A 144,179-nucleotide genomic window follows, 5' to 3' on the forward strand; every position below is an offset into this window, starting at 1 on the left:
ATGCTCAGTGAAATAAGCCATGCGGGGAAAGACAAGTATCAAATGATTTCACTCATATGTGGAGTATATGTACAAATAAAAAAGTGAAGGAGCAAAACAGCAGCAGACTCACAGAACCCAAGAATGTACTAAGACTACCAAAGGAAAAGCGAATTAGGAGGGTGGGTGGGATGGGAAGAATAAGGGGGGGAAAGGGCATCATGATTAGCACACATAATATAGCAATGGGTGACACAGGAGAGGCAGTATATACAGAGAAGACAAGTAATGATTCCATAGCATCTTACTACACTGAAGGACAGTGACTGTAATGGGGTATAGGCTGGGTACTTGATAATAGGGGGTGTCTAGTAACCATAATGTTGTTTATGTAATTGTACATGGACAGTATCAAAATATAAAAAATTTAGTTAAAAATATATCTCTAACATTTCCTTTAAGGTGGATTTAGTGGTGGTGATTTCTCTTAACCTTCATTTATCTGGGATACTTTTAATCTCTCCTTCGATTCTGAATGGTAAGCCTGGCTGGGTAGGTAATTCTTGATTGTAGGGTCTTCCCTTTTAGTACTTTGAATATTTCATGCAACTCTGTCTGGCCTGTAAAGTTTCTGCTAAGAAATCTGCTGATAGCCTTTCAGAGTTTTCCTTATAGGTAACTGTCTTCCTCTTGCTGCATTTAAGATTCTCCCTTTCTCTTTAATCTTTGCCATTTACAAATTACTATATGTCTTGATGTTGTCCTCCTAGGGTTCATCTTTTTGATGCTCTCTGTACTTCCAGGACCTGGATGTCTATTTTTTCCTCCAGATTGGGGTAGTTTTCAGCTATTATTTCTTCAAAGATACTTCCTACTCATTTTCTCTCTCTTCTCCTTTTGGGACCCATATTATGCAAATATTGTTCTGTTTGGAGTTGACACACAGCTCTGTAAACATTTTCTCATTTTTAGAACTTCTTTTTTCTCTCTGTTGCTCGGTTTGGTTACTCTGCAGTTCTCTATCTACCATCATAGTGATTCTTTCTTCTGCTTCCAGCATTCTGCTATTCATTCTCTCTATTGTATTTTTCATTTCAGTTATTGTATTCTTCAATTCTCAGTGGCTGTTTTTCACACTTTCTTTCTCTATGTGTTCTCACTGAGATCTTCAGTTCTTTCCCTAGACAGTGAGCATCTATATGACTGTTACTTTGTATTCTTTATCAGGAAGATTGCTTATCTCCATTTCATTTAGCCCTTTCTCTGGTGTTTTATTCTTTTGTATGGAATATATGCCTCTGCCTCTTCATTTGTCTCGGTTTCTGGGTTTCTTCCTTTGTATTAGACAGATTGGCTATGCCTCCTGATGTTAAAAGTACTGGCTTTATCAAGTGGGCTTCCTGTGTTATCCTGAAGCTCAAGATTCTCTGCTCACCAGTGCTTTGTTCTGTTTTGTGGTGGTGCCACAATTGCCATTGTTGTGGTATTGGTGATGATGCCGGGGTTCTTGTTTGCGGAACCAAAGAATGAGCTTCACAAACAGTCAAGGTAGGAGAGCAAGGTACAGGCTTTTATTTAGAGATACAGTGAAAGGACAGAGCTCCTGGCTCGGGGACAAGAGAGTCCATAGTGGTGCCTTGTCTAGGGGGTTTTATAGGCAGTTGAGGATTTTTCGAGAACATGAGAAAACTTAGGGGTAGGGACTTGTTAAGTGGTTCTTGAATATTAAAAATTAACTTAACTGTAAGGAATTTCCTGCCTTGATTTCTCTCTGGGACACTGGCGCCTGGGTCTGGGAGCATATCAAAAGGCTGCCTGCCCAGCTCCCAAGGTGGGCCGAGGTATTGTCTACTTGCTAAAGAATCTTGCCTCTTGAACTTCCTGGGTGTTAAAATGCAATCTTATCTTCAAGATGGAATTCTTCCTGCCTTTTACTATGCCGTTTACAGGTGGGTCTGCATGCTAAATTAGTTGCTCAGTTTGCAGAATCACCTCATCAGATCTGAAGGAGGAAAGACAGCACATAGGCCTGGGCCTTTTAGTATGCTGAAGTAAATCTTACACATGGTTACAAATGATTAGCATAATAAAACATGTGCTACTCTTCTTTATCTGGGGAACATTAACTGATTTCACTGAAGAATGATTCTAGAGCTCAATGTTTAACATAGAGTTTTAGTAGGGGGGTTTCCTTGCATGTAGTTACATTGCTCTGACTGCAAATATCTCACCCTGCCTCCTCCAGAGGCCCTCACCCTACTCTGACTACATCCATGGTCCCTGTCTCAGTGAGACCCACCTTTCTGCGTCTCTGTCTGAAGTGGCTGATCCCCACAGCTTGTCTCTTTGTACCCTTTGTGAGATACGAGATAATTCTGCTGGGAGTTGTTGTGTTCAGGTCTGTTCTCTGCCTGTTGGTCAGCAATGCCAGACCACTTCTGGGCTGAGTGTGCCAGGCAGAACCAGGATACCACTGGGCACTCTGGTTGAGCTAACTGGGCAGGTGAGAGTTTAGAAGTGGCTCCTGCAAGCCTCTGATCAGTTGAGTTGAGGGAGGGCTGGGAGAGTAGGGAAAGTGTGGTCTGCCCTTTGTCTGCCAGCTAGCAAAATTGGATTGTTGCTGGGCTGAGTCTGCTGGGTCAGGCAGGTTAACAGGGCAACACCTCTGCAGAGGTGTGCTGCCAGGGACAGAGGGAGAGTTTCCAAACTGGCTCCTGTAGACCCCTGACCAGTTGTGCTGAAAGATGGCCAGGAATCCTGGGAAAGTGTCATTCACCCTCTGCCTCCCATTCAGCAAAGTTGGACCACTGCTGGGCCAAGCAGCCTGGGGAGGGTAGGTATGCAGGGGAGCACCTCTGTTTGGTTCAGCCACCAGAGAGGAAGATGGAGAGTTTTGGAGCTGGCTCTTGCAAACACCTGACCAGCTAGGATGAGGGAGGGCCGGTAAGGTGTTGTCTACCTGCCTTTTCTCCTCTGAAGAGAGCTCATTCCAACCTCTTCCCTCTAGCACATTTCCTGCTGCTGGTAAATCTTTCAAACTGCTGCTATTGGGTCTCAGCAACAGAGCATTTTCTTCATTCACAAAAGTGACAGGAAGCTCAGCTCACCAGAGTGCTCCAACTCTCCCTGGTGTCCAGCCCTGTTAAACACAAAAATCCATTGCAATGTGTACTTGTATTCCCAGAGCAGATCTCCAAGGCCAGGTGTCCCAGATTCCTGAGCATTTTTCTATTCACCACTCTATTCCTCTCCCTCTTGCTTGTGGGCTGGGATAGGGGAAGGGCTTAGGTCACAATTTATCATGGCTCTTCCCCTTTACGCTTCTCAGTGCGGTCCTCTCTTCCCCAGATATAGATGGTCTGTTCTGCCATCTTCAGGTGATTTTCAGGGTAGTTGTATTTGCTGTAGCTGCATCCTCAGTTTGTATGTGGGAGGTGGCTTTTGCCTAGCTGTCCTACTCTGCCATCTTTTTGCCTCTTTTTGTTACTGATTTCTAGTTTAATTTATTCCATATGACTTAAATCTTTTGAAATTGATTGAGACCTACTAAATGGTGCAACACATGTCAATTTTTGTAATATTTCCTGTGCATTTGAAAAGAACATATATTCTGCAGTCATTGGGTACAGTGGTTTATTTATGTATATTATCTGAGTTTCTTCATTGTATTTTTCAAATAATTTATGTCTTTATACTGATTTGGCCTATTTTTTCTATCAGTTACTGCAAAAAGTCTGTTAAAATATCCCACTATAATTCTGGATCTGTCTGTTTCTCCTTATGATTCTGTCCTTTTTGTTTTATATATTTTAATACGTGTTACTAGGTACATACAAATTTTGAATAATTATATATTCACTGGTAAATTAAGTCTTTTGTAATTACGAAATGTCTTTTTAACTACTAGCAATATTTTGCCTTAAATTCTACGTTGTCTGATATTAATATAGTTATACCAAATTTCTTTTGGGTAGTTTTTGCATTGTATATTTTTTTCCATCCTTCTTTTCGACCTTTCTGTATCTTTTGATTTCACATGTATCTCTTACAGGTAGAACAAAGTTGGGCTTTATGCTTTTTCAGTCTGGCAATCTTCATCTTTTAATTAGACTAGCTACTCTATTTGCATGTGTGCTTCATATTATATTCATATATATAACTTATTACTCCTAGCTGTCTCACCTGTCTCTGTTCCTTTTTTTTAGATTGATTTTTAATTATTCAATTCTGTTCCTCTATTAACTTGTTAAACTTATTGGTTATATGTTCTTTCACTTTTCTTTTAGTGGCTATCCTAGAGATCACAATAGTATCCTTGACTCTATGTATATATATATATACTTTTATCACTTCCTGATAATGCAATGATCTTTGAACCTTTGAACTGTATTTATCCAATTTATATTAACATTGTCTCATGTCTTTTAATTCTGCATACAGTTGAAACTTCACAAGACACTGTTATCATTGTTTTACATGGTAATTTTTCATTTCAGATTTACTCAAACATTTACCATTTCATGGCTCTTCACTCCATGCTGTATCTCTCAGTTTCCATTCATAAACTAAAATTTTTCCTGAAATTTGCATTTCAGTTAGTATGGGACTACAAGTGAAAAATTCTGTTCTGCTTATCTGAAAATGTCTTAATTTCACATGAACTTATAAGAAATATTTACATTGGCTTTAGACTTTAGACTTCTATGTTGACAGTTGTATTCTCTTGGCACACTGGAGATATCTTTCCATTGTCTTCTGTCTCCATTTAGTGTTCTGATGATCCATAAGCATTGGGTCCTACTGCTGCTCCTTTGATGGTAATATGCCTTTTTATTCTTTGGCTGCTTTTATGATTTTTCTCTCTCTAGTTTTCAGCCACATCTTTTCTCCTTTTAAGCAGGATTATTTTTAAGTGATAGTCATTGTGGATGAAAAACTGTAGTAATAATGAGGCTCTGGATGATATTCCAAAGAGGAATTACTTTTGCTTTTGTAGCAATCCCAGATTACCTTAATATAACCAAGGTCCCTCTGGGGTATGATCAAGTTTTGTTTCCCTTATTCTGGGCTTAAAGCTCTTTGAAGAAATAATGCTGTGCGACTTCCAAGGTAAGGTCATAAAAGACAATACAGTTCTGCCTTGTTTACTAGATCTCTAAGTTGCATTGTAATATTAACTACCTAAAGCTGCCATGTTATGAAAAAGTCTAAGTCACATGCTCAAAGTCACATACAAGCACTCTAGTCAACATTTACAGCTGAGCTCAGTGTTTGAATTGTCTCAACACAAGCACCAGATACATGAATACAGGAATGTCCAGATGACTTCTGCCTCTAGCCATTAAATGATTTCCACCTTTCAAGACTTCCCAACTGAGGCCCCAGATGCTGTAGAGAAGAGGCAAGTACTCACTGTTGTGCCCTGGCTAAATTTTTGGTCAGTAGAATCTTTGGGCACAATAAAATGGTTATTTCATGCCAGTAAGTTTTGGAGTTGTTTATTACACAGCAATAATAGGAAGAATAAGTGTTTTGGAGGTATCAGTACAATAAGAAAATGAAAATATCTTCTTTATCCATACATCTATTGATGGATACTTTGATTGCTTCTATACCTTGGCTATTGTAAATAATGTGGCAATAAACAGAGGAATGCATATATCTTTTTGAATCTGTGATTTCATTTTCTTCAGGTAATACCATATAATTTCACTTATATGTGGAATCTAAAAATCAGAACAAATGAACAAAACAGAAATAGACTCACAGGCTCACAGAAGACAGCAGTTATTGCCATGAAGGAAGGAAGTGGGAGGATTGATGAAATAGGTGAAGGGGATAAAGATGCACAAATTCCAATGATAATATAAATTAGTCATGGGAATGAAAATACAGAATAGGGAATATAGATGATAATATTGTAATATCATTGTATGTTGACAGATCGTAACTACACTTATTGAGGTGAGCATTTAATAATGTAGATAACTGTCCAATTGCTATGTTGTACACCTGAAACCAATATAATATTGTATATCAACTACACTTCAATAAAAAAAGAAAATGAAAATAAATGAAAAAGTGTAAGACTAAAAAGAAAAAACAGAACTGTCACTTTTCTTGGATAATTGTGTAAATAGAAAATCCAAAAATATATAGATAAATTACTAATACTAACATTTCAGTTTAGCAAAGTTTCTGAATTTAAGGTCACTATGCAAAATTTTTGTAACTGTGTTACAAAAATTGTGTTTTTGTAGCACAGTTACAAAAATTCCAAATTTTTATTTAAGTTATATTAGTTTTAGGTGTGCAGCATAATGATTTGACATTTGTATATACTCTGAAAGGACCCCTGCAATAAGTCTAGTCACCATCTATCATCATGAAAGGTTACAAATAAATGACCTATTTATTTCATAACTGAAAGTCTATACCTCCCAAAGCTCTTCATCCATTTCACCCACCATCCAACCACACTATCCTCTGGCCACCACTATTTTGTTCTCTGTATCCACGAGTTTTGTTTTGTTTGTTCATCCTTTTTTGCTTTTTAGAATCCATATATAAATGAGATCATATGATATTTGTCTTCTTTGTCAGACTTATTTCACTTAGCATAATACCCTCAGGGTCTTGTGTGTCACAAATGACAATAGCATAATACCCACAGGCATATGTGTCACAAATGACAAGATTTCATTTATTTTTATGGTGGGGAAGTGTTCCATTTTATACATGCATATATATATATATACACACCACACTATACACACACACGCACACACACACACACACACACACACCACATTTGATTTAACCATTCAACCAATCATCCAATATGGGCACTTAGTTTGTTTCCATCTTCTGGCTATTGTAAATAACAGTGCAGTGAACATAAGGAGGCATATATTTTTTCCAAACAGTGTTTTGTTTTCTTTGGGTAAAGACTAAGAAGTGGAATTGCTGGATCATATGGTGACAACATGTAAAAGAATGAAACTGGACCACTATCTTACACCATACTCAAAAATTAACTCAAATTATTGATATATTTGAACAACTTAAAAATAAGAACTATTTGTTCATAAAATGACACTATTAAACGAGTAAAAAGCTCAGCCTCAGGTTGGAAGGAGTTATTTACAATATTTGTAAGGAACAAGGATGTTCTTTAGGATAGAGACAAAGAAAAAAAGCAAATTAAAAAATGGGCAAGTTTTTAACAGATATTCCACAAAATAAAACATCCCAAATGTAATAAATACATGAAAGACAGCTTCTTAGTAATCAAGGAAATGCAAGTTAAAACCACAATGAGATAATCATTCTTCACTAAATAAGAGGGCCATAAGAGACACACAGGGTCCCAAATGAGACTACTCTACATTATGCAAGTCATACAATATTTGGAGCATGACATTCAGTCCTGGGGACCACCCTTTGCAGAAGAGAGAAATTGACAAACCGGAACACACTTAGAGAAGAGACCTTTAGACATCACAACATATGAAGAATAGTTAGAGAAACAGGAAATACTAACTTGGAGGTGACAAAGACTCCTATGATGAGGACTTTCACAAGAATAGTGATAAATTAGTAACTGGGAATACTAGTATCAAAGAAACAAAAGGAAATACCTCAGAAAATTTTTTATAAATTTTGAGTTGAACTAAAACAGAATGGGAATACCTCAGGAATTATAAGTTCACTGTAAAGCATAAATGACCACTTGCTGGTGTTATTATTTTTAGAGTGTAGAGGGAGTAAGGGGGCTAGACTGACCTCTGATGTCCTTTTCAGATTTATAATTCTTTAAACTGTGTTTTGTGTGTGTGTATTAGAGATCTCAAAACAGGCTTCTTTATGGAAGAACTAATACCTGGGAAATCGTCCTCCACTCTATTCCCATTACATCACTTTCCAATGATAATGAAATTATCTTTATAGGTTGACTCACTACTCTTCTGGAATCAGTGATACCCAACAAAAGAATAATGGGCCAGTAGTCCTTACTGCAAGTATCAGAAGGTTTTAGAAATAGCTATTGCCCTTGCTTAGAGTCCTATGGTTCCCTGAGACCTTTTCTTCTTGTTATTCAGAGACAATGGATGAAATGACATTCTACCTCTCTGCTGGAATTCTGTAGACCTGATAAAAATTTTATCTTTAAGCCTTGTTTTTCCAAGCATAAAATATAGATTTTCCATGGGTATGTGGCAACCTCTATCTTCTACAACTATGGACATAACGTGCTGGGTAAGATCAGAACTCTGGTTCCAATAGTTCCAAGACACAATGTGACACCAAGTTCAAAAGCTGCTTCTGGCTGATGCATATCACCATGTAGCACGTGACTGAAATAGTCCTAGAACCTCTAAGTACAGCACTCTGTTATTGAACCTACCTATACTATCTCCACTGCAGATATTGCCCTTGCTGCTGATATGTGGAGAGAATAACAGTAAGCCCTCCAAAGTACAGTATTTTAGGGGGGAGGGAAGTATTTAGATATTTAATGTGTTAATGTGTAGTCAATAGAGGGAAAAGATTATATTTCTAGTCTTCCACCTGCCAAAGCAGGCAGAAAGGTGGGGACCAGGGCATCAGTGAATAACATTGTTGATGGTTCCATCCAACAATCAAAGCTCTTTGAAGAACATCAAGAATCCAGGCACTTCTATTTTGGAAACACCATTACACAGCGTATCAAAATATAAAAATTTAAATATACCTACCCTCTTACTTGAATATAAATATTAAATGAAATATTAAGATTTTTTAAGTTTGTTTTTAAATTTAAAATTATTCCACACCAAGCAATTCATTAAGTTTTACTTGACAGTGATTTACCTGCTACAAATATATATACTTGGGAATTCTGCTGATGTAGAAAAAAATCTAAACCCCAAATTGTTTTCAAATAAAATGAAGTTTTTATGAATACTAAATTTAATATTTAAAAAAGCTAACATGATAATGTTTTGTAGATATTTCATCAAACATTTCAAATTGTGACTTTATAGTCTTCTTTTTGTATTGTGGGGTAAATAATATTTTTACTTTCTCCAAAGTTTAAAAATAGCGAAAATTTCTGTTTTTAGCAATAATGGACTAGGTGATCTGGAACAACCCTTTTGTTAAAGGCAACTTAAAATGTTAGAAAGACACCTTACAAAATCTTCTTAAAAACATCTAACACCTACACACAAAAGTGAGGAATTACCAGGGTAAGAGAAGGGGATGGATTATAACTCCAAAGAATGTAACTCAGTGGGTAAGATTGAACTTCTTTTTCCCAGAGGGCATTTGCTGAGCTAGAACCGGAAGCTTCTAGGCAGACCTTCTCTTTTGGCATGGGGAATGAAGATAACCCTCCTGGAAACTCCTAATCGTGAGTGAGATGTTAAAGCATAATCAGTCTCCATTTAAGAAGGGGATGCTGTCCTGAAGAAACAAGTATCAGTTAAGGCAAGGAGGTACAGTGTTCAGAAGAAAGGTTGAAGATGTAGGAGAGTTTTCTCATCAAAATGCAGAACCTCCAGTGAATAAGAGTGAAAAAGTTTGAGAGGAGGGCAGCATGGAGACTGAAACCTGAGGTAGAATATCTGAAAAGGAGGTAGGTATATTCTAGTTTTTATTCTATGCCATATGCATGACCCATATCTATCATGAATTATTAGACTCCTATATGGAACATTTCTGTGAGAAATAACCTCATTTCTGTAGCCTGTTCACCTGTGCCCATGCCATACACCCCAATTCTGCCACAGTACGTAGGGGTCACTGAAACTGTCCTATACCCTCTAGCTCAGCAGTTGGCCCAAAAATTCAAGACGAGGAACAAAAATATGTATTTTGAGTAGTGCTGTGCTCATTCTGACACCACCCTAACTTACTTCTGTCTATTCATTTGTGTACAGATTTTTAGTTGTGTTCTACAAAAAGTAGGAGCTTGACAGATGGAGAGGGAATAAAAGGGTATGAAGGTGTGGGGGAAAAGTGATGAAAGGGAAAGGAAGAGCAAAGGCATGAAAATGAGAATAAGCATGGTGATTGTAGTGGGGAGTCAACAATGATATGCAGGGAAGTTAGTTTGGGGGAGCAATAGGTGACTGTATGATTGTGGTAGGGGCTCTTTAGAAACATAATTTTGCTTTGGTTTGATAGTGGTGAGCTATCTTAACTATTTCAGCCTACATTGTCTTTAGTGACATATGAAAGTGATGTTTCAGGAAGAAAAGTAGCTAATAATTATTGAGTACTTTCCCTTTTCCAGAAAGTGTGTAATAATGATGGTTAACAGGGTGGTCCTTTTAGCTGCTGGGACTTGAGGTGTAGTCCTGACACAGAATTTACTAGCTATATGACTTTGGGAAAATTACTGATTTTCCTGAGTCTCAATTTCTTCATTTGTAAAACTGATCCCAGAATATTCACCTCTCAAGGTAGTTGTATGGATCACAAAGGTTGGAGAAGGAAGAACCTGTGAACAGGGAACCGTTAGGAAGCAATTACAATTTTTGAACCCAGATAAAGGTGATAAACCACTAGAACTGAGAGGGAGGACTAACTGGAAAGGAAAAGTAAAGAAGTAGGACAAGCGGCTGACTCTCTCCACTCTCATTCATCTTGTAAATTCCTTATTTCTGTTCATTTGACATAATCTGGAAATTGAAGTTACACTCTGCAGTATATGGTCCCTCTCCCGCCATTATCAATTGTTTATTTCCCCAGAGCTACAAATAACCAGTTACTCTTTCTGTTTACCATTTCAACAACTCCTGCAATGTATGATCCAAACTCCTTCCTCAGTCAGTTAAAAAGCAAACAAAACAGAACAAAACTCATTCACTTTCTTGCACTGTTTTTCCGTCTTTTTTTTGGTTTGCAATTTCTTCCTCCATTTTTTCAATTTGCGTTTTATCAGGCCGCCTATGAATTCTCATAGAGCCAGGATTACCCTATTTTAACAAAAAGCAAAAAGCTCAGAAAGAAAACCGACCCTGCCACTTCTGGATTAGGGAAACTTGAAACTTTTCTTGAGCCTTCTGTAGCTTTGGTCAGTTCAGCGCCCAATTCCTGCCAGTAGCTAACTTCAGATTACTACATAATAGGAGTCAAATGCACAAGGCTTTGACACCGTGGGATTTCTTACTAGTGTCTGGATTCAACATAGAGCTTCCTTTTCTAAGGAAGAGCTGTCTTATTTGCATACATTTCTGAGCCGGAAGTTAATGCGCAGAACTTTTAGTCTCCGTGGGAAAAGATCCTTCATTCTAATCTAATTCAATGCTTCCTTTTTCTTTTTGTTTCTCCTCTACCTCTTCTCACGGAGCAAACAGTCAAAAAAAAAAGTTTCAAGAGATCTCGCGGTGCTATTCGAGATTCCCTATTTTAAAAAAAAATTAGAAAAAATGCAAACGAGCTTGAGCCTTCCGGGGTTTGGAGCTGGGACTGCAGAGCTCTGAGCCCACTGAAAGCAGCCAAGGGAGGAGGCGGGGCTCTGGCGAGTTCCCCCTTTCACCTTCCCCCACCCTTTTCTTCCAACCTCCGCTGGGCCCCTAGCTCCATTCCAGCCTCAGCTGCAGCTGCTCTCTAGCCCTTTGCAGGATCCAAACGACCTCAACCGCTGTTCCCGGGATGGTGATCCGTGTGTATATTGCATCTTCTTCTGGCTCTACAGCGGTAAGGAGGATGGGGAGACCACCCTTGTTGTTTTCCTACACACCAGTCTCCTGCTGCCCCAGAACCATTAAATTGCATAAGTTAGCCTGACACATTCTCTTTAAGAAGACACACACAGCTCCCACCCCACCCCCTTCTTCCCTTTGTTACGTGATTTCATTTTTTCACGGAGTTTAGCTTGGTTTGTCCTGTGATGGTAGGGCCACATTTTTTTGAAGGAAAAAGAAAGCTACTGAGTTTTGGTACATGGAAGAAGGTGATACAGGGTTTTTAGACTTAGGAGAAGAAGTCACATAAAATAACACACTGGTGAGTTTCAGGAATGGGACATATATGCCCCGGGTAAGGAGGCGGGGAGGGTGGGTTAGGAATGCACATACATAAAGGATGTAAAACGTGCTCTCAGTGATTGAGTGAAGGCCTACAGAGGCATTGTGATTATTTTCAGAGAGTGAGACCCCTATAATCAAATAATTATTTTGCCAGTATGTAGAAGAGTGTGTTTAACTTTAGCCTATAAGTCTGTTAGAACTAGACAGAATGGAAGGAGTTAGAAGAGAGGTTAGGGGAGGCCTGTTTTTTTTTTCTTCCATATTGTCCCCTATTTTTACTTTTTCTTTAAAAATATTTTACTTCTAACAGTACCTAACCACTTCAAATCTATTAAGAACTGGAAAGGGAACTAGCAAATGGCTTCTTGAGTGCTGAAACACTCGAGTTGCTTCTACACATTTCCCTCCCATGGATTCAAGTGCCTTTAATTTAGAAAAACAAATTTTCAGCATCAGTGGGGAGCAAAAGGATAAACTGGAGTGAAAGCTCAGTGTATATTCATGATAAATAAAAGCGTATGTTTTCACGACTCTGGAGAAATGCCAACAGCGGCAAGAGCAGATGCGTGGGTTCAGGATGTAGGATGTAGGGACCACCTCCCTTGTCTGAACTTCAGAGCAGCGGCTATTCCATGTTTTTGTTGTGTGTTTTTTGTTTTTGTCTATGTATGCCCTAAGAGGGTTTGGAATAGAACAGAAGGTTATGTGAGATCACAAGAACCTCGAATATTGCTTGAACTTTCGTCTTTTCTGGCCACTATGTGTTGGTGTGTTTTGACAGTTTTGAAATGGAATACTTAACTTTACATTTTTTTGAGCATGTTTAGGCTGAAAAAATAAAACTTTTTATATTGCTTTTGAACTTCACTTTATGAGCTGCTTTCCTGCCTTATTATTTTACATATATATTAATTCTGAAATTTCAAAGTAATATTTGAGGTGATCATACTCAAGTCCAATACAATAATTATAAAAGTTTAAAGACCAGCTTAATACCTTTAGTTGAACCCCTAATTAGACTGAACAGATAAGGAAGTTATTTTCTTTTTGGATTGCATGCAGATTCAATACTGCTATTTCTTCTTTGTTTTCTTGCTATTCTACCCCTTCCCCCGAGAGCAGATTTAAAAAGAAACTCTTTTCCAAATTTCTATTTAAGTAAAAACAACTGTACCTGTCTTTGGAAAATTTAGGTTTCTAAAAGCCTTCAAAATGACTGCTGTCTCTTACTATGCCCATTATTAAACTTCATTGTTGAAGACTATGCAAGTAGGAAATATTTATGCTATTTGAGTTTTGTTTCAATTATTTTCTTATGAGTAACCAGATAGTTGTCTGTTGTTGCAGTAATTATATTTCTGTGAACCTGTTTTCAAAATTCAGCTGCATATTGCCAATATACATCCTTGTTTTATTATAATCTTACAGTACTTTTAAATAATACTTAAATAGTATAAAGCAAGGGCTCCTTTAGAACATAATGGGAGCTCTTCAGTTTGCAGTATGAAGGTTTGTCCTTTAAGATTGCTTTTTAACACAGTTTAGAAATTTTGGGGTACACATCCTAATGGGAACCTAACAGTTACAGTAAGATACTCCTATAAGTCACTGAGTGTAATTCTCTGAATATTTAAAAGAAAGCTTTAGGTTTTGGATTGGTAATGTGTATTTTCTGACTCTTCTTAATAGTTGTCATAAAAATAACCAATATTAGATCTGTTTTATCAGGCCAAGAGGATATATTATAATTTCAAGAAAATATTAACTTATTCTGTCCTAATCTCAAGACTCCCTTTTTCATAAGAGCACAATTAAAAGAAATTTCAGATTTATATTCAACTCTGCCCCAGTACAGAGGAGTAACACTTGCCTCTCAAAACTTTAGAAATGAAAACAAGTATGTTGGTTTTTATAGTGGATTTCTTGCTAGTTAGTAATCATAATGATGATAGCTGTTAGGAACACTTAAGTGCGTCAGGTGCCATCATTTTTTATCTAAAATTTCTAGTCCTGTGAATTATGTACTATGATTATCTCTATTTTGATGATAAGGAAATGAAGTTTCAGAGAGGTTAAACAGTTTTCTCAAGGTCACACAATTAATAAGCCACAGAACTTGAATCCAGCAAATGTTTGAATCAAAAAGTCCTGTGTTTAACCACCAAGAAATGTATCTTCCCAGTGGCAGCATGACAGCTAGGAAGTGTGGGGGGATAAATGTGAACCTGTGGTAAGAGGTACAGAAAGGAATAAGTCCTGTTGATGGAGGAATTTGCTGGGCACAAGCTTACAGGGGGACACAGAAAAATGAGAAGTTACTGTGGAGGAAGGCTAGTATGTCTAAAGGTGAATGTCTGTAATGGGGTAAATGACTTTTTTACTCCAGGCCAGGGAAATAGAGAAGACATGCACATTTGGAACTGGTCTTTTTAAGGTCAGGGTCTAGAAATTAGTCTTTTTTAACTACTGTGTCTTTTTATGGAAACTATTTTAGCAGGAATGCAACTCCCAAGTTGTCTGTCTATGGGAAATGATTTCTGCTTGTTTAAAACTCTTCATGTATGTCTTGACCCGCTGTAACACAGTAAGGTACATAATGTTTTTTTTCAAAATTTTAATGCCCTTTAAATTTATATTTAACGATAAAGGAATAGTAAGCATCAAACCTGTATAACTTAATGACTTTCAAGGACTTTTAACAAAAGTCAATCCTTGGCTTTTGATCAGAATTGCTAGAGTGATGATAGTTTGGAGAATTTTAACTGGCTTGGGAGTTTTCTTTACATACTTCATTCTCGCAGATACACCATAATTTCTATTTCACAGCCTCTGTGAATTCTAGGTTGCCTAGTGTAGAAGGTTTCAAATTGTGGTAGAAAGATGGTTTCTGCAGGTTTTGCTTATGAAATAACTTTTATAGAAATATCTATTTATGACTGCTAAAACATGAACTAGTTATAGCTTGTATTGTCCATATAGTAAATTGAATTTATGTAATTTTCCTCTATGGCTATATTCAGTGCAAAAGTTATGAAAACAAGTAAGTAAAACAAACACTTGTAATTGCCAAAGTGTGAGTCACTAGTCACAGTATTTATTTTATTTGGATAGTATTGATATAGAACAAGTCACTCTTCTTCAGTGATATGGTTCTTAAGTAATTGCTTCTTAGGTGACAGTATTTTGCTGCTATGGCTCTGTATTTATAAAATGAACATGGGTTTGATGTATGCTATAGTCTTAGCTGCCAAAATTTGTTTGAATGCTGTTTCAAGGTATTCATAAACTACTTAGACAAGCAAAATCAGAAATTGGTCATCAAATGACTGGACATGCTATTTAAATGCCCTGAAAAGTGGAGAATGGCAGCTTTCACATGGCAAATGTGGAAACTCAAGCTCAGTGCCTTCAACTTGGAACTGTACATTTGATGACTGATTTCCTAAATTTCACAGCAACAATGGTAAAACCTTTGGAATGATTTGATTTAATTTAAAGAGGCTTGGGAAGCACAGTTATTAATGATGATAATTCTTGGGTATTTTAAAAGTCAAATGGTTGTAGTAAGACAGGGACCATGGGCTTAGACAGAATAGGTTGAGGGCCTCTGGAAAAAACAAATCAAGATAATCCATTGTGGGATTTGCTTTGGCCTGCTGGGGTCACAGCTTATTTTTCTGACTTTACCAAGGTGCTGCTTTTCTTCCTCCATACCTAATCAAGTGATTTGCCACCTGGGCAATTTAACAAGCAAGCCCAAAACAAACAGGAAGGATTGCATCTTGAAAATAAGGTTGCATTTTAAAACCCAATTAGTTAAAAAGTAAGTTTAACGCACTCTTTAACAAACAGACAATAACACAGCCCACCTTGGGAGCAAAGCAGGCAGTCCTGAGTGATATGCTCCCAGACCAGGAAGCTTCTATCCTGGGAGGAAATCAGAGCAGTAAATTTCTTCTAAATAACCGGGAAGGCTAATAAGAAACTTAATGTCTCTTCAAAGATCAATATTTTGAGACCACTTAGCAGGTGTACATCCCTAGCCCTTTGTCTCTCAACCTCCTATAAATCTCCTAGACAGTGCACCACCAGGGGCTCTTGTCCCCTCCTGGCCTAAGCCAGGAGCTCTGTCCTTTTGTTTTATCTCTAAATAAAAGCCTCTCACTTGCTCTCCTACCTTGAGTGACTGTAATGTTCATTCTTCGATTCTGCAAACAAGAACCCTGGCATCAGTAGGAAGAAGGTACTACAGAAATTTAGTAAAAGATTCATAATCTGGTAGGAGAGAGGGATAAAATGGACTAACCTCCAGCTCAAAGACTAGTTACTCTATTGAGAAAGGAATTCGATCAGTAAACTTTAGGACCAATCCTCCTCCTGGGTTGTCCTGGAAAAAAAAAAGTAATTTTTAGAAGCCCTAGGCACAATCAGGTCAAATGTTCTAATCTTTTGTAGTTAGTCTCTAAATTATTTTCTAAAGTATATATTGTGCAATCAAACATATATCTATCAAACAAATATGTATCTCCAATCTTTTATGGAGTACTCTGTGCTTTAATTGAATTATCAAGGGTGACTTGTATTTAATTTCTTACTGATAAAGTTAAATAGATTGAGAATCTGTTGGTTACTCTCTGACCATCTGTTGGCTTTAAGTTCTACTTTGCAGCCCATCAGGAGGCCTTTTAAACCCAGTACTTAATTACTTCCTCCAATCTGGACCAGGATTTAACAAACATACTTTTATAGAGAAGAGGCAGTTCATTTAAGATGACTGTTCTTATTAATATGAGAGACAAAGATAACTTTTTACACATGGACAGTAGACAAGAACTCTAAGCAAAAGAATTATTTTCTAGTCTGGCCCCCCATATTTTGGTTTCATTAGTTTGTTTGAAGTGTTGCAGACTGAGGCAAACATTAAATACAAGTTTAAAAGTGTCATGACTTGGTGGTTACCATGGGGGAGGAGTTGAGGGTAGGTAGGTGGGAAGTATCTTTGTGTGGCTATAGACCAACATGATTAAAAATTGGCTTTTTATGATTCTATAAATCTTCTAAATTCAAGAGGGCAATAGTGCTGTGACTTGTAAACTCTGGTTCTGGATTTCTAGTCTTTGAGTTCTGTCCCTCTGGCTTAGTGATTTCTGTAAATGAGACCCTATCACAGAGTTGGAGTAGAGCCAAACATTTTTACTTAGGGGATTTCTGTTTGTGAGTCAAGACAAATAGAACCTCATCTTTTAAACACCACAGAATATTCATCTCAGTTAACAGTTACAACATGAGAAAATTTTGTCTGTTTCACCACCACCACCACTCAGCCAATTGCATCATCAGAAGTGCTGCATATTTCTCAATGTTTAAATTGTAACAGTAAATATATATTTAATAGTGGCTGTATGATATCAGAAGCCATTCTATCCAGTGTGATATTTCAAAGTTGACTTAGAATGAAAATGAACACAGACAATTACTTAATATATTAGAAATACAATAAATCATCTTACACTAATTTCTCATGCAAGTAATTTGTCAGCTTTAGTTGGTGATAATAAGAGTTATCATATATTGAAAACTTAAAATGCCCCAGGCATAGCAGTAAGAACCTTACATGTGTTTTATTGTTTAATTCTTGTTACAACTCAATGAAGTCAATATTTCACTATGCCCATTTTTGAGAAGAGGAAACAGGCTCACAGAACTAGCAGTTCTAGAGACTTTGCAGGTCATTCTTCCTAGATTTGTCTGATTCTGGAATCTATGATCTTAACCCCTGTGCTGTTCTGCCTACTGATTGATATTTATGAATTACTTTCTGTGAATGTGGCTCTGAAACTAACTTAAAAGCCATTGCAAAATTGGTTTTTGATGAACTGGGAAAATAAAGAAAAGTACTTCTTAATTAATTGGTCCATAGCAGTACCAAGAATAATTCTAGTGGGCTGCTACATCATGTAGAGAATTTAGAATTCATCAGAGCAGAAAACTGAGGTCATAATAGCTCAATATATACTATTAGAATGCAGAACATGTACTTTTATACCAATATTAGATAATTACCTGTGTAAGGCCATCTAACTAAAAGTAGATGACGCAAATTTTTTTCAGAAGGGATTTTGAGCTTTTAGCTAGAGCACGTAGCTTTAGTGTGAGGTATGCATTCTGAACGCTGCCTGTGTGGTTTCAGTAACAAAACCTTTCTTTGCTTCTCATCACCTTCACAGGTGGAATATAGATGACATAAAATGAAGAGTATCTTGGAAAAAAGCTTCTACAAGTATTGTTTTACAAGTCCATTAATAAAAATTATAGAATTTGAAATCACACTTAAAGAAATTTAAACATAATTGGTCTTGTGCATAACTAAATATTTTGAATTCAAAAGAGACAGTGGTTGGGATGAAACTTTTTCAGTGAATTTCTACTTAACAAATTTAGGAATAAAGGTCTTTAACTTAAATCTTGTGAGCAATGTTGAAAGGACAACCAGAGATGGTGGTGGTTATATAGACAGTTGGTCAGGTGACGAGACAAACACCTGGTGAGTTTCAAAGGAAATATGTAGGAAGTGTGACAAGATCCAGAATAAGGCCTCTTCTATACCAGACTCCGAATTTATGTGACTTTTAAAAAGAGGTTGTTGAAAGGCAAGTACAAAAATAATATGAGGAAAATGTGACTAAATATTTGCTTTGTCCATTTGCATTAGGACTTATGATTACATTTTGAAGTTGAAATTGAAGAGTGATTTTTGTTTGGGATATATTTGTATCCCCTTACAAATGTATGGTTACAATCAGGCTCTGCATGGGGGCTTAAGACAGGAATGTGTATGCATACACACACACACACACACACATACACACACACACACACACACACACACGCACGCACGCACTATATACCTCAGTTAGCATTTAGTCTGACTCTACCAAAAGGTTGACATTAAGAACTACAACCACACATCCCAGGGGCACAAATGTACAGGACTCCTGGGGAGAAGTCCTGCCAGCCACATGGCATATGATTACTTTAAAAAGTCAGTGACTCTAGATTTCATGAAAAGTGATGTAGCATATGACACTTTAAAGCAGAAAGCATCTAACACAATCTTATCTAAATAATTTATCTAGATGCCCATATGGATTTACTATAAATCAGTATCTAACAACCTTTGAATAGCAGTTATTTACAGATATGAATTTTATTTTTTACTGCATAATGTGATTAGATAGAGAAGAATTAGAATTGTACTTTCAGGTTAATGTATAAAACTAGGGAAACAGTGCATAAATATTTTACTGCTTGGAATATATAGTAAATGAAAAGGGGCTATTGGTATAACAATTAAATGCCATATTCTGCAACAGCTCATGTTAAGAGATTTTGGGGAAAGATAAAAGAAAAATCTGGATCCCTGGGTTGTCAAAACATGGATTGCTCCAACAAATAATTACGAGGCAAAGTAGTTAGAGTATTTCCTGATCAATGAGATAATTATGATCTTATTCCGTACCCACACTTGCAAAAAGGACCACCACTTGATGTCCTTAAAAGATTTCTTGAAAATATTTGAAGTTGGAATGATGGGCATTAATTTGCATGTCTGTTTTGTTTTGGTAAAACTGTATAAAAATTTCCATTTCATATGATTAGTGGTGAACCCTTATTTTATGTAAAAGCATAAGATGTAAAAGACAGATGGTGTATTGTATATAATAATATTAAATTATTTAAGCATTTTCTCAAGCTATAGAGATTGTCTCTACCACAGTAATTGTTTTAAGTCATGTAAGGCTGGTTTCTGTACATGAAAGAACAGATTTTGAGGCCAAGTCATTGTTTTTGTTACACTCTGTGTCCTAACTTTCTTCCCCTCATATGGATGGGCCTATTAACATTCAAGATACTTTGTAGAGCTCTACTTTAAAATAGTAGTATTTCAAAATTCAACAATGATATCAGCAACATATCTACATTCTCCACCAGTCCATAAACTTCTTACTACCCTGAATATGCTTTCTTTCTAAATAAAGAGAATATAGCATATTTCTAAATAAATATTTGTTAATGCATGAATGGTTGGCATGTTTAAATTCAAGTGCAAACAGATCATTCAAATGGAGGTATGCAACTGCCTGGTGGGAAATGCATAGTGGAAAAAATTGTGGCTGGAAATTAGATTAAGGGAGTCATTCACAAATAGGTGCTTGAAATCATAGGAAAGAATAAGCTCATAGGAAAGAAGGATTTAGAGTGAGATGAGAAGAGGTCTGAGAACAAAGACAAGATCTTGGTGAGTGTTCACATTGAGAATGATGTGAAAGGAGGCAGGTGCAGAAGAAAACAGAAGGATTCATTAAGAGAGATCAGAGTAGTGTCCTTTAATGGAAATTAGGGTAGGGAGAATTGATGAAGGCTGAGCACTGCTACTAGTGCCATACAGAAATCATAAAAGCTGATTTAAAAAGGCCATTGAATTCAAAATAAGAAAATTATTAGTGATCTTGGAAGTAGCAGTTTCAGTGGAATGGTGAGGACAGCAGGCTCACTGGCAGTATTAAGAAATGTAGTGCATTATGAGAAGAGCTGAGTCTGTAGATTCATATTTGAGTAGTTTGGTGAAAGAAGTAAGATCTTTGAAAAGAAGTAAAATGACATTATTCTAGAGCTATTAAAAAAGAACAAAACTAAGTGAACAGGAATTTTTCCCTAACAACTCCTTTTGTCAGTTTTGCCAGCCTAGATATATCAGTACATTGTTGATTTTTAATTTCACTGTAGAATCAACTTTCAACTAACTCAATATCTGGTGGCTGAAATTCTCAAGAATTAATATTTTGGAAATTATGATAAGAGATGACTATTTGTAATTAGAAAATGAAACCAAATAGATATCTTCATATTATTTTTACTTGAAAATGTACAGAGAATATTTTTCATCAAGACAAATCCAAATTACTAAAGAAAGCATTGCCTTTAAAGTATCAAAGCCTTTGCTAATTTCAGTTACCATATATTGTCTGTGTTGACCATGTAGCAAAATGTCTTCATTTTTTGTGGTAAATTTAAATTACCCTTTGTGACCTAATGAGTTATAAGAAATACATATGACCAAATATATATTTCCCAGGTATACTTGGTCTTCACCCACAGTTCCTGAACACACTGCAGTCTTAAAAGTGAAATGGGTGTTTTGTCACGTTAATGAGACTTGTGGACCCACCCAAGGGCAGGGACTGGAGGCTGGTTTACTCAATCATGACTATGTTATGAAGCCCATGAGAAGAGCTATTTGTCTCTCTGTCTCTCTCTGTCTCTGTCCCCGTGTCTGTCTCTCTCTCTCAGATCTTGCTTCTTAGATGTAGAGAGCCTCTAAGCTTGGGGAAGCACAACGCCTCCATGAGCCACCCAGCCACACCCCAAGCTCTACCAGGATAGAATCTCCTTTATTTAGTACCTTGCCCTATTTCTCTGTTCATCTGGCTGTTAACTTGTATCCTTTATAGTATCCTTTATAAAACCTAAGTGTTTTCCTGAGTTCTGTGAGTCACTCTAGCAAATTAATCGAACCTAAGGGGGAGGTCTTGGGAACCTCCAATCTGCAACCAATAGATCAGAAGCACAGGGAACTGCCTGGGGCTTGCGACTGGGTCTGGAGTGGGGACGAAGGGCAGTCTTGTACGACGAAGACCTTACCCTGGGAATCTGGTGCTGTCTCCAGGAAGATAGCATCAGAATTGAGTTGAGTTCTCCAACACCCTGCTGGTGTTCGAGAATTGCTTGGTTGGTGTTATATGTGTGGGAAGACCCCCTCCCATATATTTACACACATTGGAATCAGGTCCAGGTACCCCAATTAACTTATACTACTATTACAGCTGTGTGTAATATTGTTACTGTTATATGTATACTTAGGGAAAAAAATACACCATTGCATTTGGTGTCAGGATAGTGGGAATCACACCCTTGTATGAGAATAAGCAGGGACGTCAAAGTTGTTACTGAAATTATGAAGAAAACAGTTATACAATGTACATTACCCCTACTTGCAAGGGTTTAGTAAAGACCAGTTTGACTCTAGGAAATACTGCTCTCTATACTCTAACTTCCTGCTATAAGGTGGATTATTGTTGTCATAAGAAAGTACAAATTATTTGTTTTTTTTTTCAACTAAGTCTTGCATTTAGTCCTCCTCCCCTCAATCCTGGTCTATAGCTTCTAGGAAGCTAGGCGTATAGGGTGAGGAGGTTGGAAGGCAGATAACCTCCTTAAGATTTCTGGGCCAGCTTGGGATCTGGTGAATGCAATTCAAGAAAAAGGACAAAGAAAGATAAATGGAAATAAATTAGAAATTTGGGACTGCATCTAAGTTAAATTATTAAATTCTGGGTTAGAGAGTTTATGGTTCTGGTCCAATATTTCTACATTGAACAAACCTAGTAGGTGTGCACACATATAAGCACTTGGCAGAGATGCTCAAGTCAGAGCCTCACGTGAGATGGACAAATTGGATAAATTATGTGGATAGGCCCTGCCAATTCTGAATCTATAGGCTGTGCTGGGGATTCTCTTTCTTTCACCCCAAAATTCATCCATTCATTCAGAAAAAATTTATTGACATCCACTGGGTAAGTCTCTGGATCCAGGTCCTCAAGGGAAAAAAGGGCAAGAAGTAAAGATTCTTTAACCTCTTGTCTTAGCCAGAATGAAGGAGGCAGTATTGAGATGTCAATTTTGGGAACTAAGTTATATTGTTTGCAAATAAGGAAGTTACATGAAGGGCTCAAAGTCAGAAGTACCTTAAGGTTATTTGCATATAAGGTGGTATGCTGTGTCACAGGAATCAACACTCTCTTGCCCCCAACAAATGTCCCAAAATACTTTGTGTACCCCTTCCAGTCACCCTGACACTAATCTCCTTGAATAAACGTTCTGAAATAGCAATAGTTTATTAGTTCAATTGAACTTTTGCTCAGTTTTCCTGCCATTTCACTAGAGAAGTTTGGGATATAGATCCTAAGCACAATTTGCACTTTCTTCTTATATTTAAGCATTATTCACAGGCATGATTAATACATAGCTCTGATTAAAGCCAAATGTAGCAGTGATAACCCATTAAAGATTTCTCATTGCCTAACTATTTCCACCAATTATCTTGGGATTCTGGGACAAAGCCCTCTAAGCCTCTCTTTCATTATCTGAAAAATGTCTTTTAGACAGCTCTATAACTCCTTCATCTTGGGATCACCTTGGCACTGATCTTTTGTTTAAACAATTATGCCTTACAAAAATCTGAGGTATATTCATTAACTCCTTTATTTATAGCCCCTTTATTTATAACCCCAACCTCTTATGTTTGTCTCATCATTCCTATTCTCCTTGGCTCTTTTCTTCTTTTTCAAAGGTTATAGGCTTCCCACCAGTATGGTTTAATGTTTGGTTCAGGGTTCTGTCCATTAGTATGCTTTATTTACTTTGAGTTTAGTTCATGCCACTTCTACAATTAAATTTGATAAGGATCATCTCTTGAGTCAGACTTTACAGTGTGGGGGCTACTCAAAATGTTTGCATTTGGCCAAACATAGGCAAAGAGGCTAAATGCTAAAATAACAGTAGTCCTCCTTATGTTTCTACCTGATAATTAGATAAGTAAAGATGACTTTAGCTCCTCCTTACAAAATATTTCTAACTCTCCCCACTGCAAACATTTGAACTCTGTCAAAAAATGGTTACCTCATCACTGGTAGTTAATAAGCATCAAATCCAGTTGGGCCCTGTTGTTCTGGTCATTAAATTTTCTCCTAGTCCCACATTGTTCTTCTTAAAACAGCATTATGACTTTCAAATTTTCATAATGGTGCTTTAGTGGACTAAAATAACTATATCTAGAGAGAAAGGGCGTGGAAAGACTTAATCTTTTTGTGATTAATATCTCCTGTTATTCAGAAACCTAGAGTATAACACTGGAAGTCTCTTCTCCATTATAAAAAAAATGGCTTTGGTCTCTTCCATTTTTATCAGCATCAAACATACCAAAAATAAAATATTAGAAGTATCTGGGTAGAAGGGATCATAGGAGGTCATCCAGTTCATCCACGTAAGGCCTGCCTGTGAACTGTCCCAGAAAAATTGTAATCAATTTTCTCTTAGTAAACTCTCCAAAGAAGGAAATATACAACCTCCCTTGGTGACATACTGTAGTACTACTTTCTATTCATTGTTGTTCTGGACTCTGGGACAAAGACTATGGAAATCTGGAAGGCCAATGAAGGATTTTTCTTTTACCTCTTTTTGTATAGTGATGAGGGAGATCAGATTCTTGAAACCATGGAAGCAAAGGCAGTAAATCATTATACAAAATGTGGAAACGCACCAGTTATCAATTCAACATATATTCCCTAAATACCTGCTGATAAAATATTCAGCTCTGTGAGGGACAAAATCTTTGTCCTGTAAGAACTTACAACCGACCTTGTCTTGGAAAGCTTAAAGTAGGTCTGATGATTTTTTTCTCTTCTGCCCCTCTTTTTTAGGAAGAATTCTGGGTATTGTTCATGCCTTTAGATTAGTATACTCTAAGACCATGAGATAAGGGAATATTCCCATATATGGGTTATTTTGTTGGACTTGTGGTTTATTGAACTTAACCTAATCTCAAAATCAGCCTTTTAAATATTTTTAAATCAGTAATTCCCTAAAGCCCATGTATTGGGCATTGTTTGTTTATAATAATTGATGGTGTTAGTTAATGAAGAAAATCATATTACATTGCTAAAGGCCTAATGCAATGCTTTTAAAGTTTCAATTTCCAGAAAAATAATTTGTTGTTAAATTATGAATTATACTGCTTACTGTTGTAAAGAAAACACAGCTGTTGAAGAACTCTGAACTGAACATTATGACATTTTAATGTTGTTTAATAGTAATTTGTTTAGAATTCTTCCCATCTTTAGTGTGCTAATCAACAGAGGCCCTGGATCAGGGTGGAAACGCCTTAGGTTAATGTATATGCTGTTTTCCCCTCAATGAAATAGAAGAAATCAGCTTATCCCTGTTTCCCATGAATGTTAGTTAGATTTTTAAAAATGTGATTAATAACAAGTACTTTTGAGTTCTTTTGAAAGGAAATAATTGTTGATGAGTAGCCCAAAATAATTTCTTAAAACTGTAAAGGCAGAATGACCTATTTTTTCTTTTATAATTTGGAATTTTACATTTGATTTTAATAGTCCAAGATTAGGATTCAAAAGAACTTCAGTTCTTTGTTTTATTTTGAAATTCTAATATTGGCACAGAAGAGAGTCCTGCCTATTATTCCTTTTCCATTGAAAATGAACTCTTCTCTTTAGTTGAGATATTGCAGGCTCTTACATCTGTTCTCTCTTTCCCCCTCATCCCTTTCTCTCATTCTTCCCTCCCTTTCTCATTCTTCCCCATGCCTTTGTAAGAATGCACAGTGATTTGCAGTTACTAGAAGGTAGCATTTAATAACAAAGTTGTGCCCCAAAGAAGTTATATTTTAAGCAAGGTGAAAGGAGAAAGGTACTAAGAAAAGGTTATACAGGACCTTCAACTCTAGAAAATAGACTAATAATGCTGTTTGTGATGCTCACATTTCCAAAGAGTTTCATATATATAAAGACTTCTGTCTACTTATTATTGTGTTCTGGAAAAAGAATCCTATGGTATTGAAAATAGTCTCATTTTCATTGATAAACTTTCTCTTTTTGGATGATTTCTTCCTTATCCTCCATTTCTTCTGATTCTACTAGTTAGTAACTCTTATACTTCTTTGTAATATAATAAAAATCTCTCTTTGGGTATTTTTCAACTATTTCAGGCAAATTTTGCAATAGGTTCTAGTCTTGAGGCTATCCTAAATTAGAAATAAATTTTATGAAACCATACTGTACATACTCTGAATATGACTTATCTAAAGTACAATTATGAATCAGGAAGACAAGCTGAGGCTCAGGTTGTGTGCTTAACCCAAAACCACATAATTAGAGGCAAGGCTGAGAGTGAATCAAGAGTAGATATTAGAAGGCATTATTTCAGGTCACAGTCTGTGGAATTAAGATGGTTTGTATTTATTAACTTCATTTTATACAAAAGGTTATTTTAAATGTCCCTTATGATTCCACTGCATTTTCTTCAACTATATTTTTTGACATAGTACATGGAATAAGACCAGTAATCATCCTTTATTCAGTGTCTTTTGTTTTTTGTTTATTTGTTTTTTTGTCAACAGTTTTTTTTCCTCAGCTGTGGGACTGGGAACACAGATTTTAAAATAAGAAAGTCATTAGGGAAACCATGATGGGAATGTTGTTATAGCTTGTTCCTGGAGTTTGCTGATTTAAAGCTGGCTCAACCTCAGTCCTTTCTAATGAAGATATTGGATCAGATAGTGACCTGATAAATGATATGCAAAGCTGTGTAAAGCTGGCTTCTTCATAAAAGCTGTGCACAAGTAGAGACTATATTTCACTCAACACCAGGCCTTTTTTTCAAACCTTTCAAGCCTGTGGGTAAGTTTTGCCACCCCCAATACGAATTCTATTAATTTTATATAATTAAGACTAAGGAACACAATGATCCTAGTTGGACTGTTAACCAAAATAATGGGACAAAACCAGTTACATTTCAGATAAAGTCAAGGCCTCAGAAAGAGGAATGCTGTGCCTTAACCTGTGTGGGCAGTTAACTTTTCTTCTGAAAAAATGAAGTTTATTTAAAATTGGTCCTTTATCAGATTTTTAGACACCTACACTTAGTCCAAGGTTCCTTGAAATATTCTCTTGTGAAACCTATGAATTTGTAAACATTAGCAGAACTTTTCCTCCTATGAAAGTTTTTTTTTTCCATAATGAATGGGGTTATGTTGATAATGTAAAACTTGAGAAATAGGAGGCTGTGACTTAGGAACCTCATCATCCATTTCATAATATATATATTTCTGAGAACTACATGCTAAATCCGAGCTGCATTGAACTGGTACTTAATCTTCGATTGGGAGAAAAATCCACCATTCTCTCAATTGTCTTGCCTCTGCAATTCAGTCTATGAAGAATCGTCATATTAATCTTCCTAAATATACTTTAATATTATCCAGAAAACACTGTCAACCTAGGTTAAGTGTCTTTTTATAATCTAGTAACACCTCATGCATATTTTTATATCATTGTATATGGTATTGTAATCTTCTGTTTGTATCTGTATTTCCCACTAGACTATGAACAACTTGGGCTCAGGGACTTTGTTCTGTTCATATCTGTTGTGTTCTCAGACTGCAGCACAGTGCCTAGTCACTGGAAAGTATGTAATGAAACATACTCATGGAATGAGTGGATGCATGAATGAATGAGTGCATGAAAAAAGCACTTGCTTTGTCCTAGTCAATAGTATCTGTGAAATCAAGGATTTGGTGTCCTAATTACCTATTCGTTCTATTACACATAAGTATAAACACATACAATTAAATACACATCTTCATTCATGTACTACAAATCATCTTGTATGTCATCAGTGGAAAGCACTGCCCTAATGGCACTCTATGGTCCAGACATCTGGACTCCCTACTTCCTGCATGTGCCAGGGATAGCCTCACCTCCATGCCTTTGCTCCCAGTGTTTCCTCCTGAGTTAGTTCACTCAACACCAGGCCTGAGTTATGCTTCTTGGTGTACATCTTCATTGTAGTCTTGGATATATCTAATTAAGTTTCTGAGAAATTTAATACAGTTTAATAAAGCATATTAAGATGAATTGTGTGTTTGGATTCTCCTGTGGCTGAGAGAGATGCTAATGGCAGTGACACCTGGAATAAATGTTGTGATAGAGATAAGAGCTGTGCTTTTGTTTTATAATTAAATGGAAAAGTGATTTTCATATTCCCTGTTTTCTATTAGGACAAATTGAAGAGGGGCATTTTTCTAATCATTGGGCTATTCTGGTTACATTCACTGAGTGAATTAATTGTTTGAATTTATGCAGGTGAATACCTGTGTATAATCACATTGGATTAATTATTAGTGTTATGGCCAACTGGGATAGGCAGAGTAATGGCCTCCCAAAGATGTCTACATTCTAATCTCTGGAACCTGTGACTAGGTTACCTTACATGTCAAATGGGATTTTTCAGATGAAAGTAAATTCAAGATTTTGACAGGGGAGGTTATTTTGGATTATCTGGAAGGGATTTATACCATCACAAGGTATGTTATAAGTGAAAGATGGAGGCAAGAGAGTCAGTGTCAGATTGATGCCATATAAGAACAATTGGACAGGAACTTCTGGCTTGGGCATGGAGGAAAGGTCCATAAGCCAAGGAATGAAGACAGCCTCTAGAAGCTGGAAAAGCAACCAAATGGATTTTCTCCTATAGCCTCCAGGGAAGAACGCAGCCCTGACAGCACCTTGATCAAATTTTTTTTTGTCAGTGAGACATGTTGGATATCTGACCTCCAGAAATTTAAGGTAATACATTCTTCTAAGTCACTAAATTTGTGACAATTTGTTACAGAAGCTAACATGCCGATGTTAAATAAAATGGTCTCATTTTCCCTTGACGTAGTATAGAGAATTGAAAATAGGAAGTTCTAGAATGCTTCCATTAATGAAGAGACAGGATGAGATTTTTATAGGGAACAATTCATAATTTTTCCAATGATATGCTAATTTTGTAGATCTGCTCTATATGAGACTATGATTAGAGTCTGGAATATCTAATCTGGCATCACAGGAATTGGGCCTGTCTGCCTGTTTTGTTGAGAAAGACACATCACTCTGGCAAAGTCAGTATGCTACATTTTGTTAATGCAATTTGATCTCCGTGTGAACACTTTCTGCCTATATAATATAGACAGTTACAGACAACTTAGAAGAAGGAACCAAACACAGGCCCCTCTTAAAGTCTAATACCAAAGTTTACCTGCCTCAAAAGAGGTTCTAAGCAAGTCTCCTGCCTTTCTATGCCAAGGTCTTTGTGAATAAACAAATGTGTTATATCTCTCATATTAAAGGCAACCTGCTATCTAATAATTGTCTTATTAGTTCTTCTCAAAACTTCATGAAGATGATAAGCAATGAGATATTAAATTATATAACAGTTGTTAAGCATCAGTGACTGGCAGAAAACTAAGATATTAAATTACTAGTCCTGGCATTCTTAAAATAGGTGCAGAGTGAGGATTAGAATTTTGCCACTTGCAGTGAGTATTTTAGATTGTACTGCATTTCACTACAATAACGATACTATTCCCTATTGTAAGAATATAAGAACTTAATGTGATTCATGGTAATAACTTTTGATCTGAAAGGAACTTTTAATTTCATCTTGTCTAAACTTCATACATAAAATTGAGTTTCAGGATGACAAGACTTGATCAAGGTCACACAGCTCACTAGTGACATCCCTTGGAGAACATATACACACAGTTTTATATAAATTGCTGATGAAACTAATCTTTGCAATTCAGATGGAATCTCTAGAATTAATTTATAGAGGTAAATATATCTGGGGTTGGAAGGGGTGAGGTAGAGATAAAGAACTATTTGATTTACCTAGATTTTTTTTCATTTGCAATACTTGTAGTCACTAGATGGTTACCAGGCATCCTTTTCACTTTTTGGTATATAGGTCTAGCTTTTACTCTATATCTTGGTTTATGTGATAGTCATCTTAAAGCTAGAATTTAACAAAAAATTTTTTTTTTTGCTATGAAAATGTTGTGTTGCAAATTGGTTCAAATATTTATATTTTCATTATTTTTGGATGTTTTTCAAAAAGAAAACGTTTAAGTCACAACATTGATGGTATGTTTTAACAAGGCATGAGTGAGAGAGGGAGACACAGACAGAAATGTGAGTAATTTATTTTGCACGAATCCCAGAGTCACACAGAAAACCAGTAAGAACCAATGGTAGCCATAGATAGCTGTGGGCAAGCAATCCTTGGTTTAGTGGGTGAAGCATGAATGTGCCTGGATTTGGTTTTATCCCTGAGGTAGGCTGAATAATAGTCCCCAAAGATATCCAGGTCCTAATCTCTGGAATTTGCCAATGTTACCTTATATGGCAAAAGAGACTGTGCTTGTATGATTAATTAATCTTGAGATGGGAAGATAATCCTGGATTATCTAGGTGCACCCTAAATGTAATGATAGGGTCTTCATAACAAGGAGGTAGAGGAAGATTTGATGACAGAAGGGAAAGTAGGAGATATGATGAGGGAAATAAGAGGTTGGAATGATGAAAGGAAGGGGTCAGGAGCCAAGAAATGCAGGTGACCTGTAGAAACTAGAAGAGGCAAGGAAAACAATTCCCCCTAGATCCCTCAGAAGGAGGCAGCCCTGCCTCCACCTTGATTTTAGCCCTGTGAGACTAATTTCAAGTTGTTCTCCACAGCTGGAAGTAAAAAAATTATGCATGTTGTTTTAAGCCACTAAATTTGTGGTAGTTTGTTATTATGGCAATAGAAAACTAATAGGACTCTAATTTCTGCGATTAATAAATCATGTATTTGGTTAATTCACTTAACTCTGTCTCTGCTTTTGTTCCTTAGATGAAGTTGGGTTTAACATTGCCTATATTACAGACCTCTAAGAGATGTCACAAAGAAATTATGTAAAGTTATACCAGAAATAAATGCTTTGGGCTTTTCACAACAGTAATATCACTGTGAAAAATAGAGGGCTAAGGGCCAAATGTTGAGTAATGGGTTGTTAGACCCCCACACCAGTGAGAAACATAGTGCAAATTTTTCAGTTGCTTCATTAATTTAAATCTGCCTTGTTTTGTTTTAATCTGAAGGAGATCACCAGAACCATTGCTAAAGCAATCAATCAATCTCTTATTGAAGAATTCTGTTTTATTTTCTATGTAAAAACAATCAAAATGTTCTCTTCTGTACATTTCCCATCACCGAATTGCCTTACTCTGCTGGGTCTGTTTCAGAACAGAGAGCCTATCATTGCTTGCAAAGCCCTTGGAGCTCAAGTCTATGTGAACAATGCACAAAAATTTCTTGAACAAACTGTCGGGTGGGACTGTTGACAGCTTCCTAGCCTAAAGGAAACCAGTGCCCTTATATTTTCACTTTTCTTTTAGAAATAAGTTATTTTTTACTTGCTATCTTGTTAAGTTTCTAAAAGCCACAATGATTTCATTTGCTTTTTAATTTTTAAGTAGAAACTTTACTTGCAAATACTTTTTAAGTCATGCAATTTTTGAAATTTTTTTTTTTTTTAGTCCTTATAAGCTGGGCATGCTGTATAAGAGCCTATTCCAGGAGTGGGCTGTGTACAGTGAATGCTGTACTAATGCCTGGAATGTTAACCCACACGATAACATAAATTTCGCTCACTTCTTGGATTTCTATACTCCCTAGCAATTTAAAGAAGTTGTTACAAAATGAGCTGTGACCATGTAGCTTCATATTCACCAAGCAGGTGATTTTAGATACTGGGGCTCTATAAAATATAGTTATAGTGATTGCACATAAATACATATAGACGTTTACTAGTGGTAGTTAATATTAATATGTTTGCTAGGAAAGCAGTCCATTTTAACCCATAGTATATAGTTAACCCACTTTACTTTGTTCATATGTTTTGGATATATAATTCTAATTTGTTTCAACAAAATGACATGATGTGTGATACATTCATATAGAACTTCGAAGTTTTAAGATTAGCTATTATTAAAGTTTGGGAATCCTGAGTGGCCTGGGTGGAATGGTGGTCCTATTTGGAAAAGAACATAGATAATTGGGTAACTTTTTAAGGAAGTCTGTTGCATATTCTGGACAAAATTGCAGTTTATCCAGAATCTCTTGCCTGTCCTTAGTGCCCCTCCACATAAATAGGTATTTCCAAGGGGTGGAGAGAAGTAGTCCATCTCCATAGCAATAGGGGGAGCGAGGGCATATCTGGACGGAGAAATTGGGTGGGCCCTTTTTGCAGTCGGATTGCGAGAGACACAGGTGAGTAGAAGTGGAGGCACTGATTTCTCCCACTTTATTTCTCCCTTTGACCAATTTCAGTTCAAAGGTATTTTGCCCCAGGCTAGGAAAATATTTTCCCCACAGAATTACACGTTGCAGTAGTTGGCAAGACCTCTGAACCCGAAATCTGTCTACATGGGTGTGACCCTTGGAATGGCTGCCCCTCGAGAGGATGGGGAGATAACTGGAAACCCACTGTGGATGATGGGGAGGCCCCAGTGGCTGCAGCAGTAGAGGGCGCTGCTTCACCTGGGAGCCTCCTGTCTGTGGGGCTTTCAATTGGGGATACCCTAGTGGGGAATTGGTCTAGGGTAAAGCAGCTCCTAGAGGGGTGGGACTTTCCCCAGAATTGGGGAAGGGTGAAGAGACACCAGAACCTGTGGAATTAGGCCTCCGTGAGATAGAAGACTGCTTAGAGGCTCTGAGTGGCCGTGTAGCAGCTGGGTTTGTGGGATGTCTGTTTCTCAAGATAGAGGAAAGGGTTATCAAGGAGAGAGAGACTTCGGCAGAAGAGAGACACACTTCAGCATCACTTGGAGGAGCTGGGTGATGACCTGTGGGATGCCTTTAAGAAAATGAGACAATAATTGAGAAGACAAATTGTGCCCCTGGAAGATATGTTAGTAGCAGGGGAGGAGGCAGCAGGAGAAGCTGCATTGCAGGAGGCCATGGGGGAGGGGGAGGAAAGAGCAGTGCCTTCAGCCCCAGAGATGGTAGAGGACATGTTGGGAGAGGATGAGGGGGTGGTGCTGAGGGCCAATCTCTTGCCAAGGCCACCGCCTGAGGCACCAGCATCTCCCACATTAAAGGCCCACCTGGTTTTAATTAAGAAAATAACACAGCAACTGCAGGCTCCTCAGGGGATGGAGCCACCCTCTCCAGAGGTTGTGGAGCACCCCATGTTCCACCCCTATACCCAGGATGGGCTGGTGGACATGAGCATCCTGTTTTGGCAGAAGCTGTTGGAACCTCTGTGTACATGGCTTTTGCGTCTCTGGGATATGGAGATGGAAAACGTAGTTATGTCGGGTACTGAATTGGGTTGACTGGCTTCCCTGATGACTCACCCTTACCTCTAGCAGTAGTTGCAAAGTGCCTATCACACCTCAGACAGCTGGGCACTTCTGGATTGACTGACAGCAGCCATCAGGGCAGTTTGGCCTAATGAGGGTGATTTACCATACTTACCCACTAGCTGGTAAATATATGTAGAGCTCCAGCAGGTGTTATGGGAGCTGGGCATGAAAAATATCATGCATAATAGGAAACCCAGGGCTCCAATGAGGAGTTGTACACCATAGGAATGAGAAACCTGGTGCTCCATACAGCTCCCCCATCTCTCTTTGGGCCCCTAGTGACTGTTGTTGCCCCCCCACATAGGGCAACTGATTAGTGAGGCTACTGGTACTTTAGCAGATCTGGGGGAGGTTGAAACAATAAGAGCATGGAAAGAAGTATGGGCTACGAATGAAAGGAGAGGTGCAAAGGGCCCTGTGATGGTCTCGAGGACCCAGAAGTGGGTTGATTTGATAAAGGCTGGGGTAGTGAAAGGAAAGTTTGATGGGCAGCCTAATAGAATCTTGTTAGAACTGTGGCACCAATTAAAGCCAGAACAGCAGTTCCAGCTGCTGAGGTCCAGGACATGGAAGCCAGAGGCAAAGCCCCATGTCCAACCTGTGTCCCTGCAAGACTTCCTGGGGAACAGTACTCAGGCTCCTCTTGGGCCCTCACCCCCACAGGAGAACATCTGAGCATCATCATTTGACTGGGTGGGGTGGTCAAGGCGCCCTCTTGGGGGACATGGTGGGGACCAGAGGCTGCATGTAGAATTAGCAGTTCATTGGTCCCCCATGAATGTACAATGTGTCCTGGCACACGTGGACACAGGAGCTGAATGTTCTCTGATTCATGGAACCCTGAGCATTTTCCTGGGACCCATGCTGTGATAAATGGCTATGGTGGTAAGGCAATTAGATTAAAGAAAGCCCAAATCCCATTGGGGATAGGGCATTTACCCCCAAAGGAGTATACTGTGTACCTTTATACCAACCCTGAACACATTTTGGGGGTGGATATCCTGCAAGGTCTGTGGTTATAGACCACTGCAGGTGAGTTCAGACAGGGTACATTTGATAAAGGCAGTTCTGAGGGCGCATGCTCAGCACCTGCTTGTAGCTCTGCCTGTACCTCGGTGGGTGACAAATACTAAGGAGTATAAATTGCCTGGGGGACACAAGGAAATTGGAGAAATTCTACAGGAGTTGGAGAAGGCGGGCATTCTAAAGCGCACTCACCATCCTTTTAATTCCCTGGTGTGGCCAGTGAAAATGCCAGATGGCTCCTAGCATATGACTGTGGATTACAGGGAGTTGAAGAAAGGCACACCCCCTTTGCATGCTGCTGTTCTCTCTATAGCAGCCTTTATGGACACCCTCAGTCATGAAGTAGGGACATATCATTATGTCGTGGACCTTGCTAATGTTTCTTTCTCTATTTACATAGCACAGAAAAGTTAGGAGCAGTTTTCCTTCACATGGGAAGACTGGCAGTGGGCATTCACTGTCCTTCCACAGGGATACCTCCACAGTCCCACCATTTGTCATGGACTTGTAGCCCAGGACTTGGCCACATTAAAGAAACCACTAAAATAACAGCTGAATCACTGCATTGATGATATTATGCTCATGTCTGATTCTCTTGCAGATTTAGAAGGGACAGTTCCTAGATTGCTGGAATATCTATAGGAGAAACGATGGGCTGTGAAGAGCACCAAGGTTCAGGGACCTGGTTTGTCTGTAAAATTCTTGGAGGTTGTCTGGTCAGGTAAAATTAAAGTTATTCCTGAAGCAGTCATAGACAAGGTATAGGCTTTCCCTATACCTATCACTGTTGCAGTCTTACAAGAGTTTTTGGGCCTTTTGGGCTAGTAGAGAGTGTTTATCCTGCACTTGGCATAAATTCTGAAGCCCTTATACTGGTTAGTATGAAACAGCATCAGGTGGGACTGGGATGAGACACATGCAGCTAATGAATGAGCACTCAAGGCCATAAAGGCCTTGATTGTAATGGACCCATCAGTGCCCTGTGAGTTAGATGTTCATGTAACCCTGGATGGTTATGGATGGGGTCTGGGCAGCAGCTTGAATGGATGCACCAAACTATTGGATTGAGGTCACAACTGTGGAAAGGAGAAGAGGTATGGTACACCTTGATAGAGAAGCAACTGGCTGCTGTGTACCATGCCTTGCTGGCTATGGGACCCATCACTGGAACACATTGGATGAAGGTAATAACCACCTATCTTGTAGGGAGGGTGTTGGACTGGACCCAAAGGCCATGGAGTGGAATGACACAGTTGCTTACACTGGCCAAATGGGGTGCATATTTGCAGGAGCATAGCACCCTCTCTACTAGCACCTTAAGTGGAAAACTCGAATACTTACTGGTGCCTGTGACGTATACCAGTGGAAAGCAGGAAGAACTTCCTTTGGATCCATGGGTAGCTGAGAGTCCTTATCAGAAGAGAAAAGCCTCTATACCTGAAGATGCTTGGTATACAAACATTTCCAGTCATGGGAAGCCCCTAAAGTGGAGGGTTGTGTCTTTCCATTCTGAGAGTGAGATAATATGGTTGGAGGATGGAGAGGGTAAGGTCAGCCAATGGGCTGAGTTGCTGGCAGTATGGCTCGTGATTACCAAGGAGCCCTCCCCTATAGTTTTCTGCACTGACAGATGGGCCATCTATTGGGGCTTGACCCAGTGGCTACCAACATGGTATCATGCCAACTGGATGGTTGGTCACAGGCCCCTTTTAGGGCAAGAGTTGTTTCAAGACCTATCCCCTCTGGTCAGACTATGACAGTTACCATATATCATGTGACTGGCCATTTGCCTTTGGCATCCCCAGGGAATGATGAAGCAGACACATTGTCCCAGGTGCATTGGCTAGAAGACAAGCCTGCCTCTGATGTAGCCCTAAGGTTACGTCAGCGTTTGTTGTCCACAGGGCAAAAGACAGTGTGGGCTGTAGCCCATTGGTGGGTCTTGCTGTTGACCTTAGAAGAAGTCAGTAAAGCCTGGAACGAGTGCCTTGTGTGCTCTAAGAGGTACTTACCTGCAGCAACATGAAAAAATTTTAAAGGGGCAGATACCCCTTGTCAGGTGGCAGATAGACTATATTGGTCCTCTGCCCATATCAGAAGGGCATCAGTATGCCATGACTTGTGTGGACACAGCTACTGGACTGTTGGTTGCTTTTCTTGCACATCATGCAAATCAGCAAACCACCAAAAGAGGCCTTGAGTGACTCTTTGCAGCCTATAGCTGGCCTCAGGTGATTGAGAGCGATCAAGGCACCCACTTTACTGGACATGTGTTACAAGAATTGGTGTAGCAATTAGGAATAAAGTGGAAGTTTCATATACCATATAACCCTACCAGGGCAGGCATGATAGAGAGTTACAATGGTTTGTTGAAATGTGGCCTGAAGTCAGACACAAGTAGTCTATGGGGCTGGTCAGTTCACTATGGACAGTGCTATGGAGTTTGAACGAGAAGCCCCAAAAAGGAGCCTTAAGCCCTGTGGACATGCTAACACACATTGCTGCCTCTCCTATACAACTGGTATGTGCAAACCAAAGAGGAGTTATTGAAGCCAGGATATGGCCAGCAGAGCAACATCCTGCTGCCAGCCCCAACTGTTAAACCCTGGAGATTCTGTTGAGTGGACCTGGCCCTGGACATTTCAACACATGGACCAGTGATGGCTGGCCCTTCTGTCATCTTGAGGAAAGGCGTGGAAGCTGACCTCCTCCGTGTTCCTGGAAAAACAGTAGAGTGGCCCCCAAAGATCATTGTAGTGTACCCAAAATGTCCTGGAGATAAAAGCATCTCATGGGGAAGTTTTGGTTTATCTTTATGGCCAGTGCATATACCTCCCATACCCCTGTGTATTGACCCATCTTTAACTCCCACAGGGAGGTGAGTGAAAGTCTGGAATACTAGACCAGGATGAGATCCCATTCCTGCCACTGTCTGATCGGAGGACCACTGTCCTTCATGCATCCTACCTGATGGGCAAGATTTGCCTTTGCTGGTGTCATTAAAACATGTATGTTATCACTGTTAAGGGTATTTTCTTCTACAGTCCCTGCGGCCTGGACCGTTCCCATGGCTGCAGCTGCTGTGTGATGATTGCTCTGAGCTCCCTACCCATTCATTTACTGACTGCCTATGGAATGGGCAAGTTATGGACTAAATCTGCATAGGACTTTGAATTTAGCTGAATCCTCTGTCTTGAGGATTTTCATGATATTATTGATGTTGTTACTGTATGTTATTAGTCTGATTACAGTGCTCCAGTTTTCTTGCACAGGGGCCTTTGCTGAAGATAAGGAGCAAATAGATTGTGAGGTGAGATTTCTGGATGGGTGGGCTGTGGGGAAATGTCTGAATTCAGCAAAGTTGCAGGATACAAAATTAAAACACAGAATCTGTGGCATTCCTATACACTAACAATGAATTAGCAGAGAGAGAAATCAGGAAAACAACTCCATTTACAATTGCATCAAAAAGAGTAAAATACCTACGAATATACTTAACAAAGAAAGTGAAAGATCTATACCCTGAAAACTACAATACACTCTTAAGAGAAATTAAAGAAGATACCAATAAATGGAATCACATCCCATGCTCATGGATAGGAAGAATTAATATTGTCAAAATGGCCATCCTGCCTAAAGCAATCTATAGATTCAATTCAATTCCTATCAAAATACCAACAGCATTCTTCAATGAACTAGAGAAAATCATTCTAAAATCCATATGGAACCACAAAAACCTCGAATAGCCAAAGCAATTCTGAGAAGGAAGAATAAAGTTGGGGCATTACGCTCCCCAACTTCAAGCTCTACTACAAAGCCACAGTAATCAAGACAATTTGGTACTGGCACGAGAACAGACCCATATACCAATGGAAAAGACTAGAGAGCCCTGATATAATCCCAACCATATATGGTCAATTAATCTATGACAAAGGAGCAATGGATATACAATGGGGAAATGACAGCCTCTTCAACAGCTGGTGTTGGCAAAACTGGACAGCTACATGCAAGAGAATGAAACTGGATTATTGTTTAACCCCATACACAAAAGTAAACTCAGAATGGATCAAAGACTTGAATGTAAGTCATGAAACCATAAAACTCTTAGAATACAACATAGGCAAACATCTCCTGAATATAAGCATGAGCAACTTCTTCCTGAATGCATCTCTTCAAGCAAGGGAAACAAAAGCATAAATGAACTCATGGGACCACATCAAACTAAAAAGTTTCTGTATAGCAAAGTACACCATCAACAGAACAAAAAGGCATGCTACAGTATGGGAGAATATATTTGTAAAAGACATATCCAACAAGGGGTTAACATCCAAAATATATAAAGAACTTACATGTCTCAACACCCAAAAAGCAAATAACCTGATTAAAAAATGGGCAGAGGATATGAAGCAGCAGTTCTCCAAAGAAGAAGTTTAGATGGCCAACAGACACATGAAAAGATGCTCCACATCACTAATCATCAGGGAAATGCAAATTAAAACCACAATGAGATATCAGCTCACACCAGTAAGGATGGCCAGCATCAAAAAGACTAACAACAACAAATGATGGTGAGAATGCGGAGAAAGCAGGAAACCTCCTACACTGCTGGTGGGAATGTAAGCTAGTTCAACCGTTGTGGAAAGCATTATGGAGGTTCCTCAAAAAACTAAATATAGAAATACCATTTGACCCGGGCATCCCAGTCCTTGGAATTTACCCAAAGAATACAACTTCTCAAATTCAAAAAGACATATGCACCCCTATGTTTATCCCAGCACTTTTTACAATAGCCAAGATATGGAAGCAACCTAAGTGTCCGTCAGTAGATGAATGGATAAAGATGTGGTATATATACACAGTGGTATACTACTCTGCCATAAGAAAGAAACAAATCCTACCATTTGCAACAACATGGATGGAGCTGGAGGACATTATGTTCAGTGAAATAAGCCAGGTGGAGAAGACAAATGCCAAATGAGTTCCCTCATTGTGGAGTATAACAATGAAGCAAAACTGAAGGAACAAATAGCAGCAGACTCAGCGACTCCAAGAATGAACTAGTGGTTACCAAAGGGGAGGGGTGTGGGAGGGCGGGTGGCGAGGGAGGGAGAAGGGTTTGAGGGGTATTATGTTTAGTACACGTGGTGTGGGGGATCACATGTAGAACAGTGTAGCACAGAGAAGGCACATAGTGGATCTGTGGCATCTTACTACACTGATGGACAGTGACTGCATTCGGGTATGGGTGGGGACTTGACAATATGGGTAAATGTAGTAACCACATTGTTTCTTCATGTGAAACCTTCATATGAGTGTATATCAATCATACCTTAATAAAAGAAAAAAGAAGATAAGCCTGTGGATACCTGTATTTGTACTTTGAGCCAAATGATATGAAATCTGGGTTTCCCTCAACTAGCCTTAAGACTATAGGTATGCTGGGTGTCTTCTCTAGTTACTTTTCCCCAAGTGAAGTTGTTGGTTCCTTGGAGTTCCTAATTAGGTCACAGTAACTTGAAGGGTCTTAGCCATTTGTATTCATTCTTGTAAGCTGAATAGAAAACTCTTCTATCTAGAAGGTGTATTTCTTCACATAACTAACACTCTTCAGGTAAAACAAGGGCTTACTTTTCCAACTAATTTCTATAGGAGAAAGAAAGTCAGGGAGAATTGCCTATCACTTATTCTATCTGGCTTATCTGGCTGTTAAAGTGGAAGATGTCATGGAACAATAGTATGACAGAGTAAGAAGTATTCTTAAAAACCCCCAAATGACCTTCCAAGTTGGTGACTATGTCCATGTTGCAAGAGAGTGGTGCACCCTGACTCAACAGGGACAGAGGCTCTTGGGACTCTTCCAGATTTCATCCTGTGTACCTATTCATCTGGATGCTCATTTGCTCTACTGAATTATTGATCCTGAACCCTTGAATTTGCAGTTGGTCAGGCAGGAGTGTGGGTCACCTGGGAAGCCCACTTGTGTCTGGTATCTGAATTCAGGGCAGTGTTATGGAACTGAGCCCTCTTAATTTGTGGGATCTGATTTAGCTACCAGTAGTGTCAGAACTGTATTGTTGGACACACAGGTGTATTTGGAGACTTGGTCATTGATGTGGAGAAATGACACATAGTTATCAAAATAAACATACAACCATGCTGGCCAGTTTGCTTTGAGATTACAATGTGGATATTTTCCATTTAAATTCCAAGAGCCTTCAGTTCTGGTTTGTAACCCTTATTAGCTTCCGTAGGTTATAGCAGTAATGTCTCTAGGAGAACCTTTCAGCACCTTATAGTTTATGGAACTCAGTCAGATGAAAAATAATGCTTCACTTTTAAAAGACCCTGCTTGTAAATGTGGCAGCTTTGCATACAAGCCTGCATTAGCAATATTCTCTGGGCACTAGCAAATGAATTAATTGAGATAATGTGTGTGGTACTTAGCATAATACCTGGTACATAGTAGATACTAAATATTTATGTATATTTATTTATTATGTGTGTATATAGTTAAAAATTATTAAAGAAAGTAATTTAGGTGACATAAACTTTATTTAACACTTCATGAAGCAGACTATCTCCACTCAAGAGAACTGCCAAATGGGGTGGGAGACTGCATTTCTGGTCAAATGAAGCATTTGTAGGGGCATAAAAGTTATCTAAGTTTTGATTTGCTGACATTGCACCCTATGCAGGAGCGGCTCCTTCTTGAGCCTAGAAATTTATTTCAACTGTGTGTATATATAAAATATATGTCTACACACATACACACCTCAACCGCTCTAAGTCTCAGTAAAAAATGGATAATACTACCTACCTTACTTGGCTGTAAAATTTAAATAAGATAATATGCTTAGCATAGTTCTTAAAACAGGAACTATTCAAAGTTATTTGATGTTATTGTTGTTTTTATTATTATTACAGGTATACCTGGATAAATCCATAGTCCCTAAAATCCTTTACTAAGTATAGCACTGTATGCAAGTCATTAAATTTTCTCTGAAACTCAGTTAATTAAGTGAGGGTACATATACTTCAAAGAACCATTGTGATGACTAAACAAGATGAAGCTCTTATTGTAGTGCTTGGCATACAGTAAATATTCAATAAATAGTAATGATAAAGAATATGATATTGCCTGCCTTCTAGAAAATAAAAGCATGCTAGTTATAAGCCTTTCTGAACAGCAAGATTTTTACTGGTTAATTGATACTCTCCCAGATCTGTTTTTCCTATTACTAAATTCAGACTTTCAACATGCATACCCATTTCTCTCTCTTCTCATGCCCTCTCTCTCATTCTTGCTCTGATTTTTGCATGCCAAGGCAGTTTTTTGTGAAAGCACTCGTGGCATATGTCATGGATAAGCTTATTCAGAGATCAAGCTGACCATTTTAATGAACATTTTTTTATAATGTGAAACAGTGACCCAATCTTTTATTTCTGTTTTTTAGATATGCAGTCAAATCCTCACCATATTTATGAAATAGGATCTGGCTGTACACTTTGCTGACTTACATCACTCAATTCACCATAATACTAGCCTGATAGATCATGTCTGTATTTAAAATTTTGATGTTTTGTTCATCATGTATTTTTTGCATTTTTATTTTTAAAATTTCTTTAAAATATTATTTACCTTTATTACTCAGGTTTTTGGTATCCCTTGAATTTTCCCTCGAAGTGAATGCCTCTTGTTTCACCATAGTACAGGCCTGCGCAAAACAACAGGAGAACACCATACAGCTATAGAGACACTTGTGATAGGGGGATCCAGCTTTTCAGAGTGTAACTATGGAAATCTATCCTAATACTAGTGGAATTTTTAGTCTTCGTTCAATAAAAAAATAAATAGTAATAAAAAGCTACCATAAATTCAGTAACACTTTGAGTAAAACTTGTGTTTTAATTTACACAGCAGTATCTACACATATTGGAAAACATGGTTGCACATTTCAGTGCTAGACTTATTCTTGCAGTCTCTAAAAAATGCTTTGTGTTCTTAGTGCTTTGTAGGCCCTTTACAATAACTCTGTTCTTCCCTGCTCACTCTCGCACACCACAGTAATCTCTGGACCACAGATCAGAAGCCATTGCTCTAAGAATTCAGATACTATAAGGAAAATCGTGTGCCTAAAATATATTATATGGAAGGTGGGGCTTTGGCTTGAGTTTGAAGAATGAGTAGGAGAAAAGGAGGAAATGGATATGGAAAGACTTTCTGTTTATTGAATATTTCTGGGGTACCAGGCTCAACGTCAGGCACTTCAGATTCCTCCTCATTTAGCCTTCACATCTCTGTGTAGTAGGTATTGTAAGGTTGAAGGCACTAGGGGGAGGGGTGAGCACGTCACACTGATGACGTGCGGAAGTCCCCGGCTGTTGCCCCTCCCAACCTGAAAAATGTGCCTTAGGCTAGCCAATCCTCGTGCCACTGTAAATCTAAGCTCTGCCTCCCGCTACCTTCTTTAAAAACTTGCTGCCTGCCCTCCTGAGTGCGACTTCCCTAGCCTGTGTCTGTACAGGCTGGTGAACTTCGCCCGGGGTCGCATTCAAATAAACTGCCTGGCCCTTTGTTGCCTCTCATTGCCTGCTTATTTCAGCTAGAATTTATCTTACAGGTATGTTATGCTCATTTTACATATAAGAAAACTGAGTCTTAAAGTATTTGAATTATTTGGTCCAAGAACTTGTAGCCAGTAAATCTGCAGAGCCAGGATCCATACCTAGGATTTTACATTACCATTATTCTAATGAGAAAGGCAGAAGTCAGCTACTGTTAATGCTGGTAAAAAAAATATGATTTTGAACTGGTAAGCCTGAAGTCCATTGAAATTTCAGCAGTTGGTCACTTTTGTACTTCCTCATTTTGCAGGCACAACTTAATTACCTCAATGTTTTGGACTGTCCTGTTGAGAAAGCTTGTTTTTTCTTTCTAGACCATCATTCCACGTAATTTTCACCTCTGATTGATACTATTATTAATGTTTAACTCTACTGCCTAGGTTTAGAATAACTTTATGTGGTCCAGAATAATCTGTTTTTCACATAGCATCTGAAGCAGCTCACAAAAACATAGCCTTGATTGGCCCTTTCTAAATTTCTCAAATTGCTTGTGAAGAAGTAAGTTCCCATTACAAACAGGTTGCAGCAAAGTAAAAATACCTTAACCTTGCTCACTTGGAAAAAACAATGAAGGAAACAAAATGAGAACTTCCTGCTTTATGCATGAGGAAATGGCTTTCCTCACTTTCTCTTCAGCTGTCTTTAATGAATTTTACAGAATACATTATGAACAAAGGCAACTTTTCCTTTCTAGGATATGAATGATTCTTTTCTTCCAGTATTGTTCTGGTTATTTTGCATTCAACTACAGCCTGTAGATGTGTTTTTTTTATTAGATTGTTTTATGATCAATGTTACCAGAAAATGTTTTTTCCCTGTGACATGGAAAAACTGTCTTTTGTGACAAGATATATCATATTTAGCATAGCAATAGACCTTATGGACACTTTAAAATTAGGCTTAACTGGCATTATTAATCTGTTTTTCCTCAGTTCTGTCTCGCTTTAAAGTCATTAAACCTCTGGATCTTGAGACACACAAATATATAATATGATCATGACTGGTTCAGGCTTGGTAATAGAGGTTCACCAAGCATGTTCTGATATCATCAAGGATTAAAATTCTTGGCTTTGGACTATGTCCTCTTGCCCTGCCAAGTTTTTGTGGCAGTGTCTTTGACTCATGCCAGCACTTATTGCAGATGATCTGTCCGTGTTTCCACAGGCTGTTAGAGCTGAGTGATTAAGCGCACACACTTTGGATTCAGGTTGGATGGTTTCAAATCCCATGTGGTGGTTTAAACCACCATTTATTGTTGAGTATCCTGAGTAGGTTATTTAACTTTTCCCTCTCAGAGACTCTATTTCTTTATCAATCAAATCAACCTTACAGACTTCTTTTAAAGATTAGGAGAGAATTTGACCTGCTTCATGCCATGCCTAGCACAAAGGGGATAGTTGATCAAATGTAAAGCTATGATGATGATGATGATGATGATGTTTAACTTTAGCGAAGAAAACTTATGTTTACAAGCTTAAGCATTTGGGATCTAGTAAGCCTGGTAGACACCACTACCAAGCTAGCTCAGAAAGGTAGTTGCTCTGTCTTTTGGGAAGTTTAAAGAAGTTTCTGATTTTAGGAACCCAGTACTTGGAAGGATGGGGAAAAGATGAAAGAGGTCAGATAATTTATCTTTTCAGTGTTTGGGTGTGCTAGGTAGTTGGGTATCTCTGAAAGGCTGACATGAAAACAGGGAGAGGGAGAGAAATAGTGCCTCAAGCAAACAGTAAAAAGCAATAATTTACTGTTCATCATGTATTGCCCACCAACACCTAAAGGGGTATTTTAATGCAGATTCCTGGGCCCAGGTCTAGATCCCTTGAATGATATTCCAAGTTACACTAAGGTTTGAAAACGCCCTGGGATGAGAAGATCATGTTGATCTTGGTTCAAATCCCCATGAGGCTGACTGAGGACCTGGGAAGATGGAGCCAAGTCTTTTATTAAAGGGCTGGAAATGACACAGTTTGGCGAATGAATACTGACTTTCTGAAAGTGGTGGTGTTTGGGATTAGTCTCAGTCCAGGGAACCACTTGAGATACAACACATAGGATTCTAGGAGAAAAAGGAAAGAAACTGATCTGAAGTCTCCTAGTGACTCATGTGTCAAGCATTTGTGTGTGTGTGTGTGAGAGAGAGAGACAGACAGAGACAGAGAGAAAGAGAATAGGATAATGGTGCAAAGAAGCCCTGATACGGTTTTGAAATGCAGAAGAACCCCCGTAAGAAAGTAGACACAGCCTGGAGACTTGGGACCATGGGTTTAGATAGATTCAAGTGAGGAGTATGGTAGTGAGAGAAAAGTCGTGATTTTATTGAATTAAATCTTTATTTCATTATATTTACAAAATTTTTTTCATATATATTCTCATATATTCATATTAATGCTCATAATAACTTATGACCATAAGTACTCATGTGCCTCTTTTGGACTTGAGGAAACTGAGGCCCAGAAAATTTAAGTGACTTGCTTATGATCATATATCTAGTAGTTAAAATAGACACATTTTGAACCAAGTTTTCTGATTCAAAGTCCAGTATTATTGTACACCAATATTACTGCCCTCACCTATGGAAATACTAGAAGCATTAATAATAACAACTAACATTAATTGAATGCATGTGATGCATCAGACGTTGTTTTAAGCACTTTATAGGTATTAATTCAGTCCTCTTTTTTATTGAGTCTTCTGTGTGCTAAAGATTGGTTTCCCATCCCGACTTCAAAATCCTTATATTTAAAAAATGTACTTTTCCTATAGCAGATCATCACAACTCTGTATGAAACACAGACCTTTATGAAACTCTTAAAAAAGAAGAAAAAAAGCCAAGAAGATTGAGTGCTGGAAATACACTTATAAATTATAGGACTGGACAGGTCATGTTTATTTGGGAATATGTTCATGTAACCTCTGCCAGTCAGTTGTAAGGTGGTAGTTAAGCAGTACGATACCACCTAATTTTAAAATGTTGATCAACAGTGCACATTTCCATGAGAATTTTAACTGAGCCTCATCTTTTATGAACCTTGGGTTATTATGCTTATATACAGCATATAATTTCATGCCTGTTGCCACAGGGTATATTTTTCATCTTCAAATTGTTTTATTTTCTCAAACTAGACAGGCAGTGAGCAAAAACCAATTGTAAATATATATATAGTTTTTCTTGTATTTTAAACGATTGTAAATAGATCTTCTAGTGACTCATGCGTCAAGCATTTGGTTAACAGCTTAAGAAACATTCTTTACTATCCACAAACAAGACATTTTAGACATTGGGGAGAGGAAGATAAAAACCTGAGAGGAGTCAGAGGTGTTAGCAAAGCATTTTTATGTACATCACCCCTTTGCCACCCCCTTTTTTTGGCTTAGTTCTAATCCCTGGAAGTCCATTTACTCTGCTTTTATTGAGTTTCTTTTCTTCTTACTTAGAATTGGACCAAAACAGACTTTGATTGAAGAATGAAAACATTGCTAGTAACTGATTTTATAGTGGTTACAGTGCCGATAGAATAAATCCAGTTAGTGTTCTCATGAGAGGAGACTGGTTTAAATAAAGGCTTCTGCCTTGAAAGAGCCTTTACTTAAAAATATTTATTGAGTAACTACACTACACAAGGCACTCTGTTTGGTGGTATTCAGAGGGACACAAACATAAATTAGATGTAGGACCTGCCATTGAGGAGATTGGGATAACAAAGCAGGGATAACAAGACTTGTATGTAAATTTGTGTTTATATTTTTTTCAGAGTTTTTTCCACACAAGGGAAATAGGATTAGCAAGCCTTGTTTTATGTGGTAAGAGCTCTATAAGGACAGAAACACTTTTATCAACAGTTAACTGTGGGAGTAGAAAGCAAAAGAGAAACATAATGCATTAATTTACCAATGGTCCATTCCTTGCTGTGAATAGCCAATACATATTATTATAAACTGAAAGCTCTTCACTTGTAAAGATAGCATTTACTAAGTATGTTATCTTGTTTTGCTGTGCCAAGGTAGTTTCTTTGCTCAGATAGTATTTTCTACTGTCATACCCATGGGTTGATTTCTCCCCAAAATAGAAGACTTCTAACTCAATTTATTAAAATCTTAACTCATCATCCTTACTACCTGCCCCTTCTTTCACCATCCTTCCCTTCTTAGATATACCCCCACAACACACACACATTTGTAAATATACATACATATATAGGTCTGCCTTCACAATGTCCTGTTTTTGCCAGTGGTCCCATGTTATTGTCAGTATCATTTTTTAATTAAATTAGATAATTTGTTTTTAAATGCCTAATCCCTTAATTAAGGCATATTTTATCCCTTGCCCTTGTCCCTTTTGTTTCTTATGTATCAGAAGTCATGTCTTATATATACTGACACTTTGATAACTGATATCATGTGTCAGTTAATCACTTAATGAAATTATTCTGTCCATTAAGTTGTTTTCCTGTTTATTGTCTGCTTCCCCTTATTAGATTATAAACTCTGTGGGGCAGGGACCTTCCTTGTCTGTCTAGTTTCTAGTTATTCTTTCTCTGATTCCTAGAAGAAATTCCAGGAACATAATAGGCTCAATTCAATAAATACTTGTTAAATGAGTGATTGATTAAATAAATTCTAATCCTTAATCTCTTCTAACCAATCCATCAGTGAATCCTATCGGTTTTTCTTTTAATAATTTCTTAGATTTTCCACCTCTTCTGCACTTTTACAGCTCAAAATTTCCAATTCACCCTTATACTTTTAGACCTAAACAATAGTTTCCTACCTATAGTCTGTTTTCAACCAATCTTGCAAACTACTGCTCTACTGATTTTCCTCAAACACTGTTGCCTTCATGTAATCTCATTACTTAACAACATTCCCCACCCACATACTTACTGGTTCAAATGAAAGAAAGAAATGGTTGTGAAAGCTATAAGTACTATGTGAAGGTTAAGTTTTTCGGTTGCTTATTGGATTATAATATATATATATAATTTTTTAAATCATTTTTTTGCATTTTTTAAATTTTGATATGGTTAATGTACAATTACTTGAACAACATTATGGTTACTAGACTCCCCCTATTATCAAGTCCCCCCACCACACCCCATTACAGTCACTGTCCATCAATGGAGTAAGATGTTATAGAATCAATCATTACTTGTCTTCTCTGTATATACTGTCTTTCTCGTGTGCTCCCCCACTACATTATGTGTGCTAATCACAATGCCCTTTTTTCCCCCTTATCCCTCCCTTCACACCCATCCTCCCCAGTTCCTTTCCCTTTGGTAACTGTTAGTCCATTCTTCAGTTCTGTGAGTCTGCTGCTGTTTTGCTCCTTTAGTTTTTTCTTTGTTCTTATACTCCACAGATGAGTGAAACCATTTCATACTTGTCTTTCTCCATCTGGCTTATTTCACTGAGCATAATACCCTCTAGCTACATCCATGTTGTTGTAAATGGTAGGATTTGTTTTCTTCTTTTTTTTTTCAGGTACTTATTTTTTTTTTAATTTTATTTTGGTATCATTAATCTACAATTACATGAAGGACATTATGTTCACTAGGCTCCCCCCCTCACCAAGTCCCCCCCACATACCCGTCCACAGTCACTGTCCATCAACATAGTAAGATGCTGTAAGATCACTACTTGTCTTCTTTGTGTTGCACAGCCCTCCCCGTGCCCCCCACACACTATACATGTTAATCATAATGCCCCCTTTCTTTTTTCCCATCCTTATCCCTCCCTTCCCACCCGTCCTCCCCAGTCCCTTTCCCTTTGGTAACTGTTAGTCCATTCTTGGGTTCTGTGCTTCTGCTGCTGTTTTGTTCCTTCAGTTTTCTTTTGTTCTTATACTCCACATTTGAGTAAAATCATTTGGTACTTGTCTTTCTCCACCTGGCTTATTTCACTGAGCATAATACCCTCTAGCTCCATCCATGTTGTTGCAAATGGTAGGATCTGTTTTTTTCTTATAGCTGAGTAATATTCCATTGTGTATATGTACCACATCTTCTTTATTCATTCATCTACTGATGGACACTTAGGTTGCTTCCATTTCTTGGCTATTGTAAATAGTGCTGTGATAAACACAGGGATACATATGTCTTTTTCAAATTGGGCTGCTGCATTCTTAGGGTAAATTCCTAGGAGTTGGATTCCTGGGTCAAATGGTATTTCTATTTTTAGTTTAATGAGGAACCTCAACACTGCTTTCCACAATGTTTGAACTGGTTTACATTACCACCAGCAGTGTAGGAGGGTTCCCCTTTCTCCACATCCTTGCCAAAATTTGTTGTTGTTTGTCTTTTGGATGTTGGCCATCCGAGGTGATACCTCATTGTGGTTTTAATTTGCATTTCTCTGATGATTAGCAATGTGGAGCATCTTTTCATGTGCCTGTTGGTCATCTGAATTTCTTCTTTGGAGAAGTGTCTGTTAAGCTCCTCTGCCCATTTTTTAATTGGCTTATTTACTTTTTGTTTGTTGAACTCTGTGAGCTCTCTATACAATTTGGATGTCAACCCCTTATTGGATTATGTCATTTATGAATATATTCTCCCATACTATAGGATGTCTTTTCATTCTACTGATGGTGTCCTTTGCTGTACAGAAGTTTTTAGATTGATATAGTCCCACTTGTTAATTTTTGCTTTTGTTTCCCATGTCCGGGGAGATATATTCATGAAGAAGTTACTCATGTTTATGTCCAAGAGATTTTTGCCTATATTTTTTTCTAAGAGTTTTATGGTTTCATGCATTCAAGTCTTTGATCCATTTCGAATTTACTTTTGTGTATGGGGTTAGACAATGACCCAGTTTCATTCTCTTACATGTAGCTGTCCAGTTTTGCCAACACCAGCTGTTGAGGAGGCTGTCATTTCCCCATTGTATATCCATGGCTCCTTTATCATATATTAATTGACCATATATGCTTGGCTTTATATCTGGGCTCTCTATTCTGTTCCACTGGTCTGTGGGTCTGTTCTTGTGCCAGTACCAAATGTCTTGATTACTGTGGCTTTGAAGTAGAGCTTGAAGTCAGGGAGCATAACTCCCACAGCATTATTCTTCCTTCTCAGGATTGCTTTGGCTATTCAGGGTCTTTTGTCTTTCCATATGAATTTTACAACTAAGTGCTCTAGTTCATTAAAGAATGCTGCTGGTGTTTTGACAGGCATTGCATTGAATCTGTAGATTGCTTTGAGGAGGATGACCATTTTGACATTATTTCTTCCTAGCCAAGAGCATGGGATGAATTTCCATTTATTAGTGTCCTCTTTAGTTTCTCTTAAGAGTGTCTTGTAGTTTTCAGGGTATAGGTCTTTTATTTCCTTGGTTAGGTTTATTCCTAGGTATTTTACTCTTTTTGATACAATTGTGAATGGAATTGTTTTCCTGATTTCTCTTTCTGCTAGTTCATCATTAGTGTATAGGAGTGCAACAGATTTCTGTGTATTAATGTTGTATCCTGCAATTTTGCTGAATTCAGATGTTAGATCTAGTAGTTTTGGAGTGGATTCTTTAGGGTTTTTTATGGACAGTATTATGTCATCTGCAACTAGGGACAGTTTGACTTCTTCCTTGCCAATCTGGATGCCTTTTATTTCTTTCTGTTGTAGGACCTCTGGAACTATGTTGAATAAAAATGGGGAGAGTGTGCATCCTTGTCTTGTTCCCAATCTTAAAGGAATAGCTTTCAGCTTCTCACTGTTAAGTATAATGTTGGTTGTGGGTTTGTCATATATAGCCTTTATTATGTTGAGGTACTTGCCCTCTATACCCATTTTGTTGAGAGTTTTTATCATGAATGGATGTTGAATTTTGTCAAATGCTCTTTCAGCATCTATGGAGATGATCATGTGGTTTTTGTCCTTCTGTTTGTTGATGTCGTGGATGATGTTGATGGATTTTCGAATGTTGTACCATCCTTGCATCCCTGGGATGTATCCCACTTGATCATGATGGTTGGTCTTTTTGATGTATTTTTGAATTTGGTTTGCAAATATTTTGTTGAGCATTTTTGCATGTATGTTCATCAGGGATATTGGTCTCTAATTTTCTTTTTTTGTGGTGTCTTTGCCTTGTTTTGGTATTAGAGTGATGTCCTCATAGAGTTTGGGAGTATTCCCTCCTCTTCTACTTTTTGGAAAACTTTAAGGAGGCTAGGTTATTAGGTTTTCACTAAATGTTTGATAAAATTCAGCAGTGAAACCATCTGGTCCAGGAGTTTCTTCTTAAGTAGTTTTTTGATTACCAGTTCAATTTCTTTGCTGGTCATTGGTCTATTCAGATTTTCTGTTTCTTCCTGGGTCAGCCTTGGAAGGTTGTACTTTTCCAGGAAGTTGTCCATTTCCTCTAGGTTATCCAGTTTGTTACTGTATAATTTTTCATAGTATTCTCTCATAATTATTTGTATTTATGTGGTATCTGTAGTGATTTTTCCTTTCTCATTTCTGATTCTGTTTATGTGTGTAGACTCTATTTTTTTCTTGATAAGTCTAGCTAGTGGTTTATCTATTTTGTTTATTTTCTCAAAGATCCAGCTCCTGCTTTCATTGATTCTATTGTTTTTTCTTCTCAATTTTATTTATTTCTGCTTTAATCTTTATTATATCCCTCCTTCTCCTGACTTTGGGCCTCATTTGTTCTTCCTTTTCTAGTTTCATTAATTGTGTATTTAGACTGTTCATTTGGAATTCTTCTTCTTTCCTGAGGTAGGCCTATATCACAGTATATTTCCCTCTTAGCATGGCCTTCGCTGCTTCCTGCAGATTTTGTGTTGTTGAGTTATTGTTATTTGTCTCCATATGTTGGTTGGTCTCTGTTTTCATTTGTTCATTGACCCATTGATTATTTAGGAGCATGTTATTAAGCCTCCATGTGTTGATGGGCTTTGTCATTTTTTTTGTGTAATTTATTTCTAGTTACATACCTTTGTGATCTGAGAAACTCGGTACAATTTCAGTCTTTTTGAATTTACTGATGTTCTTTTGGTGGCCTCATATATGATCTATTCTTGAAAATGTTCCATGCGCACTTGAGAAGAATGTGTATCCTGTTACTTTTGGATGGAGTGTTCTGTAGATGTCCATTAGGTCCATCTGTTCTAATATGTTATTCAGTGCCTCTGTCTCCTTACTTATTTTCTGTCTTGTTGATCTCTCCTTCAGAGTGAGTGGTGTGTTAAAGTCTCCTAAAATGAATTCTATTTCCCCCCTTAATTCTGTTAGTATTTGTTTCACATATGTAGGTGATCCTGTGTTGGGTGCAGAAATATTTATAATAGTTATATCCTCTTGTTGGACTGACCCCTTTATCATTATGTAATGTGCTTCTTTGTCTCTTGTGACTTTCTTTGTTTTGAAGTCTATTTTGTCTGATAGAAGTACTGCAACCTGCTTTTTTCTCCTTATTAGTTGCATGAAATATCTTTTTCCATCCATTTACTTTCAGTCTGTGTATGTCTTTGGGTTTGAAGTGAGTCTCTTTTAGACAGCATATAGATGGGTGTTGTTTTTTATCCATTCAGTAACTCTATGTCTTTTGATTGGTGCATTCAGGCCATTTACATTTAGGGTGATTCTCGATAGGCATGTACTTATTGCCATTGCAGGCTTTAGATTCGTGGTTACCAAAGGTTAAACAGTTATTCCCTTACTATCTTACAGTCTAATTTAACTCACTTAGTGCTATTACAAACACCACCTAAAGATTCCTTTTTTCCCCCTCCTTTTTCTTCCTCCTCCATTCTTTGTATGTTATGAATTATATACTGTACTCTTTGTCTATCCCTTAGGTAACATCTATTTAGCCTTAGGAATACTTCCACCTATAGAAGTACTTCCAAAATGCACTGTAGATGTGGTTTGTGGGAGGTAAATTCTCTCAGCTTTTGCTTATCTGGAAATTGTTTAATCCCTCCTTCAAATTTAAATGATAACGTTGCCGGGTAGAGTATTCTTGGTTCAAGGCATTAAATATATCATGCCCTCCCTTCTGGCCTGTAAGGTTTCTGTTGTGAAGTCTGATGATAGCCTGATGGGTTTTCCTTTGTATGTGATCTTTTTTCTCTCTCTCACTGCTTTTAAGTTTGTCTATACCTGTGATCTTTGCCATTTTAATTATTACATGTGTTGATGTTGTCTTCCTTGGGTCCCTTTTGTTGGGAGATCTGTGCACCTCCATGGCTTGCAAGACTATCTCCTTCCCCAGATTGGGGAAGTTTTCAGCAATTACCACCTCAATGACATTTTCTTTCCCCTTTTCTCTCTCTTCTTCTTCTGGTACCCCTATAATGCAAATATTCTTCCATTTGAATTGGTCACACAGTTCTCTCCATATACTTTCATTCTTTGAGATCCTTCTTTCTCTCTGTACCTCAGCTTCTTTGTGTTTCTCTTCTCTTATTTCTATTCCAGTTACTGTCTCCTCTACTACATCTAATCTGCTTTAAAATACCTCCATTGTATGTTTCATTTCAGATATGGAATTTCTTAATGATTGAATCTCTGATTTAAATTCATTCCTGAGTTCTTGAATATTTTTCCATAAGCCTGTTTATAATTTTTATTTTGAACTCTCTTTCAGGAAGATTGGTGAGTTTAGTTTCATTTGACCCTCTTTCTGGGGTTTCTGAGATTTTGGTTTGAACCATGTTCTTTTGGCATTTCATATTTCTATGTGGTGCCCACTAGTGCCCAGAAGCTCCAGTCTCTGGAGCTGCTTAGCCCCTAGAGTGAGGTTGGGGGATGTAGGGGAGCAGTGCTGGTGCCTGGGGGAAGGAAAGTGCTGTTTCCTGATTCCTGGCTGCAGTACCTGTCTCGAGTGTCAGAGTCAGTGGCCCTAGCATACAGGTGTACGCCTCTGTGTTTTGCATCTCTAGCTGTTGTAGGTGGGGCCTCTCTGTGGCTGTCCTGACACCAGCACAGTGACTGCCAGTTTACGAACTGGTGCCATCAGGCTAGGTGGGAGGCACAGCAGGTTACTTGTCACAGAGTGGGGCCTCAGAGCTGAGTAGGCAGCCAGAGGTATGGGGCACCTGAAGGTCCTCAAAGTTCCGAACCAGCTGGGCCCAGCACACCCAGCCAAGCTTGTCCAGCTTTCCCCTCACCCACACAGCAAGCTCCATGAAACCCCACCCCTTCAGCAGCCCTCTCACTGCTAGGAAGCCTCTCAGACTGCCTGCCTTTCCTTTGTCGAGAGCAACTGGATGTGGATCCTTTGCTCCACAAACAGCCGGAATCTCAGTCTCTCAAGTGCTCCACCTGTCCCAGCTCCCCAACCTCCAGAGCACCACAATTGTAGGTTTCTGCTCACAAAGCAGACCTCCAGGGCTAGGTGTTCGGCCGTCCCAAGCTTCTACCCTCTCCCTGCTCTGTTTATCTTCCTCCCACCGGTGAGCTGGGGTGGGGGAAGGGCTTGGGGCCCACCGGATTAAGGCTTTCATATGTTACCCTGTTTAGTGAGGTCTGCTCAGTTCATGAGATTTGTATGCAGTCTGGTTCAACCTTCTTTCTTGTTTCTGTTTTGGGTTACTTATATTAATTAACTATATTTTTGTACTATTTGTGGTTTTGGGAGGAGTTATCCATCTCACCTCTCATGCCGCCATCTTGAATCTCCAGATTATAAGATTTATCAGCAATTACTTCTGTCCTACCTCTCCATTCTTAGTTCCTCTCTAAAACACTTATAGGCCTTCCACTCTAGTCAGTCTGATAACCTGATGAAAGCTCTGTAGCCTCTTCCCAAAGACATACCCAAATACCTTTTAGGGGACTCACAGGTCCCTCATTAATGATCCCTTTCATAATATGAATCTTTTAATTAAACTTCCCATTATGTAACACCTTGTATTGCTGTAAAGTTTCACATGCCTAGGACCTCCCTTCTTATGTAGTATTTTTATCTTCTCTTGTACTCCCAAGAGGATGTAGTGAAATGCTGGGCCCAGAATAAGCACTTCATAAATACTTGCTGACTTGGCATACCGACCCTTACACATTTGTGTTTCTGTAAAAAAAAGCTAAACTCTTATTCAGCAAAAGGGTTGAGAGAAACCAGCAAGTAATTATTCAATAGTAAATCAGAAGAATATCTGTAAATTGAAATTTTAGTTAAAAAAACTAACGCTACAAAGGGGCAGCACAAAGGAACTTTGGGGGGGAGTTAAGAGAGCTGTTAATTGTGCTGGTGGTGACAAATGACTGCATTTGTCAAAACTCATAGAAATGTACACCAAAAGAGTGAATTTCACAGTGTATAATTAAAAATCAACTTAAAAGATTTTAATATAGTAGAGGTTTTAACTTGTTTAATACTGTCTACTAAGTGACATTCTTGTCTCCATGTTTTAGAATTATGGACTCATGATTATTTCCTTTCTTAATCTAAGGCATAATACCTTCTAAAACTCAAGTTCAATGCTGTACTTCCTCTTCCTCTTTTTCCTCTTCCTTCTTTAAAGTAAATTACTTAGTATGACTGGTGAAAGTATGCATTCATAGGTATGCAGTAAACTAATTTATATAAAATCTCCCAACTTCAACTATTTTTTTCTCCTTTGAAGAACAAAATTTTAGGGCCAAATTCTGGTTTTTCATAAAGGAAGCTGTATGTGCATTTTAAGCTGCAGAATTTAGACCTTAGCTTAAGCTTTATTTTTTCTGACTAAATGCTGTTGACAAACAGGCATGAAGCATATTTTTCTTTTCACTTGTATTAGTAAATGTGTTCGAATTAGGCATGTGTGAATGTATCCGAATGTCTGCCTTCCCTCTGCTAGATGGAGAATATAGAGGCCTTCATTCTGTGTTCTGCTGCCATGTTGGATAAACAGAAGCCATGGACCTTACCTCTCCAAACCAGACCATTCTATGAAAATAAGGTTCAGCCTCAAAGGAGGATTTGGTGCGACCCCTACTATATGCTAGGCTAGAGGGAAAATTACTGTGAAATACCAAACATCTTGATAGAAAAGGACAAAATTATTGCAGCTATCCTTTCAATGGAAAACTTTAACATTGCAAATAAATTCTGTCTGTGTCTCACATGTAGTAGCTACAAGAAATATTCCAGCATTAACTTTCAGTCAAACTGATTACATAGTATTGCCATAAGAAGACTGGGATTTCCAGACTTTCACTAATCACCCCTGTGTGTAGATGAACCCTACAGATCATACTGGCCAGAAGTTGTGATGAGAATTGTTCTCTGCACTATTCAACAACTGTGTGTTTATTTAGAAAATGAATGTATTCAGTGCAGCATTAAGGAAAACATATTTGAAAATATACCATCTGGTAGAGAGTAGAAAAAAATGGTTTTAACTTATACCATAAATCCTAATCTAAATTTCTGATATTTCAAAAAATGCCTGCTAGTTTAAATAAGTACTATATAGTTAAAGAAATTTCCTAAGACTTCCCCAAAGCAAGGAGCACCTAGCTTTCTCCTAATCATAAACTAATTTGGGCAGTCTAATAAACTGTAGGATTATTGCTTGTTTTTTAATGGATTTTATGCAATAGTATTTTAAAATTTCAGTTCTAGATTTGAAAAGAAATAAATTCTGGAACAATGTATTAGGCAAAAATATGCATGAAAACAAGTAACTGCTTAAGGTACTGTTTTCAAGTCTTAAAGTAATTTTGTATTTTAATCCTATAGTTTTCCTTTTATTCATTTAAATTCGTAAAAATTCCTGGCATTATTTCCTTATTTATAGCTTACTTACTGAACTTCCATTTGTGTAATGTGGTGGTAAAGATCATAAATTCAAGCAGCTGTAGCCAAGCTGTTTACTTTGATTCTCTGTTTTACCATTTCCTAGCTGTGTCTTCTTGGGTAAAAGTAACTGCTCTAAGAACTGTTTTCTCATCTATTAAAATGAGATAGTGCATGCAAAGTGCTTAGTGTAATATTAAGCACATGAAATGGGTATTTAAAGATATATAATTATCAAAAGTATTTTACTGAAGTTTGGAAAATTGAATTTAGTGCCCTACTAAATTTTAAACTTTTCTAAAACAGAAATTGTGTGTTTTTTTTCTTTTATCCTCCCTGAAGAGCTAAGCTGTGGAACAAGAATTAACCTGCAAGATTGGTGAGGCAGTGAATTTTGTTGCCAGGACATTTTGTATAAACATGGACTGAAGAAAATGGAAAAAAAAAGTTTATTAAAAAATAACTCTTTCAATTAAGTACAGTATTGAAGCAAATCTTATCAAACTAATTTTCAACCTTTTACCTGATTTTATACCAAGAGAAATGGGATTCCACACATTCTGGAAGGCTGGGAATATTTAGTGAGTTTTCCCTTTTCCCCTACAAAACTAGTCACTGAAGTGTTTGTGTCTCAAACTTAATGTTAAAATGTTGCAGGATTTGGTGATAAAGAAAAATTAACAAACATTTATCGGGTGGCTCTTTTAAAAGATCCATAAATGTTTAAGAAAACTACAGCTCTACCATTCAACAAGCAAACATTATGAGATGTTTTTGTTTGGTAGAGGATGCAGAGTTAATTAGTAATATCCAAATTTTAGAAAGGCCATGATGGCTCATATTCTATACCTGTTTGCTGTTGGTTATACCTGTGATTCTTTGCTGTAGTCTGAGTGTGTCAGACGCTAAAGGCAATCAAGCATATTTCAGTAAATTACTGTTAGATCACTAGGTGATGCCTTAGGAAAATTTATTCCCCTTGTGCATATGAATCTTAATAAAGATCATATATATTATTGGCTCACCATGGAAACCAGCCTATAACTGAGTCTCGCTTTTCAGTGTATGAATTCTCCTTGGATCCTACAGTTCTTGGCAAACATTTGCAGAAAGTAGTGAAAAACTTTAAAAAATCATAAGGTAAAATGAGTATTTTTATATCTTGTATTGTATTCCTCATAACTTATGCTTACTTCTAATATTGATTAAAATAAAAGCAAAACAAAAGAAGAAATGTGCTTACATAACATTTTAGTAGTAATACCAACATTAGAGTCCTTCTGTCATATACTTTCAATGAGGATTCTGTAGTGATAACTGCCACTTTTTTTTCTAAGATTTGACTGGTAATAGATTTATTTCAATAAATTATTGTTGAAATATATACTGAATCAGGATCAAAATCTTTAAGGCAAAAGCATGTTTACACACAGATAAATGCTTTGCAGCTAGTCTAGACTTTAAAATGGGTCCATGATTTACTTTTTGTGTTTTGGCACCATATGGATATTTGGTTACCGCGTTCGCCCCTTGTGGCGGTGACGACAGCGATACGTACACAGACCTGGTTCACTTCAGTTGTTTATTGTTGCTCAGAAGGCCGGGAGAAGGTGAGTGAGAAGAAGCAACAGCCGGGGGGGAGCGAATGAGAGGAAGAATGAGAGGAGAGAGAGACAGAGATTGAGAGAGGGAGAGTGAGTGAGTGAGTGAGTGAGTGAGAGAGTGAGTGAGAGGGAGAGTGAGAGAGTGAGTGCTTCTCTTTCCTGCTTATGCCTTATATAAAGGAAGCTGGCCTATGGTGATCAAGATTATGCAAGCCTATAGGAGCAACTTCCTTATGCTAATGCCACCAAACCAGGCAGGGTGGCGCCCAGGAAGCGTGCGCCATCTTAGGGCATTGGTCAACTAGAGTGGAAGGGCTGTGTTCAGCCATAGTGGGACTCAGCCTCGGCCGTAGGCCGGCCCCTACATCTCCCCCTTTTTTGTTTTTTAACACAATGAGGCTCGGGGACCATGCCTGTCTTAGGTTGTCAGGGAGGCGCAGCATCCTTACCCGTCATAGGGCAACAGACAGCTAAGGTCTGCGCCCTGTCTTAGGTTGGTATGCGTACCTCCTGATCTTACCCGTCTTTGACTACTGGTCCAACATATTGTGCTACACCCTAGGGGAGATGCCTTCTTCTATAGCTGCCATGGCCTGCACCAGAGCCATCCGCACTTTCCGATGTTGCCATTGCATGGAACAGAACACCCATGCCTGACCAGGCTTTGGTGGCATTTAGCACAGCTTCAGCAAACTGAGCTACAGACAGCGCCTCTAACTTTTGGGGACTAACATTCAATATTTCTTGCCATAGCTGAGTGGTGAGCACATCAAACTCACTGGACCAATTGGTGGATAACATCTTGCCTAATTTCCTGGACAGATTGGCAGCTTTAGAGAGGTTATGAAAGGAATGCCAGTAACACATAGAGCTGTCAAAAGGCAGATATGGGAGATTAAGTGTACTATAGGTAGAGAAAAAGGCAGGAAAGGTATGTGCAGTTTCAGTCACCGGGAGTGGAATAGGCCAAGCCTTCACCAGACCCCATAGTTCTCTGGGTTCCGCTATCGCCTGCTGAAGAATCAGTAGCAGGATGAGCATCAGTGGCATCGGCATCTCGCACTTCCGGTTCTGGTCTTGCCACTCTCCGTGTCAGGCGTTCAGGCACCCAGATGGGATTGTTTCGGTCCTGTGGGAAAACACAAACAGAGCCTCGGTTCCAGATTAACACTGGATCCGGGCCTTTCCATGATCCTTCCAATACATCCTTCCACATAACTGTGGGCATGTCTTTAGGCCTGGAACGGCGATTATGCCGCTCTGCTGCACTGTGGCCATCTTTGTCCAATGTCAAAAAATTTAAAATGAACAATATGATGTTAAGTTTGTCTCTGGAGGATCTGAAGTCTGCCCCTATTCCCCCTTTTTGTTTATAGAGAGCATTTTTAAGGGTCAGGTTGGCGTGCTCTACCACGCCTTGCCCTTGAGGGTTATAGGGAATGCCCGTGGTGTGGGTGATATCCATTGTTTTTAAAAAGCTGAGGAGCGATTGGGATGTATATGCTGGCCCATTGTCAGTTTTTAAATGTTTGGGCTTTCCCCAGGCTGAAAATGCCTGGAGGCAGTGAGATATGACATCTCCAGATTTTTCTCCTGTATGGCAAGAGGCAAAAATGATGCCTGAGCAGGTGTCTACAGACACATGGACATATTTCATCTTACCGAATTCTGGAATATGGGTAACATCCATTTGCCAAATGTGATTGGGGAGTAGCCCCTTTGGATTAACTCCTTCTGAGATGGAGGGTAGGAGTGTGACACACCATTTGCAACTGACTACTATGGCTCTTGCTTGGTCTCTAGTAATATTATATTTTAGGCGAAGGGTATGTGCATTGACATGGAATTGTTTGTGAAATTGAGCAGCTTGTTCTACAGGGTCAAAAAGAGATTCTCTAAGAGGTACACAGCATTCACTACATACTGACTATCTGCTAAAAGGTTAAAAGGTTCCTGTGAGAAAAGTGTAAAGGCTTGTGCTACAGCCAACAGCTCTGTTTGTTGGGCTGAAGTGGCTGGAAAACTGAATGTCCAAGATTGGTCACCAGTGACCACAGTCCCAATGCCATTCTTTGATCCATCAGTGAACACTACCTTGGCTTTGGGTATGGGATTACATCTTGTGTTTTTAGGAAAGATGACGGGATTAGAGAGGCAGAACTGTAGCCAAGGATGTTTTGGGTAGTGGTTGTCAAAGGAAGCATTGGTGATGGTGTAAGCAACAGCCCATGCATCACAGCATGCAGTAAGACATTCAATCTGTTCAGCAGTATAAGGCGTTATTATTATGTTTGGGGGAATCCCAAATGTTTTTATAGCTGTCCTGATTCCCTTGATGATCAAATCAGCTATACTCTGAGGATACCATCTTAATGTTTTGCCTGGAGAGTGGGCCAGATATACCCAGAGAATTGGCCCTTCCTGCCAAAGTACCCCTGTTGGGCTATTATTACTGGGTATCTCTATAAGGAATAGCAATTTGCCATAGTCTATTCTATCTACCTGGGCAAGCTGTAAGCGGGATTGGACTAGGCTCAAGGCTTCCTTGGCTTGCTCACTGAGAGAGCGCGGAGATGATAAATCAGAATCGCCCTTCAGTGTCTCATATAATGGACTGAGCTCTTCATCTGTAAGCTTTAGGAATGGCCTTACCCAATTTATATCTCGAAGTAGTTTTTGAAAATCATTAAGGGTTTTTAATTCATCTGTTCTTATGGTTATTTTTAATGGCCTAGCAATAGTATCTTCCAATTTAATTCCTAAATACTGTTTGGTGCAAGTTGCCTGTATTTTCTCTGGTGCTAGTTCCAGGCCCCATATCTTAAAGTGTGCTTGCAAGAAGCAGAGGGCTTCTTCTACTTTACTATTCTTTTCATGACATAAGGGAATATCATCCATATAATGATAGACAATTACATCAGGGAACTTTTTTCTAACTTCTGCCAGGGCCTCATGCACATACTACTGGCACATAGTAGGGCTATTTGCCATGCCTTGTGGCAACACTTTCCACTCATACCGCTCATCTGGGCAATCATGGTTGATGGCTGGTACAGTGAAGGCAAACTTTTTACAGTCCTCAGAATGAAGAGGGATGGAAAAGAAACAATCTTTGATATCTATTACAATTGATTTCCAATCTTTTGGCAGGGCCATAGGCAATGGTAACCCTAATTGCACTGATCCCATGAGAATCATCTGATTATTTACAGCTCTTAGATCATGCAGCAATCTCCATTTTCCTGATTTCTTTCTTATGACAAATATGGGTTTATTCCATGGGGAAGTAGAACTTTGAAGATGCCCTGCAGCAATTTGCTCTTGCACTAATGTGTGGGCTGCTTCTTTTTGTCTCTGGTAAGGGGCCACTGAGGAACCCACACGGGCTCCTCTGATCGCCATAATTTCAGGCAATCTCGCTTTAAATGACCCATCTGCTTGCAATAGAACCATGCCCCGGAAGGGGTAGCCCTGCTGCGTGCATTTTGCAGTCCCTGAGTTATGGCTGCAGCCATTACCTGTCCTTGCACTACAGTGTCATTGATGTCCCTGCAAACTTTGAGGTACACATTTAAATCTTTATTTTTCCAAGGTCTGATAGCCTCCTTATACCATCTATTTGCTTGCTCATAGGCCAACTGTTTTACTAGGGGCATTGCTGTGTCAACATCTCCAAATATACGGCCTGCAGTTTGCATCAACCTTGCCAAGAAGTCTGCATAAGGCTCATTTGGTCCTTGGAGTACTTTAGATAATTGACCTTGTAAATCACCAATGCCCTGGAGTGTTTTCCAGGCCTTGACAGCTGCTGTAGCTATTTGCATATACACAGCAGGAGGGTAATTTATCTGATTATGCTGTCCTAGGTAAGGTCCTGTGCCCATTAGCATCTCTAGGTTCCACTGATTGTTCCCTGTGGCAGCGTTGTGCCGGGCAGTGTCTTGAGAAAGCTCTGCCCACGCAGTTTTGAATAGCAGGTACTGACCTCCAGTAAGGCATGCTCTGGCTACATTAGCCCAATCATCTGGTGTTAGATTCTGAGTGGCTAATGACTCCACTATGGCCACAGTGAACGCTGCTTGCACTCCATAGGTGGTGGCAGCTTCCTTTAGGCTTTTAACAAGCTTAAAATCTAGGGCTTGATGGTATCTTTGCTGGGTGTTTGGATCTTCTATTACTGGGAAGGCTGCATTCCCCTCCATGTTTAGCCATTCCCTCCATCTATTAGAGCAAAATGGATAATTTGGGGCGGTTGGCACAATCTCTTCTACCTTACTGCTCTTATTGGGGAGAGGGGCTGAGCTAGTCTCTCCTTCCTCTCTGCTTATTCTCAGTTGGCTCAGTGAGGGGTACAATGTGGGCCGATGTCCTCTCTGAGCAGCCCTAGCCTCTAACTCTTCTGATAATTCTTGGTCCTCTTCCTCATCAGAGGACCCCCCCTGTGTAGATCCACTTTCAGATGCTCTCGCAGAGGCTCTTTCCTCTTTCACTTCCTCAAGAATCTCCTCTCCCTCCCTTATGGCTTCTCTACAACTAGGTTTATTCTCCTTTAGGCAGCTCTTAACCAGCCCCCATATTGGGAGCTTCCCAGCCAGGAGCGGCTCCCTGCGATCTGCGTTGCGCAGATCCTCGCCTAACTTTTCCCACACGGGGGTAGTGATTCTTCCCGCATCTAGGAACCACAGAGCATGCTTCTCCACCGTGTGGAGGAAAGCCCTTGCGGTTTTTGTTTTTAATGAGGTTCCGTTGGCCCTCAGGAGTGCTCTCAAAGGCTCTTCTACTCTAATTCTAGACTCTTCAGATCCCATGTTAGCGATTAAAGGATAAAAGGCTACTTCTAAGTTTATGGGTAAAGGGTACTCTTATCGCTAACCTGCATTCGTCGCTATACCGCGAACTTTCCTTGCTCCGTCGCTATCCCGCGAACTTTCCTGGCTTCGTCACTATCCCGCGAACTTTCCTGGCTTCGTCGCTATCCCGCGAACTTTCACTGGCGCCCTAACTTTTCATAACATTTTTGACAAAACAAAACAGTACAACAAAGAACACTATGACGGACAGACAAAACAGAAATCCCCACCACAGCCGCTTGCTATCTCCTTTCCTACTCCTACATTTGCTTTGCTCGTTGGTCCACTCACCCTTCTCATCTGAGGTGCCTTCCCGAGCAATCCTTCCAAATGGGGTCCACAGGTACTGCTTCAGGTTAAGAAGCTCTATGGCGTCCGCATCCACCAGTTTCTCCTCTGGGTGGTTGGACAAAAACTCCCGGGTTTCGGCACCAGATACCGCGTTCGCCCCTTGTGGCGGTGACGACAGCGATACGTACACAGACCTGGTTCACTTCAGTTGTTTATTGTTGCTCGGAAGGCCGGGAGAAGGTGAGTGAGAAGAAGCAACAGCCGGGGGGAGCGAATGAGAGGAAGAATGAGAGGAGAGAGAGACAGAGATTGAGAGAGGGAGAGTGAGTGAGTGAGAGAGTGAGAGAGTGAGTGAGAGGGAGAGTGAGAGAGTGAGTGCTTCTCTTTCCTGCTTATGCCTTATATAAAGGAAGCTGGCCTATGGTGATCAAGATTATGCAAGCCTATAGGAGCAACTTCCTTATGCTAATGCCACCAAACCAGGCAGGGTGGCGCCCAGGAAGCGTGTGCCATCTTAGGGCATTGGTCAACCAGAGTGGAAGGGTGGTGTTCAGCCATAGTGGGTCTCAGCCTCGGCCGTAGGCCGGCCCCTACATTTGGTTTTAGAGTGAAAGAACTTAAAGATGTAGCATTGGTCACAGCAGTTGTTTTTACAACTAAACAATCTACCATATGAGGGACTGCTGAATAAGTGTGTTTTCCATAGAGGTAGAAGAAATCAATCTGGCTTGATGAATTCTTGAAGAATCCGTGGTTTGTATTTTTAATTGAATTACTATATATGACTTAACTCCAACAATTTTCAGTTTAACCAGGTGGTGAAATTATAGGCTTTCATCACCCAAAACTACATTTGATGTTCAGATTAGCTTCCCTTTCAGAAACCTGTAAAACAAGAACTGAGAATTCTATAATAGGCAAATGGGTTGTAAATGGTAGATGTTTGCAGAGAATTTCTCCATTGATCTCTTGCATTTGTGCACATCTTGTGAGCAAAGGCACAACCTTTGTTCTGAATTATCTTTCTGAGGATGCAGCCAGCCTTGAAAAATGAGATAGTATTTCTCTGTACAGCAAAGGGAAGATTTGCTTACTGCCCAGTATAGAAGATCTGGGTTTCCTAATCTGGCTCCCTGTGTCACCCTATAGGAATTGAGAACCAGGGAATAGTTACAAGAAAATGCTGATACTCTGGTTACTGATGCTGTTGTGACCTTGAAGTTGCATGTTTTCTGCCACCATCCTTAAAACTGCAGCAAGTTTAGTTGTAAGTTTGCAAGTGGAGCAAACATATTAGATCTTTCACCATTCTTAACAGTGCTTATTTATGGACATGCTGTTGTTCTTTATGGTCAAAGTCCAAATAACAGTAGTAGCGATTAAATTGCACAGAAACTCATTGATAGGCCAAGGAATTACATGACCCAAGCCTCTTTTGTTTTAGTAATCTTTATTTACTAGTTGGTTAACTTCTTGAACTATTTGATTCTGTCATATTTAACTAATTAGATAATACATGGCAGCTGTTCTCAGCTGGACAGTTTGGAACATGCTTTATTGGCTTGAGTCTGGGAGTACATCCATAGTGTTCTCTGGAATGTTCATCTGGAGCTCACTGCTCAACTAAGGCTTCAGACTAGTTCTTTTTCAGATGGTAAACAAATTTCTTTGTGGAGATTCTTGAAAACTCCTTTAAAAAACCAAAAATCTTACTCTTCGTGTGTTTCTTAAGAGGCCACTTAAAATGCCTCACCTGGAATAGAGTGTATTTGAGAATTTGCTTCATACTGGGTGGCTGTGTTTATTTTTAGGGTGTAAAAAACAGCCATGCCTATGTGTCTCATTATATCACATTCATAAAGCATGCTACTTAGCTAGACAAGGTTTTCATTGGGAAGCGGACCCTGTGATCTAAAAATCTGACAGAATTATTTGTGAAAATTACCCAGATAGTGTGTAGAAAGATTTGTTATATCCTGTTACTATGCATTTGATAGAATAGTAATTTTTAAGAGCAAATAAACCGAATTTAAGTAAGTTGAATTGGGGCATTTTGTGCCATTTCTGTGAATTTGACCAACATGTGAAAGGATTGTGGTTCTTTCCTGTTTTGGTAGTTTGCTTCATGGTGGACGTTAGGTTGAGATTCTCTCTCTATTTGAATGATCCCTTTAGGAGTACAACATCCCTGAACCATTGTGTTTTGTTCCCCTTATTTCTATTGCTACCATAACAGTACTCTTACATTTGAAAAAGTCATTGCCTTAAAATATTTTTATGGTACTGAGAGAATTTGGTCCCAGCAAAGAGTTGTCTTACTGGGTTGAAAATGCCACAGGACGTATGCAAAGACAGCCTCCTTTCTCTTTGAGAAAGTAAAGAGAAGTAAATAAATCATTTTCTTTCAAAGTAGAATCATTAGGAGTTACATTTCTGAGCGTATGCATGTGTCATTGTAAGTTTTAGTATTATTGGTCTTCATGGGGTGGTTTGGGGACTTGCAGACATTGTCAGCGACTTTCTTATTCACTGACAATATTTTTGGTTTTCCCTTTTTAGTAGAAACAATGGATTTTTAAAGTGAACAATTGCTGAGCATTGTGATTGTAGGGTTTGTCATTCAAATTCTCTTAACTTTGGAATTTTTTCTACTGCTTCAGATTTATCAGTTGAGAGTGGTAATTCTTTTTCATTTGGAACAGTATAATTCTAGATGAGGTAGCCAATCTGAGGAAAATAACTTTTATAATTTGGCAGGATATTTTTATGGAAATTGACTCTAGGACTCCAGAAATGTATTGCTTGACAATACTTAACTGCCAGTCAACTTTCTATTGACTCTCTTACATGAGAAGCACCTTTTTATGGACTATTCAGATAAAATTTCTTACTTTGATTGACACTTACCCTGAGCACAACACTTCTGGAATTTTACTGGAATGCAATAAGTACTTGCGTCTTTCTAAGGTTTCTTAGAGAGAAATTTATAGTCTCTGACATGGTTCCTCAAAACATTTACTGGGTGTGTTCAACAGTCCATATTGCTTCTTAGAGGCCTAGGAGGTGAGTGAGGAAAGCCACTAACTAAACTTTAGAGTACTCAGGCATCAGCTCACAATTTACAAACTATTTGCTTTGCAGTGACTACCTGGCAACTACCCTGCTTGCTTTAAGTACCTATGTATCATCCTCATGTGTAGTTTCAATTGATATAGATAGCAGCTTATCAAAATATTGCATTGAATTGTGCAGATACAGTTTTCTTATGTTTGATTTTAGAGTCTGGTTCTTCATCTGTATACACTCATTATCATAGTGCTCCAGAAAGACTATCCTGTATTGTAATTGATGCACTATGGTATAATCCACTGTTTTTAATACCTTGAAGGCAGGTGTTCTCTCTCAGTTATGCATAACTACAGTTCATTATGTATATTGAACATAGTAGCTACCATGAGAGCTACTCCTTGAGAGCTTATTTTAATTTATTTATTCATTTGCTGCATATTTATCAAAAACTAGCTATGGGTCAGGTATAATAATAGGCACTGTATAAAATGATGAGCAAGATAGACAAGGTTTCAATCATGAGAGAGCTTGTAATGTACAATCCAGCCTACTTTGTGGCAGGCAGTATGAGAGGCACATTGCTTCTCTTACCTATAATTTTCTGGGCAACAGCTCTGGGAGATGAGTATTACTGCTCTCAACTAATAAATGAGGAATTTGAGACTCAGAGAGGTTAATTAACTTGCTCAAGCACAAAGATAAAAAATGGAGTATCTGAGATTCAAACCCAAGTCAGTTGAGATCTATATTCGTTTTCTATGCTATGTAACAGATTACTATAAATTTAGTGGCTTAAAACAATACACATCTATTATATCACAGTGTCTGGGGGTCAGGAATCCTGGCATAACTTAGCTGGATTCTCTACAAGGCTGCAATTAAAGTATCAGCCAGGGCTGGTTTCTCATCTGGAGGCTCCACTACAGGAAGACTCCACTTTCAAGCTCATGTGGTTTTTGGCAGAATTTATGTCTTTGAGACTTCAGTCCTCATGGCAGCTTACTTCTTCATAGCCAAAAAAGGAGAGGGAATGAGCTGGAGAAATAAAGCCTTATGTAACACAGCATCGTCACTAAAGTGATACCCTATCACCTTTGCCGTAGATTGACTGGAAGCAAGTTACAGGTCTTTCCTACACTCCAGAGGAATTATACAAGGAAGTGAATACCAGAAGGTGATGATCATAGGAGCCACATGAAAGTGTGTCTGCCATAAGTTCCAAAGTCTATGGTCTTCCCACTGTACCATACCACCTTTACTGAGAGCTGAATCTACATGAATTGATTTTTTCAAATATTTTTAAAAATTAGATAATGCAATATAACACCACTGGAAAAGAATGGTGGGGGGATCCCCATAATCTTAGGATCCTGACACAGCTCAATTAGTCTCCTGAGCAAGGTGCTAAGCCCTCATTCCTGCTATCTCTAAGCAGGTGTAATAATTGTGTTTGAATTCCTTTCTAGTCTTAAAAAAATAGTTTTCCTTTTCTCAGTTGGAATCATAGCAAATGCATGCTAATCTAGATTTCCTTTTTCACTCTTTATATCATGAATTTTTTCCTTAATGAATAGCATGAAAAACTTCCTTACTGCTACATAATCGTACAGGTCAGTTTCAGGGTGCATATAGCAATCTTTCAAATGTCCACACCACTGTATATTTAATCAAATCTGAATATTTGGATATGCAGGCAACTTTCAGTCCTTCACCACTGAACAAAAAAACCAACAGCAAAACAAAAGTCACACCAACACATTGTATAACGTCTTAAGGCACATAATTTCTACCTTCTTTGGATTATTTACTTAAACTAGGAATCTGGAAGTTACATCACTGAGTTAAGGAACATGAACGTTTCCATGGTTTTTGATGCACTCTCAAAGTGCTTCTCATTTTACTTGGCTTGACTGAATTTAACAGGCTTCAAAATTGCCAAGGTATATGATAATGCTAATTGGAACTCTATGATTATTGGAATGAAAGACAGTATCTTAACCTTTTCTCAGTTGGAATCATAGGGGGTTTGGGTAATGAGGAGTAAGGGAAATTATCTTCTCTTTACGGCCGTGAACCAGATCTCAGGGTGGTGTTCTACCCTGGAGTTGAAGTGAAGACAAGGAGTCCTTCAGGATACTGATTGAAGTCACTTCCATGGATATTTTTCCTGGTAATAATGTGGGACTGTACCTTCCATACAATGGGGCAGAAGCTATTTGCAGGGGGCACTTGGGAAATCTGTTTTTCCTTTTTTGCAGGGACAGGCTGGACTAATTTATTTATTCAGATTCAATACCCTGTCATTGAATGTGTCCACTTCAGCAATACACTTCGCACTAACATTCCTGTAACAGGAAAGGAAAGGAAGAAGGCAGAGATAATGTAATACACAGTAGAAGGCAGAGCTAATGTAATACACAGAAGACTGGCTTATATTTGTCTTCTAGTTAACACTAATAAGGGTAGATTAATTGCATATTACTTTTCTTGTGATTCAATAACTGATAGTTTGGAGTTGGTTGCAGCCTTTTTAAAAAAAAGTGTCTGTTGTGAGACGGAGAATTTAGCTACCATATTTGGTTCTCCTATGCCTGCCCTGTCAGCCTGTTCGAGGATTTGTATGTTTTTGCTTATCCTTATATGGAAAGGCTGCCTGGATAATTTGACCGGAATTAGAAGCCCTGTAGCACTTGCAGGAAGTATGGCTTGAGGGGAAAGCTGTGGTTTCTGTATTTAGGTTTCCTTGCTGCCAGATTTGTTTCACAGAGAGGTGGTGAGTTGCTGACTATAAAACCAGCATTTTATACCTCTTCATTTTATACCTTTTCATATACCAATTTAATTCCCTTCCTTCTATTAGGACACAGTTCTCCTAAAGAGGATTGAAATCTGTATAGAAAAATGAATATGATAATGATAGTTGAAGAGTCCTGACTAAAGAGTCTTAACATAAACTACTCCATTTTATAAGTGACAAGTTGGGACCAATTGCAGTAAAGGTTAGGTCATATCTAGGTCTGTTCTGCACACAGCCCACTCTGCGCACAACCCGCTCTGCTCGACCCACTCTGTGCATGGCCCGCTCTGCCCATGACCCACTCTGCGCATGGCCCGCTCTGCGCACAACCCCATTCCTGTGTATAAAAGAAGAACAAACTTGTACTTTGGGGTCTCTACCAGCGAGTGTGAGACCCGAGCATGCTGGCTACCCAATAAATGCTCTTGCTTTTGCATTCATGTGTCTCCCGGTTATTTGGAGGTCGATTGCATGGACCCAACATTTGGGGGCTTGTCCGAGATTGCGCTCCCATAACCAGCGACCATGTGGAGCGTGCGGGTAAGTGTGAGTGTGACTGCAGTGTTTGATTGCCTGTTTATGTGCCATGTGTCCTTGTATTTGTACCATTTATTGGCAGAAACCTGATCTGGCGGTCCGGGGACTAGGTGGACGCACTATTTTTCCCCTGCACCTTGGTGAGCACGGAGAGTCCCTCGCTCACTTCTGTTTTTTGGACTTTATTTTTAAGTCTGGTGGGAGAAGGGAGGTCGCTTCCTTGATGGAGCCCTTTTAGGGGAGAGGCTGTCCTCCCACACCTGGTTTCTGTTTCTTTTTGGAGAGCATGACAGAGCAAGGGAGAGGCAGTCCCTCTTCATCTGGTTTCTTTTTGGAAAAAGGTGCCCTAACATTGTGTTCTCTGTTTGTATACTCATATTTGTCTGTCTTGTCTTCTTGTTTCTCTTCAGCATGGGCCAGTCACACTCTACTCCTTCTACTCCTCTGTCTATCTTCATATCTCACTTCAGTGATTTTCGAACCCAGGCTAAAAATCTTGGTCTTGCTGTCAAAAAGGGGTAAACTTTCTATCTTTTGCAGGAATGAATGGCCTAAGTTCGGTGTCGAGTGGCCTGAGGAGGGCACTTTTGACCTCCCCACTATTTTCAGGGTCAAGGAACTTGTATATGGACATCCTGGGCACTCCATCCAGGTTCCTTACATCACCACTTGGCAGACTTTAGTGGAAAGTTGACCTAAATGACTGGCTCCCCTTCTTCCACCTTTAAAGTGGACCCTCATGTCCACTACCTCCTCTAAAGCTCCAAGCTCCTCTAAGTCACCCCGCAAGTTGAATCCCAATCCCTCGGTTCCTTCAGCCCCACTTCTTTATCCTGTCCTCCCCCCTTCAGACCCCTTTTCAGAAGATCCATCCTTTCCCCACCTGCTGCCATATGGACCCACTGATTTTCCCAGTCCTCCTGAACCTTTACCTATGGAAGAGGAACCTGACCCGGAGGACCCACCCATGTTGATTAGTCCTCCCCATACTCGCTCTCGAGACCGATGAGCTCCCGAGAACACCCCAGGAACTGTGGCCCTACCTTTTCTGGTGGTGGGCCCACCAGACCCCGATGGCCAACAGTTCTTAGTTCATTGGCCTTTCTCTACCAGTGACTTGTATAATTGGAAAATGCAGAACCCCCCCTTCTCTGAGAAACCCAGTAAACTTATAGACTTGTTGGATTCATTCCTTTTCACCCACCAGCCCACCTGGGATGACTGCCATCAGCTTTTATAGGTTCTCTTCACTACTGAAGAGAGAGAGAGAGTCCTGACTGAAGCCTGGAAACTAGTCCCAGGGGTCAATGGGAGACCAACCACAGATTTAGATATTATAAACATCAGATTCCCCTCGAGTAGGCCTGACTGGGACTTCAATATGGACGAAGATAAGGAGAGGCTCACTGTCTACCGCCAGATTCTGATGGGGGGTCTCCGGGCGGTGGCATGCTGTCCCACCAATTTGTCTAAAGTAAGTCAGGTGAAACAGGAGCCCACAGAATCTCCTGGAGCTTTCCTTGAGAGACTGCTGGAAGCCTACAGGACCTATACTCCCCTGGACCCACAGTCTGCAGTAAGTTTGGCCTTTGTTAATCAATTGGCCCCAGACATAAGGCAGAAATTACAAAGATTAGAAGGTTTTGAGGGAGAAAGGCTAGCTGAACTTTTGACAGTATCTGAGAAAGTGTTCAATAACCGAGACACCCTAGAAGAGCAACAGACCCGCAGGTTTGCTAAGATTTTGTTGGCTAATTCATTAGAAGGTCCTGCCTGGAACCAAGAATTAAAAAGGCTGACTGAACAATGAGGCCCTCGAGATCCCAAAACCTCCCCCAAGGACCAGAACCCACTGCAGAGAGACCAGTGTGCCTACTGCAAAGAGAGAGGCCACTGGAAAAATGAATGACCCAAGAGAGAAGCCAGGGAACAACCCAAGGTCCTCCAGATAGAAGGCTTAGATGACAGGGGGATGGGGTACGGCCCCCCTCCCCGAGCCTTGGGTAACCCTAAATGTGGAAGGGATCCAGTGACTTTTATGGTTGACACTGGAGCAGAACATTCAATCCTTAAGAACCCCATGGGGCTCCTTTCTCCCAAACAGTCCTGGGTATAGGGAGCCACAGAATCTAACCAATATTCATGGACTACCCAAAGATCCATAGACCTAAAATTGGGACGGGTATCCCACTCATTCATGGTTATCCCTGAGTGCCCCTACCCACTTCTGGGGAGAGATTTGCTATCCAAGGTGGGAGCCCACATCCACTTTGAGCGTGACTCGGTTTCTGTAAACGACCAGAGCAGAGCCCCCATCAGCATTCTTACATTATTGCTTAATGATGAACATAGACTTTAGCCCGAGAAGAGAAAAAGACAACTGTGAGCTCCTCCATAAATGGCTAAAAGAGATCCCGGAAGTATGGGCTGAGACGGGAGACATCGGATGGGCAAAACATCAGGCACCGATAGTGGTCCAACTAAAGGACACTGCCACCCCTGTCCATGTGTGGCAGTACCCAATCCCCCAAGAAGCAAAGGTGGGCATTACCCTTCATATCCAATGCCTGCGACAGGCGAGAATTCTAGTCCCGTGCCAGTCACCTTGGAACACCCCTCTACTGCCTGTTAAGAAACAGGGACAAATGACTTCCGTCCAGTACAGGACTTGTGGGAAATTAATAAAAGGGTGGAGGACATCCACCCCAGAGTCCCCAACCCTTACACCCTTTTGAGCTATCTGCCACCTGACAGGGTTGTATACACCAACCTAGACCTAAAAGACGCTTTCTTCAACTTATCGCTAGCCACCTCGAGTCAACCACTGTTTGCTTTTGAATGGAGAGATCCAGAGGACAGATTGAATGGTCAACTAACATGGACCAGGTTGCCTCAGGGATTCAAGAACTCACTGACCATCTTCAATGAGGCCCTCGACAAAGATCTGAAAGAAGTTACCTACTTGGGATGCAAACTCAGGGGGGACTCCAATGGCTATCCCAGGCCAGAAAAGAGACTATTTTCCAGCTACCAAGGCCAGAATGTAGACAGGCTGTCAGAGAGTTCTTGGGGACAATGGGGTTTTGCTGCCTCTGGATTCCTGGCTTCATCGAACTAGGTAGATACCTTTTCTGAATGGGTAGAGAAGCCTTTCCAACCAAAAGAGAAACTGCTGTAGTAGTTGCCAAGAAATTCCTGGAAGACATTATTCCAAGGTATGGCCTTCCCACTTTTATTGGATCAGACAATGGACCAGCTTTCGTCTCTCGGGTAACACAAGGGCTCAGTCATATATTGGGGACTAATTGGAAGCTACACTGTGCATGTCATCCCCAAAGCTTAGGTCAAGTAGAAAGAATGAATCAGACCATTAAGGAGTTAACCAAATTAACCAAATCTAGGGTTAACCAAATTAACCCTAGAAACTGGCGGTGACTGGGTGACTCTCTTCCCCTTTGTTCTGTTCAGGGTCAGGAACACTCCCTATGTTCCTGTTTGACCCCGTTTGAAATCCTGTTTGGCAGGCCTCCCCCGATCCTTCCCAATTTGGGAGCTGATCTGTTAGCTGAGCAAAATGATAAAATCTTTCCTCCCTACAAGCTTTGTTTCAAGTCCAAGAAGCCTTTTCAGTTGGTCCCCATGGCTAACAACTTTATTGTCAACAGTAGCAGGTCCCCTCTTACTTCTGATACTAGCTCTTACATGTGGTCCCTGCCTTATTTGTACAGAAATGGATCTCCACTGTCCAACTCATGGTCCTTAGATCTCAGTACAGGCGCTTGAGTAAGGAAGACCCTATTCCGTTACTTCAAAGATTTGAAGTAGAATAAAACTCAAGGGGGGAATGAAGAGTCCTGACTAAAGAGTCTTAACATAAGCTACTCCATTTTATAAGTGACAAGTTGGGACCAACTGCAGTAAAGGCCAGGTCATATCTAGGTCCGTTCTATGCACAGCCTGCTCTGAGCATGGCCCACTCTGCGCACGGTCCATTCTGCACACAGCCTGCTCTGCGCACGACCCGCTCTGCGCACAACCGCATTCCTGTGTATAAAAGAAGAACAAACTTGTACTTTGGGGTCTCCACCTGCGAGTGTGAGACCCCAGCATGCTGGCTACCCAATAAACGCTCTTGGTTTTGCATCCACGCATCTCCCGGTTATTTGGAGGTCGATTGCACGGACCCAACAATAGTGATTATGGCAGGGAGGTGGATGCTGGAATGAACTGGTTTGTTTATTTTTAAATTCTTAGTGCAACCTTAGTCTGAGCTTTTTCAGAAAATAAGATCCACATATGTTAGACTAGCACTTGTCACAAATATTTGGCTTTGGTATTTGATTATAACTGTTAGTGTGATTTGTTTCAAGGAGGGCTCTTTTTCTTTAAGGGAACTCCCAAAGCTGCCAGAACAGCTTAAAGCACTTTACCCTATTTCCCCCTCAGCACTCGTTTCCTGTGGCCACTTATAGTCACAAGTCACACTTTGTGTTAGCACTTTGGAATGTTTTTTTAAATTCCTTTTTTACTGAAATATAGTTGATATACAATATATTGGTTTCTGGTGTACATATTGATTCAACAATTATATACATTACTAAATGCTCACTGCGATACGTGTGGTTTAACATCTATCAATGTACAAAGATATTACAACATTATTGACTATATTCTCTATGCTGTAATTTCATCTCCATGACTGATGTATTTTATAATTGGAAGTTTGTACCTCTTGGAATGTTCTTAACTTTATTTATCCAAATATATGACAATTTTAAATGGAGATACAACCTTTTATTTGTAAAGGCAATGGACTTCATATGAATTAGTTTCTTCACTGTGATGTCTCACCAAGTCTTAAAGTTTCAGGAGGCTTTTATTGCTTGTGGTGTGTTTCTTTGCTTCATTATCTCAGAACTTCAGAGTGGGAAAGGATGGAAGGGGTCATCTAGGAAAATCTCCCCTATGTATAAAGCCCTTAAAGTAATCAACAGGCTTTCTTACTTTTACTTTAGGCCAAACTTTGGTAATTTAGATTGATACAGAAGAAGTATGAGCCATATCTGCACTCAAAAGAGCCGTAACTGAGAGTCTAATTAGCATGAGATAACAAGCGTGGTAGTGCATTATTTTGTGACTCATACTTAGTGTTTAAGTGTTTTCTTAAATTTTTCTTGACAGATCTTGGGCAAGTGTGTGCTTTGGAGAAAGTTCTTAATCCATTTGAGCATTCTTTTCTTCATCTGTGAATCTGGAATGAAAAATAATATCACCTGCCTCCTAGGATTATTGTGAGAACTAAATAATATAAGCATGCCAAGCACTTAGTATAGTGCCTGGCCCATAGGAAACACTTAATAATAATTATTATATTATACTTTAGGATTAGATTACATTTAATGCAATACAGAGACGGACCTGATACATATAAAATTCTGCAGCCCATTGTTAACTTACCCTAAGGTGGGGTCTGTCTCCCTTTGTTTCCCCTTATTTGCCAAGCTCTAATCTACCTACTTCCTTGCAGCAGAAAGAGGACAGATGTTAAGAGCTAGCTAGATTCCATTGCTTAAATTATCTGCTACTATGGAATTTATTATCCTATAGTTATAATTTGTAAGTTCCTGGAGACCATAAATAATAGCTGTTCTGCTTTATTTTTACTTGTGTCAGGGTAAGAACAATGGCCTTGAGGCCCAGTGTAGATGGAGGAACTGCATTCTTGATTGAATGGTAGCCCCTGTCATTACCTAGGCAGGGGTCCAACACAGCACTTTCCTAGCAGCAGAGGATCCTAAAGTTGGAACTGGGTATTCCAGTCACTTTTTCTTTATAGATGTGGTGATTGATGGTATTTTTTATATATACTCATCTGGATGATAATGGAAGCACAATCATAGTCTGGTAATTAGAATTTAGAATTAAATTATGTAATAAGAGCACATCAAAAAGTAGTATTACTCTTTGTAAGAGTTTGTTGACTATATAAAAATGTCTCGAGAAAAAATGCAAACTGTCATGAAACTGGATAGGGAAATGTAGTAGAACAAACTTAAGCTTTGGATTTAGGGACATCTGTGTTTGAATGCTGGCCCTACCACCCACTAGCTTTGTAACTTTGGGTAAATTTGATGAACCTCTTTGAGCCTCAGTATTCTAATCTGTAGAGAGGAAATAATATCTACCTTACAGGGCTATTATGAACATTAAATGAAATGAAAACACTTACATTAGCTGCTGTCAACTAATTGGCCTTCTATATATAAATGTTTGTTGTAACTGGGTATGAATAAAAAGAAGATAATCTGCCTTCCAGTCTTGTTTGAACATAGTCACAACTTGAAATTCTTGTGAATTTTTGAATAATTACTGAGCACCTTCTGATACCCCAGAGTGTCTCTCTATGCTGGATGAACCCGTAGCTTCTGTGAACCCAGAAGCTCCAAGTCTAATGAAACCTTTGAACTTCAATCCCATGCTTTTCTTAGGGCAGCTGCTGTCTTCCCAACATGAAATGTGTTAGTAGTGAGGTGCTTTGTTAGGCCATGGTGATTTCTATTTGCTCTATCTTCTAATCACTTTTGCTATAGGGATTCCAAGTGGTATTTTGGGGAATAAAGGCTTTTCTAGTTGGGGATGCATGAGAATCTGTATACAAACAGTAAACATCAACAGTATCTCCCTGTAATCAATCCTAGGTAAATTAAATGTATGCAGGCATATTTTACATTCTGAAGTCATCAGTACTTCAAGGGTGTATGTGTTGCGTGTGTGTGTGTGTGTTTGTATAAATAAAATATATACACACACATATATAAATATATTTATTTGATTTATATATATATATATATATATAATTTTTCAATATCAAGTATCTGATTTTTAAAAGGTGGCTAAAACATAACTAAAACCCACTAATAGATGGAGTTTTTCCAGTTCATTTTGGAGAACCCATTAATCTAATTTGATGCATGAGATGTTTAACCCAGGAATTTCATCTGAAGATGTATTTCCAGATAATAGTTAATCTATGAGAAAATCACCCTCAAAGACTCATAGAAAGTCAGCCTCAAGGACTAATTATGTTACTTTTGAATAAACTCTTGTAAGACCCAACGGCCTTATTCCGGTCTGCGCTTCCCCCCCAGTGAGGAGACAAAGGCCACGGCAGATCAATGCAACAAGCAAGAGGTTTATTGTTATTCCAGCTAGCTGGGGTCCAAGTGTCTGCCCTACACAGCGGGTTTCAACAAAGACCCCGAGCAGACAGAACCAAGGGTTTATATAGCATTTTCAAAACACTTAACTCTTAGTAATTTTCTACAGCTGCACATTATCTTTGCAAGACATACATCCTGGGGTTAAGCAAGAGCAAGATAAGACCACTCCTCAATTGTTAAGGAGGTTCTGCACGATAAGCTTGGTATGTAGGATTAACTGACCAAGGTTAGCTGACCGAAGGCCACAGCTGCCCCCATCCCGGTGTTCATGATTAACTTGTTTTCCAAGGCCTTACCCAGTTCCAGTTTTTTTTCTTTTAAGTCACAACTTCAGAAAACTTCTAGGCCCTTAAGATGGCTACTCTTATGCTAACTTATTCTCATTCTTACACTCTCATAGGCTGATTATAGGCATCTGATTTTTCTCACACTTTCCTAGAAAGTATTGTCAGACTCCCAGTATGCTATAAGAGGTTTTAAAATAACACTTTGCTTGCTTTATATGGCTGGACTTTTTTGTCCCCCAGATTTACTGAGGTATAATTGATTTACTAACTTGCTTCCAAAACAAGTGTGGAAATCTAATCAACAGAAAAAATATTAGACTGTTGCCAGCTGAGATGCTGTTTCTCCTAGGATTGTGTCTTGGAGGCAACAAAGAATGAAGCCAGCAGACAAGAGTATGGAGCAACCAGCATAGTTTTTAATGACAAGTGAAAAGAGAAGAATAAAAGACTCCCTCCAAATGGGAGAGGCTCCAAGGGTGGAGGCCATTAGAGGGTAGTCTTTAGCTTGGGTTTTTAAGCCAAAAAGAAGGAAGTTTACAGAATTGGCAGGGGCTTGTTGAGACCCCTTTGTTTTTCAAGCTGAATTCTCCAGATATTCAGGATGCAGCCTCTAGTTTCTCACACTTTCTCTATATGCCTAGGATGTGGCCCCTTGTTTACTGCGAGGCCTTTATCCTAGTTCCCTCTTGCCTTCCCCTTACTGGGGCACAAATTCTAAGGCTGCCTACATCCTACTAATTCCTACATCAAGACAAACTTGAATTGAGGGGCATTCTATAAAATACCTGGCCAGTACTCCTCCATACCGTCAAGATCATGGGAAACAAGAAATGTCTGTGAAACTGTTGGGTAAGAGGCATTGTGTATTTTCCTCAGTTCTTGTCCCCACCACAATAAAGAATTGAAGGGCAGAGACTCAGTAGTGAAGCAGAGTAAAATTTTATTTAAAGTTACTTAGTGCAGGTTACCTCAGAGAGAGAAGAGCACCCTGAAAGTTTGGGGAAAGTTAGTTACGCACTTGGAAAGCACTGGCAACCTCAGAGAGAGAACGCCCTGAAAGGTTGGACAGAGTTTAAGATTAAAGGTTACACACTTAGAAAGTGTGGGCAACCTCTGAGAGAGGAGTGCACTGAACGGTTGGGGGATCCCTCTTTTAAGGATTTTTCAGGAATGTGACACAGAGCTGGGGATGTGGACTTGTTAAGTGGTCTCAAGTATCTTTGATGAGACATTAAGTTTCTTATCAGTCCTCTAGGTAATTCTGCAAAATTAGCTTAACACAAGAAATTTATGGCTCTGGTCCCTTCCGAGGATAGCAGCTTCCTGGTTTGGGAGCATATCAATCAAGACTGTATGCCCTTCCTCCAAGGTGGGCAGAGTTATTTGTTTGCTAAAGAGTATGTTAAGAATCTTTCTTCTTAAACTTCCTGGTTTTTTTTTCAAAATGCAATTTTGGCTTTAAGTTGGGATCGCCCTGTCTTTATTATGTTGTTTATAGGTGGGCCTCTTAGCAGGCTAGAGTAAATCTTACAATGATCTAATTGAGAAAATGAAGACATGGGCTGTGCCCAGATACTTCTCTTTTTCTGGGGAATATTCAAACATTCAAGGCCAAGTTGCTCTTGACCTTTTGAGCTTTAACTGATTAACTCCAACTCTGAGTCTTTTCTGGCTTTCTAGTTTTAACTGGTTAACTGAGTCCTTTCTAGGGGCCTTTATTGACCTTGTTCTCTTTCCACCTCACTCATATCTATTTTCCTGCCTAACAAAACTGTCACAGACCAGAGGAGGCTAAGGAGAAATGACTAAATACAATGTGGTATCCTGAAGGGATCTTTAAACAAAGAAAAGGACATTAATAGAAAAACTGGTGAAATCCAAATAGTCTGGAATTTAGTTAATATAATAGTACTGTATTAATGTTGGTTTCTTAGCTGTGACAAATATACCACTGTGGGGTAAGAGGGTAACAGTAAGGGGAAAGAGAGTGAGGACCTGTATGGGAACTCTGTATTTTATCTGCAAATTTTCTGTAAATCTAAAAGTATTCCAGAATTCATTAAGTTCATTAAAATAAAAAACTAAAAAAAATCATATTAGTGGTATTGAATTTAAAATGAACATTGTGAGATCAATCAGTATTGAGTATTTATTTTGTATCCAGTGTGGCTGTGAGCACTCTGTAGGGAGACATAAGCAAAAGGCATGGCTTTACCTTCTGGGTGGCTTATCAGCTAACTAATTGAAGAGATAAAACTTTAACGTGGGAAAAGAGTAGTACTATTTGATTAAATTCCAAATTGGATCATACAGATCAGAGGGCTGGAGTGGCTACAGGCTTCACCAAGGGAGTGAAGCTGGATGAATAAATTAGAATTGCATGAGTAGAGAGAGAGGAGACTTGCACTTTAAGGGAACAAAGAGAAAAATCATTGAGGTATTGGGTACAACAAGCTTAAGGAAGAATAAAGGCGACCTGATCTGATCTGAACAAAGGTGGGAGGAGAGTGGGTATTTTTAGAGAGGGAGATAGAGTAGGACCTCATTATACAGAACCTTTTAAGTTAAGCAGTAGAAGGTGGGGTTGGAAATGGCCACAGGGAACCAGTATAACAGCAACAGGGTGACAATATATGAACTCTGGCTTTTAGCCTTTTGCCAAATCTGTGTCTATCGCTTATTAATCTGCTAACACCTCTCTAAGCATGTGTATTTGGTAAGACTATATGGGGATGAAGTTCACCTATGACAGGTAAAGTACAGTCATGGTCATTTTCTGGATTAAAAGGCTTTTCTTAACTAAATGAACTATCAGTTCTGAATAATCTCATCTATAATGAGGCCTTTCTTATCTGGAACTTTCTCCACACTTCTACAGAGTAAGAGGGAACTTTAGACCCATTGTCTGTTACTGAGTCAGTTAAAGTTTGTTTTTACTTTCAAATGAGTAGTGCATTGTTTTCAGAACATTTTGCTCTTTGAAAAGGTCGCTGGACTTTTTTTTTTTAGTGATGGGTACATTGCTTATTTAAAAAAAAACAGAGATTGGGAGGAATCTGATGCCTTTGCACTTTGTTATGTTTATTTAAAGTACAAAATGTGAATTTAAACTACAAAATATACTCTCATACTAACTTACCTACCCAGAACTATTGACTGAGCTCTTGACAGAGAGGCATGGGCTTCATTGTTCTCAGGGCAGTCAGTAAGAAACTGAAAGCCTCTTGATACTGCATACGGTTCTCCTGTGTGCATGCTGGTTATGTGCAAATAAGCTCTGTGGGTAAAATTGTCTCACTTCCAGAATATCTCGCCTGGCTTTAGTACATTTGCATATCCTCAGGGGTGTAGAGAAGTTCATCTTCATATCAATGGGTAATTACCTGGGCAATGGAGGGTGTGTCTGAAACTGAGAGTTTAAAGGGAAGGGCTGGCTTCTTCAGGAGCAGAGGAGAGAGACGACTCTGGACTGCAGTTTGTAAGCAATAAACAGGTTTTAAACTTTATTTTTTCCCTTTGACGGATTTCGGTTTTTAGAAGTATTTTGCATCGGGATTTCCTCTCCCCGGACTTACATCTGGCGGCAGTTGGCAGGGTGCCTCTGAACCTGAAATCTGTCATAATGGGTATGATTGGGAAGACTGCTCCTGTGGATGGTGGGGAGGCCTCAGTGGATGCAGTGGCAGAGGGTGCTGATTCACCTGTTATTATACACGAGCTGTGGGGCTTCCAAGTTGGGAACCCCTAGTGGGATTGGTCTAGGGTAAAGTACCTCTTAGAGGGGTGGGGCCTTCCCCAGAACTGGGGAAGGGTGGAAACACCAGAAGCTGCAGAATTAGGCTTCCGTGAGTTGGAAGACTGCTTGGAGACCTTAGGGGGCCCTGTAGTGGCTGGCATTGTAGGGTCTCTTTTCATCGAGATAGTGGAAAATGTTATACAGGAGAGAGGATTAGTGAGGAGAGAGAGGGAATTAGGCGGGAGAGAGACACACTTCAGCATCACTTGGAGGAACTGGGCAATAACCTATGGGATGCTGTTAAAGAAGAGAGACAGTTACTCAAAAGGCACCTCATTCTCCTAGAAGACTCCTTAGCAGCGAGGGAGGAGAGGGCAGGAAAAGCTGCATTGCAGGAGGCTGTGGGGAAGGGGGAGGAAAGAGTGGTGCCTTCAGCCCCAGAAACGGTGGGGGAGGAGCTGTTGGTGTAGAAACCCGAGGGAGAAGAGGAGGAGGCAGGGACATTGGCAGATGTGCTACCCAGGCCACCGCCAGAGGTACCATCTTCTCCTGTTGTAAAGGCCTGCCCAGCTGTAATTAAGAAAATAAAATCTCGACAACCACAGGCTCCTCAGGGGGAGGAACAACCCCATCCTCAGGTTGTGGAGCACTCCATGCTCCATCCCTATACCCAGGATGAGCTGGTGTACATGAGCGTCTGGTATAGGCAGAGGCCATCGGACTCTCTGCCTACATGGCTTTTATGTCTCTGGGATATGGGGGTGGAAAGCATTGTTGTGTCGGGTACTGAGATGAGTAGAATGGCTTCCCTGATGACTCACTCTTCCCTCCAGCAGTGGTTGCAAATGCCCGTCATGCCTCAGGGAATTAGACACTCCTGGAATGGCTGACAGCTGCCATCAGGATAGTTTGGCCTAATCAAGGCGATTTACCATATATTCCAAGTAGTTGGAAAATGTATGCAGAACTCCAACAGGTGCTGTGGAATTGGGTATGAAAAACATCATCTATAATATATACTCTCAGGGCCCTGATGAGTAGGTGTTCACTATAAGAATGAGAAACCTGGTGCTGCATACAGCTCCCGCATCTCTCTTTGGGTCCCTAGTGAATACTCATGCCCTCCCACCTAGGGCAACCCATAAGAGAGGCTACTCATACTTCAGCACATCTGGGTGAGGTTGAAACAATAAGGGCATGGAGGGAAGTACAGGCCATAACTGAAAGGAGAAGTGGAAAGGGCCCCGTGAATGTCTCAAGGACCCAGATGTGGGTTGATTTAATAAAGGCCAGAGTAGTGAAAGAAAAACTTGATGGGCAGCCCAATACAATATTGTCAGAACTATGGCACCAATTAAAGGCAAAGCAGCAGTAACAGCCCCTGAGGTCCAGGACATGGAAACCAGAGTCAAGGCCTCATGCCTGGCCTGTGTCCCTGCAAAACTTTATGGGAGGTAGTACTCGGGATTCGCCTGAGCCCTCACCCCTACAGGAGGATGATTGGGCATTGCGGTTTGACTGAGGGGGTTGTCAAAGTCCCCACCATGGGGGACATGGTGGGGACCAGAGGCCACATGTAGAATTAGCAATTCGTTGGTCCCCTGTGAATGTACAACGTGTCCTGGTGCTGGTGGACTCAACCTGAGTGCACTTTGATTCATGGCAATACTGAGCATTTTCCCTGGACCCCTGCTCTGATAGATGGCTATGGGGCTAAGGCAAAAAGAGTGAAGAAGGCCCAAATCTCATTCGGATAGGGCAATTTACCCACAAAAGAGTATACCGTGTACCTTTCTCCCATCCCTGGATGTATTTTGGGGGTGGATATCCTGCAGGGCCTGTGGTTACAGACTATTGCAGGTGAGTTCAGACTGAGGGTATGTGTGATAAAGGCAGTTCTGAGGGGCATGCTAAGCACCCATCTGTAGCTCTGCCTGTACCTCAGCGGGTGACAAATACTAAGCAGTATAAATTGCCTGATGGGCACAAGGGAATTGGAGAAACTCTATAGGAGTTGGAGAGGGTGGGCATCATAAAGCACACTCATAGTCCTTTTAACTCCCCAATGTGGCCAGTGAGAAAGCCAGATAGCTCCTGGCGTATGACTCTAGACTACAGGGAATTGAATAAAGTCACACCCCCTTTGCATGCTGCTGTCCCCTCTACAGCAGACTCTCTGGACACCCTCAGCCAGGAACTGGGAACATATTATGTAGTAGACCTTGCTAATGCTCTCTTCTCTATTGACGTGGCACAGGAAAGCCAGGAACAGTTTGCCTTCACATGGGAAGGCCGGCAGTGGGCATTCACTGTCCTTCCACTGGGATACCTCCACAGTCCCACCATCTGTCATGGAATTGTACCCCAGGACTTGGCCACATGGAGGAAACTGCACATGGTGCAGTTGTATCACTACACTGATGATACTATGCTCACATCTGATTCTCTTTCAGGTTTAGAAGGGGCAGTTCCTAGACTGTTGCAACATCTATAGGACAAAGGATGGGCTGTGAACAAGCGCCAAGGTTCAGGGACCTGGTTTATCTGTGAACTTCTTGGGGGTTGTCTGGTTGGGTAAAACTAAATTGTTCCTGAAGCAGTTATAGACAAGGTCCAGGCTTTCCCATCCCTACCACTGTGGCAGTACTACGGGAGTTTTTGGGTCTTTTGGGCCACTGAAGAGTGTTTATCCCACACTTGGCACAAATTCTGAAGCCCTTATACCGGTTGGTATGAAAGGGCATCAGGTGGAACTGGGATGAGACATGTGCAGGTGCTTTTACTGCTGTCAGTGAATAGTCAAGGCCATACAGGCCTTGAAGGTAATGGACTCATCAAGGCCCTGTGAACTAGATGTTCATGTAACTGAAGATGGTTATGGATGGGGTCTTTGGCAGCAGCTTGAATGGACAGGCCAACCTATTGGATTCTGGTCACAACTACAGAAAGGAGCAGAGGTCCGGTACACCTTGATAGAGAAGCAACTGGCTGCTGTGTACCATGCCTTGCTGGCTATGGAGCCCATTGCTGGAACAGCTCCGACCAAGGTAATAACCACCTATCTCATTGTGGGGTGGGTGTGAGACTGGACCCAAAGGCCATGGAGTGGTGTGGAACAGACACCTACACTGGCCAAATGGGGTGCATATTTACAGCAGTGCAGCACCTTGTCTAGTAGCCCCTTAAGTGAAGAACTCCAACGCTTATTGGGGCCAATGACATACCAGTGGAAAGCAGGAAGAACTTGCTTTTCAGCCCTTGGTAGCCGAGACTCCTTATCAGGAGGGAAAAGCCCCATACCTGAAGACGCTTGGTATACAGATGGCTCCAGTTGTGGGCAGCCCTCAAAGTGGAGGGCTGTGGCTTTCCATCCTAAGACTGAGACAATATGGTTGGAGGATGGAAAGGGGAAGAGCAGTCAATGGGCCGAGTTGCAGGCAGTATGGCTTGTGATCACCCAGGAGCCCTTACCCCATAATTTTCTGCACTGACAGCTGGGCCATCTGTTGGGGCTTGACCCTGTGGCTACCAGCATGGTATCATGCCAACTAGATGGTTGGTCACCAGCCCCTTTGTGGGAAAGAGTTGTGGCAAGATCTATGGGCCTTTGGTTGGACTAAGACTGTTACGTATATCATGTGACTAGCCATTTGCCTTTGGCATCCCCAGGGAAGGATGAAACAGACACACTGGCCCAGATGTGCTGGCTAGAAGGAAAGCCTGACTCTGATGTGGCCCAATGGCTACACCAGCGTTTGTTTCTCATGGGGCAAAAGACAATGTGGGCTGAAACCCGTAGTTTGGGGCTTGCCCTTAGACCTTTGAACAAGTCAGCAGAGCCTGGAAGGAGTGCCTTGTGTACTCTAAGAGAGCCTTACACCGAGTCTCACAGCAACATGGGACAATAGTAAGGGGACCAGTGCCCCTTGTCAGGTGGCAAATAGACTATATAGGGCCTCTGCCCATATCAGAAGGATATCCTTATGCTATGACATGTGTGGACCCAGCTACTGGACTCTTGGTTGCATTTCCTACATGTTGTGCAGATCAGCACGATACCAAGAGGGGCCTGGAGGGTCTCCTTGTAGCCTATGGCCAGCCACAGGTGATTGAGAGCGATCAAGGCACCCACTTTACTGGACATGGGTTGCAACAATGGATGCAGCAATTAGGAATAAAGTGGAAATTTCATGTATCATATAATCCTACTGGGGCAGGCATGATAGAGAGGTACAACGGTTTGTTGAAATCTGGCCTGAAGTCGGACACCAATAGTCTACAGGGTTGGTCAGTTTGCCTATGGAAAGTGCTGTGGCATTAGAATGAGAAGCAATGTAAAGGAGCTTAGAGCCCTGTGGATATGCTCACACACCTTGCTGCCTCTCCTATACAATTGTACCAAACCAAAGATGAGCTATTGAAGCCAGGATATGGCCAGCAGAGCAACATCCTGCTGCCAGCCCCTACTGAATTAAGCCCTGAAGACACTGTTGAATGGACCTGGCCCTGGACATTTCAACACATGGACCAGCGATGGCTTGCCCTTCTGGCTCCTTGGGGGAAAGGCCTGGAAGCTGGCCTCGTGTGTATTCCTGGAGTAACAGCTGAATGGCCCCCAAAGGTCATGGTAGTATACTCAAAACGTCCAGGAGGTAAGCGCATCTTGGGGGGAAGTTTTGTTTTATCTTTATGGCCAGTGCATGTAACTCCCACAGGGAGGGGTCAAAAATCTGGTATATTAGACCAGGAAGAGATCCCATTCCTGCCACTGTTTTATCGCAAGACCACTCTCTTGCATGTATCCTACCTGATGGACAAGATTTGCCTATGCTGGTGTCATTAAAACATGTATCTTATCACCCCAAGGTTATTTTCTCCTACAGTCCTTGTGGCTTGAATGCATCCCCTGGCTGCAGCTGCTGCATGACGAGCTATGAACTTAATCTGCATAAGACTTTGAACCTTGCTGAATCCTCCAATTTGAGGATTGTCATGATTTTATGCTGTTGCTATTGTATGTCATTAGTCTGGTCACAATGCTCCGGTTTTCTCACCCAGGGACCATTGCAGAAGAAGGGGAACGAGTAGATTGTAAGGTGAGATTTCTGGAGGGGTGGCCTGTGGGTAAAATTGTAACATTTACAGAATATCTCGCCTGGCTTTAGGGCATTTGTATATCATCAGGGGTGGCGAGAGTTTCATCTCCATATCAATAGTTAATTACCTGGGCAACGGAGGGTGTGTGTGAACCTGAGAGTTTAAAGGGAGGGGTTGGCTTTCTTGCTTGCTGGCTTCTTCAGGATCAGAGGAGAGAGACGACCCTGGACTGCAGCTTGTAAGCAATAAATGGATTTTAAATTTTATTTCTCCCTTTGACTGATTTTGGTTTTTAGATGAATTTTGCCCCAGGATTTCCTCTCCCCGGGCTTACAAGCTAAGAAATTGATGGGCATAGAAATTTATTTGGGTCGGTTTAGACTGGTCAATGGGAAAAAGACCATAATAATTAGAAATTCAAATTCACTAAATAGGGCTGTTTAGAAGAGACCATAAGGCATCTCAGCTTTTGTTCTTTCTAATCAGTATCACATAGTTTAGAAGGAACTCTTTTATATATGTCAGTCATCCTCTTAGCTGGATTGGGAATTTCCAGTATGTATTGCATGTAGTGAAAAAAGAACAGGGCTTTGCAGTCATATTTAAATTCGTAATTTGGCACAGGCAATTTACAGCTCTGTCCTCTTGGGAAGGTTTCTTAACCTATTGGAGCCTCAATTTCCTTTGTTGTAAAATGAAAATAATCATAACTAACCTTTCAGAAATGTGATGATTTGAGGGGATATGTGTAAATAGCCCCACAAAGACTTTGATACTCAGCAAGCACTCAACAAACAATTGTTTCCCTTCTCCTTAAAGTTCTTTATCCTGTGCAAATCATAACTGAGTACTAACATATAGTAAGGCTTGGAATTTTCCTTGGGATTGTCCAGGAAGGGCATTCCTGCTGCTTTTTCATGTGATCTTTGATTAGAGATTATATAGGGACAACTCTGGGCAAAATTCTAAGTCAGGCAAAGAAACTTCACTGTCTTCCTTACCTGCATCTCTTCTGGGCATTCCTTTCCTGCACTACAAACATTCATACTGCTTGCCCTGTCTATGAAGACCAAAGTAGTGAATTAGTAATAGTAAGGTTTCAGTCATCAGAAGAATCGAATTTTATTGTAGGTTGGTACTCCCAGTGCTCCTTATTTCACAGCTCCTTGGATCAACACATAAAGCTGTCTCTGAAGGACTGGAAGAGGGGCTAAATTTCCATGCAACTCTGGGAAAAAAGTATGTATAGATAGAACTACCAGATACTAAGTAGGCTGGATAGATGAGGTTATTCAGAAGTGATATTTCATTTAGTCAAGAAAAGCTTTTTTAATCCAGAAAGTGGGCATGACAGTACTTTATTTACTGGGACCTTAATACATAGCTTTTTTTGAGAAACCACTTTAAATACCTACCTTCTCTTTTCACTCTAGGCTCTATTTTTTTTAAGTACATGGGCCTTAACATCTCTTTAGACCCAATGGAGTAGAAGTGCAGATAAAAAAGGAAATAATAACAGTAGATTTTTTTTCTCTTGGCAGCAGCAAAATAGCAAACCTTAGATTGTGCTCTTGTGCTGTCACATCTTGGAACATCTGTCAGAACTCCAGGAGGGGTGGAGGTTCAGATCAACAAGAAAATTGTTAGTAGTCATTTTTGCCCAGATTTGTTGCAGACTTACTGGTAAAGAGATACTAGTTACAAATTTTACATGGCTGATTGTGACCAAAGCATTTTTGAAAATATTTCAAAACAAACCACCTGAAAATAAGTGTCTTGCCACAGTTGTACCATTAGATTAAGCAATAGGGAGCCAGTGGCTTAAGGACTTACGACAATATTCATTTGAAAATGCACACTGATCTCTCTTGTTACCAGATGACTACACAGTGACAACAGTACACTGGTCCAGTGCCAAAGAGACTAACTGGGGATTCACATTTGATTTTCCTTTTAGGAGCATTTTGTAAGTAGATTAGTAAAAGACTGAGAAGGCAGCTTTAAATGCTATTTGTTCACTCCTCCTTTACTCCACTGTTAAATCCTTAGGCAGAGACTAGGCAAAGACATGGTTTTTATTTTCCTACAAAGTAGAGTGGCCCGTTCTTAGGGCAGCATTTGAAATAAGCAGAATGAATTGGAGGGAATCTATGTATCTGATTTATCTCTGCAGAAGTTTACTGGGTCACAAATTATAACCTGTTTAAAAAATACAAAATACACACCTACACAATTGCTTTTTCATTTATAGACTTAAATTTTGTGTAAGAATTTAGTCATAAGAATTGCACAGCATCCATTTAGAATGTTTCCAAGTTTACTTTGTAATACTCTTAACTTCGTTGTTCTAGTGCAGTATGCTGTAACGTTTGTGAACTCAGTTTTCACATCTGACCAGTTATACTAAACTTTACAAAGTACATTGTCTTTTTACTAAAACCATAGATTGCATGCATTATAGATGGATGTAGTATGTAGCGTTTGTGCTATCATTATTAAGCTTAGTCTAAATGGCGTCAATAAAAAAGCAATAAGCACTTTCCCTTCTTAGTTCCCTGCATTCACTTGGTCCCTCTCACCTGACCGCCTTGTATAGTTGTCTTACCCTCATATTTAAATACAATGTTGTAGTTTTTTAACTACCTCCCACTAGATTGTGAGCTTGTGAGGGAATTGCTACTATTTTTCTTTCAACATTTTTATAGAACCTGGTAAAGTTCTTACACACTTAAGTGGCACCCAATAAATATTATTCAATAGCTACTAAATACAGTTTGGTAATAATCTGTTTAATTTTAGTGCAGCTTTAGTGGAAACTTTTTCAATGTTCATTAAAGTGCCAGTTGAGAAAATGTGACAGAAGTTGATTATAAAACAAAACAAAAACCCCACCTTGATTAATTGTTTCATGGTAGGTTGGCACTTTGGTTAAAAAGACTGGTTTTCCTGTTTAAAGCATGATTATGGATGTTTTTTTTCTTCTTTTGGAATTGGAACATTCACAGTAGCACCTCTAAAGCAGAAACCTTGTCAGTTTCCTTCCTTTAAAAGGAACAGTATCCTAAGCATGACAGACAAGCGTACTGAAGCTGGCTAGCTGGAGAGCAGCTGTTGGCTCCAGGCAGCAGTTGTTCATTGGCTCTCCTCGGTGTCTTTAGAGAGAATACCTTGAATCTCAAACCCCGACATATAAGCAGAAATCTCCTGGCATTCTTTGGGTGGAGGTGAGGGGTGATTTGCTCTTTGAAAAATATTGATTTAAATTCCTAGACAGGGCAATTGTCCACTCACAAGTACATTGGATATTCTTGCTGGAAAGGATACTGATAACCTTTTAACTCCAGAGGAACTTTTTTTTTCCTGTAAACTTTAATTTCATTTCTTGGTGAATTCTTAGTGACACCCATTCCTCATTATTCTAGCAGTGTATGGTTTTCTGTCACATTTGTTCAGTGTCAACCCATTTTAAGTCCCATTGGAGAATAGGAAATTAGCATCACCTGAACGAAGCCCCTTTGTCAGGACTTGTAGTGAGCATGTGCCTGTAGGAATATAAGAAAGACAATAACTCTATAGATATAAAATATCCCTCATTGGAAATAAACTTGGTGTGTGAAATTTTGGACTCACAGATATGATCAAGTTAGGAAATAACTTATTTTACCATCCCTAGAGATTCAATGCTGAATAAATGTTCATGTTTGACAGGGCAGAACTTACTTTAAAAAATGTTGTTATGGCCTATTCTGTTCAGTCTTATCGAAACATAGAACACTCTAGTAAGCATGTGTGCTTATTGTCAGGAAGTTCCAGATCATGGGATAAATACTTGTGGTCTGGAGTTGATGGCTAGAGTGTAAAGATATCAGTGAAGGTGTACTATAATGCTCAGTGATACCAGGCCCAGCCACCATCTTAGCTCAGCACAGTGAACAGTATTCTCAACACGTATGCATTTAATTAGGTGGGAAAGGTCTCAAAGAGTCATTTATTTTAAAAGTCCGCTGCCTTTTGTCTGTCATACAAGTAGAAAAGATGACATTCACCAAGGGCCATGTATAATTCTTAGCATGTTAGCTATAACATTAACTCATCATTCATTCAAAATATCTGTTGGAATGCTGAGTGCCTGGAAGTACCGTATTTATGGGATATCTTTACACCCACTTAAATTTGTAAATATGCACATGATGCACAAATTACTTGACACACTTCACACTAACTGAACACCCTCTATTGTACTGAAAAGATTGAAAACCACATATTTCATTTAACCTACCATCAAGTGTGTTGGTTCACTTGATACTCCTGATTATTGACTTTTACACTGATTTTCCTCAAAATTGAAAAGGGGGCCTATGTTATTTTTAGGAGTGAATGTTTGACTTAAAGCTAATAAGGAAATAGGATTCCTGTTAGAAAAATAGTTTTGTTGCAAATTTTGCTGGATTGTAACTGACCTTTGAAGAAGGACATACTGTACCCTGATCTAAATAGCCTGTAGAAATTCTAGTTCCTATTGGGATAACTTGAAAATTTTTTTGGTGGGGGGATAGTGATGAGTGAGAAAATTACCCACAGTCACAAGGAAGTTAGGACAAAAATATAACCTCTGTGTATGCATGAGTGTTTGTTTATTTTGGGGGAGTGTAAATCTAGAGGGGACTTGACTGCATGAAAGTTTTTAATTTTGCATTTTTGTTTCCTCTGGGAAGACGGCTTTTGATTTTATATTTCTGATGCTTCTGCTCCATGTGTCTTTTTAGTGTGACTCCGTGAAAAACTTTGTATTGATTGTGCTCTGCAGTTTCAAAATGTTAAAAAATAGTTTTAAATATGGGCAAATTATCATGGATGTGTAAAGTAAGGTCCTAAAATAAATACATATTAGAGGAAAAACCTAACTAAAAGGTATTAATTAATTTTACTTTTAAAGCTCCCTCATAGGTATGATTAAGAGACAAAATGGATGTATTATTTCTACCTGTTAATTTGGGTGAAGAAGTAGCACAGACATACATCAAAGATAACCTTGTAGCACCATAATGTTCAGGGCCAATGAATAGTACAGGTATATTCCAAACTTAGTATACAGGCAGGCTTAGCTCTTATATATCCTTATTCAGTTTCCATTTTAAACAATGACAACTGAGATGCAAAGTGATTAATTTCTGTTTACTATGTGATGCTTATTAAGACAGGAAGTAGATTCTGGTCAACTGGAAAGACTTTCAACAGGGCTGAAAACACAGCTTCCCACTACTCACACTTTTGAGTTAAGTGCACTTTTAGGTTATTGATATGCCAGAGCTAGCTTTACTCTTGCATCATTAGATGTTGGAATTTTCAATGGAGAAAAGAAAAAGTCAGGTTGATAAAAGGATCTGCGAACTGAAAGATCTTTAATCTGTGAGACATTGTTAATAACAAAATAATAATGAGGGAAAACCACAGTATATCTTCTGTGAAACCACAAATCTTGATTCATGTCTGAATTCATGTCTTCTAGTTCACAACACTGACTTGTTGAATTTGAAAAATAAAAAAAAAGCTATTCAAGAGTACAGTGAGGCAGAGCCAACATGGAGGCGTGAGTAGGACAGTGGGAATCTCCTCCCAAAAACATATATATTTTTGATAATACAACAAATACAACTAATCCTAAAAGAGAGACCAGAAGACACAGGACAACAGCCAGACCACAACTACACCAGCGAGAACCCAGCGCCTGGTGAAAGGGGTAAGATACAAGCCCCAACCTGGCGGGACCCGAGCACACCTCCCCCCAGCTCCCGGCAGGAGAATAGGCAGAGCGGGAGGGATACAGAGCCCAGGACTGCTGAACACCCAGCCCCAGCCATCTGGACCAGAGCACAGACACAGTGCATGCATGGGGTCCTGGATACTAGGGAAATAGGGCAGCAAGACCTCTGAGCGGGTGCTGAAGCTGATGCCCCTGTGACAAAGAAAAGCAGGGACTTTTTTAAACTCTTAAAGGGACAGGGATTTAACAGCTGGACGGAAACAGCATAGGTCACAGCCCAGTGGCTGGAAATTACAGGGAAAACCAGCGCACTAACCCCCTGGGCAACAGCTCCGAGACCCCTCACGGAGGTAAACAGCTAAACAGCTTCCCCCACCCGTCCATTACCCCTCCAGGTGCTCCCTAAGGCAAAACACACCCACAGAAAGGCAGAAAGGAAAATTCTTACACTTCGGCCCGGAAAGACACAAAGACCCAGCCTACACACAATTACACAACACAAGCCACTAGGGGTCGCAGTTGTCCCAGTAAAGAAAGGCCAGTAGCAAGTGAAAGGTTTGGCCCTCCCAGCTGACAGTCAATAGCACCTGTCAACATGAAAAGGCAAAAAAATATGATCCAGACAAGACTAACCCAGACAGCTTCAGCATCTGCTACATCTTCCCCTGAGAAGGAACCTGGGGGGATAGATTTAGGGAGTCTTCCTGAAAAAGAATTCAAAACAAAAGTCATAACCATGCTGATGGACATGCAGAGAAATGTGCAAGAACTAAGGAAGGAGAATACAGAAATAAAACAAGCTCTGGAAGGACTTCAAAACAGAATGGACGAGATGCAAGAGACCATTAATGGACTAGAAAACAGAGAACAGGAACGCAGAGAAGCTGATGCAGAGAGAGATAAAAGGATCTACAGGAATGAAAGAATTTTAAGAGAGCTGAGTGACCAATCAAAAAGGAATAATATACGCATTATACGGATTCCAGAAGAAGAGACAGAAAAAGGGATAGAAAGTGTCTTTGAAGAAATAATTGCTGAAAACTTCCCCAAACTAGGGGAAGAAATGGCCTCTCAGACCACAGAGGTACACAGAACTCCCATGACAAGGGATCCAAGGAGGGCAACACCAAGACACATAATAACTAAAATGGCAAAGATCCAAGACAAGGACAAAGTATTAAAGGCAGCCAGAGAGAAAAAAAAGGTTACCTACAAAGGAAAACCCATCAGGCTATCATCAGACTTCTCAACAGAAACCCTACAGGCCAGAAGAGAATGGCATGATATACTTAATGCAATGAAACAGAAGGGCGTCGAACCAAGACTACTGTATCCAGCACGAATATCATTTAAATATGAAGGAGGGATTAAACAATTCCCAGACAAGGAAAAGTTGAGGAAATTTGCCTCCCACAAACCACCTCTTCAGGGCATCCTACAGGGACTGCTCTAGATGGGAGCACTCCTAAAAAGAGCATAGAACAAAACACCCAACATATGAAGAAGGGAGGAGGAGGAATAAGAAGGGAGAGAAATAAAGAATCATCAGACCACGTTTATAATAGCTCAACAAGCGAGTTAAGTTAGACAGTAAGATAGTAAAGAAGCTAACCCTGAACCTTTGGTAACCACAAACTTAAAGCCTGCAATGGCAATAAATTCATACCTTTCAATAATCACCCTAAATGTAAATGGACTGAATGCACCAATCAAAAGACACAGAGTAATAGAATGGATAAAAAAACAAGATCCATCCATATGCTGCTTACAAGAGACTCGCCTCAAACCCAAAGACATGCACAGACTTAAAGTCAAGGGATGTAAAAAGATATTTCATGCAAACAACAGAGAGAAGAAAGCAGGTGTTGCAATTCTGGTATCAGACAAAACAGACTTCAAAATAAAGTAACAAAAGACAAGGACATTACATAATGATAAAGGGCTCAGTCCAACAAGAGGATATAACCATTATAAATATATATGCACCCAATACAGGAGCACCAAAATACCTGAAACAAATATTAACAGAACTAAAGGAGGAAATAGAATGCAATGATTCATTCTAGGAGACTTCAACACACCACTCACTCCAAAGGACAGATCCACCAGACAGAAAATAAGTAAGGACACAGAGGCACTGAACAACACACTAGAACAGATGGACCTAATAGACATCTACAGAACTCTACATTCAAAAGCAACAGGATACACATTCTTCTCAAGTGCACATGGAACATTCTCCAGAATAGACCACATACTAGGGCACAAAAAAGAGCCTCAGTAAATTCAAAAAGATTGAAATCCTACCAAGCAACTTTTCAGACCACAAAGGTATAGAACTAGAAATAAATTCTACAAAGAAAGCAAACAGGCTCACAAACACATGGAGGCTTAACAACATGCTCCTAAATAATCAATGGATCAATGACCAAATCAAAATGGAGATCCAGCAATATGTGGAAACAAACGACAACAACACTAAGCCCCGACTTCTGTGGGAAGCAGAAACAGCAGTCTTAAGAGGAAAGTATATAGCAATCCAAGCATATTTAAAAAAGGAAGAACAAGCCCAAATGAATGGTCTAATGTCACAATTATTGAAATTGGACAAAGAAGAACAAATGAGGCCTAAGGTCAGCAGAAGGAGGGACATAATAAAGATCAGAGAAGAAATAAATAAAATTGAGAAGAATAAAACAATAGCAAAAATCAATGAAACCAAGAGCTGGTTCTTCGAGAAAATAAACAAAATAGATAAGCCTCTAGCCAGACTTATTAAGAGGAAAAGAGAGTCAACACAAATGAACAGTATCAGAAACAAGAAAGGAAAAATCACGATGGACCCCACAGAAATACAAAGAATTATTAGACAATACTATGAAAACCTATATGCTAACAAGCTAGGAAACCTAGGAGAAATGGACAACTTCCTAGAAAAATACAACCTTCCAAGACTGACCCAGAAAGAAACAGAAAATCTAAACAGACCAATTACCGGCAACGAAATTGAAGCGGTAATCAAAAAACTACCAAAGAACAAAACCCCCGGGCCAGATGGATTTACCTCGGAATTTTATCAGACATACAGGGAAGACATAATACCCATTCTCCTTAAGGTTTTCCAAAAAATAGAGGAGGAGGGAATACTCCCAAACTCATTCTATGAAGCTAACATCACCCTAATACAAAAACCAGGCAAAGACCCCACCAAAAAAGAAAACTACAGACCAATATCCCTGATGAACGTAGATGCAAAAATACTCAACAAAATATCAGCAAACCGAATTCAAAAATACATCAAAAGGATCGTACACCATGACCAAGTGGGATTCATCCCAGGGATGCAAGGATTGCACAACATTCGAAAGTCCATCAACATCATCCACCACATCAACAAAAAGAAAGACAAAAACCACATGATCATCTCCATAGATGCTGAAAAGGCATTTGACAAAGTTCAACACCCATTCATGATAAAAACTCTCAGCAAAATGGTAATAGAGGGCAAGTACCTCAACATAATAAAGGCCATCTTTGAAAAACCCATAGCCAACATTATATTGAACAGCGAGAAGCTGACAGCTTTTCCTCTGAGATCGGGAAGTAGACAGGGATGCCCACTCTCCCCACTGTTATTTAACATAGTACTGGAGGTCCTAGCCACAGCAATCAGACAAAACAAAAAATACAAGGAATCCAGATTGGTAAAGAAGAAGTTAAACTGTCACTATTTGCAGATGACATGATACTGTACATAAAAAACCCTAAAGACTTCACCCCAAAATTACTAGAACTGATATCGGAATACAGCAAAGTTGCAGGATACAAAATCAGCACACAGAAATCTGTGGCTTTTTCTATACACTAACAATGAACGAACAGAAAGAGAATTCCGAAAAACAACTCCATTCACAATTGCATCAAAAAAAATAAAATACCTAGGAATAAACCTAACCAAAGAAGTGAAAGACTTATACTCTGAAAACTACAAGTTACTCTTAAGAGAAATTAAAGGGGACACTAACAGATGGAAACGCATCCCATGCTCGTGGCTAGGAAAATATAGTCAAAATGGCCATCCTGCCCAAAGCAATATACAGATTTGATGCAATCCCTATGAAACTACCAGCAACATTCTTCAATGAACTGGAACAAATAATTCAAAAATTCATATGGAAACACCAAAGACCTCGAATAGCCAAAGCAATCCTGGGAAAGAAGAATAAAGTCGGGGGATCTCACTCCCCAACTTCAAGCTCTATTATAAAGCCATAGTAATCAAGACAATTTGGTACTGGCACAAGAACAGAGCCACAGACCAATGGAACAAACTAGACAATCCAGACATTAACCCAGACACATATGGTCAATTAATATTTGATAAAGGAACCATGGACATACAATGGTGAAATGACAGTCTCTTCAACAGATGGTGCTGGCAAAACTGGACAGCTATATGTAGGAGAATGAAACTGGACCATTGTCTAACCCCATATACAAAAGTAAACTCAAAATGGATCAAAGACCTGAATGGAAGTCATGAAACCATTAAACTCGTGGAAAAAAACATAGGCAAAAACCTCTTAGACATAAACATGAGTGACCTCTTCTTGAACATATCTCCCCGGGCAAGGAAAACAACAGCAAAAATGAATAAGTGGGACTATATTAAGCTGAAAAGCTTCTGTACAGCAAAAGACAGCATCAATAGAACAAATGGGAACCCTACAGTATGGGAGAATATATTTGAAAATGACACATTCGATAAAGGCTTGACGTCCAGAATATATAAAGAGCTCACACGCCTCAACAAACAAAAAACAAATAACCCAATTAAAAAATGGGCAGAGGAACTGAACAGACAGTTCTCCAAAAAAGAAATACAGATGGCCAACAGACACATGAAAAGATGCTCCACATCGCTAATTATCAGAGAAATGCAAATTAAAACTACAATGAGGTATCACCTCACACCAGTAAGGAGTAAGGATGGCTGCCATCCAAAAGACAAACAACAACAAATGCTGGCGAGGCTGTGGAGAAAGGGGAACCCTCCTACACTGCTGGTGGGAATGTAAATTAGTTCAACCACTGTGGAAAGCAGTATGGATGTACATCAAAATGCTCAAAACAGACTTACCATTTGACCCAGGAATTGCACTCCTAGGAATTTGTCCTAAGAATGCAGCAATCAAGTATGAGAAAGACCAATGCACCCCTATGTTTATCGCAGCACTATTTACAATAGCCAAGAATTGTAAGCAACCTAAATGTCCATTGATAGATGAATGGATAAAGAAGAAGTGGTACATATACACAATGGATTACTACTCAGCCATAAGAAAAGGCCAAATCCTACCATTTGCAGCAACATGGATCGAGCTGGAGGGTATTATGCTCAGTGAAACAAGCCAAGCGGAGAAAGAGAAATACCAAATGATCTCACTCATCTGTGGAGTATAAGAACAAAGGAAAAACTGAAGGAACAAAACAGCAGCAGAATCACAGAACTCAAGAATGGACTAACAGGTTCCAAAGGGAAAGGGTCTGGGGAGGATGGGTGGGTAGGGACGGATAAGGGGAGAGAAAAAGGGGGGTATTAAGATTAGCATGCATAGGGGGGTGGGAGAAAGGGGAGGGCTGTACAACACAGAGAAGACAAGTAGTGATTCTACAACATTTTGCTACGCTGATGGACAGTGACTGTAAAGGGGTACATAGGGGGACCTGGTATAGGGGTGAGTCTAGTAAACAAAATATTCATCATATAAGTGTAGATTAATGATAAAAAATAAATAAGCAGTTCCTGTGTGGTGACCTCCAATGAGTTCTACACAATGATATAAAAGGCATATAAAAGTGTAGCCAAACGGTCTGTTTGTGTTTATACAGAGGATCAAAGCCTAATTTGGCTACCCCGAAAATGAACTAAGATACGATATGAAAAAGAACTTCCAACATCAGCACTCTTGGGAAGACTCATGCCAGAAGATGATCATCAAAAAACCCCAACAAAGATCCATGCACTGCTACAGGTGTAGATGCACTCATCCCACCAGTTCCTGGACTTGCGATGGGAATGAAGAAGGAGATATCTAAGCTGGCCTGTGCATACAGTAAAACAACAAATTTGACTGGATCTGTACTGTTGGAACTCTACCAAGAATTAGGAGAAGTGCAAATTGTAGCACTCCAAAATCTTACAACTACAGACTATTTACTGTTAAAAGAACATATGGGAGGTGAACAGTCCCCAGGAATGGGTTGTTTTAATTTGTCTGAATTCTCTCAGACTGTTCAAGTTCAGTTGGACAATATCCACCATATCATAGATAAGTTTTCACAAATGCCTAAGGTGCCTAACTGGTTTTCTTGGTTTCACTGGAGATGGCTGGTAATTACAGGTGTGCTTTGGTTACGTAACTGTACTCCTATTATGTTAATGTGTGTGCGTAATTTAATTAGTAGCTTAAAACCTATACATGCTGAAGTTACTCTCCAAGAAGATATGTCAAAGAAATAATCAAGCTTCCCAGGTTTTCTTCTGCCTGCTACTTCTATAGCTTTTTTTCTTCCTTCCTAATTACATCCCTTAAATAGAATTCATGCCACATATCGATTTTTCCGTGTATCATAATTCCTCCAAGTGGTAAAGACACCTCAAGACAAATGCTGGGCATAGAAGCAACAGGTCATAAATATGCAAAGAAGTAAAAAGCTAGCCTTTTCAAACAATAAGGCTTCTCTCTCACTTACCAACTTTACATTTCCCTGTATGGCCCCGGAAGATGACTGGTTAGCCAGAGACGGGTAAGATTCCTCAAGGGAGGAACAACCTAAGACAGGCACAGTCGCAGGGGGGCCATCAGGTGAGAAATTGGGGATCAACAGAGGTGAGGCTTAGAACCTCACCCCCCCTGTTCTGAGAGAAATCTTCTGCATACGTGGATGTTTTATTGCCCTGGTCTAGCTTGAATTAACACATAGTCTACAGGCACACACCTGATCATCTACATGTGCTCTCTTACAACACTAAACTATGTTTTCTACCTTTATCTTGTATCTACCTACCACTTCAGCATTTTATTAAAAATAATAATAATAAAGAGAGAAATGTGGTATCCACATATAAATCAAGTATAAAAACCAAATGAGTATTCATATTTGAACTGACTGTTTATAGTTCATAATGCATGAGCAAAACCGAAAGTTTCTGTGATGACTGCCCTTGTACTGTTCACTATGTAACTTATTCATTATGTAAGAATTTGTTCTACATGTAAAAACTTGTTTGTTATGCCTCAGAAGATTGGAGACTGACAAAAATTAGGCTTGGGGTGGAATAATGATTGTGCATTGAGCATTGACTCCCCTATACAGAATTTTATTGTCGTTAACAACCATTTGATCAATAAATATGAGAGAGGCCCTCACACACACACACACACACACACACAATATATATATATATATATATATATATATATATATACACTTCCAATTGTATAATAAATAAGTAACCGGGATGTAATGTATAGCATAAGGAATATAGTCAAAATAATGTAACAACTTGGTATGGTTATAGCTGGTACCTAGAATTATCATGTATATAAATGTTGAATCACTGTGTTGTACACCTGAAACTAATGTAATACTGTGTGTCAACTACCCTTCAATAAAAAATAATTATCTAAAAAAAAAACAAAAAAAATAAAGTACAGTGACTTGTCTTTTGGGTTCTAGATTAAGAAGAAACAACAAGATGTGCTTGGTTTCTTAGAAGCTAACAAAATAGGATTTGAAGAAAAAGATATTGCCGCCAATGAAGAGAATCGGAAGTGGATGAGAGAAAATGTACCTGAAAACAGTCGACCAGCCACAGGGTACCCCCTGCCACCTCAGATTTTCAATGAAAGCCAGTACCGTGGGGTAAGGAACTAATTTAAATTTTGTTTTTTTCTAATGAATTGTGTCAAAACCATACTCTCCCTTTTAGCCACCCCAGAATCTGCATACTGCCATTTCTGGTGTTCATCCTCTGTGTCCATCCTAGGTATCTGGGATATTTTGTCTTCTACTAAGAGGCAGATGAATGAGTCATCTGCCAAGCAATTACCTGTAAGTGTATAAATACAAACCCAAACATATTGTTGGCTTTACATTTCTTCATCTTAATTCCAGCCAGAGAAGTTGTATTATTTCTGGTATGTCCATGAAGAAACCTCTGAAAAGAAGTCAGCTAGTCATTTATGTTAAAATTAGTTTAAAAATAATATTTTATTTTCTGCTTGAAGCTAGTAATACTTCTATTTTGATATTGTTAGTGACTTTTCTTAAAACTTTAAGTTAACAAATTGGGCTTACATAAGGAATGAGGGAAACAAAAATAGAGCTTTCCTTTATTACTGGTGCTTTCAAGTATGCCATCTTGTTTAATCTTCATTCAAACCATGGATTATGTTCCTTCATTCTTTAGTCACTGTATAATTTAAGTAACACATGTAGACAATGGCCATTCTAGGCACCATGGTAAGTACAAACAAAACACAGCCTCTTCTCTTAAGGAGCTAGTTGAGAGTGGGATATGGCGAGAATCATACACATCTGAAACAATTAAAAGAGTAGTTATGAAGCCACCTGCATGTGGTGTTGCAGTACAGAAAGTGTATGTGAGGGCTGTAGGAGTTTGCAGTACAGAATTGTTTGCACTGCTTTCTCCTCACAGTTAGCATGATTGAAGAATGAATTGTTTAGAGCCAGAAATCCCAATTTTCTTCCTCATAGGTTTATATGTAAGTGAGAAGGACACTTGGTGGGGATCCTTTCATGAGTCAATTCAGAGTATCTAGGGGAGGGAGTATGGGAGAATTGAGAAGTTTGTTGACACAAAATATTTTCTCTGTGAATTGAATTTGTCAGCTCTGAGGAGGGGCCTGAATGTGTAAAGACATACTCTGTAGGTAAGGAGAAGGCAATCTAAGCCAGTATATATTGTCTTAATCTCTCTTTCTAGCAAAAATTTCAATGTGTTTGATTTTTTGGAACAAACGCATTTTGAGTTATAAGGGTAACGTTTGAGAAACCACATTTAGCTAGTTTATTTCTCCCTTGGAAGCCACACTGCAAGGGAATGATGTATGTTACCGAAATAAGACAAGTGTCACTGAGTAATGAGAAGAAGATAGAAAGGAAGGAGCAGGAGGTGAAACTCAACCTAACAAATAAATATTTGTTAATGGAAAAGGAATCCAACTACTACTGAGTGCCTGCTGTGTGCCAGACACTGGGTTGGAAGTTTAATAACAATAAAAATTTAGACTTGTTCCTATTATACAGACTTTTAGGAAAAGCAATCATTCATAGAAACCATTTTGTATATCAGCTACTGTGCTTTGTGCTTTCTGTGTATTGAATTAGTTCTCATTCTAATGCCATGAGGTGGATATTGTTATTCCTATTTTATAGATGAAGAAATTGAGGTCTAGAAGAGGTTAGCTGACTTCCTAAATTGTACAACTAGTAAGTGATGCAGCTAGGATGTAAATATATATCTGTCTTATTCTGCAGCTCTTACTTTTTACATTGTTCATTTTTCTCTTTGCTAACATATCCCATCTTCATTCTTTCCTTGATCTGTTCTGTGTTATGTGGGGCTGACCTCAGCAAATTACATTTCCCAGTCTCCATTGCCAACCGACTGCCTATTAGGTTTGGCTGATAATCTGAGGCACTGGTTGGAAGAGTGGAGAACAGGAGGAGAGAAAAAGCCAAAGTATCCACCCCTCCTGTTTCTGGATGTGTCCATGGCAGTGGCTATAGCACCTTTGTGTACCAGCTCTACCAGGTGCTCTAACCTCTGGGTTCTATACTTATACCTTCTCCACTTTTCCCTTCAGCCCTAGCTGTGGTAGCAACATCCTGCTGTTGCTACTCTCTGGGTTGCCTCACTATTTCCTGTTGGCCTTTTCACTTTTTAATCCTTTGTGTAAGTAGTTCTTCATATTAAATTCTTTTGTTTGATCTATCTCAGGGTTTCCTAACCTTGGCACTCCCAACATCTTTGTTATGGAGGGACCACCCTGTGCATTGGAGGATGGTCTGTTTCTATCATGTGTGCCAGTAGCACATCACCATTGTGAGAACCCAAAGATGTCTCCAGACTTTGCCAGATATCCCTGAGGGAAAAATTGCCTCCTGTTGCAAACCACTGAACCATGGCTTGGGTTCTTATATCAAGCCTGGATTGTGACTGAAACAACTACTCTACCTACATAGATCAGGATCTGCAAGAAAGATACAAAATTTATAAGGCTAGTCTTTGCTCAAAAAGAGCTTATGCTATGTATGTGAAGAACTAGAACACATTTCCATGAAATACATATGATACTATATATGGTAGAATATATTCTGGATTAATGTTATCTGAATTGAATACCTGAGATGTAAATAAAGTGCCTTTAATTTTACTCTAGAGAATTCCTATAGAAAAAGCAGACTGTGTCACAGTCTGTTTTGTTTACTCTTTTATTCTTAGCCCCAAGAACAGTGATTGTCATATAGCATGTGCTTAATACACATTTGCTAAGAGAAATAATTAATCAGGCTTAAAATTGAGAAACAAGTGTTATTTTTTTCTCAAAGTCACAAACTTGTTTGTCTTTGCTAAGTCCAGGGCTAACAAATGATAATATACTTTGATCCCAAAACACTTGAAACAAACACAACTGGAGTCCCCTACATAGAATTTTTATGATCAGATTTCAGTACAGTTGAAGATCTACTTCCTTTCACATGAATGTAATGACTGATGTGAGTTGGGTTTTTTTTTTTTGTTTGATGGTAGTAAGAAATACCTCTTATACGACTGTTGGATTTTTTTTAACTAGTGATTTGAGGTTACTTCCAAGTGGTTGAATGTAGATATGATCTCTACTGTTTGTTTACCTCAAGTAGCTTTTTAGGTCATGTGTCTCAGTATGGAATCAGTATCAAGGTCCAGTTAGTTTCACTTTTGAGTACAGTGAGCTCAAAGAGCATAGAAGGCTGCTCATACATGCCTGCTGTTTAGGATTTATTCCTTTGTCAGCAGCTGGGATACACAAAAAAGACGCCTGGAGTCAATCCTTGGGGGTAGATTCCACTGACTCTAAATAATTCTAACAATGTAAAAGGATCCCTAAGTAAGAGAGAAATTTTGATGTTTCTTGGGGTGGAATTCAAATTTAGGATCATCAGTGACTGAGAGGGTCTAAACTTTATACCTCCAGGTCTTCCAAGTGCCAGAAATTATACATGCTAGAAAATAACTCTGTAATTGGTGATCCGTTGGTGAGTAATCTCTTGGGAAACCAGCATATTATGGGTGCTTTTCACCCCTAAGGAATCGTCCAAAATGCCAACCTTATTTCTCTGTGTTTTAAACCAAACAAATAAAAGCCAGGTATAGACAATGACTGTGTTTTCTAAGTTGGTGTGTTACTGAGTATATGTCATAGTCAAATTTAAGCAATTCTCTTTGTTACTTTAAGAGTGTGCTAATGGGTTTAGAGGGTTACAGTGGGAGAAGCCCAGCCAAATTTAGTCATGTGAGGCTTTTCTTGGCTCCCTCGGTTGAAACCTTTTAGTGGTTTGTTTACTTTTATGGTCACATTTCATGGAAGTTTTAGTCCCTTTCTCCTAAAACAGCAGATTACTGTTGTTAGGGCATTGGGCATGTCCAGCAAATATCTGGTCTAAAAAATAATGGAAGAGAAATAATGGGAAACTGGAACAACAGCCTCCTACCAGAAATAAGCAACCACTTTCTGGCAAATACTTGGCTCGGTTGGGCTATGGAGAAAGCTGCTTGCCCTGAGGCGGATTTAAATTCTGTGTCATGATGAATAAGCCATTGTGTAGTTTCTACCATACAAAACAATGTATCATCTAACTCACATTAAATGGGATCCAGTAATCCGTTCCTCTTTATTACTCTTGCTAGAATTCTAACATTATGGAAGTTAGCCTGGCTGCCCCCAGGGAGGTTGACAGGCAGGTAATTTTGAATAAATTGACTCTTTTCTTTCCTTTGTTGGTTGCATATTGGTAATTCTTCTTGCCTCCTTTTCACCAAGGACTATGATGCCTTTTTTGAAGCCAGAGAAAATAATGCAGTGTATGCCTTTTTGGGCTTGACAGCCCCACCTGGTTCAAAGGTATGATTCCTTTTTCTCCTGCTTAATAAGCTATTTATTATTGCTGGGCTTTCTAGTCAATGAGATTTCCACCTTTGTTAAGTGCTCAGATTAAAGCCAGAGGCAGTGCAACATAGCCAGAAGGAATTGTCCTTGCTCTGCATGCACTTAATCCCTATAAGTACATAATCAAATACATAAAATATGTGAGCAGGAACTAGGTAGAGTGACTTCCCAATCAAGCTTCTCAGAGCAGCAAATTTGTCATTGAACCATTCACAAGTAAGTGGTTAGCAGTTTTAAAGACTGCATTCTTCCAGCTGACATGCATGCTTCTGCATCTACAGAAAGCATCTTAGTTCATTGTAATCTTGGCAGCGTCTATTGTCTTTGTGTGGGAGTAAATGTTAGAGTCATCCATTCAAATTAATTAAAAGCATTTGAGTTTCAAAACTGGTCTCGAAATCGCTGGCTAAATTTGAGGCTTTTTCTTTGCCAACAAAAAATTAATTTTCAAGTGGCATTGTTCCCAGGGGAGACCATATAAAGGAAGAATCAAAAATTAAATCTCCAATTTAATGAAATGTCTCAAAGCTACCCTGCCTTTTGCCACATAGGTCTTCTCCAAACAGGCTAGGTTAAAATCAGAACATATGTCCCCTGCTCTATCATTTTATGTTTTGCTCTTAGCAACTGATTTTATAGTAAACAGATTCTTTAAATTACAGCTCTTTGTCCAATTTTGAGAGTCTGTGTAATTGTCCATGTTTTCACTAGAGACCATTTACTAGCATTGTTATCTGATTCATTGTGAAATTCTGTTTCCTTCCTAAACTTTCTTTTCCAACAGGTAAAATGTCTTATTTTAGGCTTTGTATAATTTAAGTTGTAGGAAATGTTAGGTAAGGCATTTTTGTTTAAAGTTAGTAAAACCCAGGTTAAGTAATTGATTACAGTGCAGAGTATTAAAGGAAGGGTACTCTGTTTTCCATGACTAATGACTCCCTATCCTTTAATTCAGAGTAGGAGTCATTCATTCATTTATTCATTCATCAAGTCTTTATTAAGGGTCAAGCACTGATTTGACGTTGATGGTGGGGCAAATATAGACAATACAACATGATCCCTACCTTAAGTGTTTATAACCTAGTGAGGGACATATACAAATAATTATATAACAACAAATATGTCTGCAAATAGTTACAATTCAAGACATCCTATAGTAAAGTCTATACGATTGGTGTGAATAAAGTGCCATAGGCATCCAGAGATAATAATCATAAATTCCTACTAAGGAGTTTAGGAAAGGTTTCACAGAGGAAGTGATATTTGAGCTGTTAGAGTTTCCAAAATACTAAAGTGACACTAAAGTGTCTTTCAACAGAGGCAGCAACAGGAACCACTGCATTAGGATATAGGTGCACATGATGTTATGTTTAGGGAACATGAACTCCAGGATAGTGCAGCATAGCTCCAGAATAGGGCATATTAAATAGAGAGGGATGCATTAGGAGGTGAGATGAACTAGCTATTTTGGGGCCACATTATGAATGCTGTGCTGGGTACTTACAGCTTTATCCTCTGGGTATCTAAAAGCCATGGCAATGAACAGCATAAGACAATGATGTGATTACTTCTGTATTTTAAGATATGATTTGATCTATGACTTAAGAAAATACATTTAACAGCTGTATGAATTAGGAAACATTGGAGAAATGAGGTATTAAAGATAGGCTGACCAATTAGAAGGGTACCTTAGGAGTCCAGAAAAACAATGGAGATCACCTCAAGTGGGACAGCAGTCATGTAAAGAAAAAGATGGATTTAGGAGCCATTTAGCAACTTATGAGATATTTATGTATATAAAGAATTGAACCTGTCTCTGGGGCTTCTAACTTTGGTGACTGGGAAATTAAGCAAAGGTCATGGAGGAAAAAGAAAAGTGAGTTATCCAGGGCAAGAGTTAGTCTTGGAAAGAAGGAGATATGCAGTTTTATTTTGAGACTGGAGAGAGTAAGAAAAGGATAAAATTAAAAATTTTTAAATGTAGGGAGGTTAGGGGAAGGTCACCTTTGAATGAGATATGAAGAAAGGTCATCAGGTAGGAGTGATGAGAAATTTAGGACATTAGAACTTTGAGGAGAATTGAAGGATTTGCATTTGTTGAAAATAGGCCATGGAGTAGGTTAAGATCATGAATAGAAGGACGGCTGAGAAAGATGGAGGGCCCACGTGAAGTTAGAGTTAATGAGACCATAGTGGAACCACTCAGCTTGCTTCCAGTGCTTTTTCGTCCTTGTTTAAGCCTGGGAATGGGAAAAACATAAAAGAACAGTGGATGTGATCAATAATTGAACAAGAAAGAGCTGACTGGGATAACTAGAGGTCTTTAATTGACAATTGAGTTGAAGGGTGGATTGGTGATAGGAATATTTTGAATGTTAGTATTTAATACCCTTTTTTTCCAAGACTAAAAATGATAAAGTTGATAATCAGAAACATGGTTTTTCTATCCTTCAGCTCAGTTTCAGAATATTTCCCCTTTAATATTAATAGGACAATAGGCTTTCCAGAAAGAACTGGATGAACAAAAAGGACACAAAATAAGAAATACAACTACTTAACCCAGGCTGGGAAAGTGCACTGATAATAAAAGAAATGTGATAAAATGAGATATACTTTTCATCTGTGAAATTAACAAAGATAAACAAAGTGATAGTACTCTATGCTGAGAAGGACACATTGAAACGGGTATTGCTGGTGATAGTATGACTTGGCAATCCCTTTTGAAAACCAGAATGGCAGATATGTATCAGGAACCTCAAAAATGTTTATAGTCTTTCACCCAGTAATTTCTCATTGGATATTATAGCCTAATGAAATAATTTGATACATGGAAAAAGTTCTATGGATTAAAACATAAATCAAGCGTTACTTCTAATCATAAAACCTTGGAAACAAGTTAACTGTCTAACAGTAGGGTCAAACAAATTAATTCTGAATTTTATGGGTAACTAACACTGAATGAAATTTATGGATAAAAGTATGTGTCAAAGTATTATATATAATCTTGAAACTTTGAAAATGAGTTACATGTCTAAAAATAGGATCCACAGAAGTTTATCCACTAAATGAAGGCCTTCTCTCATTTAAAAAATGATGGTTGGTTAAAATATATGTTATAATGAGCTACAGAATTGTTTTTACTTTATAATTAAAGTTTTAATTAGATACACAATCTATGCATAGGACAAAAAGAGACTTGTTGACAGATAGTAGCTGCACTAGTGGGGGTGAGTATATAATAATATGGGTAACTGTTGGATCACCATGTTATATACTTGAAACTAGTATAAGGTTGTGTATCAACAATACTTAAAATTTAAAAAAAAAAGACTGAAAGGAACCATTGCCAATATATATATTTTTCTCTCTTTCTTTAATTTCCAAATAATTAGCATACCTTCTCTTGACATTTAAAATTACTGAAAACCAATGTGCCAGGGAGCTTTATATTTAAAAGTACCCTATGGCAAATAGTTCCATAAAGCAAGGAATCCTGTGTAAGACAAATGGTTTTTATATTCTTTTGTATATAGAATGCATTTAAAACAAAGCATGCTATTTACTCTATTTTATTAACACAAAAGATCATTTCTTAGCACTAGTATTTCTTACTTTATAGTGGAGATGATGGTTTTGAGATATGAAATAAAGTAACATTTTCACTAAGAAATAAAAATCTGTTGAAGTTCATGTTGAGAGGAAAACCATTCCCCTGGAAAACCCACATTCACTAATATTTTAAAGGAATAGGGGATGCTGGTGGGAACAGTGTTCTCGTTAGCTTTGGTTGAACCACCGTGTTCTAAGTAGGGACCATGGACTCTGTCTCTGCTGTGATATTTGAAGTATTCCAATTTCCCCTAAACCCACCCTATTTCATTGCATCTCTAAGAGAAACTGTATGTTAACAACACTTAGCTGTGCTGTTGGTCTTAGTTACTAGGTAAAAAGTGAGAGAGGAGAAAAGCAGGAAAGGGTAGATGCTTGCAATGGGCCAAACACTGAGCTAGACACTTAACATACATCTCATTTTATCCTTAAGCATCCTTAGGAGTGAGGTGTTCTCAATGGAAACTGACACTCAGATAATTTAAGCAAGTTGTCCAAGGAATTTGAACCCAGAAGTGACTCAAAACCAAGGCATTTATGGAATGATGTTTATATTGAGACTAGACAGGAAAAAAAGACCTCAAATGCCTGTTATAAACTCTCTGGTTGATTATATAATTAATGATTCTATAAATAGTGGCTACTTACTTTTAGGTAACAATGTGGCTTTAAGCCCAATTTATATGTTTGATGAGTAAAACAATTAGAAATGTAGATAATTTACTTTAAATATGTGTTCTAAAATAAATTACAAAGAATTTTGAATTGCTTTTGATTCCAATGTCTGTCAGTAATGTCTTCCATTAAAAGGATAACTGAGAGCTAAGGAATTTGTGACAGCCTACAGCAAATTGATAGGATGTGACTTTAGGTAACTAGGCTCTTTCCAAGATATTAGTTACTCAGAGGCATTAGATGCACATAAGAATGACCTCATATTAAAAAAATGGGTAGAGGATATGAACAGACACTTCTCTGAAGAAGAAATTCAGATGGCCATCAGGCACATGAAAAGATGCTCCACATCGCTAATTATCAGGGAAATGCAAATTAAAACCACAATGAGATATCACCTCACACCAGTTAGGATGGCCAACATAGAAAAGACTAGGAACAACAAATGCTGGTGAGGATGCAGAGAAAGGGGAACCCTCCTACACTGCTGGTGGAAATGTAAAGTAGTTCAACCATTGTGGAAAGCGGTATGGAGGTTCCTCAAAAAACTAAAAATAGAAATACCACTTGACCCAGGAATTCCACTCCTAGGAATTTACCCTAAGAATGTAGGATCCCAGTTTGAAAAAGACATATGCACCCCTATGTTTATCACAGCACTATTTACAATAGCCAAGAAATGGAAGCAACCTAAGTGTCCATCAGTAGATGAATGGATAAAGAAGATGTGGTACATATACACAATGGAATATTATTCAGCCATGAGAAGAAAACAAATCCTACCATTTGCAACAACATGGATGGAGCTAGATGATATTATGCTCAGTAAAATAAGCCAGGTGGAGAAAGACAAATACCAAATGATTTCACTCTTCTGTGGAGCATAAGAACAAAGCAAAAACTGAAGGAACAGAACAGCAGCAGACTCACAGAACCCAAGAATGTACTGGGGAGGGTGGGTGGGAAGGGAGGGAGAAGGGGAATAAAGGGCATTACGATTAGCACACATAATGTAGTGGGGGCATGGGGAAGTCACTATAGCACAGAGAAGGCAAGCAGTGACTCTGTAGCATCTTACTATGCTAATGGACAGTGACTGTAATGGGGTATGTGGTGGGGATTTGATAATGGGGGGAATCTAGTAACTACAGTGTTGCCCATGTGATTTTATGTTAATGATACCAAAATTCAAAAAAAGAGAAAAGAATGACTTCACATTAGGACATATTCACATTTTTATACAACTGCTTCCCCAACTATATGTGCTAGAAATTTTGAGAGGTGCTAGTCTTCCATTACATCTGTTTCTAGGCAGTTTTTATTTTTTTTCTATTAAGAATATTTATTGAAGTATAGTCGATATACAATATTATATTGGTTTCAAGCATACAACATAGTTATTTGACAGTAACCTACATTATTAAATGCTCACCACAACTAGTATAGTTACTGTCTGTTAACAGAAAGATGTTACAGAACTACTTACTATATTCTCTATGCTCTACTTTTATCCCTGTGACTAATTTTTAAGCAGTCTTTTACAGGGTGACATTTTTTCTGCTTTTGAATATTCTTGGCAATTTCAGCTAATAAAGTCTAACCAAATGCACATCAATGTCTGCTTTGTTATATGTAAATCTATCTGTTTCATTTGTTTTTCATTTCAGGAAGCAGAAGCTCAGGCAAAGCAGCAAGCATGAACCTTAAACATCCTGCCTTAAGCATCCTGAAAAAGGAGTCTCCATTGTTTTTATAAATAAAATAGCAAAATTATCTTGGCTTCAAAAGAAATAGGCCTAATGTTGAAATAATAGATTAGTTGGTGTTTTTACATGTAAACAATCAAAATGAATGCATAATTAAAATGTGAGCATTATGATGAGGAGTATGGAAGATGAACATAAAATTTTAAGTAGATGTCATGGAATAGTATTTTTACCTGTCAAAACATTTTATGTACTTTTAATGATTTTAAAAAGAAAACATTTGTCCCCCTTTTTTGGTATCATTATTACAATTTAAGTATATATGTAGCTGCACATTGAGAAATTTAAAAAGGAAAGAGTGAAAGAATATCTCTTGTTTCCTAATTGCATCATTACTTTTAGTGAACAAAAATATGTTCACTTTTTTGATGTGATTTAAAAGTAGTGGCAGGTAACATTTATGATATGTCAGGCATTGCAATTTCCTGTAGTAATTATAACTACCATTGTTTTGTAGTTCAAACTTCCGTGTACTGAACCACAGGTTTTCTAGGTTTCTAAGTGTAGCCTTTCATTGCATATTTCAGTGATCAGAACAGATGACCTCCCACATACACAAAAATGTATTCAGTTGTCAAGTTCCTTGTTTAACCACACAGTTGTGATGGAATCATGTCTCTAAGTTGCTTGCCTCAGTGAAATATGCATATGTATGTTGTAGTAGTGGGATAGCGAGTAAGTTTACAATGGCATCCTTTTGCAAAGAACCTCAGACTTTTACTTAATTATTATAAAATAGCTTGTCATTCATTGCTCAAGACATTTTTCCTCAGAACTTTGCTAAAAAATTCTCAGTGGTTTCTCCACTTAAAAAACCTTATGGTTATGAATACCACTGTCTCTCAGATATTTGACCTTTTTGGTTCAGCTTAGGCATATGTTGTGTGTCTATGTTATTCTAAGTGGAGAATCTTTCCTGTGCCCCGATTTCAGTGAATAGCACAAGGATCAGATAAAAGGCTCAATTTTTAAAATGTTAACTTTGAAAATTTCTAAGAAGACAAGAAACAGTATGGACTAAGTCATTTACCCAGGAGATATACATATCGTACTTTAGCTACATACTACTTTATTACTAATAACAAACACCTTTTACTTTAAATTACTTTATCATATCATTTGATGTGTACAAGTCTGTGCGGTTTGTCAAAATCAACATACAGTGAAGACATGGCTTTGTTTACTGAGATTCAAATTTGATGCTATGCTTTAAAATAAACTCAGTACCTTTAGAAATGTAATTTATGTGTTCCTGGAGTTTCTAAGTAGTGTAATAGCAATTTTTGTTAACTAATATATTCTTTAGAATTTGGGAAAGGAGTAAAGGGAAAATGACAGAAAAAACAGTATTTGAGTGCAATTTCTGAATTTCCTTTGTAGCGTTCTGAATTTTGCGGTACATACTTGAGTCAAACAAAGAGCTATTCCACTGTTTTATGTACAAGAATATGCTGTAGAGAAATCTAGAGAAAACTGGGTGCTTTGTAATAGACTCTGGAAAATGCTGAACAAACAAACAAACTTGGTCAGTATTTTCTCCTAAGGCTTTATAAAGTGTTGGCGATGCTACTTGCAATATTTTATGTGGACATTTTTACATTTATTTTAGCATCAGATAAGTTAACATGGTCAAAAAGAGACATTCTTCAAAAACAGATGACATTATTTAGATGTTTATATCTATTAAAATATACCTTGCAATTAGCATGTATAGATGTTTAAGGTAAAAGTTGGGACTGCGTCTTCCTAAATTGAAATGTTTTATATTGTCAGCTGAGCACTATCTGTCTATAAGAAAGGTAAGTGAAATTCTGAATATTAATGTGAGCCTAAGTATTTTCACAAAATTTGCCTGGACAATATAATCCTTTCTACTTGTTATATTACTTATGGCATCTTTCTATTTGAAATTAACCTGCTACTTTGTTATTTTCCACTTTAAAGCTGATTTGCCCTTAAGAATATATGACCTCCAGGAAGATTTTCATTTTCAACAAACAGTACAAATTGGTTGCTGATCATATTGTTAAATGTCAGCGCTTCTTTGGGAAAAATTTTGAGATTGTGAATTACTTGCTTGGGAAAGTCTAAATACAGAGAATTTTGTGGTGTCAGGTTTCATTTCACATATTCCATTCATTCAGCAGAAGGATAAAGGAAGATTCACATGGTTTTTAAACCTAGTTGTGGATGTTGAAAATATATAAAGATTGGCATTGGTCTCATTTTTCCCTACATAAAATAATAGCTATTTTCTTTTGAAGAATTCCAATAAAACTGATTAAAAGATAATTCACTTTTGATTAATTTGAACCTTCTGGTCTTCATCCCCTGCCTTCTCAACCCCATCCCTGAATATTATGTTACCTCAATCTTTTATTTAGCAAATAAAATGTTGAATTCCTGAGGAAGAGAATCTGGGAGAGATTCAAGATGGCAGCATGACAGGTGAGACAGAGAACTCCTCCCAAATCACATATAGTATGAAAATATAGTTAATACAACTAACCCTGGAACAGCAACAGGAGGGAAGGCTGCACCATACTGCATACAGGCCTCATGAACAGAGCAGACCTCATGAAACAGTAACACACCAAAGCATTGACCTGGTGGGAACAAGCGCTTCCCCCCAACCCCCAAGCTCACCAGCAGGAAGAAGAGAAATGGAGTACGGGGGGGAAGCCTGAGACAGCTGAACACCTAGCCCTGGAGATCAGCTTTGGAGAACAGACCTACATTGTGTGATGCTCTGGAGGTTGGTGGGGTTAGGGAGCTGGGACAGAGATTCGGCTATTTGTGTGTGAAGGATGGGGATCCACATCTGGCTGCTCTGGGACAAAGGAAAGGCAGGCAGTCTGAGAGGCTTACTAGCAGTAAGAGGGCTGCTGAAGGTGCGGGGTTTGCATGGAGCTTGCTGCGCAGGAGAAGGAATAGGTGGACAACGTTGTCTGGATGCGTTCTGCCCAGTTAGTTGGGAACTCTTGAGGGGCTTCAGGCACTCCATCCCCCTGGCTCGCTACAAAGCTCCAAGGCACCCCACCATGACATGCAGCCTGCTGTGCCTTCCTCCTGGCCTCCAGACACTGGCTTGCAAAACCGCCAGTCATGTTGCTGGCATTAGGCCAGCCAGAGGGAGGCCCCACTTAACAGCTAGAGATGCAAATCACAGAGGCTTACACCTGTGTGCTCAGCTCACTGGCTCTGATACTGGAGACAGGCACTGCAGCCAGGATTCAGGAAACATCTTCCCTCACATCAGGAACCGGTGCTGCTCCCCTAGGACACCCAACCTCACCCTAGGGGCTGAGCAGCTCCAGAGACTAGAGCTCTAGCTGTAAGCACTCCTAAGGCTAAACAGATGTTAACAAAATAAAATCACAGAAAAGAAAGCAGAAAAATAGAATACTAACTAAAGGGAAAAAATAAAATAAACTACCGACAAAAGCAGTCAAAGGAAACACAAAAGGGCAAAAAAAAAATAACATAACATACAAAGAATGGAGGATGAGGAATAAGGGAGAGAAAGAATTATCAGACCGTGTTTATAATAGCTAAATAAGTGAGAAGTTTGACAGTAAGATACTAAAGAAGCTAACCTTGAACCTTTGGTAACCACGAACCTAAGCCTCCAATGGCAATGAGCATATCTTCCGATAATCACCCTAAATGTAATTGGACTGAATGCATCAATCAAAATACACAGAGTAATAGATTGGATAAAAAAGCAAGACCTATCTATATGCTGCCTACAAGAGACTCACCTCAAACCCAAAGACATGCACTGACTAAAAGTCAAGGGATGAAAAAAGATATTTCACACAAACAACAAGGAGAAAAAAAGCAGGTGTTGCAGTACTAATATCAGACAAAATAGACTTCAAAACAAAGTCACAAGAGATAAAGAAGGACATTATATAATGATAATGGGGTCAATCCAAACAAGGGGATATAACCATTATAAATATGTGTGCACCCAATAAAGGAGCACCAACATATGTGAAACAAATACTCAGAATTAAAGGAGAAAATAGAATGCAATGCATTTATTTTAGGAGACTTCAACACACCACTCACTCCAAAGGACAGATCCACCAGACAGAAAACAAGTAAGGACACAGAGGCACTGAACAACACACTAGAACAGATGGACCTAATAGACATCTATAGAAATCTACACCCAAAAGTAACAGGATACACATTCTTCTCAAGTGCACATGGAACATTCTCCAAAATAGACAACATACTAGGCCACAAAAAGAGCTTCAGTAAATTCCTAAAGATTGAAATCCTACCAACCAACTTTTCAGACCACAAAGGTATAAAACTAGAAATAAATTGTACAAAGAAAGCAAAAAGGCTCACAAAGACATGGAGGCTTAACAACATGCTCCTAAATAATGGATCAATGACCAAATTAAAATGGAGGTCCAGCAATATATGGAAACAAATGACAACACAAAGCCCCAACTTCTCTGGGATGCAGCGAAAGCAGTCTTAAGAGGAAACTATATAGTAATCCAGGCATTTTTAAAGAAGGAAGAACAATCCCAAATGAATAGTCTAAAGACAATTATTAAAAATCAGTAAAAGAACAAATGGAGCCTAAAGCAATGGAAGGAGGGACATAAGGGAGATCAGAGAAGAAAAATAAAATTGAGAAGAATAAAACAAAAGAAAAAATCAATGAAACCAAGAGCTGGTTCTTTGAGAATATAAACAAAATAGGTAAGCCCATAGCCAGACTTATAAAAAGAAAAAGAGAATCTACACACATCAACAGAATCAGAAATGAGAAAGGAAAAATCACAACGGACCCCACAAAAATACAAAGAATTATTAGAGAATACTACAAAAAACTATATGCTAACAAGCTGGAAAACCTAGAAGAAATGGACAACTTCCTAGAAAAATACAACCTTCCAAGACTGACCAAGGAAGAAACAAAAAATCTAAACAGACCAATTAGCAGCAAAGAAATTGAATCAATAATCAAAAAACTACCCAAGAGCAAAACTCCTGGTCGAGATGGATTTACCACAGAGTTTTATCAGACATACAGAGAATACATAATACCCATTCCCCTTAAAGTTTTCCAAAAAATAGAAGAACACGGAATACTTCCAGACTCATTATATTAGGCCAGCATCACCCTAATACCAAAACCAGGCAAAGACCCCACCAAAAAAGAAAAATTACAGACCAATATTACTGATGAACATAGATGCAAAAATACTCAACAAAATATTAGCAAACAATGCAAAAATACATCAAGAGGATCATATAGCATGATCAAGTGGGATTCATCTCAGGGATGCAAGAATGGGACAACATTAAAAAATCCATCATCATCCACCACATCAGCAAAATGAAGGACAAAAATTACATGATCATCTCCATAGACACTGAAAAAGCATTTGACAAATTTCAACATCCATTCCTGATAAAAACTCTCAGGAAAATGGGCATAGACGGCAAGTAACTCAACATAATAAAGGCCATATATGAAAAACCCACAGCCAAAATCTTACTGAACAGCTAGAAGCTGAAAGCTTTTCCTTTAAGATTGGGAACAAGACAGGGATGTCCACTCTTCCTACTGTTATTCAACATAGTACTGAAGGTCCTAGCCATGGCAATCAGACAATGAAAGAAATACAAGGAATTCAGATTGGTAAGAAGAAGTCAAATTGTCACTATTTGCAGATGACATGATATTGTACATAACAAACCCTAAAGAATCCACTCCAAAACTCCTAGAACTGATATCGGAATATAGCGAAGTTGCAGGATAAAAAATTAATACACAGAAATCTGTGGCTTTTCTATACACTAACAATGAACAAATAGAGAAACCAGGAAAACAATTCCATTCACAACTGCATCAAAAAAGTAAAATACCTCGGAATAAACCAAACCAAGGAAGTGAAAGACCTATACCCCGAAAACTACAAGACATTCTTAAGAGAAATTACAGAGGACACTAACAAATGGAAACTCATCCCATGCTCTTGGCTAGGAAGAAATAATATAGACATAATGGCTATCCTGCCCAAAGCAATCTACAGATTTAATGCAATCCCTATCAAATTACCAAGAGCATTCTTAAACACACTGGAGCAAATAGTTTTAAAATTCATATGGAACCACAGAAGACCCCGAATAGCCAAAGCAATCCTGAGAAGGAAGAATAAAGTGGGAGGGATCTCGCTCCCCAAATTCAAGCTCTTCTACAAAGCCACAGTAATCAAGACAATTTGGTACTGGCACAAGAGCAGACCCATAGACCAGTGGAACAGACTAGAGAGCCCTGATAAAAACCCAAGCATATATGATCAATTAATATATGATAAAGGAGCCATGGACATACAGTGGGGAAATGACAGCCTCTTCAACAGCTGGTTTTTGCAAAACTGGACAGCTACATATAAGAGAATGAAACAATCATTGTCTAACCCCATACACAAAAGAAAACTCAAAATGGATCAAAGACCTGAATGTAAGTCATGAAACCATAAAACTCTTAGAAAAAATCATAGGCAAAAATCTCTTGGACATAAACATGAGCAACTTCTTCATGAACATATCTCCCTGGGCAAGGGAAACAATACCAAAAATGAACAACTGGAACTATATGAAACAAAAAATCTTCTGTACATCAAAGGATACCATCAGTAGAACAAATAGACATCCTACAGTATTGGTGAATATATTTATAGATGACATATCCCATAAGGGGTTGACATCCAAAATATACAAACTACTCAAGAACCTCAACAAGCAAAAAGCAAATAAGCCAAGTAAAAAATGGGCAGAGGAGCTGAACAGACCCTTCTCCAAATAAACTCAGATGGACAACAGGCCCATGAAAAGATTTTCCACATTGCTAATCATCAGAGAAATACAAATTAAAACCATAATGAGATATAAACTCACACCCGTAAGGATGGCCAACATCCAAAAGACACAACAACAAATGTTCGCCTGGATGTGGAAAAAGGGGAACCCTCCTACACTGCTGGTAGGAATGTAAATTAGTTCAACCATTGTGGAGGTTCCTCATAAAACTAAAAATAGAAATACCATTTGACCCAGGGATTCCACTCCTAGGAATTTACCCTAAGAATGCAGTTTGAAAAAGACAGATGCACCCCTATGTTTATCGCAGCATTATTTACAATAGCCAAGAAATGGAAGCAACCTAAGTGTCCATCAGTAGATGAATGGATAAAGAAGAGGTGGTACATATACACAATGGAATATTATTCAACCATAAGAAGAAAACAAATCCTACCATTCAAAACAACATGGATGGAGCTAGAGGGTATTATGCTCAGTGAAATATCCAGGTGTAGAAAGACAAGTATTAAAATGATTTCACTCATCTGTGGAGTATAAGAAAAAAGCAAAAACTGAAGGAACAAAACATCAGCAGACTCACAGAATCCAAGAATGGACTAACATTTACCAAAGGGAAAGGGACTGGGGAGGATGGGCAGGAAAGGAGGGATAATTGTAATAAAGGGGCATTACAATTAGCACACATAATTTAGTGTGGGAGGGACATGGGTAAGGTAGTATAACACAGAGAAGACAAGTAGTGATTCTATAGCATCTTACTACTATGATGGACTGTGACTGTAATGAGGTATGTGGGGTGGAGCTGATAATAGGGGAATTCTAGTAACCATAATGTTGCTCATGTAATTGTACATTAATGATACCAAAATAAATAAAATGAATTCCTATGTAAATAATAACTATACTGTGAATATAGTTATTTCATCTTGATTGCCCTTTAAATGTCTTCATTGATACATAATTCATGTACCATAAAATTCACCCATTTAACTTGCACAATTCAATGGTTTTTAGTATATTCTTACAGTTGTGCAGCCATCACAATTTGAGTTTAGAACATTTCATCACCCAACAAATAAACCCTATCCCTTTTAACAGTCACTGCCCATCTTCCACTCCCTCAGCCTTATGCAAGCACTAATCTACTTTCTGTCTATATGAATTTACTTATGTTGAACATCTCATGTGAACGGAACTATACAGTATGTGGTCTTTTGTGACAGGCTTCTTCCAGGTATCATGTTTTTGAGATGCATACTTGTTGTAGTGTACAGCAGTACTTCATTTTTTATTGCCAAATAATATTCCATTGCATGGATATAACCACATTTTGTTTATGCATAAATCAGTTGATAGACAGTTGGATTGTTTTCACTTTTTGGCTATTATGCATAATTCTGCTTTTGTACAGGGAAGGGTCTTTCTCACCCTTCCTCCATAGCACACAGACAACGAATACATAGTAAGATGAGAAGGCTGGAAGTTTTTATTTAGCAGGGAGAAAGTTTACCCTCCAAAGAGAGCAGGCAACCTGAGAGGTTACTGCTTATCTGAATACTGGTTGGCTTTACAGGAAAGTGTGAGGGTTGGGTTAATAGGTTCAGATTATATAACTGCTCCGGTTCTGCACATGCTCTTACTCATAATGCATTCAAATAGCCCACGGGAAGGGAAAAATTCTAATGATCATGTGAATGGGCCAGGGTTTCTTGGACATGCCTCAGCATTCTTTGTGCAGGTGCCAGCATTGGGGATTTCCTGGGTCTATCTTCTCATTTTAGGCAAAGAGTGGGTGTAACCCTACCTCAAAATGTTACCAGCTTCCACCTCTCCCTTTTGCTGCTCATATTTTACTACCTACCTACTCTAACCCAATGAATATTAGTATAGAAAGTGTTTATGTTTGAACACCTGATTTCAGTTCTTTTGAGTATATATATATACACACACTCTGAGAATATACTAAAAACTATACACACACACACACACACACACACACACACACATATATATATATATATATACATATATATGAGTGGGTCATGTGGTATTACACATTTAACAATCTGAGAATCTGCCAAACTTTTCCAAAATGGCTGCATTATTTTAAATTCCCACCAGCAGTATACAAGAGTTCCAATTTCTTCATTTCCTAACCAACAGTTGTTATTTGTCTTTTTTGGTTATACTCTTTCTAGTGGCTGTAAAGTTGAATCTCATTATAGTTGTAATTTGCATTTCTCTGATGACTAAATATGTTGAGCATCTTTTCATGTGATTAGGATCATTTGTATATCTTTCTTGGAAATATGTCCTTTCAAATATTTGCCGACATTTAAATTGGGTTGATGTCTTTATTGATGAATTGTACATATTCTTTCTATATTTAGAATACAAGTCTTCTCAGATATGTGATTTGCAGACACATCCTCCCATTCCATATATTGTCTTATTATTTTCTTGAGGCTGTCTTTGAAGTAACACAAGTTCTTAATTTTGATGAAAACCAATTTATCTACTTTTTTTCTTTTGTTGCGTGTGCTTTTGCTGTTATATCTAAGAGACATTGCCTAATCCAGGTCATAAATATTTGCTCCTGTTTTCCTCTAATAGTTTTATAGTTTTACTCTGCACACACACTTAGGTCTGTGATCCATTTTGAGTTAGTTTTTTGTATATGATATTAAGTAGGGATTTAACTTCATTTTTTTGGCATGTGGATGTCCACTTATCCAAACATCATTTGCTGAAAACATTATTCGTTCCCCATTGAATTGTCTTGGCACCCTTGTCAAAAATCAGATAACCATAAATGTGGAGGTGTATTATTGGATGCTCAATTCTGTTTCATCAATATGTCTATACTTAGGCCAATACCACAATTTTGATTACTGTAGCTTTGTAGTATGTTTTGAAATAGGGAGCTGTGACTCTTCCAACTTTGTCCTTCTTTTTCAATATTTTTTTTGACTCTTTGAGGTCCCTTGTATTTGTATATGAATCTTAGGGTCAACTTGTCAATATGTGCAAAAATACCAGCTAGGATTTTGAGAGGGATTTCATTGACTCTTTAGTTCAATTTGTGAAGCATTACCACCTTAACAATATTAAGTCTTCTGATCAATAAACATGGGATGCTTTTCCATTTATTTTGGTCTTCTTTAATTGCTTTTAACAGTGGTTTTTAGTTTTCAGAGTAAACATTTTGTACTTTTGCCAAATTTATTCCTAAGTAGTTTATTATTTTTCTATATTGTTATTTTATTGCCTAAAATATGGTCTACCTTAGAAAATATTTTATGTGTCCTTGAGAAGAATGAGCATTCTATTGTCATTTGCTGGAGTATTCTAAGGAGGACTATCAGGACTCAGTGTTTTATAGTTTGTCCAAATCTATTTCCTTGTTGAATATCTGCCTAATTATTCTATCCATTATTGAAAATAGGATGTTGAAGTCTCCAACTATTGTTCAGTTGGCTACTTCTCACTTCAATTCCATCAGTTTTTCCTTAATTTACTCTGAGGATCTTTTGTTAGGTATATATGGTTTTATAGTTGTTTTATCCTCTTCATGAATTGACCTTTTAATCATTATAAAATGTCCCTTTTTTCTCTAATTACATTTTTTGTTGCTTTAAAGTCTATTTTGTGAAATATTAGTATTGTCTCTCCACCCTCTCTTATCATGGTTGTTTTCATACTATATCTTTTCCATTCTTTCACTTTCAAGTAGTTTTTATCTTTGAATCTAAAGTGTGACTCCCATTGACAGTATGATGTTAGATCCTGCTTTTTTAATCCAGTCTGATATTATCAGCCTTTAGATTAAATTATTTAATCTGTTTGCATTTAATACTGTTGATATAGTTGGATTGACATCTGTCATTTTCCTTTTTTTGTTTCATGTCTTTTTTTGTTTTTCTTTAATTGCCTTCTTTTGGATTAATTGGATATTTTCTAGTATAATATTTTAGTTTCTTTGATAATTTTTAAGTTATATTTTAAACTACTTTTTGATGTTTGTCTAGAGCACACAGTATGCATTTTAATTTATCAGTCACCCTCAGATTCACACTGACTTAATTCTGTTGAGATATAGAAGCTTTACTACTACACAGCTCTATTCCATCTCCGTCTTCCCCCTTTTGTGCTATTATTATTATTATATATATTACATCTACTTATGTTACAAATCCAACAGTACATTGTTTGTTAATTTTTATAATTTTATGTCTAAAGACTCTATGAGAAGAGAGGACAGCAGAAATATAGAGATTTTTTAAATACGCCTATCAATGTTATTTACAATTCCAGCTTTCTTTATTCCTGTGGAATTAAGTTACCATCTGGCATCATTTCCTACTCCAGTCTAGCTGTATATCCTTAGGACCACTTCTAGAAACTTTCAATTACTATTAACATAATTTTCTTGGTTAAATTGCTGTTTTGTTGGGACAAGTTCTGCTGTGCCCCTCACTCTACCATTACAAAAGCAGAGAATGATTGTCTTTTATAATAAGATATATCTGATTATTTCTGAAAGAAGAGAAGAGATGCAAACTCAACAGTCCAAGCAGGTTTATTGCTGAACCTGAGAGGGAAGCCCCTTTTCTGGCCAACAGAACAAAGGAAAGAGAGTCTCTAATGGGCCAAGAGGCTTTTTATGGCCAGGGTTTTTGGCAGGCTCTTTGAGGGGAGGGGTCAGGGGAAAGGTGGGCTTGTGACTTGCTGAAGTATCCTCTGGTGACTGCTTGTAGCCTAGGTAAGATGACACCTAGGTCTCTCTGTGATGGTGGGTGGGCTTATTCGAAAGGCAGTACTCAGGTCCGGATTCTATCATTCCTGGCTCTAAAGGGTATAGGAAGATGGTTGCTGCTCTTTTCTTGGCTACTTCCTGCTGAGAGGGGCGATGAAGGGGTTTTCTGATATTTTGAAGGAGGAAACCCATTTGGAGGTGTTCTTGAGTAGCTGCCCGGGATATGGCTGCCATTTGATCCTCTAAAAATCTTTGGAATAGGTTACTTAAGCAGGGAAGGAAAAAAACGAGGAAGGTGATAAAGGCGAATGAGGTCAGAAGAGAGATAGAAAGTAATTGAGGGTTGTACTTATGCCAGGGAGAGAAGGGTTAGAGCCCAGTGGCTGAGAAGGTCAGAGAAGTTGTGTGAAGAGTGTACTTATAGGGACTGATGGAGGGCAATTTTTTGGCTTCAGGGATAAGGAATGCAGCTGATGCTGGAACCTATAGGCAGAGAAGCCAGCCTTTTATCAAAAAGTCAAATTGTTTGGACAAATAGGCAACAGGCTAGAGGGAGTCTCCAGTTGATTGTGCAAGTAGCCCTAATGCTTGTGCCTTTTTTCTGGTTAAGAAAAGAAAGATTTGTTGGGGTTAGGTGAAGTCTAAACAGGTGCCTTGAGGAGTGCTCACTTAAGGGCCCAGAAAGAAGCAGGAATTAAGCCTGTCTCTGGCACCCTTTCTTGGGGATCCCCATGGGAGTCTTTGTAAAGAGGTTTTGCATTGAGTGAGAAATTTTGGATCCACACTCTAAAATAGCTAAGAAACCTTAGAAAGGAAAGAAGATCTTGCTTTGGGGGGGGTTGGAAGGGAGATTATTAATAGCAGCTTGTTTTCAGGAGGTGGTTATGCAGTGAGTGGTAGGGGTAGGTCAAGACCAAGGTAAGTGACCTTTTGCTGTACTAGTTGAGCTTTGTGTTCTGAGACACAGTGTCCCTTTTTCACCAGGATATAGAATCATTTTTTTTGAGGGGCTGCAAAGCAAGAGGTCATCCACATACTGGAGCAGACAGCTAGGGGCAAGGTCGAGAGATTGAAGGTCCTTTTGTAGTGCTTGGTCAAAGTGGGGACATATTAGTTAAGACTGCATGCCCTTAAGATAGGCTGTTCGGCTACTGTCTGACTAACATAGAATATGTTAGGAATCTTACTTCTCAATTCTCTGCTTTTTAAAATGGAATCTTAGCCTTAAGATGGAGTTCCTCCTTTCTTACTATACTGTTTATATCTCAGCGCTTTTCATCATAGGCAGGAAAAGTTAATCACTATGCTTGTCCCATGTCTCTGCCCCACCCCCCCATTCACCCCTCAAGGAACATTGACCCTTGAAATCTTTTAAGGAAAAGTGGGTGTCGATCACTCTTCTGTTACTACTTCCTGCTGAGTAGGCATTGTCCCTGCCTGTGGCTCCAGCACTTCCTTGCTGTTTGTCAGGGAGAGGAGGGGACAGGAGCCATTTTAGCAGAGGTAGACATGGGCAAGGGCACATGAAAGGAGGGTGCAACTAAATTGCATGGTTAGTGATGTGCATCTTCATCAGCATTAGGGTGGATTGAAATCCTCTTCTGAGCAACATCTGGAGTTGGATTTTTGTTCTGGAGGAAACAAACTTGACGAGATTAAGAATGAATGGTTGAGTATGAGGACTAGAAATAGTAAAACTGTAATTGAAATGATGGGAGAAAACTGAAACATCTGGAGTCATAGCCAGGGACTCTGAGGAAACTAGAATCCAGGATCTAGTCTATTTTACAATGAACAGTATTAGAATCTAATAGTGATAAGGTTGCACTATTGAAACAGAACTGTTCTTTCTATCTAAAATTACCCTCATTTTTATTAATATAAAGTAAGTTTAGCTTTAAAACAGTTGGCCTGATTATTTACATAAGTGCAGCAAGAATAGTCATTGATGGCAGAGGCTTTTTTAGATGTGCTTTGCTGGAACTTGTATAAAGAATTTCAGATTGAGCTTTTAAAGGCCTCTCGAGGCCAGAAAGCCAAGCCAGACTTGCCATCAGGTTTTGCCTGCAGTACCTGTAGATTTGGGTGAATTCCTCTTTTGTTGAGGTCCCCAAGATAGTCTGAGGTTCCTGCACCTGCCAGGAAGTGACCTTGCTTACTCACCTAGTAAGGCTGCCGGGAACCCTGTAAGCAAGGTACCAGGCCAGTCCTGCCAAGTAGCTTTGTTGGTTCCATAAAGTCAGCCTTAGTTCCTTAAAGCTGTCTAGTCATATTTGAGTTTATGCATGTGTCTAAAATATGACATTCCATTTAAAGTCTTGGTAACATAAACTGTGTTTTCAATTGGTCCTGTCACAATGAGAACAGATTCTTACTGAACTTATGCAAATAAAAATGTTGCCATAAAATATGAAAATACTCACTGAGACTCTAAATTCTGTAGGGATTAGGTAGAGAGAGAAAGATAAATGTTTCATTTCTGCTTTAAAGGTATAATTTACTAAATGGTTGTAAGCTAGCTTAAGAGAAAAAGGTTGAAACAGACACTTGTTTTTCTGTTTAAGAGATTAACAACATTTGCATAAAATTAAAATCACCTTCCTCAGTTTACTTAATTTTTCATAACTAATTTTTGCTCCACTTGAATCTAGTTCTTTACTTTTTCAGGAGTAAAACAGTAACTATAAATGACCAAAGACTTAGAAATAACAATGGTTAAAGATTTGATGAGAGCTTTAAGACAGTTGATATGAGGATGTTTGGGTATTGCTGTAACATCTGAGTATATATCAGAATTTCTGAAAGTGTATTTCTGGAAGTTTTGGAATACCCAATTTTTACAAGCACTTGTCTTTAAATTAATTAATTTTTAGCAGTACCATCCAGAGGTAGAAAAGTATCTTATCAGTCCTCTGGGTAATTCTCCAAAACTAACATTAGAAATTTACTGCTCTGGTCCCCTCCCAGGACAGCAGCTTCCCTCTAGGAGCATTTCAGTCCAGACAGCCTGCCTTGCCCCGAAGGTGAGCTGAGTTATCTGTTTGCTAAAGAGTATGTTAAGAAGCTTACGTCTTAAATTCCTGGGTTTTAATAACAGAGTGGGTAGGAAAGTAATATGGCCTAATGAACAGTATAAAAGAGGGGTTTTGGCTGGTGTTTCTATTAAGCCTTTCATTTCAACAACCAAGATAGAGGAAGGGAGCAAAGGTCCCAAATATTCAGTGATCACACAGAGGCTGGCTCCTGTGTTGACCAGAAAAGAAACCTGATTTCCTGCCACCACCATTGTTACCCATGGATCCACTGGTGTTGCGGGGCCTTGGGATCTGGGCCGCATCAATTGGTTGCTGAAGACAAGGCCGTGAGGGCCACCAGGTACTCTCTAGATGTGTCTGGCCGCCTGGAGGGGCCAGAACTCAAGGGAGGTGCTGACTTCCCTAGAGGGCAATTCACTCTCCAGAGACCCCGCTGTGCAGTTTGGACACGGCTTTGTAGGAGACCTGGGATTAGGGCAAGCTTTTGCCCAGTGGATGGGATTGGCACAGCAGGAACAGTTGCTAGACAGATGTGGAGTGGAGCCTTTTGCAGGCTTGTCAGTGGGTGGTTGAACTAGGGAGGCCAGAATCTGATATTTGGCTTTAGCCTGTTTTTCTTTCTGAGTTTTTTGTTCCTTATCCTAGTTGTTGAAAACTTTAAAGGCAAGGTATAAAAGCTCTTTTTGGGGTGTTTGGGGTCCATTTTCTAATTTTTAGAGCTTTATACGAATATCTGGGTAAGACTGGGAAATGAAGTAGAAGTGCAGGAGAATACAGCCCACAGGGGAGTGAGTTAGGGCTGGTGTTTGTGTATTTGATCATGGCCTCTGAAAGGTGGCTCATAAAGAGGGCTGGGTTTTCATCTGCCCCCTGGGTAATTTCCCTGAGGTACTCATAGTGGACTTTATCAGGGTTTTATGAGAAGGACCCCATCTTTTGTTCAATATGCTCCAGGTCACTAATCAAAAAGGAGACATGAACATGAAGGGGCTTTTCAGTGCCTGCTACCTCATGGAGGCATAGGATAGGGTGAGAAACAGTCTGGGGAGGTTTTGGGTGGGAAGTGAGAGTGCAAGAGCATGCTTGAGGCTGTGGTGGGGGGTGTTGAGATAGAAGAGGCACATGTACTGGCAGATATCAGAGGAGGAGGGGGAGGGGTGTTCAAGGGAAGCTGATGGTGGGAGGGATTTGGACTTGCTGGCGGATAGGAGGAGGGGGAGGAACAAAGGAAGGGTTGCTCACAGAGGTTGAAGAAGGCTTGGATATAGGGGACCTCTGACCACTTGCCAGCCCTCTGGAGAATGTTATTAAGATCCCAGAGAATTTGGAAATCAAAGTGCCCTCAACTGGCCAGCGTGACCCATTGTTGAGTTTATATTGAGGCCACGTGGAAGTAGAGTAAAAGACCAAATTTTTTGGTGTAATGTCTCCTTTTAATCCTAATTTGGAAAGATTACATAGGAGACAGCTGAGGGGATTGTCTCCCGATGTCTTTGAGGCAGAATTGCCCATTGTGAGAGGGTGAGAAAGGGTGCCTGGGGTTTGGGAAGCACGCCGCTGAGACGACTCCCTGCGATCAGTTTCCCAACCGGATGCTCCTGGAGCCAGATTGTCCTGCACACTGAAAGGAAGCATCCCCCCAGTCAGAGTGCAGGAGGTCCCCTAATGGTGTTCTCAACTCGTGAACAGAGAGGAAGGGAAAGGATAAAAGAAATGGGACCCAGACCAACTTTCTCTCAGTGCCAAGAGAAAGCCGATGAGAGGCCAAAATCTTACCCTCCTGGGAATTGCGGTCACTGGTAGATGTGTAGATTGAGGTCTAGCAAGATTGTCCCTGGAATGGAGTTCGTGAATGGGTGTTGGGTGAGGGAGGGAAGGGAAATGGGGTGAGACACAGGGAGCTCTCAGGATATACGCATTAACCCAGGTTGAGCTGCTTCCCAGGCTGCAAAAGAGTCCCTGCTCTCAGCTTCCCACTCCCAGGTTTTGGCACCATATGAAAGAAGAGATGGGCAGGATACAAATTCAACAATCCAAGCAGGTTTATTGCTGAATCTGAGAGGGACTCCTCTGTCCTGACCAGCAGAACAAAGGAAAAAAGAGAGGGTCTCTAACATGTCAAGAGGCTTTTTATGGCGAGGGCTTTTTGAGAGAAGGGGTCAGTGGAAAAGTGGGCTTCTGGCTTGCTGACGTGTCCTCTGGAAGATGCTTGTAACCTAAGTAAGATGACTCTCTGTGATGGTGGGTGGGCTTATTTGAAAGGTGGTGCTCAGTTCCAGATTCTGTCAATTTCCACAAGTTCAAAAGTTTTAACATACTATTTTCTTTGGCCCTAACCTTCGTAGAATGTACATGGAAATACAGTCTGCCTTCAATCCCTGCAACTTATACCATGAAATTTGTGGGAAAAATAGGTTTCCCAAAATTTCATCAAAATGACTCAGCCTTAAAAGTTAGTGACCTTCCTAGTTTTCTTATTAAAATGTCCATACTATAGAAGGTGAACCTCGTGATGCAGGTTATAAATGAAAAGGCAAAGAGAAAGCCTCAGTTTCAGAAAGTGTCAAATCATTTAATGGATTAAATTCTTGAAGACCTTGAATTATTCATTTGCATTACTACTAGAGTAGTTAATTTGCATTATTACTGGGTTCATACAAAAGAGGCAGAGATAAATGGGCACCTGTTTTTGTAACTTCATTTCCACTCCTCTACTTATAAGTAAAGAAAAAAATGACTCTAGAGTGTAAGATAAATTTTTCTCACGTTAAGACAAGCCTACATTCCTGTGATAAACCCTATGTTTATGATGACTATGTATCTGTCTTTTCTGCTGATTCTCATTTGGCACCAAATGTAAGATAAATTTTAGCCAAAATAAGCAGGCAAAGAGAGGCAACAAAGGGCCAGGTAATTTATTTGAATACCCCTGGGTGAGGTTCCGAGGCCTTCCTGTCACAGGCCAGGGAAGTCATGCGAAAGTAGACAGGCAGCGAGTTTTTAAAGAAGGTAGGGGGAGGCAGAGCTTAGATTTACAGAGGCGCGAGGATTGGCTAGCCTAAGGCACATTTTTCAGGTTGGGAGGGGGCAGCAGCCGGGAACTTTGGCACGTCATCAGTGTCTGACGTGCTCACCCCTCCCCCTAGTGCCTTCAACCTTACATAGAGCACATAGAACACCTTGCCCTTCTTCACTTTTTTTCTCCACTCAAATTCCAATTATTAGATTGTAACCAGACATGATGATGGCTATGGACCTGTGCTGGGCACTCTATTTGGTCCTCTGCCTATGTAATTTAACTTAATCTTCACAAAAGCCATGTAGGTGTAATGGTTCAATTTATGTGACAAATTGTCTAGGATATAATACCCAGATGTTTGGTCAAATACCAGTCTACATATTGCTGTGAAGTTATTTTTTAGATGTGATAAACATTTAAGCCAGTAGACTTTGTGTAAAGCAGATTGACCTTCATTATGTGGGCTGACCTCATCAAATTAGTTGAAGGCCTTAAGAGAAAAATATCTAGTCCCCTTGAGGAAGAAGGAATTTTGCCTCCAGACGGTATTCAGACTCAAGACTGCAACACTAGCTGTTGCTTCAATTTTCAACCTGTTGGCCTGCACTGCAGGCCATCCTATTGGTACTGTTTCTCTGTAGAACTCACTAATGCAATAGGTGTTATCATCTCTATATTTTTGATGGAGAAACTGAAATTATATACCTTGTTCAGGGTCACACAGCTGAGAAATGTCAGTTAACCTAAGTCCTAGTAACTCCAAAATCTGTAGTTTTGCCTCTCATTTTATCACCCTAAAAGTTAGCTTGAAAGGAAACATCTTTTTCTGCCCATCTCTACTTCTAGACACAATATATAAAATTGTTACAGAAAACCGGAAAATCTGCACTGGATCACTGATGGAAGAACCAAGTGGCACTTGGAGGTTTTGGGAGGCAGATGTTTATTTTACGCCAGCGGGCTCAGAGGAGAGTGGGTGATCTCCAAAGGTTTGAGCCCTGAGTACAGCAAGGTCATGCCTTTTATACATTTACTACAAAGCTAAGCAGGTAGTCAGCAACCAGAAACTGTTGCAGTAGGAGCTATTAGGTCACTACACGTGTATTCAGGATTATATTTTAATCCATTTCTGTAAAGGTTTCCCAGATACCTATTATAAACTAATGGGCTTCCATGACTCTGATTAACAAGCTGTGCATACCACTGAATCCCAGTATGAGTGTGTGGGGAATACATTGTTACACTGTTTCAATCTCAGGTACCCAAGCACCTTGTGATTCCTTTATATTCTGGAAGCCTTAACAGAAACTTTGTTTCCTTGACTTTCGTAGCTTTCCTGGCTTCCTACCAAACCTGGAGGGGGGAAGTATTTGAGAACTTTCTGTACATTTCTTAATCAAAATAAATACAGTTCTGAAAATTTGACTATAAAGTAAAACTCTGAGGTTCAAAAACTTCAAAAATTTAGTTACATTTAAAAAGAAGATCCTAGTCCTACTAAATTTTGCTGTTATTAGGGCAGCAGAAAGTCTGCACTGTGAAAATGAAATTTTCAGGCAAATACATACAAGCAATTTAGAAAAACAGGAAATATAGATTTTACCTCAATTTTTAGCTTGTCCAATTTTAATCTCGCTCTTCACTCACAAAACATTTTGATTCTTGTGCTGACTTTATCAGCTCAGTTCGGGAAAAGGCACTGGATTGACAGCCTCTGGCCTGGCTTGAATTAGATAAACCAGTTAAAACAAACATTTATACATGTAGATGGAATTTGGGGGAAATTATGAATAATTCCATTTATTTTCACTTTCCCTCATGATATATAGAGGAAATATATACAGATCATATATGATTTTAAATATTTACAAAGTATTAGTAAAATATTAAGTAAAGTCATTGGGAAAGAACTATATTAAATTTATAATAACTAGCTTGTAGTGGAAGTGAAAAAAAACATAAATTAAGCACCTGGTATAGTGACCGACACCTCAGCAAGTGGTACATCAGTCTATAAAGCTAATGGGAAATAGCCCTGCCAACTCCATTATATTTTTTGTTCCCTACAATGCATTTGGTATGCTCTGAAGAGTAAACAAAAAGGAAAAAGGCATTCTGGGTCATCAAGGAACTCTGTCTTAAAAATCTTTTTCTCTACATTTTATAATGGCTAAATTTTAAAGTGCTACTGTGAATAGTAATTATTATTATTTCTTCAACCCATATTTTTTATCACATACTATATAACAGGCACTTTTTTAGCAGTGAGGATAGTACCATGAAGAAGACATCTACAGCTTCAAGAAATAGTTCAGTGTGGAACAATGGACAAATCACTAGGTATTTCTAATACAGAAAGGTAAATAAATGGTGCTAAGAGAGGATTTAGGAGAGTTACCTTATGTGTTGGTGGTTGTAAGAGGTTTCCTAGAGGAAGTGATATGTAAATTAAGACAAAAAGGCTAAGTAGGAATTAGCTAGGTAAGGAAACAAGAGTAGTGGAGCAGCATGTATCTGGGCTTGGATGAAAGAGACATCACAGAACTTTAAAGAAAGTACAAGTACTTCAGCATGCTTAAGGTACAGAATGTGTCTTATCAGCACACATTACTAATGTGGGGTTGCTTGTGATTAGATAAGAAGCTGGAGAAGTAAGCAAGTCTTTAATACATTTGTGTTCTTTGAAACTTTCCCTACTGCCATTATTTGGCAGTCTGCTTTTGTGGTGGATAATCCATGTCATATTTTTTTTTTACTTTTTAAATTAATTAATATATCAGGTTTTAGAGTAGTTTTAGGTTTAAAGAAAAACTAAGCAGGAAGTAGAGTGAGTTCCCAAACACTCCTCTCCCTCCCTACTTTCCCCTATTATTAACATCTTGCATTAGGGTAGTACATTTGTTATGATTGATGAACCAATATGGAAAAATTATTATTAATTAAAAATCCATAGTTTACAATAGGATTTTCTCTTTGTGTTTTACAGTTCTTTGAATTTTGACAAATGCATAATGTGACATAGCCATCATTATAGAATCATACATAACAGTTTCACTCCTGTAAAAACCCTGTGCTCCTCCTTCCCTGCCCCATCCATGTCATTCAATTGTCAATCTCTGCTCGGAATTTTATTGAATTTTGTCATTTATTCATGTGCTTTACATTTTACTTGATGTGCACTTTCCTTTCTATTTTTAGGCATGTTACATTGTTTAGGATTGGAAAGGATCTTAAGAGATCATCTAGCCAGGGATGTCAATAAATTGCCAAAAGTCTTCTGCTACCTGTTCCTTTGTGGAAGATACTGTTAAAGAGTCACAGAAATCGTTCCTGTTGAGCCTCATAATCCTTCTAAAGGCATCACTTTAGAAAGACAAAAATCTTAAAATCTGACATAAGAGTTAAAAAACTATTTGCTACTTTAGTCTAGGCAAACTTTATTTTACTGAAAAGGGAACTGAAACAGAAAAATCAAATTATTTACCATAGGACAGAAAGCCAGTAACTTGCAAAGTGAGAATAAGTCAAGATTCTGAGTCTCTTTGCTTAATTCAGTGATGTTTCTACCATGCTTCTTTTAAAGTTATGTTGCAAGAGAAGTTTGTAAAGTAATTTTTAAAAAAGCACTATAAATTGAACACTTGAATTTTTTTTAATCACACATTTCTGTTTTCAATACTGATCACTTATGGTTATGAAGCAATCACTAGTTAGTGTTTTTAAAACCTGATCAGTGCAACTCTTTCTTCAAAGAAATTATGATGTGTAGAACCTGAAGAATCAAAAGTTAGCATAAGCACAGCCATCTTAAAGGCTCAAACACCATTTTCTAACCTAGAAGGAGAAAAATTACTAGAACTTTGAAAAACAAGTTAGTCAGCCAGTGTTAATTGTAGTGACCTTTAGTTACCCAACCTCAATCAGTTAAGCTTATCTTGCTAGAACCACCCTAAACATTCCGAAAGTGATTTTATCTAACCAGATCCCCAGGATGAGGCGTCAGCCGAAAATTTATGTGTCTATGAAAAAAAAAAAAAAAAAAAAAAACACTGTATTGTGACTGTAGAAAATACTGCCCCTTTGAAAATGCTATAAAAACTTCTGGCTTTGTGTGTTCGGGGTCCGTGTTGAGACGCGCTGCGTCGACCTAACACATGGACCCCAGCTAGCTGGCCTCTTAATAAATTCCTCTTGCTTGTTGCATCAAGAGACGCCTTCCGTGAGTGATTTGGGGCGGCGTCCTCCTCTGGGAGAATCCAACATTTGGGGGCTCGTCCGGGATAGTGCGCTCACCCCGCTTCACTCCCAAAGCCGTTCTTGGAGGAAGAGGTAAGATTAGTGGCGCCTTGAGTTGTCTGTGTTCTGTGTTCTGTTTTTCAGTGAGACCGGTCGGAGTTCTGAAAAGGGTACCCTCTGTCTGGCAGCCGTCCCGATCCCGTAAGGGGTCGCGACTGCGGTCGGTAGATGTACTTGGAGCACCGCAGGCTGCAACCCTGGGGGACGCCCCGGGGAGTTTGGAGGGCCAGGGACGCCTGGTGGCCTCCCACCTGTTTTTCTGCAAAAGTGAACCGGATGAGATAGGGTTGGTTTTTGGGCGCTGAGAGTATCAGCCCACTGATTCCTTCCGGTTCTTGGTCAGAAATCTGAGGAAGACAAAAAGTGGCCGCTGTGTGTCTAATCTCTGTGTGTCTCTGTTTTATGTGTCCTTTACGTGTCTAATAATTGTTATACTGGCAATGGGACAGACAGTGACGACCCCCCTTAGCCTGACATTAGGTCATTGGACAGAAGTGAGAGCAAGGGCGCATGACTTGTCAGTAGGTTAAAAAAGGGCCATGGCAGACTTTCTGTACCTCCGAGTGGCCCACTTTTAACGTTGGATGGCCCCCGGAGGGGACTTTTGACCTCTCCACTCTGCTTGCAGTAACAGCTGTTGTTTTCCAGAATTCAACTCGGGGAAATCCGGATCAGCAGCCCTACATTGTGGTCTGGCAAGAATTGGTGGAAAATCCACCGCCCTGGGTAAAGCCCTGGGTGCCAAAGAAAGCGAACTCTCGAGTCTTATTGGCTCAGGCTCAACCTCGGGGAAAAGGGAAAGAGACCATCAAAATACACCCTGACACTCAAGACTTGCTCATGGTTGATGATCCCCCTCCTTACCCTCCTGCCTCTGTCCCGGTGCCCGAGGCCCCAGCGCCTCCAGCCCCGGCACCTCCGATGCCTCTAGCCTCTGGTACCGAGGCATCGGGGCCAGCTCCGGGACCGGCCCAGGGAACTCGGCGGCGCCGAGGGACCGCATTGGACCCATCAGGTATTTTTCCCCTCAGGTCTTATTGGGCCCCCATTCTCGGGGAGGAATGAGACCCGCCTTTCCAACCTCTGCAATACTGGCCATTCTCCTCTGCCGATTTATATAATTGGAAAGCTAACCACCCTCCTTTTTCAGAGGAACCGCAGAGACTAATGGGACTGATAGAGTCCCTGATATTCTCTCACCAGCCCACTTGGGATGATTGTCAGCAGCTCTTACAGGTACTCTTCACCACGGAAGAAAGAGAAAGGATCCTCCTGGAAGCACGAAAGAACGTGCCTGGAGCTGACGGACGACCGTCGCAACTCCCTCATGATATAGAAAGGGGGTTCCCACTGACCAGACCCAACTGGGACTTTAATTCTCCAGAAAGTAGGGAGCGACTAACCATCTATCGCCAGGCTCTGGTGGCAGGTCTTCGCGGGGATGCAAGGCGCCCCACCAATTTGGCCAAGGTAAGAGAGGTTAGTCAGGGAGCTGCTGAGGCACCCGCAGTGTTCTTAGAACGCCTGATGGAAGCCTTCAGGCGGTATACTCCTTTTGACCCCACTTCTGAGGAACACAGTGCTTCAGTGGCTCTTGCCTTTATTGGGCAATCAGCGCCTGATATTAGAAAGAAGCTTCAGAGACTAGAAGGCTTACAGGATTTGTCGTTGAGAGATTTGGTGAAAGAAGCTGAGAAAGTTTATCATAAGAGAGAGACTGAGGAAGAGAAGGAATTAAGGAAGGAAAAGGAAAAAGAAAGTAAAGAGGAAAGGAGGGATAGGAAGCATGAGAGAAATTTAACAAAAATCTTGGCCGCAGTAGTAGAAGGTAAGGGACGCCCGCCCTCTAGTGGTAGAACTAGTAAGGCAGGGCACCTGGGCAACCGGCCTCCTTTGGATAAAGATCAATGTGCATACTGCAAAGAGAAAGGACATTGGGTGAAAGAATGCCCTAAAAAGCCACTGCAGAAGCCTCCAAAAAAGGTGTTGTCTCTGCTGGAAGACGAAGATTAGGGAAGACGGGACTCGGAACCCCTCCCCGAGCCCAGGGTAACTCTGAAAGTGGAGGGGCAACCCGTTGATTTCCTAGTAGACACCGGTGCTCAATATTCTGTATTAACTAAAGACAAGGGCCCTCTCTCTGGCAAAAAGTCTTGGGTGATTGGAGCTACAGGTCAGAAACAATATGCATCGACCACCCGAAGAGCAGTAGACTTAGGAGTAGGACGAGTAAGTCACTCGTTCCTCATTATACCGGAATGCCCTACGCCCCTGTTAGGAAGGGACATCTTGACCAAAGTAGGAACCCAAATATCTTTTCAAGCTGAGAAACCTCTGGTGACTAATCAGGAAAATAAGCCTTTGGACTTGAGTATTCTGACTATAAGATTGGAAGACGAATACTGTCTTTTTATGGAACCAGAGCCCTCCCGAATTAGTCAGGAGTGGCTCGACCGATTCCCAGAAGCCTGGGTGGAGACGGCGGGCATGGGGCTCACCAAGAACCAGCACCCTGTAATCATAGAACTAAAAGCTTCAGCCTTGCCAGTGACTGTGAGGCAATATCCAATGAGTAAAGAAGCCAGGGATGGAATTAGGCCACATATCCAGAAGTTTATGGAACAGTGAATATTGGTAAAATGTCAATCCCCATGGAACACCCCCTTGCTGCCTGTAAAAAAGGCAGGAACAGGAGATTACCGACCAGTACAAGATTTAAGAGAAGTTAACAAAAGGACACAGGACATTCACCCCACCGTGCCAAATCCCTATAACCTACTAAGCTCCCTGGACCCAAAAAACATGTGGTATTCAGTTTTAGATCTAAAGGATGCTTTCTTTTGTCTGTGCTTGCACCAGAACAGCCAACCGCTGTTTGCCTTTGAGTGGAAAGATCCCACCACAGGAACTACTGGGCAATTGACCTGGACTCGTTTGCCACAAGGATTCAAGAACTCGCCCACCCTCTTCGATGAGGCTTTACATCAGGACTTGGCTTTCTACCGAGCTTCAAACACACAGGTAACTTTGCTGCAATATGTTGATGACTTATTGATAGCCGCTCCCACCCGGGAGACCTGCCAAGAGGCCACTGAAGCCCTTTTGAATGAACTTGCCAAATTAGGGTATAGAGAATCTGCTAAGAAGGCACAGATCTGCCAACAACAAGTGATTTATTTGGGATATTCCCTGAGAAAAGGGAAAAGGTGGCTTACTGAAGCCCGGAAGCAGACTGTGACGCAGATTCCGGTCCCCACTACAGCACGCCAGGTTCGCGAGTTTCTGGGGACAGCGGGGTTTTGTAGATTGTGGATACCCGGATATGCTTCCTTGGCCGCCCCTCTGTACCCCCTTACCAAGGGGACAGCCCCGTTTGTTTGGGGATCTGAGCAACAACAGGCCTTTGATGATATCAAGAAAGCCCTCCTCTCAGCACCCGCTCTAGCATTGCCAGACGTAACTAAGCCATTTGTCCTTTTCGTGGACAAACGGAGCGGAGTAGCTCGAGGAGTGTTGACCCAACAATGGGGACCTTGGAAGAGACCTGTCGCCTATCTGTCAAAAAAATTAGACCCCGTGAGTAGCGGGTGGTCTGCCTGCCTGAGAGTAGTAGCAGCTGTGGCCCTCCTAGTTAAAGATTCTGACAAACTAACACTGGGACAAAAACTCACTGTGGTTGCTTCACATGCGTTGGAGAGCATAATCCGGCAACCACCCGAAAGATGGATGTCAAATGCCAGAATGACTCACTACCAGGCCTTACTCCTGAATCGTGATCGTGTGGAATTTGCCTCACCCGCCATCCTAAACCCAGCTACTCTGCTCCCCGATTTGGGAAAAGAAGTACTTCATACCTGCCAGGAAATCCTGGCTGAGGAGACGGGGACCCGCCAGGACTTACAAGATCAGCCTTTAGAAGGGCCAGGACTCCTGACTTGGTATACAGACGGGAGCAGTTACATTATGGATGGTAAGAGAATGGCGGGAGCTGCAGTAGTGGATGATAGCCGAATCGTGTGGGCCAGTGGACTTCCAACGGGCACTTCTGCACAGCGAGCAGAGCTCGTCGCTCTGACTCAGGCTCTAAAGATGGCAGAAGGTAAGAGACTTAACGTCTATACCGACAGCCAATACGCTTTTGCCACCGCTCACATACACGGGGCTATTTATAGACAGAGAGGGTTATTGACTTCTGCCGGGAGAGATGTTAAAAACAAACAAGAAATTTTAAATTTGTTAGAAGCCATCCATAGACCTAGAGAAGTGGCAATAATACATTGCTCTGGGCATCAAAAAAGTTTCTCTCTAATAGCTCAAGGAAACAGAAGGGCGGACCAAGCTGCAAAACAAGCAGCCCAGGGAATGAATATCTTACCCCTCCAAGTGTACCCGGAGGCCACTTGTATTAAGAGCTTCTAGTATACACCCGAAGACCTCGCTTGTATAAACAAATTAAGGTTTAAAAATTCCTCACCCCACGAGATATACAAGTCTGAAAAAGGGAGAGTTGTCCTGCCTAAGAGAGAGGCAGAAGAGTACTTAAGGCAATTGCATCAATTGACACATTTGGGAGCAAAAAACCTAAAGACCTTGGTTCAAGACTCCCCTTATCATGTTATTGGATTAGGAAAACTGGCTGACGAGGTTGTAAGAAATTGTGTTCCCTGCCAATTAGTAAATGTGAGTAAAAATCCAGTAACATCCGGGAAAAGACTTCGAGGGGATCGCCCAGGAGCTTACTGGGAAGTTGACTTCACTGAGATCAAGCCTGCTAAGTATGGATATAAGTACCTTCTAGTTTTCCTAGACACATTTTCAGGATGGACAGAGGCGTTCCCCACCAAAACTGAGACAGCTCAGACGGTGTCTAAAAAGATCCTTGAAGAAATATTTCCCAGGTTTAGAATCCCAAAGGTAATCGGCTCCGACAACGGCCCTGCCTTTGTTGCCCAGGTAAGTCAGGGATTGGCCAAGATTTTGGGGACGGATTGGAAATTGCATTGTGCATACAGGCCCCAGAGCTCAGGACAGGTAGAAAGGATGAATAGAACTCTAAAAGAGACCCTGACTAAATTATCCATAGAGACTGGTTTATATGATTGGTTGGTCCTCCTTCCCTTCGCCTTATTCCGAGTTAGAAACACCCCCAGCCGTTTTAGACTAACACCCTTTGAAATAATGTTTGGAGCCCCGGCTCCACTAAATGCAGCTCACCTCCACGTATCCCCTGAATCTGTGACTAATAAGTTTCTGCTTGAAAGGTTACGGGCTCTGGAAGTTGTGCAGAAAGAAGTGTGGGCCTCTATCCGAGAAGCCTATCGGCCAGAGGACATTTCAGTACCTCACCCGTTCCAAGTGGGAGACTCTGTCTACGTAAGGCAACATCGAACGGAAAATCTTGAGCCTCGGTGGAAAGGACCCTTCATCGTCCTTTTGACCACACCTACAGCTGTGAAAGTAGATGGCATCTCTTCCTGGATACATGCTTCACATCTGAAGAAAGCGCCTCAACAAGACCCGGACTGGCGAGTAATTCGAACTGATAACCCTCTTAAATTTCGCTTGTGTAAAAATGATTGTGTCACTAACAATTCTAATTCTAATGACCCAGTTACTTCCCACCTTCCAGAACCCTAATCCCCATGAATCCAGGTTGCTGACATGGCAGGTTTTCTGTCAGACAGGAGAGGCCATGTGGTCTGTTTCTAAGACTGCCCCCCTTAAGACCTGGTGGCCGTCCCTGCACCCTGATGTTTGCGCCCTAGTTGCTGGATTAGATACCTGGGACATACCTAATATACCTTGGAGACAGGCCCACCTAATTCGACCACCAGACCGTGATTATTCTGCAGCCCAGAGCCAGGTTTCCTATGGAGACAGCGGGTGTAGTTATCCCCGAGCACGCAATAGGATAAAAACCACTACCTTCTATGTCTGCCCCCGTGACGGACGAACCCACCAACAAGCCCGACAGTGTGGGGGCTTAGAATCCTTTTATTGTAGCTCTTGGGGCTGTGAAACTACGGGTAATGTTTATTGGAACCCCGTGTCCAGTTGGGACCTCCTTAAAGTAGTCCTGAACCACACAACCCCCAACTGTGAGCAGACAGGGCTATGCAACCCCTTAAATATCACATTCAGTGATAAGGGGCGCCAGTATGAAGGATGGGTCACTGGACGACAGTGGGGGCTCAGACACTATAAATCTGGATATGATAAAGGCCTCATATTTACTATCAGGCACAAAGTTTAGACCCTTCCAGTTGCCCCAGTAGGACCCAACGCTGTCTTGCGGGATCAACCGCGTCTCCCAGCCCCAGCCCCAAAACAGGCCCTAGCCCCACCTATGGACTCTGCCACCACTCCCTCCGCCTCCACTCTTGGCTGAGCCACCTCCTTTCCTGGCACCGGACAACGCCTTCTCAACCTCCTTGAAGGGGCTTTTCAGGTCTTAATTACCACCAACCCTAACACTACTGAATACTGTTGGTTGTGTTTCTCTTCTGGGCCGCCTTATTATGAAGGATTGGGATTGTTAGGCAGTTTTAACAGGACAACCTGTCACGAGATCTGTAGCTGGGGAAGCCACAAGAAGCTAACTCTGACTGAAGTAACTAGAAGAGGAAAATGTTTAAGTTCAGTCCCCCCCCCACCCATAAAGCTTTGTGTAATGAAACCAAAGCTGTGACCTCCTCAGGTGAAAATGAGTATCTAGTCCCTCCTCCCGAAGGGTAGTGGGCTTGTAACACTGGAGTGACCCCATGTGTCTCTACTTCTGCCTTCAACTCCTCCCGCGATTTCTGTATCATGGTTCAACTTGTGCCCAGGTTGATGTATCATGATGACCTCTCATTCGTAGCTGAATTTGAACCTAGGCATAGATATAGGAGGGAGCCGGTCTCGCTGACCTTAGCTGTGTTGTTAGGGATAGGAGTTGCAGCCGGAGTAGGAACAGGGACAGCCGCTATTATCCAAGGGAACCAACATTATGAGGGACTAAGGACAGCTATTGATGAAGACCTAAAAACCATAGAGCAATCCATTACTAAACTTGAAGAATCTCTGACTTCCCTCTCTGAAGTAGTCTTGCAGAACAGACGAGGGCTGGATCTGCTGTTTCTAAAAGAAGGAGGATTGTGTGCAGCTTTAAAGGAAGAATGCTACTTTTATGCAGACCATTCCGGAGTAGTAAGAGATTCAATGTCAAAGCTTAGGGAAAGGCTAGACCAGAGAAAGAGAGAACGAGAAGCCGGCCAAGGGCTATTTGAATCTTGGTTCACTAGGTCACCGTGGTTTACGACCTTGATATCCACTCTGGCTGGGCCCTTACTCATCTTTGTGTTGCTCCTCACTTTGGGACCCTGCATATTAAATCGGCTGATAACTTTTGTTAGAGAAAGAGTGAGTGCCGTTCATGTACTAATGTTGCAGCAACAATATCATTCACTCACCCAACAGGAAGATACAAACATTCCATGATTGGAATGCCCTTAAAGAGAAGTGGGGAAACGTAGAACCTGAAGAATCAAAAGTTAGCATAAGCACAGCCATCTTAAAGGCTCAAACACCATTTTCTAACCTAGAAGGAGAAAAATTACTAGAACTTTGAAAAACAAGTTAGTCAGCCAGTGTTAATTGTAGTGACCTTTAGTTACCCAACCTCAATCAGTTAAGCTTATCTTGCTAGAACCACCCTAAACATTCCGAAAGTGATTTTATCTAATCAGACCCCCAGGATGAGGCGTCAGCCGAAAATATATGTGTCTATGAAAAAAAAACAACAACACTGTATTGTGACTGTAGAAAATACTGCCCCTTTGAAAATGCTATAAAAACTTCTGGCTTTGTGTGTTCGGGGTCCTCGCTGAGACCCACTGCGTCGGGCTAACACATGGACCCCAGCTAGCTGGCCTCTGAATAAATTCCTCTTGCTTGTTGCATCAAGAGACGCCTTCCGTGAGTGATTTGGGGTGGCGTCCTCCTCTGGGAGAATCCAACAGTTCCACGGTATAGTCTATGGGACTTTTATTTTCTTCCCTTGCATAAAATTAATTTAACTGCATAACCTTATTATATTGTATACTCTCAGGGGCCAAGCCTTTCTATTAGAGAGTTTGTATTGAGGCTATGCTTCTGTGCAGAAGATAAAACACTTCTTTTTCAGGGTCTGGGGATCAAAATTGCTCCCAGTTCCTCAGAATGCATGCCAGTGGCATGTCTGGCTTTAACCTTGAAGAGGATGCTCCCATCTGAAAGAGAGAGAAAGATGGGTGTCCAGCACCTGGTCAGCCTCTCTCTCTGTGAGGTTATCCCCTCATCTTGGAGCTTAGGTGATAGTGGTCAATCACCCCCTCTGCCAGGCCTACTGTATTTAACCACTCCTTACCAGCACAGCCTGCTCCTTGCCTTGATTCCCCTCTTGCCTTCCCACAAAGCAAGAGTTGCCTCAGAGCTCTATTTAGTGGGACCTTACCAGTGTGCTCCTACCTACACCTTTTGGGAATTTACCTAGTTTTCTCTGCACGAGCTTTCCTTGAGCACCCCCTGCCTGTCTGATAACTGCAGGGACTGTGTGACTTCTGGCTTCCAGAGCCCTGATCTAAGTCACAAGCCTGTCTTGCTTTCCCAGGGCTGAAGAAAAGGAAATGCCTAGCCCCAGGATGACTGCCTCTAAGGAAAGGAGATCAACAGAAAAGAGCTATTTAAATGTTGGACTCAGATTTCAGCTTGATTACTTTACAAACATCATTTACATTACACAGGAGAAAGTGGTGCAGGCCTAAGAGGACTGCTTTGAATGGAGAGCAAGGGAAGTTTTTGCTAAGGCCACAAATAAAATTCAGGGGCTGCCACGGACATTTATGGGGAGGGGCTGTACTCTCAAAGACTAGTTTCTGCCACTGCCTGGAAATTATCCCTTTAGTCACCCACTGTAAGAAATCTGATCTATGAGAAAAGACATCAGGTGTCATCTGCGACTCTCCCATAGGCAGCAGCCTAGCCGGAGGTTCACTCAGCACCATCAGATCAATGAGCCTGAGCTGAGAACAAGGACCACTGTCTACTAGTCTGGTCTGCCCTCGGAGTCCACAGATTAGGAGAGGAAAGTAGGAAATCAGCTCAGCCACTCCACGACATTCCCATCCATCTGAAGGCGGGGTATCAAGAAGCGGCAGACAGTGGGAAACCCTTAACCTGAGACTTAAGACTGGTAGCTAACGCTAATTGTCTTTTAAGTGGCTAATGGATACCCAGACACATTTTTATGAGATAAAAAGTACAGCATTTAGTTAGGAATAAGAGCTGAGCATAGGTCTCCTACCCTGTGGGGTGAGCAACGGGTTCCATGAAATTGATGAAGTTAAAAGGCAGTTAAGGATGCACTCTGCCTCACTGAGGCCAGGGTGGCCTGAAGAAGCAGGCTGGAAGTCATAGACAGAGAGAGATGCTCCTCACGGATACCCAGTTGGGCTTTCAGGGTCTGATTCCAGACATGTGGGCTTTGAGAAGCCGCTGAAGTGTAGCATCAGCCTAGACTCTCGCAGTTGCCCATGGCCTCCCTCAGTCCCTCGCATTTGAGGAGATGCCTCTGAAAGGGAATCGTGGCCTCCACTCAGGTGACATTTCCAGATCCCAAGGGAGACGGGGGATCCACTGAGGGAGACGCAGGGGAACCTGTCGCTTGAGACTTTGAGGTCGGCAGCCAGGCTAATCCCATTTAAGTGGCTGACAAGCACCCGATTTTGTATGCCATAGATGGCTTCTTTGTATAAGGACAGTGAAAGAAAAGGCAGGCTTGGATGCTGATACTCACCTCCGAAGTTATCCCGGACGAGCCCCCACGGATGATGCCAGGGTTCTTGTTTGTGGAGCTGAAGAATGAGCTTCACAAACAGTCAAGGTAGGAGAGAAAGGTGCAGGCTTTTATTTAGAGATAAAGTGAAAGGACAGAGCTCCTGGCTCACACCAGGAGGTGACAAGAGAATCTGTATTGGTGCGTTGTCTAGGGGGTTTTTTAGGCAGTTGAGGATTTCTCAAGAACATGAAAAAACTTAGGGGTGGGGACTTGTTAAGTGGTACTTGAATATTAAAAATTAACTTGACTGTGAGGAATTTCCTGCCTTGATTTCTCTCTGGGACACCAGCGCCTTGGTCTGGGAGCATATCGAAAGGTTGCCTGCCCAGCCCCCAAGGTAGGCTGAGGTATTGTCTACTTGCTAAAGAATCTTGCCCCTTGAACTTCCTGGGTGTTAAAATGCAATCTTATCTTTAAGATGGAATTCTTCCTGCCTTTTACCATGCCATCCGCAGCTGGGTCTGCATGCTAAGTTAGTTGCTCAGTTTGCAAAATCACCTTGTCAGACCTGAAGGAGAAAAGACAGCACATAGGCCTGGGTCTTTTAGCATGCTAAAGTGAATCTTACACATGGTTACAAATTATTAGCATATTAAAACATGTGCTACTCTTCTTAATCTGGGGAACATTAACTGATGTCACTGAGGAATGATTCTAGAGCTCAATGTTTAACATAGAGTTTTAGTAGGGGAATTTCCTTGCATGTAGTTACATTGCTCTGACTGAAAATATCCCACCCTGCCCCCTCCGGAGGCCCTCACCCTACTCTGACTACATCTATGGTCCCTGTCTCAATATGGCCCCCTAGGGCTCCAATGAGTTGTTCATCAATAGGACTGAGAAATATGGTGCTCCATAAGGCTCCCCCCCACCTCTTTTTGGCTCCCTAGTGACTACTCTTGCCCCCCACATAGGGCAACCCATAGGTGAGGTTACTTGTACTTTAGCAGATATGGGGGAGGTGGAATCAATAAGAGCACAGATGTAAATATGGATTGACTGAAAGAAGTGCAAAGGGCCATGTGAACGTCTTGAGGCTGCAGATATTTGTGGATTTGATAAAGGCAGGGGTACTGAAAGAAAACTTGATGAGCAGCCCATTAGGATCTTGTTAGAACTGTGGCACCATTAAAGCCAGAGCAGCAGTTCCAGCTGCTGAGGTCCAGGAAATAGAAGCTGGAGGCCAAGCCCCATTTTTGGCTTGTGTCCCTGTAGGACTTCCTGGTGGATATTACTCAGGCTCTGCCTGGGCCTTCAACCCCAGAGGAGGATGATTGGGAATTGCAGTTCAACTGAGGGGTGAACCAAGGCCCCCACCTTGGGGGGCAGGAGTCCACATGAAGAATTAGTAATTCATTGGTTGCCTGGGAATATACAATGTGTCCTGGTGCTGGTAGACACAAGAGCTGAGTGTTCTCTAATTTATGGCCACCCTGAGCATTTTCCTTAGATCCCTGTTGTCATACATGGCTATGTGGGTAAGGCAGTTATGATGCTGGGGTTCTTGTTCATGTAGCCAAAGAATGAGCTTCACAAACATTCAAGGTAGGAGAGCAAGGGCCGAGGCTTTTATTTAGAAATAAAGTGAGAGAATAGAGCTCCTGGCTCATGCCAGGAGGGGACAAGAGAACCCTTAGTGGTGCTGCATTGTCTAGGGGAGTTTATAGGCAGTTGAGGATTTTTCGAGAACAAGAAAAAAACTCAGGGGTGTGGACTTTTACCACTTGCCCTGTCTCCAAGTTGGGCTGGGTCAAAGTCTGATTGTTAGGGTTGACAGAGGTGTCATGGGTTATGCTGATACCCTTGCAGAACACTCAAACATTCCAGGCCAAGTTGCTTTTGGCCTTTTGACCTTTAACTGATCTCACTGAAGATGTCTATATTCTTAACTATCTTTCCCTAGAGAATTAGTGTGACTTTGACTTTGCATAATGCTTAACAGAGTTTCAATGGGGACTTCTTTGCCCATTGTTACATTGCTTTGACTGTAAATATTCCACTCTGCTTTTCCCCTGGATGCCCTCATCCTGCTCTGACTACACCCACCATTCCTGTCTCATTCCCCTCTCTACAGATAGAGACCCTAGCTGCTGCTAGGGAAAGGGAGTGATGACCGCTCTGGCTGCTTCATGCTGAGAGGGGACCCAGTAAGGGGTGCAGCTGGGCCTCCATCAGTGGTCAGTTGAGAGGGCCTCAGAAGATTGGTGCTGCTTTTCCAGGTTCCATTTCTATTGCTATTTGCAGTTTTGTGGCTTCTAGGCAAGACAGAACAAATTTTGTTATTATGGTAAGAAGTAATATCTGGAGTTGGATTTTCCATTCTGGAAGGACAAACTTGATGAGATTAAGAATGCATGGTTGAAAATGAG

At 39.8% G+C, this 144,179-nt stretch overlaps 1 protein-coding gene across 1 annotated transcript; it reads left to right on the forward strand.

Annotated features, from left to right (window-relative positions):
* Positions 1 to 11,406: 11,406 nt before the first annotated feature.
* On the forward strand, positions 11,407 to 111,876 carry SH3BGRL (SH3 domain binding glutamate rich protein like). Its single transcript, XM_036929996.2, has 4 exons — positions 11,407 to 11,667; positions 99,445 to 99,630; positions 103,815 to 103,895; positions 109,892 to 111,876. Exons 1-4 carry the CDS (start codon positions 11,623 to 11,625, stop codon positions 109,922 to 109,924), a joined length of 345 nt encoding a protein of 114 aa, XP_036785891.1. The 5' UTR covers positions 11,407 to 11,622; the 3' UTR covers positions 109,925 to 111,876.
* Positions 111,877 to 144,179: the final 32,303 nt, after the last annotated feature.

The sequence above is a fragment of the Manis pentadactyla genome, chromosome X, assembly GCF_030020395.1.
Source record: "Manis pentadactyla isolate mManPen7 chromosome X, mManPen7.hap1, whole genome shotgun sequence".
NCBI lineage: Eukaryota > Metazoa > Chordata > Mammalia > Pholidota > Manidae > Manis > Manis pentadactyla.

Coding starts and splice junctions, on each gene's coding strand:
- SH3BGRL (XM_036929996.2), top strand. CDS start 11,623: ATGGTGATCCGTGTGTATATTGCATCTTCTTCTGGCTCTACAGCG. Junction 11,668..99,444: donor CTTCTTCTGGCTCTACAGCG/GTAAGGAGGATG, acceptor TTTGGGTTCTAG/ATTAAGAAGAAACAACAAGA. Junction 103,896..109,891: donor CAGCCCCACCTGGTTCAAAG/GTATGATTCCTT, acceptor TTTTCATTTCAG/GAAGCAGAAGCTCAGGCAAA.